This window comes from Haliotis cracherodii, unplaced genomic scaffold (assembly GCF_022045235.1).
Source record: "Haliotis cracherodii isolate W230 unplaced genomic scaffold, xgHalCrac1.p SCAF_12, whole genome shotgun sequence".
NCBI classification, from domain to species: Eukaryota; Metazoa; Mollusca; class Gastropoda; order Lepetellida; family Haliotidae; genus Haliotis; species Haliotis cracherodii.
The window spans coordinates 27,729,983-27,874,161 of NW_027266267.1; the positions used below are offsets into that span (position 1 = coordinate 27,729,983).

General features: G+C 41.3%; 2 protein-coding genes across 3 annotated transcripts in view; one reads left to right on the plus strand and one right to left on the minus strand.

Moving 5' to 3' along the window:
* Nucleotides 1-8,499: 8,499 nt before the first annotated feature.
* LOC139458320 (fibroblast growth factor receptor 1-like) lies at nt 8,500-104,313 on the plus strand. 2 transcript variants are annotated; one of them, XM_071239708.1, is made up of 15 exons: nt 8,500-8,585; nt 56,251-56,622; nt 63,429-63,716; nt 69,592-69,885; nt 72,225-72,329; nt 75,935-75,997; nt 80,267-80,355; nt 82,083-82,193; nt 84,732-84,897; nt 86,804-86,914; nt 87,568-87,776; nt 88,350-88,463; nt 89,241-89,352; nt 89,936-90,032; nt 96,358-104,313. In XM_071239708.1, the coding sequence occupies exons 1-15, from the start codon at nt 8,540-8,542 to the stop codon at nt 96,527-96,529; spliced, it is 2,349 nt and encodes a 782-aa protein (XP_071095809.1). In that variant the 5' UTR covers nt 8,500-8,539; the 3' UTR covers nt 96,530-104,313. The 2 variants fall into 2 exon arrangements, with proteins under 2 accessions (XP_071095809.1, XP_071095810.1); XM_071239709.1 differs by lacking the exon at nt 75,935-75,997.
* Nucleotides 104,314-141,762: 37,449 nt separating this feature from the next.
* LOC139457258 (uncharacterized) overlaps nt 141,763-144,179 on the minus strand; it is a 4,385-nt gene continuing 1,968 nt past the window's right edge. Inside the window, exon 2 of the mRNA XM_071238667.1 lies at nt 141,763-143,649. Coding sequence (XP_071094768.1) covers nt 141,763-143,649 — 1,887 coding nt within the window. The remainder of the gene's footprint in view (nt 143,650-144,179) is intronic.

Below are 144,179 nucleotides of genomic sequence, written 5' to 3' on the forward strand. Positions count from 1 at the left end.
TTTATTGATTTTACAGTATGCCTATAGATTGCACAAATATGATTCTATACTTCAGTTAACCCAAGTGTGTTTCTTTGCCCACACACAGTGGTTGTTGATAGCCAGCCTAAACAGTTAGGTCATTTTCTACAACAGGAAACAGGATTATAGGTTGTAAAACATGCACTCAGGCTAGCTCGATTGGTCCTCTTCGTTCTCGGAAACACTGGGCATGTTCCAAAAGAAGGAACGGGTTACGGAATGGACCTAATGGTTTATCTAAGCTTTACTTTAAATTACCATTCGTCAAAAAATGGGTTAAACATTTTTCTAATGTTAATACCTTCGAGTTGAAATTTATTTTTTTTAAACTATAAACCAATCTGGACGAAGATATATTCTAATACGACATACAAGAACGTACTGTTACTGCAACCACAACCTGGCCCATGAATACGAATAACAATAACATAAAGAAGGATTACCAAACACGCAGGAGATCAACACACTGACACAGTGGAACCAACACAACCACACAGTGGAACCAACACAACCACACAGAGGGATCAACACAACCACACAGGGTGATCAACACAACCACACAGAGGGATCAACACAACCACACAGTGGAACCAACACAACCACACAGGGTGATCAACACAACCACACAGGGTGATCAACACAACCACACAGTGGAACCAACATAACCACACAGAGGGATCAACACAACCACACAGAGGGATCAACACAACCACACAGACGGATCAACACAACCACACAGGGTGATCAACACAACCACACAGACGGATCAACACAACCACACAGAGGGATCAACATAACCACACAGTGGAACCAACATAACCACACAGAGGGATCAACACAACCATACAGACGGATCAACACAACCACACAGGGTGATCAACACAACCACACAGAGGGATCAACACAACCACACAGTGGAACCAACACAACCACACAGAGGGATCAACATAACCACACAGTGGAACCAACACAACCACACAGGGTGATCAACACAACCACACAGTGGAACCAACACAACCACACAGGGTGATCAACACAACCACACAGTGGAACCAACACAACCACACAGGGTGATCAACACAACCACACAGTGGAACCAACACAACCACACAGGGTGATCAACACAACCACACAGTGGAACCAACACAACCACACAGGGTGATCAACATAACCACACAGTGGAACCAACACAACCACACAGGGTGATCAACACAACCACACAGTGGAACCAACACAACCACACAGGGTGATCAACATAACCACACAGTGGAACCAACACAACCACACAGGGTGATCAACACAACCACACAGTGGAACCAACACAACCACACAGTGTGATCAACACAACCACACAGTGGAACCAACACAACTACACAGGGTGATCAACACAACCACACAGTGGAACCAACACAACCACACAGTGGAACCAACACAACCACACAGTGGAACCAACACAACCACACAGTGGAACCAACATAACCACACAGGGTGATCAACACAACCACACAGTGGAACCAACACAACCACACAGTGGAACCAACACAAAAACACAGTGGAACCAACACAACCACACAGTGGAACCAACACAACCACACAGTGGAACCAACACAACCACACAGGGTGATCAACACAACCACACAGAGGGATCAACACAACCACACAGAGGGATCAACACAACCACACAGGGGGATCAACACAACCACACAGTGGAACCAACACAACCACACAGGGTGATCAACACAACCACACAGAGGGATCAACACAACCACACAGGGTGATCAACACAACCACACAGGGTGATCAACACAACCACACAGTGGAACCAACACAACCACACAGGGTGATCAACACAACCACACAGAGGGATCAACACAACCACACAGGGGGATCAACACAACCACACAGGGTGATCAACACAACCACACAGTGGAACCAACACAACCACACAGAGGGATCAACACAACCACACAGGGGAACCAACACAACCACACAGGGTGATCAACACAACCACACAGTGGAACCAACACAACCACACAGGGTGATCAACACAACCACACAGTGGAACCAACACAACCACACAGGGTGATCAACACAACCACACAGTGGAACCAACACAACCACACAGTGGAACCAACATAACCACACAGAGGGATCAACACAACCACACAGGGTGATCAACACAACCACACAGGGTGATCAACACAACCACACAGTGGAACCAACACAACCACACAGGGTGATCAACACAACCACACAGGGGGATCAACACAACCACACAGGGTGATCAACACAACCACACAGTGGAACGAACACAACCACACAGGGTGATCAACACAACCACACAGGGGGATCAACACAACCACACAGTGGAACCAACACAACCACACAGGGTGATCAACACAACCACACAGGGGGATCAACACAACCACACAGTGGAACCAACACAACCACACAGGGTGATCAACACAACCACACAGTGGAACCAACATAACCACACAGAGGGATCAACACAACCACACAGGGTGATCAACACAACGACACAGAGGGATCAACAGAACCACACAAGGGATCAACGTAACCACACAGGGTGATCAACACAACCACAAAGAGGGATCAACACAACCACACAATGGAACCAACACAACCACACAGGGTGATCAACATAACCACACAGAGGGATCAACACAACCACACAGTGGAACCAACACAACCACACAGGGTGATCAACACAACCACACAGGGTGATCAACACAACGACACAGAGGGATCAACACAACCACACAAGGGATCAACGTAACCACACAGGGTGATCAACACAACCACAAAGAGGGATCAACACAACCACACAATGGAACCAACACAACCACACAGGGTGATCAACACAACCACACAGGGTGATCAACACAACCACACAGTGGAACCAACACAACCACACAGGGTGATCAACACAACCACACAGTGGAACCAACACAACCACAAAGTGGAACCAACACAACTACACAGTGGAACCAACACAACTACACAGTGGAACCAACACAACTACACAGTGGAACCAACACAACCACACAGTGGAACCAACACAACCACACAGAGGAACCAACACAACCACACAGTGGAACCAACATAACTACACAGTGGAACCAACACAACCACAAAGTGGAACCAACACAACCACACAGTGGAACCAACACAACTACACAGTGGAACCAACACAACCACAAAGTGGAACCAACACAACCACACAGAGGAACCAACACAACCACACAGTGGAACCAACACAACTACACAGAGGGATCAACACAACCACACAGTGGAACCAACATAACCACACAGGGTGATCAACACAACCACACAGGGTGATCAACACAACCACACAATGGAACCAACACAACCACACAGTGGAACCAACACAACCACACAGTGGAACCAACACAACTACACAGTGGAACCAACACAACCACAAAGTGGAACCAACACAACCACACAGTGGAACCAACACAACCACACAGTGGAACCAACATAACCACACAGAGGGATCAACACAACCACACAGTGGAACCAACACAACCACACAGAGGGATCAACACAACCACACAGAGGGATCAACACACTCACACAGAGGGATCAACACACTCACACAGAGGGATCAACACACTCACACAGGGGGATCAACACACTCACACAGGGGGATCAACACACTCACACAGAGGGATCAACACACTCACACAGAGGGATCAACACACTCACACAGGGGGATCAACACACTCACACAGAGGGATCAACACACTCACACAGAGGGATCAACACGCTCACACAGAAGGATCAACACACTCACACAGCTCGATCAACACACTCACACAGAGGGATCAACACACTCACACTGATAGTTCTACATACTCGTACAGAAGGGCGATTGCGCTGATAGAGAATGATTGAAACAGTCACACAGAAAGTTCGCAGATTAACATTCTCATACTGAATAACAAGAAACGTTAGTTACCATGGTCTCGGGCGTATGTTGTTCAAATTTAGAAAACGGCGTAAGACATTTTGACATTGATTGAATACATGAATATGTATCATGGTTGGACTGTCGAAACTGTCAATTAAGATTGTGATCGGTCTTTACAAGCGATATCGACCCCTGCGTGTGAGAACAACATTCTCATTTTGCTTCACATCCATTGACAAGGAGCAGATACTGTGGAATCCCAATGTGGTATTTAAGTTTACCTCCGCCCACATGAGTGAACTCATTTTCCCAAGCCCGCGATGGCGCCGCTGTATTTCTGTTTTTATACTTGTGCGTCGCACCATAGGCTAAGCAATCGTTGATGAACACAGATGATGAAGGAATATATTTACCTTGATTTCCAGATAAACAACACCACCGCCTTTCGCACAAAATCCTTTCAAGTCTGGGTAAAAATTGATGTTGACAGGAGGGCCAATTAATACCAGGGCTTAGTTGCATAGGCTTGCTTGTAAAACATCCCTTCATTGCCGAGGATGGTTTATAGAGGGACTAACTACCCCCGTGGATCAGGAACTGCAGATTATCAGAGGGAGCCAGCGTTCATCAATATTTTACTCAGCGAGGGACAGAGAAGAGAGGAAGGTAGTCTGTGTATTATTCAATTCTGTTGCTCCCTGAGGATACGGTCTGCGTGTCAAGTAGAGATTCGCACTTGGTAATTTCTATATGCTCCTCTGCATTCCCGAGATATTGTGCTTGCTATATGCAAAAGGTACATCGTTTTTGTTTCATCTTTTTGTGTGTTTGGGCGTTTTTGTAATTATTATTATTTTTTTATATTTTTTTTTGGAGGTGGCATACAAATCCGCGGCGGGGGCTGTCTTCTCCGGATATGCCCGAGATGTGGTGCCGGAAACACCCTGGATAGACACAAATCCATGGTGACCCACCGGGAAGATGCTGAGAAGGCAGGCGGAACTTATATGCACGGGGACATATCCTGACACAACCAACACGTTATGTGTGTATGAGTGTATGTCTCTCCTTCCACCGTGGTGTAGTGGTAGAGCGTCCGCACGGCGAGCGGAAGGTCTGGGTGCGATCCCCAGCGCTCGGCATTAAGGCGCTAAAACAAGGACTCGCCGGCTTGGAGTCAGTTTACTGTGTCTCAGTGGGGTATTCATGTTAAACATGGTATCTTAGTGGGCTAACACTATCTTGGACGAGGACTACTACAAGTACGCGCGCGCACACACGCGCACGCACACACACACACACACACACACACGCACGCACACACGCACACATGTACGTCGCAATATTATTATACGCGGATTCATTCAGTTTACACATCGGTTTTTCGATTCATACCTCAATGAACCGAAAAAAATACACAGTCAATCCTTAAGTAATATGGTATCACGAATATAAAAACGGTAAAATGTGATGATGTGTTCAGTCCTCAGGCATTTAGAAGTTGGAAAAAACATGAAGACATGAGACATGGATAACAGTTTTTATATTTTTTTTATGAGTTGATTACTTAAATTACATGTATAAACCATTTAAAGAGAGGAAATCAAACATAAGTAACAAATTATTCAACCATTGTTTAAGTATGTGAGGGAGCATGTGAACGTTCAGTGAAAGAGCTCAAGGTTCAAGGGGATATATTGCGTGCAGCTTATTAACACGTGAACGGGTGATATTAAAAAAGCTTTGTGCTGGAGTCGGAAAGATATATCTTGACGGTCTTAAGTGTCAGAGCCGCGGGTAGTCTGAGTATGGACGTCTCAAGTATACAGACTCCGTGCAAGTGATCGTACAGCACCGCGGACAGCCTCCGCGGGTAGTCTGTGCATGGACGTCTCAAGTATACAGACTCCGTGCAAGTGATCGTACAGCACCGCGGACAGTCTCAGCAGTGAGTCTGTGCATGGACGTCTCAAGTATACAGACTCCGTGCAAGTGATCGTACAGCACCGCGGACAGTCTCCGCGGGTAGTCTGTGCATGGACGTCTCAAGTATACAGACTCCGTACAAGTGATCGTACAGCGCCGCGGACAGTCTCAGCAGTGAGTCTGTGCATGGACGTCTCAAGTATACAGACTCCGTGCAAGTGATCGTACAGCACCGCGGACAGTCTCAGCATTGAGTCTGTGCATGGACGTCTCAAGTATACAGACTTCGTGCAAGTGATCGTACAGCACCGCGGACAGTCTCCGCGGGTAGTCTGTGCATGGACGTCTCAAGTATACAGACTCCGTGCAAGTGATCGTACAGCATCGCGGACAGTCTCCGGGGGTAGTCTGAGTATGGACGTCTCAAGTATACAGACTCCGTGCAAGTGATCGTACCGCACCGCGGACAGTCTCCGCGGGTAGTCTGTGCATGGACGTCTCAAGTATACAGACTCCGTGCAAGTGATCGTACAGCACCGCGGACAGTCTCCGCAGATAGTCTGTGCATGGACGTCTCAGGTATACAAACTCCGTGCAAGTGATCGTACAGCACCCGGCGTAAAAAAATACAAATCCGTATTCATAAAGTTGCCGTCGTGCATTTTTAATGCACCCTACTCCCGTTAGACGATATATGCGGCTGGGAAGCGTGTAACACAATACGATATACCCTGGTCGCGGTACCTGTTACGGGAGACGGAGATCGGGTGCACATGTTTCACATAGACTAGAAACATCAGACGTTTAGAATAAACCTCGGCCCTAGACAAGACAAAGCGTCAATAAATGGTAAAAGACATTGTGATAACCATATTCCTGTCTTCTGTTTGTTTTGAGTATTTGATTAATAATTTATAAATTAACGGTGCACTTAGCAATAGTCCTTCGGCTTTCTGACAGTGCTTCAACAGATACCATAGTTACAGGTCTTCACTGTCTTATTAGAGCTGGGACAAGTCCAGATTTTCTACCCGGGTACCACACCCCCTATTACCCGACCCTACCCGGGTACCCACTGTATAGGTCACAAGAGCTGGGAACACAATGTCTAATTGGGAATAGTTTAACTGTAGCCATGGCAAAAAACTGTTTAGATACATGTATGAAACCAGAGACCATGTAATAGATATATGGTCTCTTATGAAACGATCAAATCATGCGTACACTGAAGAGGAAAGCCGGGCCCAAGTCATGCTGGTCTCAAACGTTTACCACTTCGGTGAAAACCAAGAGCACGGGTATGGTGCTGACTTACCTAGAAACATAATCGGGGCGAACCGGGATTTGAACCCATAATCATAGGTTTCTGGCGTATCCAAGGGACATCATACACCATACAGCTCGAGCACAGGAAACAAGCATGTCATGTGACATACAGACCCAGGAATCGTGAACGGTTTTCAAGTGTGCGCCCATAAAAGACCACCGTTCCACTTCGTGGCAATAGGTCAAACTTCCGAATGATTCTTTACGGCCAGTGGGTTGATAAATCCAATGGACTTCCTAACACGATATGAAAATAATAAGTTCTTTAGACCAATACGTATGGACATTTTAAAGTATTATTTTAATTAAGGGCAAGGGGTTTTAAGTGGAGAAGAATATATGTTTATTTCGAATACTGTACGTATTGTTGAACATGCACTATCCAATCGCAACCGAAACAGATTTTGTTTTGTTTGATTGTTGCTTAACGCCTCACACGGCAATGCAGGTATATGACGGCGGTCTTTGAGTAATCGCGTCTGGACCAGACAATCCAGTGATTGATGTTGTGAGCAACGATCATGATGACACACTGTCAACCAAGACACTGAGTCTGACTACCCGATCCAGTTAGTCGCCTCTTACAACCAACACGTACAGGTTGTTCATGGGGGCCTATTCTAACCCGAACTTCACACAAGGTTCTTGTTTGTTATTTACACGCTATAGACGCCTGTTGAAGTCTGCTCGAGCAGCTAGAGTCCTGTGGGGCCACACAATTATTCGCCCTTGCACATTCAATAGTACCGCTCACTAATAACAGCGGCCATTGCCTCACCAAAATAGCATGGGTCGATAATATTCACCACGTATAAATGCATCATGCATTGACCATTTTGAAGACAAAATAAGACTAATGATGAGATTTCTAATAAATGCAATTTATGTTTTCGTCATGTCAATATTTGCAGTTTTTAACCGATCGTTAAAAAACAACAATGGTAAATGGTTAAACTGTTTAATTTACCATTACGTTCACAAGATAAATATATCATATAGATCTATGTCAGTATCGTATATTTATAAGCTGACACATTTGAACGCCTTCGTCCTTTCAAAAGAAAAAAAAATCTGATTCTGAAAGGAACGCATTCCTAAACCAACACGCCTTTCGGATTAAATAGCCGCAGCTCGTTAATCCAGCCGAGTGCATTTCTTCTCCATGCCTCAAGAACATTGAACAGCGAACGACTGAAATAGACAAGGCGACGTGGGAAGCACCAACATTGTTGACATCGCCGTACGCATGCGCACTGAGTCAAGGAATAGCAGATGACACTGGATATAATGGCAGGTGGATTTTAGACAGAAGCGATGGAGCTTATTTTACTGTTTCTCACATGCTTGGTTTTAGCGGAAGGTAAGTGTGCGTTTGTAAGAAACGTTTAGCATATGTACTGAATGTCTAGAATTCAAAGCTTCATTTTAGATTCGAAAATCCAGCGCGAAGAACGGTGGGAACACATTCGATCTATTCTTCGTGCGTATACCATTTGAATGACAACTGATAATGAATGATATTCTATTAAGCGACTTCTGGTGGTGTTTGGTTAATGCCGCGTCTAGACAAACGCATTCGTTAACATACTGTTGATTCCATGTTTTGGTGTTAATTCTGTATTTTGTAAGATAGAGTGATATTAATTTATTAGTCCAAATGAATCATAGGCTTATACGTTGAAGGTTTTGTGATCTATGAATTGGTAGATCTATATCATGACATTGATGGAATTAATTTTTACAAGAAAACGTTAGTGTTTTTGTGATGAGTGGGTTATAACAAACTGATTTAAAAAATAATTTAGATTTTATTATCACTGTACATTTTTTAATTATGAATGCATACAGGTGGGGCAAAATTAAATCACTTATATTGCTGATGTAACAAACTGCCAGGGATGTTTCACACAAAATATTACACAAGTTTATGATCTTTTGCTGTCCTTCCAAATTATGTTTAAATTTGAAATAAATTATAATGACCGAATTATTTAGGGGGATACGTTTTATTTAAAGATACTCTTCAACAATAACAGAATAAACACATAGATTGATCAATACTTAAAATTAAGGAAAGAAGTATTCTTTCCCCCTTCCAGCCAATAAAAGGGTGCTGGACTGACCCTCTCATTTCAGGATTTAATTGTGTAGGACTGGGTTATTTAGCAGCAGAATTTCTGCATCTTAATGTGACATATCTTAGCAACGATTTTCAAAGATACAAACCTCACATGTATGTGAGGGTACTCAAAATGTAATATCAATCAGTCAATCAATGATTGCCCTGATTATAGAGAAGTTGTTTCAGTTTTGCTTCATAATGTACAACTTAGCCAAAACTAACACTAGGGCTGGGACGAGTCCAAATTTACTACCCGTGTACCCGACCCTACCCAGGTATCCACTGTAGGTCTCAAGAGTAGGGAAAAAAATGTCTGATTGGAAATTGTTTTACCGCAGCCCTTTCAAAAACTACTTAGATACATGCATCAAATTATCAGATCATATGTACACGTACGGAGGTAGACTCAAGTCAAAAGGAATCGTCAGAAAGAAATGTGAACATGAGGGACTTGTAGTGTAACCACAGAGCTATAGTGAGTTTTTGTCGTTAAACAATATATCACGTGAGTAACCACGGGTCTGGGTAGTCCTGTGGGTACCCAGGTTCTACTCAGGACCCACCCGACCCGAGTACCCGAGTTGCCCCTCTCAGCCCTAACTGACACGTGCAGTGACACATTGGTGGTGTTTCGATCATGGAACATTCAGTGAATAGAAGGGTACAAGCATATTTAAAGGTGACTCCTAAAACTATAGGAAAATATCCATATTTTCTTGTGTTTTTTGCTTACTTTTTGTGGGAAATTATAGGAAAATTACCAGGGATTGCACCATGCCATTTTCTGCTGCATGTGCGAAAGGTCTGAAGCCTCCTGTTTATTACCGGTAATGAACTCATTTCTACCCAGTAGTTGGTGGTGTTTGTGGTATTTCCTGGAATTTATATCTTCTGGATGATTAACCTCACCATTTTGGGTATCATGTGTAAAATATTGACACAAAGTTAATCTTTACCAGAGTTTGCCCTGCTGGGAAAACATGCATATTTGACATAGAAAATATACACAACCTAATTTCTCCATCGCGTCAATCGTGACTCAGATCATTCAGTCTTTCAAAATCAGTAACTTAATCACATAATACTGTCGACAATTTAAAATTTGAGTCATATAAAATACAACTGATATCAGCTTTGTCTAATGCTGGAAAAGTCATAAAATGAACACCCTAGACCCGGAAATCCTTGCAGCACATCAAGGGAGGCGTTATGACCCCCAGTTTGAAGAGTTGAGGGAAAACATGCAGTACAACTTGAACCAGACTGCAAGTACACTGATACTCCACTCACCACCATAAGATATATATACCGTATTCGACGTAATAAGCGCCCTGCTCTAATAAACACCCAAGGTGATATTTGCTAATTAATATATTGGTTAGTGAACAATCCCAATTAGCAACCCTCTGATTGATCAATGTACACAAGACTTATTTATTCATGTATAATACACACTCGTGTGTTATATGCACGTTTAATAAGGGGGCAATTAAATTCTGGAAAAATATATCTGTCGTGCTTAATACGCACATACTTTTGTTTTGTATCATTTCAGGCTGTCAGCATAAACCATGAAATTTACGATCTTTCAATTTTTTCACCAAAATCGTATTCTAATAAGAGTCCCCTATTTCTAATTTTGAGAGAGCAGTTCTTATTACGTCGAATATGATACCTCGCTCCAAGATCTAGCTCTCTCCATGATCTAGCTCTCTCCATGATCTAGCTCTCTCCAAGACCTAGCTCTCTCCATGATCTAGCTCTCTCCATTAGATCTAACTCTCTCCATGATCTAGCTCTCTCCATGATCTACCTCTCTCCATGATCTACCTCTCTCCATTAGATCTAGCTCTCTCCATGATCTAGCTCGCTCCAAGATCTAGCTCTCTCCATGATCTAGCTCTCTCCATTAGATCTAACTCTCTCCATGATCTAGCTCTCTCCATGATCTAGCTCTCTCCATGATCTAGCTCTCTCCATGATCTAGCTCTCTCCATTAGATCTACCTCTCTCCATGATCTAGCTCGCTCCAAGATCTAGCTCTCTCCATGATCTAGCTCTCTCCATTAGATCTAGCTCTCTCCATGATCTAGCTCTCTCCATGATCTACCTCTCTCCATGATCTACCTCTCTCCATTAGATCTAGCTCTCTCCATGATCTAGCTCGCTCCAAGATCTAGCTCTCTCCATGATCTAGCTCTCTCCATTAGATCTAACTCTCTCCATGATCTAGCTCTCTCCATGATCTAGCTCTCTCCATGATCTAGCTCTCTCCATGATCTAGCTCTCTCCATTAGATCTACCTCTCTCCATGATCTAGCTCGCTCCAAGATCTAGCTCTCTCCATGATCTAGCTCTCTCCATTAGATCTAGCTCTCTCCATGATCTACTTCTCTCCATGATCTACCTCTCTCCATGATCTACCTCTCTCCATGATCTAGCTCTGTCCAAGATCTAGCTCTCTCCGTGATCTAGCTCTCTCCATGATCTAGCTCGCTCCAAGATCTAGCTCTCTCCATGATCTAGTTCTCTCCATTAGATCTAGCTCTCTCCATGATCTAGCTCTCTCATGATCTAGCTCTCTCCAAGATCTATCTCTCTCCATGATCTAGCTCTCTCCATGATCTAGCTCTCTCCAAGATCTATCTCTCTCCATGGTCTAGCTCTCTCCGTGATCTAGCTCTTTCCATGATCTAGCTTGCTCCAAGATCTAGCTCTCTCCATGATCTAGTTCTCTCCATTAGTTCTAGCTCTCTCCAAGATTTACCTCTCTCCAAGATCTAGCTCTCTCCATGATCTAGCTCTCTCCATTAGATCTAGCTCTCTCCATTAGATCTAGCTCTCTCCATTGGATCTAGCTCTCTCCATGATCTAGCTCTCTCCATGATCTAGCTCTCTCCAAGATCTAGCTCTCTCCATGATCTAGCTCTCTCCAAGATCTAGCTCTCTCCATGATCTAGCTCTCTCCATGATCTAGCTCTCCATAAGGTCTAGCTCTCTCCATTGGATCTAGCTCTCTCCATGATCTCTCTCCAAGATCTAGCTCTCTCCAAGATCTAGCTCTCTCCGTGATCTAGCTCTCTCCATGATCTAGCTTGCTCCAAGATCTAGCTTGCTCCAAGATCTAGCTCTCTCCATGATCTAGTTCTCTCCATTAGATCTAGCTCTCTCCAAGATTTACCTCTCTCCAAGATCTAGCTCTCTCCATGATCTAGCTCTCTCCATTAGATCTAGCTCTCTCCATTAGATCTAGCTCTCTCCATTGGATCTAGCTCTCTCCATGATCTAGCTCTCTCCATGATCTAGCTCTCTCCAAGATCTAGCTCTCTCCATGATCTAGCTCTCTCCATGATCTAGCTCTCTCCAAGATCTAGCTCTCTCCATGATCTAGCTCTCTCCATGATCTAGCTCTCCATAAGATCTAGCTCTCTCCATTGGATCTAGCTCTCTCCATGATCTCTCTCCAAGATCTAGCTCTCTCCAAGATCTAGCTCTCTCCGTGATCTAGCTCTCTCCATGATCTAGCTCTCTCCATGATCTAGGTCTCTCCATGATCTAGCTCTCTCCATGATCTAGCTCTCTCCATTAGATCTAGCTCTTTCCGAGATCAGTTCATTATTTTCCAGGCCAGTGTTTCACATCAGTTCGGGGAACACTTCTGGTTTGCTGCTGTAGTATTTGAATCAAGGAACCCCTTAATCGTTAACCGTTCACCACGGTGTGAGATACCTCTCCTCCAAGATACATGTGTTTTACTGACTGTGGTTCAAAATTATGACGTTTTTTAAGGATTGCTGTTGTGTTTAAGTGTGGAGAACCCTGTATCCACTACCCTTCACATCAGACCAACTGGCTTTTTTCTGCTATACATGAATTTTACAGTTGTGTTTTACATTATTAATGTTTATGTGTGTTGAAAACTGGTTTATTGATATCAGACCTTTTCAAAATCCATTTTAAAAAGATTTTATGGGCATTACATGACGAAAGTTAATTATTTATTAAATTCATTATTAATTTCAAACACTGCTGATATCATTCATTATTATATCTACATGTTCTGTTAACCATGGCAACATCAAGTTGGATACCCTTTTGAAGGTACTTGGGAAACACTACTGTTTCTATTATAATGTTAAAAAGGACAGGTCACTGCACATAAAGACCACTCCCCATCTGTTGCTGTCCATGATGATTGTGGTCAAGTCACTCGTTGGAACATCACTTTATAACCATTTCCCTTTGTTTGAACACATTTAACTGTACCCACAGCACAATGATTGGTCATGTTGATAGGTCAACCTGTGGACCAGGAAAAGGTCAACAGTACTCTGAATTTATTAAATGACCATTGTATTTGGAACTTTTCCCCCTACTAAGTAACAGTACTTTTCAATTGATAGTACAATGTAGTACATATCATAATCATGATAATATATGATATATAATATATATTATACAGTACAATAATAGGCAATATCAGAGCTCCAGATAAGCTGCGTATCTGCGTGAAATACGCATCAGAAATGCAGAAATACACAGTAAAATATAATCCAAGCGTATCAAATACGCAACGAACATTACAGATACGCTACGAAAATAAAACTTGTGCGTATCATCAAAATATTGTGAAGTAACCCTGCGTATTCGATTAGCAAATCAGCAACTTATTTTGAAATTATAAAGGGGCATTCCGTCAACCTTGCTAAACTCCACGATGACAGTTACATCATGATCATTTGCCATCACACTTTCTTCTGGAAGTATCGTGGTATTTTTGAGTCCTATAAAGCTCTCGAACCCACACGACACCAGTTTGCAGGGACTAGATGAATAGTGTTTTTAAATATTTAACTTAAATACCCACATATGTAAAAACTAGTGGGTAACAGAAATTTGAATACGCAGGTAGAATTACTGATACCCAATGATTTTAAAATGTATGGGTAAAATACCCACAACACCAAAAGCTTATCTGGAGCTCTGGCAATATATGATATTACTTTGGTGATTTAATGTTGTTTGACGCAGAAATATTCTAGCTTTATCAGTTATCAAAATGTTTTGCAAATGAGGAAGTTTAAGCCAGCAAACCAGTAACTGAAAACATAAGTTATTATCATTGGACAGTGTTACATATTTTGTTCCCACACCTTTTCATGTGATGGCGCTTGTCGTAAGAGGCTACTGTCAGGATCAGGTGGTCAGGCTTGCTGGCTTGGTTGATGCATGTCATTGTATCCTAATTGCGTAGATTGATGCTCATGATATTAATGACTGGATTGTCTGGTCCAGACTCGATTATTTACAGACTGACATCATATAGCTGGACTATTGCTGAGTGTGGTGTTAAACAACAAACAAACCCCCCAATGCCCCATATTCTGCCCCAAGTCTGCAGCCTATGTACAAATCCCAAATATAAAATAACAATTTTCCCACATCATGTACTTATAGTTATGACGAATTCTATCCAGTGTTGACTTTGTAGAGGTGATTTGTATATCACTGTTCACAGAACCAATAAATTAAGAGGACCAAAAAACTTTGGTCATTGATTACATTAAATGCAATTTAATACTGAGAATATAAAACTTCAACAAAATCCCAATTTTGAAAATTTTTCCCAATTTTCCTGCCAAGGGCACTTATAGTTTGGAATCCAGACAAATCCCTGATTGTTTCAACGATGCAAGTCGACATCCATGTCAGAGAGCCAGACATCCAGATCCAATTAAGGGATGCTACGGAGCTGATCCTACTCCTGTTCCGGCAGAGTTGATCCCCATGTCTCAGTTCCGCTGGTGATGCAGAAGGATGAGGTACCAGGGCTCCATATGATACTGGGAACCACTGTGCATTCACTCCCATATTTTGATATTGGTAATTTGGGGTACTGATAGTTTTCTTTGGGTAGTCAATATTTGATGTTGTGGGAGAGTATCTGCCCAGGAAGTCGGCCAGTGGTTCAATCCCAAATGGCCATACCAAAAGACGTGAAAAGATGGTACTTATTGTTGCCCTGCCTGGCATTTGGCATTAAGGAGATAAAGCAAGGACTGGTCAGCTTGAAGTAGGATGAGCTCTAGATTATGCAAAATTAAGAAAATAACATATAAACTTTCCTGTTTCACTGAAGATATGTTTATTATTAAATTGAACATTTATTTGTTTATATGTTTGTAATAACTTTTTATGAAAATAACCAGGTATTAACCTAATAAGAATTCAAATTTGATATTAATATTCCTCATACATGTTCACATGAATATACTTTAACAAATTCTGTGATTCACGTACTTTTACTCTGTAAAACATCACTATTCATTCACATTGTTATTTATTTCACAGTACCACACTGTGATATCTCACTGCAGTTTGTCTTTTTTTTTTTGGTCCATGGGAGTTCCCATCTTATACAATGTTGCAGAGAATATCAGCAGGAAAAACTTCCTCTTCAAGATTCTTTTCTTTCATTTTCATATTTACAGGTTTCTAATTAAACTGAATAGCTGGAAATGATTCAGTATCTCCCAAGTTGAAATAAAATATGTAGAAGTCTTATACTAGGGATTCAATACTAATAATGAGAAGGAATGTTGTTAGGAGTATATTACCATGATTACAGAGGCCAAAGCTGGTTTGAATTCAGATGTGATCTATCAGCTTGAATTATTCACCCTCAAAGCAGTATCAGTCTCAATACTGAATAAGAATATGTTCTAAGAATCCTTATTGTTTGGAACGGGTTCTTTCAAACCTGCAGCTTAATTCACTGTTACTGATTTTAAATAATGTTAGGTTCAGTGCTTCGTTACCATGGTTTCTGAATATCTTTTTCAGCCATTGAGTATTTACTCTCATGTTATCATACACATTGTGTATTGATTAGGACTGAACAGTGTACCAGTGATCTGACGGAGTCCGGGTAGCACTTGACAGATCATCTTTCAAACTTTATTTTAGAAAGATGGAAACCATGACAGCTCTTCGCCGCTTCCCTCATCCCTCTTCCAAAATCTGTTATGGGAGCTCGGAAGCTCAACACCACTTCCAACATTTTTCTTCCGTACACCGTTTTTGAAAGATTGAAAGCTCGAAAGCTCTAGATTGCATCTCACTTCTCGCTAAATTCAACATTTGAAACCTCACACAGCATTTCGGTTCCAAATTCAGTTTCGCATGGTTAAATCTACTGGTAACCAATCTCTACACTGAAAACACAATATAATTATGTCCTAATTGTTCATGCCACCTTGTCAACTGAAGTATTTTTTCCTGTCAGTTTATATGACTAGTACTCAGGGAACTAGTATCTGACCAATGTTGTCGCTGAACAATTCATAACATGTCAGTGAACTGTCAGAAAGTGTTTTGGGGGCTTGTCAGTCTTGTTGAGTTGTTTTATACTCATTTATACTCCATTCAGTCTGTGCCAATATCTTTGCCTACAATCTATATATTTACTAATAAATAGTTGTCTTTTCTGGTCTGTGGGTTTTGTTCCAAGCACAGTTTAGCATGGTTAAGTCTACAAGTTACCTAGCTCTGCATTGTTAACACAGCATGTTTATCTTCTAAATAAATATATTGGGGAAAGTTGTATTGTCTTGTCAAATATCATGTTTATTCACACCAAGCAACCTGACAAATTGTTTTTATTATTATTATGATGATGATGATGATGATGATGTGTGATGAGCGGTGCAATAAAAGACACATGATCCATTTTGTGTGTGTCTATCTCGAGTAGGATATTAATTCTTCTTTTCAGATACATGTAAATACAATATTTCATCACTATATATGTATGATACATCTTAATATTTCCTCAGCATGCTGCATGAAGTTGTTAAAGCACTTATTCTGAAACACAATAAATTTGTGCATTTAGAATTAAAGAATATAAAATAATTGTATTCTTAATAATGCCTATTTCGGTTTTAAATCCCTGCCTAAACATTACTTGTCATTGAAATCTTCTGTTGGTGATTTATTTTTCCTGAAATGGTTCACCATTCAAATGGCACAAAAATAATTACATTTTATTAAAACCTTTTATCAATTTGTTCAGTAGCACTTTCAAAATTGAGTGTTACCCGGCCAAATTTGATTGATAAGATTGTAAAGGCATAGTTGAATCACCTCGATGACACCTATGTTATTTGATTATGTATCCCACCACAAGACGGAATTGTATAGAATTAATATGTCACAAAAAGTATCAATTATTAATAAAATTACTTTCTTCAAAAACCATGATAAACCATATTAACCCTTCAAAGAAGTGTTATGAGACCAAATCCGAAGTATGGACAGAAATAGTCACGCAGACCCTGAAACAAATATATTCATCAAAGCCCATGCATATCTATAATATTTGTGCAAGTCTAGATTACTGCAGTATCATTTCTGAAAATGAAAGTCTCTTTGCCCCTTTTGATGATATGTTATAACTATAATTCAACAACTATTATTTTCTGTAAGATATGTTCCTTCAGAGACTGCATGTGAGCCTAAGACTCTGTCAGAGTTGAGGTGTGTGTCTGGCTACTTGTACTTACCAGGTCTGGACTACCGCCTTTCTCCAGGCAGATGCCCTGGCCACCACACCACAGATGTAGACAAGATTCGGTTCCGTGTGTATATATAAGTTCCAGTGGATCTTTTACAACCAACATTTGTTCCTTTGGAGGTGCATATCGTGTCAAGTCTTGGTTCCTATCACACTGCCATGTGTCCCGGTCATACAGAAACTTCCACACACATATGTTCTACCTTGCTAAACTGTCTAATGCCTAAAAGAGGGATTGTTTATGGTGCTGCAATAAAAAATCTATGTTCTTTTTAACTTTTTATTTATGTATTTGAAGTGGTGAGAGGAAGTGAGAGAAAGAAAGCAAGCATTAGTTTTAAAATGGAACAATGTATTTGTTCCGGTGGGAATACATGCTCTCTCTGAAATCTTTTTGTTAACTCTTTTCGAAAGATAACAAATTCTTAAAACATTGTTTTTATATGTATGTGTTGCCATGGTTACATATAGTTGTCAAGAAATTTCACACCTTAAGTGTACCTCAAAATCTTTGAAAATAATCATGAATGCAGCTCTGTCATCTGGCTCACAACCTGAATAGATCTGGCAGCTTAATGGCGCAAACAGTCCCCAGTCAAGTTGACAGCCCAGGTTTGATTCCCTCACATCTGAAGCCCATTTCTGATGTGATATTGCTGGAATATTACAAAAGATGGAGTAAAACTTGACTCACTTACTCTCTCTGTCTGTAAGGTGTGACTTTGATTAAGTCTGTGCGTCTGTTCTTGTGTTTGTTGTTTAATGCTGCACTCAGCAATATTCCTACTCTAAGACAATGGCCAGTAAATCATCAATTCTGGGCCTGGCTAACCAGTGATTGATTTGTGACTCTCTCTGTCTGTTGATCTGTCCATTCCTCCATCTGTCGGGGCGGTCGGGTAGCCTAGTGGTTAAAGCGTTTGCTCGTCATGCCGAAGACACGGGTTCGATTCCCGACATGGGTACAATGTGTGAAGCCCATTTCTGGTGTCTCCACCCCCCCGGATGATATTGCTAAAAGCGGCGTAAAACCATACTCACTCCCCCATCTGTCAGTTTATCTGTCTACCTGGGTGAAGCAGAGGGGATGGTTGAGTGCACACATGCTCAGCGGTTGGCTGTCACATCAATATTTATGAGGGTTTGATTGTCTGAGAACGATGACTAAGAGGGCTAGGTCTCGCTAAGTCATCAATAGTGCTCCGCCATTCAGCATGTTCGGTGGGGAATTTCTGTATTGATTGGGGACCAGCTCTCATGTGCCATTTGAACATTCTCAGTGGACAGATGCTCTGTGAATATGACATCATATTTTATGGATTTGTATATATAGCTACAATCCTGTTAATGAAATTGTCTAACACTATTGTTGTCAGGTGTATATATACTAGCTGGTATTATGCAGAACACATGTACTTTGTAAATGGCAAATTATCCATGGCAACTGAAATGTGAAATCATATGTTTTGTATGCATCAAAGGAGTAGATTGTCAATAGTAGAATATTTGGTGCTTGGATTTGAAAAAGGATTTGATGATTTGTTTGTTTAGGATTTTTTTAGCTAAAATTACCAACGTACACAAAACAAAACAAAAATTCTATTTTTTCATGTCAAAATGCAGCAATGTAGATGATATAGTTAATGATATGTTTTTTTTATAATCAACTTATCAAATGCATATTTATATTAGGAAACTATAGAATACACAAGACTAAAATGCATATGCCCTTTGGAATGTTCTGTTTGTTGTTTAACGCCGCACTCGGGAATATTCCAGCTATTATGACGGCAGTCTGTAAATTATTGAGTCTGGACCAGACAATCCAGTGATTGATATCATGAGCATAGATATTCACAATTGGGATATGATGCCTGACCACCCAGTCCTGTTAGTCGCCTCTTACGACAAGCATAGTCGCCTCCTAAGACAAGCATGGGTTGCTGAAGACCTATTCTAACCCGGATCTCTACAGGTCCTTTGGAATGTAAGTGTGCTAACTAGAAAAATACTTCTGTCATTTCACCAAGGCTGGATAATAAGCAGCCATATTTTAGATAAATTGCTCCCTTCTTCATTGAGATGGATAATACCCAACATTATTTTGTGCATTAAGCCTGCTCATAGTGTTTCACACTTTCCAATTCAAAGCTGCTCAAACTGAATCAAATGCACTTGGACCATGATATATCTCATTATTACCCGGTCACTGGATCAGTGTGCACTCAATTGTTTGCTCAGCTCCCTGGGGAGTATACAGCCCTAGCTGCCTGTTAGGCTCTAAAAGGTTAACAGTCACATCAGCATCTCATCCTGCCCATTCACAAGTGGGTGAATAGAGGCATATTTTGAACAATGCCCAGGTCTAAGGAGACACCACATGTGCTACTTGTGCTTCAGTGTGGGGCAGGACCGAAGCCCTAGAAACTCTCAGGTGGTTGGTTGGTTTGTTGTTTTACGCTGCTCTCAGCAATATTCCAGCTATATGATGGCGGTCTGTAAATAATCGAGTCTGGACAGACAATCCAGTGACTGATATCATGAGCATCGATCCACGCAATTGGGATCGATGACGTGCATCAACCAAGTCAGCGAGCCTGACCACCCGATCCCGTTAGTCGCCTTTTACAACAAGCATAGTCGCCTTTAACGACAAGCATGGATTGCTGAAGACCTATTCTACCCCGAATCTTCACGAAACTCTCAGGAGTCTATCTGCTGAACATGGTCACCCATCCAACTTCTCTCCGCCTCCGACTTTTCTTAACTTCACCAGATTAGTGACCTGTGTGTTGTACACAAGGCAACGCTATTGGCTAAGTTGATATCTTGGTATGCAGCTTGTCCAGATCAATATTCTTGATAATCATGTAACAAAAAAATATTCCCGACCTGATGGACTCCTTAAATAAGCCATACTAAATGTATTGATCACATTGTTAACACAAACTAGAATATGAATTAAAAAAATGAGTTTTCAATCAATGTGGTAATTTGAAATAATTTCTTTATGTTTGCAAGATTTGGAGGAAACTCATCATTTATACAAGAAAATAAACTGGCGCCGTCAGCTAAGTTTTAAACAAAACAACAAGACAATGAGCCTACATGAAAATAATGAAAGCATCTTGCTACTTCATGTGTCCTAGTCCTTATTGAGCCCCGAAGAAGTATTTCTGATTATGTGTCTTATCACAATCAAATTACACTAAAATTAGGTCTTACCTTGAAGAACAATTGTTTCTGTTAACACTTGAATGGTCAAATGGCCATGTCTTGTTAATTTTATAGTGATAATGACCTGCCCAGCGAGACGAATCAATCAGGCACCATCTTGTTACTGTCACATGATTTTGATTACAGTCAAGTTTAAAATAGATGCACAACATGGCCAGTCACATGACATGACAGACAGAGGGTTTACAAATAGCAGCCGATACATTATCGCTGCACATGATTTTTCTGATGCAGAATTATCATCCGATCAGGATGACTACAATGTGTATCAGTGAAAACGTATGTTTTGAGGTCTGTTTTGATCTATAATACTTCCATTGTGTAGCTTAACTTGTAGCATAACTTCAGCAGCAAATGGAGAACACTTAGTTGTCTTCAGTGGGCTTTGAAGTGTCTACCTTGATTTCGTCTTTAAGCACGTGGGGCTCTGAAGTGTCTACCTTGATTTCGTCTTTAAGCGCATAGGGCTCTGAAGTGTCTACCTTGATTTTGTCTTAAAGCACTTGAGGCTCTGGAGTGTCTACCTTGATTTCGTCTTTAAGCACGTGGGGCTCTGAAGTGTCTACCTTGATTTTGTCTTTAAGCATGTGGGGCTCTGAAGTGTCTACCTTGATTTTGTCTTTAAGCATGTGGGGCTCTGAAGTGTCTACCTTGATTTTGTCTTTAAGCATGTGGGGCTCTGAAGTGTCTACCTTGATTTCGTCTTTAAGCATGTGGGGCTCTGAAGTGTCTACCTTGATTTTGTCTTTAAGCATGTGGTACTCTGAAGTGTCTACCTTGATTTCGTCTTTAAGCATGTGGGGCTCTGAAGTGTCTACCTTGATTTTGTCTTTAAGCATGTGGGGCTCTGAAGTGTCTACCTTGATTTCGTCTTTAAGCATGTGGGGCTCTGAAGTGTCTACCTTGATTTTGTCTTTAAGCATGTGGGGCTCTGAAGTGTCTACCTTGATTTCGTCTTTAAGCATGTGGGGCTCTGAAGTGTCTACCTTGATTTTGTCTTTAAGCATGTGGTACTCTGAAGTGTCTACCTTGATTTCGTCTTTAAGCATGTGGGGCTCTGAAGTGTCTACCTTGATTTTGTCTTTAAGCATGTGGGGCTCTGAAGTGTCTACCTTGATTTCGTCTTTAAGCATGTGGGGCTCTGAAGTGTCTACCTTGATTTCGTCTTTAAGCATGTGGTACTCTGAAGTATCTACCTTGATTTCGTCTTTAAGCACGTGGGGCTCTGAAGTGTCTACCTTGATTTTGTCTTTAAGCATGTGGGGCTCTGAAGTGTCTACCTTGATTTTGTCTTTAAGCACGTGGGGCTCTGAAGTGTCTACCTTGATTTTGTCTTTCTGCACGTGGGGCTCTGAAGTATCTACCTTGATTTCGTCTTTAAGCATGTGGGGCTCTGAAGTGTCTACCTTGATTTCGTCTTTAAGCATGTGGGGCTCTGAAGTGTCTACCTTGATTTTGTCTTTAAGCACGTGGGGCTCTGAAGTGTCTACCTTGATTTCGTCTTTCTGCACGTGGGGCTCTGAAGTGTCTACCTTGATTTTGTCTTTAAGCACGTGGGGCTCTGAAGTGTCTATCTTGATTTCGTCTTTAAGCATGTGGGGCTCTGAAGTGTCTACCTTGATTTCGTCTTTAAGCATGTGGGGCTCTGAAGTGTCTACCTTGATTTTGTCTTTAAGCATGCAGTGCTCTGAAATGTCTACCTTGATTTCGTCTTTAAGCGCATGGACATATTGTTAAGGGGCTTGAAAAATTGTGAGGCTAAAAAATATCACGGGATAAAAAAGAGCATGACAAATGAAAATTGTGTTTTGTACATTAATAATTTAATCTACTTTGGACATGACATGCATGAGTCATAGCTGAATTATTAACAGGTGACATTGAGAAAGAACAATGTGCTCATAACTAAGTTTCACATAACTCGGCCAGACTTTGTTGTTTCAAGACTGTTATGATGTTTATGATATTTCATATATTGTTCGTCTTCTTTGTTTTGTCCAAGAACAAGAGAGAAAATTATAGAACAAACATAAATATATTTGAAGTCAGTTTTGTTTGCTGATATGGTTATAATAATGGCATCTAGAAATAACAAAGTTTTTAAACATATAGGTGTTATTCAACATGTAGGAACGTTCATTTTTAAGATAAATATGTCATGATAATGTCACAGATATGTATTGAGAATTCAAAACTAAATTGGTAAAGTATTGGTTTTGCTCTACATGCTCTAGGTAAGCTGCGTATTTGTGTAAAGTATGCATTAAATCAACTTAAATTCGCAGGCAAATGAAATCCTAGGTATCAAATATGCAACACTATAAGTACGCTATTGAAATAAAACAAATGTGATTATCACAACTGTTAGATAAAACGATTGAATATGAGCCGATTCTGACATTCTTTTACCAACAGTGACATTCGGTAACGTGTGACAAAATGGAATATCGATAGATTCCAATAGAAAAGCACCTCGTGCCTTGTCAGTGTATGTTAAACAGTTGCTGATTTTTGAATTTTGAAAATAGTGTCCAATGACCATAATGAAAGGTTGTGAAAGAAATGACGAAGACAGGTGGAAACTAAATTTACAGAATGATTTACAGGAATTGTTACGAAACAGGTTTTGAAATAAAGATACACAAATGTCAAGATACAGCTAGTTGGGTACCAAAAACTAAATATCCACTAAAAACCGTGGATACCCAATCCAAATCAAGCCCATTGATAAAATACCCAAATAACCAAAAGCTTATCTATAGCTCTGTATTTGGTTCGGAGATCTTTTGTATTTTGACTTGACATTCTCCACAATAATGTAAAACTAAGCATAACATGAAGTGCAACATTTTTAATTCCAATTTTGGAATATGTACTGACCTGTGCTGCATAATTGGGATTGAATATCAGGGCCTCTGAGCACGTCTAGATGAATCCCTGTGTCGTGATATGGATTCTTGGAGGTAGTAGTTGATATTTATTTTTTACTACTTGTCTGTCACCTTGCTATCATTGTGAGGGTAGCCCAGGGGTTGAAGAGTTGGCTTGTCTCACCGAGGGCCCTACCTCCTTATTGGTCCTGTTATCAGGGATATACAAGTCACCGCAACAAAGCTGTAACATTTGTAACCGCCTCTGTGGTCTAGTGGTAGAGTGTCCGCCGAGAGAGCGGAAGGTCTGGGTTTCGATCCCCGGCCGCGTCATACCAAAAGATGGTACTTGTTGTTACCCTGTCATTCAGGGGCTAAAACAAGGACTGGTCAGCTCAGAGTCAGTATACTGTGTCATGTGAAACTGCGGCATGGTATCTCAGTGAGCTAGCACTATAAATCGGCATCAGTCTGGACTAGTACAAGCAGACACACACACACACACACGCGTGCTTGCATGTTGCTATATAACTTTTATAAGTGCAATAATCTTGGATGCGACGTTAAACCCAATTTCACCTCACCTGTAACATTTGTTATAACTATAACAAGAATTGGACATTTTATGATTTCAATTTGAGAATTTGTTCTGACATTTGCTGTAGATTTGTAAGATTGAAGTTCACTACGCAAACCTGAATATGTTCACTCACTCAAAAAAACTATTGCATTCAAAATGTCAAGGTTTGATAAGAAAGGGTTGAAATTCATCCCAAATCAAAGTAAGACTTAAGAGTAGCTGCTTCCAGTCTTACTGGGAGAATCAAAGGATCTTATCAACTTCCTCAAGTGTCATTTTATTCTTTGCATTTGAAAATTTAGTTGCCAATAAGCCCTTCTATATGTGCAGTTCATCTTTTACAGAATCGGCCATGTTCACAGCATTTGTTGTTTCAGGTTTTCATGGAGAATAATGTAGCCTCCATCTTTGACAATTCCAAAAGTAATCTATAAATCCATTTCTGTCAATGTCTTTGCGGACTTAAATGTAACCAAAATACCCAGTCTCTAATTTTCAGCTCGAATGCACCTCAGCTGCACTTTTTAAGAACTCGCCACTTTCGAGACTGTAACCTGGGAGCGTCTCTCGTGTATTGAAGAATTTTTCTTGTGGAAGAATTCACCAAGTTTCAGATCTTGAATGAAATGAGAAAATTGACCAGATCCTTCTTCGAACCTGCTTCGAATGGAAATAATGTTTTTTTGCTTTTGATGATCGAGTTCAGTCGTTAGGAAAACACTCTTGAGACTGGTTAAACAGAAGAAGAATTCTATGATCCCCCGCACTCCCAGTTATATCTCATTTGCAGGATAAGTTTGAGTTTTATATGGCTACCAGAAATGAAAAGATGGACACTGCTGCGGATTCTAATGTTCTGTTGTCATTCTAGTAAAGTTTATAATTTTTATTGTAATTATCTATAGAAAACTTACATGCAGGGATTTACATAGGAACCATTTCAAAGTGTCCTTAAGTAAATGGGGAAAAGTCAATATGTTGTTCAAAATAGCGAGATGTTATTTAAACGTTATCTTCTAAAATCTAAAGCTGTTTTTATGCCTCTTCCTCTTTATTGACCCGTGATGATTCTGGGGTAGAATAGGTCTTCAGCAACCCATTTTGCCATAAAAGGCGACTATGCTTGTCGTGAGAAGCGACTAACGGGGTCGGGTGGTCAGGCTCGCTGACTTGGTTGATGCATGTCATTGATCCCAATTGCATGGATTGATGTGCATGATATTAATCACTGGATTGTCTGGTCCAGACTAGATCATTTACAGACGCCGTCATATAGCTGGAATATTGCTGAGTGCAGCATTAAACAATAAACCAACCAACCTCTTTATTTGTCTGAAACTCCGTAATATCAGATCTAAGTTCTTACTGAGATCTGATTTTAAATTGATTGTATTGATGTCAGTGAATGTATAAATCAGTTAATTTGATGATACATGAATTTTGGATTTTTTATTTCAATTTGAAAATTTGTAGTGACATTTGCTGCGGACTTAGGGACCTAATATTTGGCTGTGAGTCGGTCTAGATGAACAGCGTTAGAAATTGGCACTAGTCCTATAGTCTTTACCAAACTGCCAAATAGTAAAGGTATCCTAAGGACTAGAAGGAATTGGCCCAGTTTAAGGGTTTTGCTGTATGTTATCATTATAAGGACTAGTGGACAACTGTCCGTTTCTAACCGAGATGAATCCCTGCATATGATCCTAATTACCTGACTATAATCACACATTATTTGTGGCAAAATCATAATCCTTATACTGATGGTTGTGATATGATGCAGAACATGATACACCCGCATCAATTCTGGGTAGGAATATACATCCCCAGCATCCTATGCATGTCGCAAGAATTGACTAAATGGATCGGGTAGTCAGGCTCCGTGACTTCATGACTGAATGTCATCATATTCCAATTGTGTGTATCAATGTTCATGATGTAACCACTAGCTTTTCTGGTCCAGACTCAATGTTTTGCAGACTGCCATCATATTGCTGGAATACTGCTGAGAGCTGCGTTAAAAAACAAGAATACACATTAAATCATATGGATGAAAAAAACCCAAGCCCTTCGAGTCAAGAAACACGTGGCTGTTTGAATCATTACATCCAATTCATTTTAGGATGCACACATCGCAGACGTAATGTGTAAGTAAATATCCATCAATATCTTTGTTGGATGTACGAAAGAAACATCTGTTGTAGTTCAGGGTCTTCTCGAGACCTGCTTAAAGGCCAATATTTGGCCCCAAGTCTGCAACAAATGTCAGTCAAACTTCCCAAAGTAGGTTTTAACATTCCCCATTTCATTTTGTTATAGTTATTACTAATACCGTACTTGCTGTAATTAGTGCCCCGCTCTAATAAGCGCCCACGGTGATATTTGCTAGCATATTGGCTAGTAAACAATCCTAATTAGCACCCCTTCCGTTTGATTGACGATCTTTCAACTCTGTTTTTATCACCAAAATAATATTCCATATTTCTAATTTTGAGAGCACCCTGGGCGCTTATTACGTAGAATATGGTATTATGGCTTTGCAGAGGTGACTTGCAGTTCCACGATTACAGGTCCAATACTGAGGAAGGGGCTTGTATGTTTTGTTGAACATTATTGCATTGAATACAATCATGACTATGTTAAAAGTCAGTGCTAAAGTAATTCAGAATTTTAACAAAATAATAACTGAATAAGTCCCGATTCTAACCAAAATAATGATCATTCCATGTTTGCCAGCCATGGGCACTTAGTTTGGAATCCCTGATTCTAAATCCCTAAAGTTTTCAATCCCCACACCTGAGACATGTCTTCGTGTGTATTAAATAAGTAGGTGGTGTCATGGATAATGGCCGGTTGTTGATCCAGTCAGCTGTCACCTCACACCTCACACATCGTCACATGTTCTACAGGAACAGGAGATGCATTGTGGGCGTTCAGGCTCCCTATACATGAGACAATTACTTTAGAGTTTAGGTATATCTTAGATAAAAATTCAAATCACTTTGAAGAATATTTGTTGCCAATCGTCACTTATGACTTGTGCAATATTCTCAAATGAATTACCGTAGGTGACATGATGCAGCTTTTGAAATTCACACTGGTCTGCCTGCTCAAGAGGTCTAAGTTGTGCTGAGGACAAGTAAAATCCAATGATGGTAGTCCTCATTGATAAGTAAAATTTGAGGGCTATAACTCTGAAACTGCTTAAATTTTGCTACGATCCTTGAAGATCCAGGGTGGTCAGGCTAGCTGACTTGGTTGATGCATGTCATCGTATCCCAATTGTGTGGATCGATGCTAATGAAGTCAATCACTGGATTGTCTGGACCAGACTCTTATTATTTACAGACTGCCGTCATATAGCTGGAATATTGATGAGTGCAGCAACAACAAACAAAGAAATAAATTTTGCTACAAATTGGATCTGAATAAAACAGATAAAAAATGGTAACAAAGTCAATAATTGTATCTCATTCAAGCAGGAATAGCTTCAAACTCTGAGTCCGAGTGCAGTAAGGTTTACACGAGTCATCTGGAATTGGGTCTGCACTGTCTGCTGGTTGGAATAATAGTAGAAGTGTGGTATCCATTTTCTGCTGTCAGCTAACTCAATTTAACAACTGGGGTTTCTGTGAGAATATTTCTGTAAGATGTGTTCCTTTCAGAGTTTCAGAATGTTAGTCCAATCTGAAACCAGCAATTAAACAAAACTGTCGAAATATTCTAAACAACATGTTGACAAAATACCAATTTACACAAAGTACCTGCCAGATTATTAAGTTGGGTGGATCCGATTAAATCATATAGCTTGTTAGCATTTATTGTTAACCCACGCAGAGATGGGTTTTTTATTTTACGTTTATGTACCACATTTATCAGGGTACTTTGTATCTTCTCAACTGTGGTACTTGTTCCCCAACCAGTGGATCTGTATGCATTCTAGTTAGCATTCTCAACTCCCTGGGAAGTATACAACCCAAGCGGCCTACAGATGCAAGAGGTTTTCTTTACTGCTGATGTGCTTGTCCACAAATCCAGGGATATATCTGGACCTGCCTAGAGGCCGATATTTGGCCCCAAATCTGCAGCAAATGTCAGTGAAGTGACCCAAATTGGACTTAAAAATGTTCCAGTAGTGCAAGGTACAGGCAGATGTTTTAATTCTTAGTTTTATATTATTGAATTCCATGCATTGCTAAAATACCTCTGGATGTGAGAAAGAAATAACTGTAAAAAATCCCAATTTTAAATGAAATAATGAGTTTTCCCCCAATTTGCCTGCCAAGGACACTTAGTGTGGAATCCTAGATAAATCCATATGATCCTACGCTTGCAGTTATACCTTAGGCAGGGAACCAGTCTAACGTATTCAACGTAATAAGCACCCCTCTCTAATAAGCGCCCAGGGCGATATTTGCTAATATATTGGCGAGTGAACAATCCCAATTAGCACCCGTTCTGATTGATCAATGTACACAAGACTTATTTATTCACTCATAATATGCACTCGTGTGTTATATACACCCTTAATTATGGGCAATCAAATTCTGGAAAAATATATTTGTCGTACATAAACTTTTCAATCTGTCACCATAAACCACGAAATTTATCTTTCAGCTCTGTTTTTTTCACCAAAATTATTTTCTAATAAGAGCCCCCCCCTTTCTAATTTTGAGAGCGCCCTGTGCGCTTATTATGTTGAATACAGTATATATATATCTACCTATCATTGAAGCCACTATGATATCACCATGTGCTTTGATTGCTAAACTTGAGTGACCTGAGTCAGCTGAGGTTACTGTAGTTCTGGCAGACATTGTTGACTAGTTTCAACCTGAGTTAACCAGTTTCAACCCGAGTTAACCAGTGTTAATCAAGGATAACTTTGGTCAGTACCCAAAATAGGACACATTATATGCATCCTTAGATATAATACAACATGGGTGCCAGGAGAACCAGAAACAAACGACAAAAAAGTTCAAATAATGTGTTGAGCATCAAACAGAGATACAGAATCATTATCAAAGTTGCATTATTGATTCAAAGTACTTATCAACTATCAAAATTTCAATGTTTCTGATGCCTATCAGAATGCATATTACTATCAATACCTGGTTTTGATCTTCTTCCTGAGGGAAGGCAGTTAACTGAAGTCCAGTTTCCATTGTTGCCGAACTAGGCAGGAATTATGGAGTTATATTTTAGCTGGTCCAATCAAAATCGCGTAATGACATCAGCACCTGGTTTGTAAACTGCTGTGCAGATTTCGGTCGATAGCAGGATTTGGAAAGCATGTGTACTGCCTCTGCATCAACAAATATTTTGCACATCTTTTCATGTTTTCAATCAAGGTGCTCATGTGATTTGATTCACTTCCCGAAGTAAGACCTGTTTTATCATGATATAGATTTTGATTATCGATCGGATTGTCTTCACTGGGCACCACCATTTTGTTTGAACAAATGCAAGTGATATTAGAGGTAGAATCTGATTGGGCGATAGGAGGGACACAGAAGGGACATAACTCATAGCTTTGATCGAGCACAGAAGTTCCAGCTTAGTTCAGCAAGGGTGGAAACTGTACTTTTACAGTCAGTTAACTCCCTTTCCTCAGGTAAGATGGTTAATGATATTCATTACAATACTGTTGTTCATCATTGAATCAATAAAACTAATTAGCCTTTCATTCATGATGGAATCAATAAATTAAACTAATTAGCCTTTTAGTTATGATCGAATCAATAAATAAAACTTATTAGCCTTTCATTCATAATTGAATAAATAAATAAAACTTATTAGCCTTTTTTATGACTGAATCATACTATGGAACTAATTGGGTTAAACAATAGCGTCCCACGGAGGCAAGTGACAAGAGTACCGGTCCCAAGGATTTTTTTAAAGTGAACACAAGCGCTGAAGGAACTGTTTCAATCCAACTTTGGCGGGTGACGTTGATGCAGTGCATTAATGAATTCTTCTGTCTGTATGTGCCACACGCAAGATGACAGTATGGTCGTGAGTAGACTGCCAAACATCTTTTCCTATTCCGTGGGTCCCATAATTCAATTGTACATGCCATACATATTTGGCTGATACACAAGCACAAATGCGCTAATCAGATTATGGACTGAGGCCAGATGTTAGATTATCCTTCCAAACTGTAGAAATTGCTTTTATGAAAAAGAACGCAAAATATGCTGTCTGATTTTGACGTTAGTGGGTTACATCTAACCACGACACATGACTCATCACGCTGATCCATAAGTGAAACTAATCGATAGTATGCCAAAGTGCTACACTTAGGATGTTTATTTTAATGTTAATATGTACAGTAGAAGCCTCAACAAATATAACAAAGTATTACAATGTATTATTCCTGGTTCAATTTTAGGAAATAAGATGGTATTTCAGATGTATTTTCTTCTGAACATTCAGGCCATTGTGACATCATCGGTTACCGTGACATCACAATGAGATGACATCACCAATCTCTCTGCCTCTGAAGCTGGTTAGCACCAAATTCTTTTGAGTTATTTGATGTGTTTTATGTAAATAACCATGCAGTATGTCCCTGGAGAAAATAAAATGTGTGTACAGCTGATTTCCGGCTTATTTTACGAGACGGTATGACAGGAAAACAAATGCTTTATGTGGCATGAAATTCAGTTTAAATTCCTTTATGATAAAACTGGCTCCCACAGGAGATATGCTTGGGTGAGATCGCCCAGGAGAAATAGCTACAATGAAATTGTATCACAATGCTTGGCAGACCATTGTTGCATCATCGGTAATCCTGACGTCGCAAACACATATGATGGTATTTCAGATGTATTTTCTTCCAATCATTCTATCCATTATGATGTCATTAGTGGTGACATCACAAACCTCTGCCACTGAAGCAGTCTAAGGGGGCGTTGCAAAGCGCCAATCATTTGCAAGCGATGTACAGCGTTTTGCCTTGCAACGGGGCGCTGATTTCCAGCTGCTTGCAATCGTACCAATCGCTGGCTAAGGTCGCTTCCTTCTCAAAACAAAATGGCGACTGAGTTCGACAGCAGAACAGGAAGTTCTTGACTGGATCAACTGGGAAATTGGCAAAGGCAGCTGAGACCCCATCATCCTCAGTCTGCTCCACATCTTCAAAGTAGGCACAAATTCATCAGCTCGTCATCGAGCCTCTTCTGTTGCGTTCTTCATTAGGGCAAGACAACCAAGCAGGAGTTGTGCCACCATTTTGGAAGAGTGCCCTAGCGTTTCGAGCTGTTGTAGATGCTGTATAAGCGATTACTTTGCTTACTGTAAGCAATTTGTGGCTTGCAATGAACCCTAGCTGTACTGTTTACATTCCAGATGCTGCTTTTTACTGATTCCAAACTGAGAAAGTTTGAAGAATTATTTTGGATAATAAATGGAATCCTGCCTTTGTGTCTTCCAAGCTCAAACATATCAAAACTTGTTGTGAAAAGTTGAAATATCCTTTTCGGAGGGGTACACAAAGTACGTGATCTAGACTACCAGTTGTCAGACTTCCATTTTGTGGAAACCTCGGTGGCTGAGTGGGTCAGATCTCTGACTTTGTGTGCTGGCGATTAGGTGTCTCACTCTGTGCGTGTAGGTTTGTATAAAATTTGTACTTGATTAAAAGCATACAACGCTACAATTCCAGTCTAGTTCGGCAAGGGTGGAAACAGGACTTTTATAGTCAGTAAACTCCCTTGCCTTGGGAAGATGGACACAGTCAGGGATCAAACAACTGACCTTTAGCTCCCTCTAGAATATAGCCTTTAAGGATCGAAGTTAGAATAAGTCCCCAGCAGTAAATTTTATTAAAAGAAGCAACTAAATTTGATTGGCTATTCAGACTTTTTAAAAGAGGACAGCTAACTGGGACTTTTGCTATTCTTTGACATTATTTGTTTTTTACTTTCCACAAATTGCACATTAAAGGATCACATTCAAAGTGTTTCTTTTTCTATTAATAGGAATTGAGGGCAGTGGGGTAGCCTATATAGGTTAATGTGTTCGCACGTCATGCCTAATGCATAGGTGCGATTCCTGACATGGGATATTACGTGTGAAGCCCATTTGGGTTGTCCCCACTATAATATTGCTTGAATGGTGCTAAAAGTGATGCAAAAACATACTCTCTCAAATGAGTTTGTGTTTTTTTTATTATCATCAAAGTTATTAAACTCTGAATTTTTAATTTTTAAATTTTAATTTGATATCACATTGTGAGATTTTGGCATGAAAGAACCTTAAACCCTGCAAGTATTAAAGAGACAATCTTCGATGGATTGCTGAAACCTGCATAATCCCTGTTACAACACTGTGGCATCCATTAACCCCATCAATCTTGTGTCCCTCATCAGCATCCCAACAAACAAGCCTTGTTTACTTGGCCAGAACAGAACAAACCTTCATGACCCAATATACACCTATGTGCTAATTTCATTCACGCCATTACCCAAACAGACAAATATTGAAGCTTGCCATCACTGCTGACCACGTTCAATACCCACATTATCTCCCAATACAGGATGTGGTTCCCACATTGGAAATGACCTGATCGAAGCTACAGGAAGAAGAGAGTGGTCGTTACTCTCCCATGCCACAGTCTGACCTCAACTGATCATGTAATGTTCGTGTGGACCAGGGATATTTTTTATTTCAATAATTTGTTCTTGGAAATATTAGGCAAAATAGTTTGCCTAGGTTTTGAAAAAAGACATGATTTGTTGGACTTGCCGGATGCCCATATAAGAATGTAATGTTAAAAAAGTAGTCCAGCTTCTTTGTCCAGAAACAATTATAATGGGAAGAATATTGCCTCAGGTTTTAAACAAAAAATTAGTTAAATGTTCACTGGACACTCTGTTTGCAGGCCTCAAAGTTGTGACAAAAACGGTCGCCAATGCCACCTAAATTTCAATTTGTCTCAATTTGTAACCAAATGATTACCTTCAAAAATATCTTGTGGCGACTAACTTCTATTGCTACACATATGGAGACACAAAAATAACATGTCTGCCACTGATTGTACTTGCAAATTATTCCTCCTAAAGTCAACAATGAACTGAAATGCATAAATATTAATGTAATTAGTATTTTATTTTAGTTGATAGTTTATTGGATAAGCAAGGATATACCTATATAATCACGATAACCTAGTAACATAAATTGCATCATTGTTCAAGTCACAAATAACAAAACTCAAGTACAATTTCCACTAATATACAATTCCAAGACTAGTGCTATGACTTGTACATGTAATAGTTATTTCATAAAAGATAATTTCAAATGCTTTTGGCTACCTACAATATTGGCTTGACTTCTTGATTTTACCTGGCTACCTGGAAAAAATACTTGTAGCCATATGGCTACTAGGTATAAAATTAAACTTTGAGGCCTATGTTGTCCTTTTGAAAATGTAACTTTTTCGGCATCCTAACATTTTTGATGCAGTGAATGGAACCTCACTGTAATATAAATGACAGTTACAGCTTGTGTGAAGGTCTCCATCAGCAAGTGACCTTGTGTCTCTGTTCACCCAGCAGAACCTGGTAGGATGAGACTATAAACCTAGCGCCTCATAGGCATCTTGTTTTGTGTACTCCTCAGGGAACTGAGGATGAAAATTAAGTGTGGGTTAGGTGCATTATAGTTAAATCAAGGCGTGGAGTCCAAGCATTTAACATTAGTGAGTGAGTGAGTTGGGTTTAACGCCGCTTTTAACAGTATTCCAGTTATATCAAGGCGTGTCTAGCTTAATGTGGGAGGAAAGCCCGAAGTGATGCAGGTCTCCGACGTTTACCACTTCGGTGAAACCCGAGTGCATGGGTATGGTGCTGACAAACCTGGAAACATAATCGGGGCGAACCGGGATTCGAACCCACAATCATAGGTTTCTGGCGTGCCCAAGGGACGCAACTATGCACAGCAAATCGCGACGCCTTAGATGCCCCGCATTTAACATGAGAAACAATAAGATAATGCTTTATTGCCCGTGACGGAATTCCTCTTTCATCAGAGCAACACAAATGTTACACAAGACATGATACATAAAGGGATTAAACAGATACAAATACAGATGAAGAACATACCCGGTACACAAAACTTGGAACATGCAACATTAAGAGCATTAACTGGTTAAAAGTAGGGCTGGGACGAGTCCAAATTTACTACCCGGGTACCCAACACCCTCTTACCCGGCACTATCGGGGTACCAGCTGTAGCTCTAACCAGCTGGGTACAAAATGTCTCAATGGGAATTGTTTTGTCGCAGTCCTGGCAAGATCTATTTAGATACATGTATAAAATGATCTGATCATGCATATTCTGAAGTTGACAGTTTATCCTCACTTGAACATATGAAAGTCGGAACGAATGCTTGCATAGTTAGAAAGAAATGTAAACATTAGCTAAACTTGTTGTGTAACCTTGGAGTTAATCGATTTTTGTTGTGGATATTGGGTTAAAAATGTTAAAAACATTCGGATGTAAAATTTGTTTAAAAGTTACTGATAACAGGAAAAGCAGAGGTCTTGGATCATTTGGATTTAACTTTCGGAAAGAGATATCTTCCGTCCAGTTAGTAAAACGGAATAAGAAGCAAGTTATGCATCTTATAGACCTCGCTAATGACTGAAAACATCACAAGACTAGCAGCTAGCTAAGATTAACCCCAACTGCGCAACCCCCACAGAACAGGGAGATGAATGCCATCTTAACGAGACTGTTATCAACATCACCACAGCTTCCTCAGTCACAGTAATCCGAGCCTAATAAATGACAGTCCAGAGGCTTTGATTGACAAGAAACAGGGTTTTCTTCTTATTGCCTGGATTACCAGCAACTGAGGGTAATGTAGCTGGTCTTGTACAAGTCCTTCGTGGCAGCTTATTACTGACGGTGGTGATTGTAAGGATTTCGTGTCACACCAGGATTGTTTTTTTTATCTAATCGAAATGAACGTAACTTGGAAAATGAGATTTATTGTATTTTGACTCGTTTCAAAAAAATGCAACATGCAATATGTTTTTTCATCACATGTAAGGCATGTCAAGAGTTGTCACGTGACCTCTTGCTGCGGTGAATTAAACAGTAGGAAAGGTGAAAAAGGCACATTCAAATGCCCGTGTAGCTTGGATTCAAATCGGCATACCTTGTTCATATTGTGGGGCTTTACTTTCTACATGTTATATAATTTTGATTTGTTTGTTTTTTTGTTTATGGCCGCAATATTCCAGCTGTATGATGGCGGTCTGTAAGTATTCGAGTCTGGACCAGACAATCCGTGATTGACATCATGAGCATCGATCTACACAATTGGGTTCGATTCCCCATATTCCCCTGTCGTGATCTGGCTGGAATATTGCTAACAGCACTTAGTCACTTAAATTAGCAGGAATTATTGATCACGTAAAACCCTTGGGATGACAAGTTAGAATATCAATAACTGACATTGATACCAAGCTAGTAGGGCTGGGACGAGTACAAATTTACTACCCAGTAGGGCTGGTAGGGGTAACTCGGGGACCTGGGTCGGATGGGTACTGAGTAGGTCCTCGGAACCCACAGGACTACCCTGACCCATGGTTAGTCACGTTATATATTGTCTAATGACTAAAATTATCTATAACTCTATGGTTACACTACAAGTCATTAATGTTCGCTTTTCTTTCTGACTATGCTATATTCTAAAAAAGTTACCAATCGGACAGGGTAGGGTAATAGGGGGGCGGGCACCTGGGTAGTAAATTTGGACTGGTTCCAGCCCTACTACCCGGGTACCCATCCCCTATTACTCTACCCTACCCGCTGTAGATCTCAAGAGATAGGTTCAAAATGTCTGATTGGGAATAGTTTGACTGTACTCCTGTCAAAATGTATTTAGATACACATATACACCTACCTGGTCATACATACACTGAAGTTTTATCTACATGCAAACAAATAAAGTCAGAAGGAATGTGTGCATAGTCAGAAAGAAATGTGAACATTTGTCGCTTATTGTGTAACCATAGAGATAATTTTTGTCCTTAAACGAAATATCACATGACTAACCATGGGTCTGGGTACCCCGGTCCTAACTCAGGACCCACCCGACCCGAGTACCCGAGTTAGCCATCCAAGTCCTACAAGCTAGACTAGCCTGTTGCCCACGCCATACGAACAATCAACTACAGTTGTTTCTTCACGCAAGGATTATTGACAACTCTGGCGACTTTTCTTATCTCCCAAACCCTAGAGATGTTTCTAAATTGGGAAATGATGCATGTTGAGGAGATGCAAGGCCAAGAAAACTGGGTTAAACATGTCTGCTGGTATTTTGTCTTCGATGCCCACTTTGTATTGCCATTGACTTGGATTCACAATGACATGTTTTACATCAGTCTCTGCCCGATATGAATTGATGCTGGACAGAATGACCCTAAAGTCAAATATTTACTTACCGTATTCGACATAATAAGGGCCCAGATCGTAAATTTCGTTGTTTATGCTGACAGCCTGAAATGATACATAAGAAAAGTCTGTGCATATTATACATGACAGATATATTTTCCAGAATTTAATTGCCCATAATTAAGGGTGCATAACCCATGAGTGCGTATTATACACAAATAAATAAGTGTACATTGATCAATCAGAAGGTGCTAACTGGGATTGTTTACTAGTCAATATATAGGCAAATATCGCCATGGGCACATTTTAGAGCTGAGGGCTTATTACGTCAAATACGGTATTGAGAATTTTATATGAAACACCATTCCAAATTTTGGAGCATATACAATAGAATGCATGACAACCCTCTTCCTTCTTTCATTTGAATGATTAGATTAAACACATCACTTGCTTTATAACAGTGTCAGTATCTACATTGATAGAAATGTCGCACTCCTTGTAATACAGAACTTGTATATCCATTGAACTATCTCACTTGTTTATTGACCCGTGAAGATCCGGGGTAGAATAGGTCTTCAGCAACCCATTCTTACGTAAAAGGTGACTATGCTTGTCGTAAAAGGCGACTAATCAGATCGGGTGGTCAGGCTCGCTGACTTGGTTGATACATGTCATCGATCCCAATTGCGTGGATCGATGCTCATGATATCAATCACAGGATTGTCTGGTCCAGACTCGATTATTTACAGACCGCCGTCATATAGCTGGAATATTGCTGAGTGCCGCGTTAAACAACAAACCAACCAACCAATCCCTTGTTCATCATAGCTTCTAAATGCACACTTGCAGAAGTTCTATGTAGAAATTGTTTGAAAAAATGTTTTATGCTCCTAAAACTTGCCAGTTGACTTAATGGAGACAGTTATGTTACTTGTGGAGCTATAAGGAGTAAGTTATTAGATTGATGTTCCTGCACGCCTCACAATCATCCCTCCTCGCAGCCTTTTGTACCTACAGACAAAGAAAATCAATACATGTGCTGCCTTCTTTCTTTCTTTGCTTGATGAAATACACCACATATATAGTCCTGAAGATTCTAGGTTAGAATTGGTCTTCAGCAACCCAAGCTGGCCGTAAGAGGCGACTTACGGGATCGGGTGGTCAAGCTTGCTAACTTGGTTGATGCATGTCATCATATCCCAATTGTATAAATCGATGCTCAAGATGTTAATCACTGGATTGTATGGTCAAGACTTGATTATTTACAGACAACTGTCATATAGCTGGACTATTGCTGATTGTGGCGTGAGACAACAAACAAACAAGTGGTTTGACCAAGATGGTTGTGTGTCATTAATTGTGCCCAGAAAGCATGGATTGTTTGTAAAATGTCATGATATAGCTGGAATATTGCTAAATGTGGCTTAAAACACTATTCACTCACTCATTTTCTTTAAAATAGATAAAAGCAATATCTTTTGGCACAGTTACAGTTTTTCATGTTCTATTGTCAATATCGAGCATTCAGATCAAAGTTGTAATCTGTGGGAAGGCACAGGCAATCATCTAAACGCCATGGAGTGTGATCTGAATCCTGGGAGCCTGAATGGAGTCAATACTCTGTGTTTCGGGGGCCGGGAAGAGTTGCATTGAGTTTACCCTATCACCTTTTCTTCATCGTCGGGAGGACACATCATTAATCCCATAGCTGGCCATTACCTCCCAACAGCATCGGGGTGAAGTGTGGGATAGATTGGGGACGACTGATGCATTGTGGGATAGATTGATCAGGCGGGAACTGTCAAGGAACTTAGAAATGGCCCTCGATCATTCACAGAATCTGCTTTCACGGCTAAGGACTTTTGACAAGTGGAATCATTTTGGACAGAGTGTTTTGGTTGTGTGCAGAATTCTTACTAAAATCTGTTGCTGAGATGGTACCGTTGCCATGGTTACTGTTGATTTAGTCCTCTGAGACAGGGGATGTCTGGCAACAGTGCCAGATGTACTGTCTTTCTTGAATGTATTGGTCTGTCTGTTGACAAGGCCTCTGCTGTTTACATGGTTAAAGTAACAGACTTGTCTCCCATCAAATTCAACATGATGGGTAGCTTATGTGTATTAAATAATTATTTAATTGAAACTATCCTTCTTATCTCTTTATTTCAAGAGTTCACATTTTAATGTTTGATGTTATCTCCTGCTTTTGGCACAGTAATCAAGATAATCTGAAAATGGGGTTAAACGCCACATTCAAGAAAGTTGCAGTGACATGCCGCAATGTAACATATATACCGGGTACCCCGCTCAGACACATTATACAGACTCTGTGCCGACCAGTCCTTGTTTTAGTCCTCATTGACAAGCATCAGGATCTTTCTTCGAAAGATATGGCTGAGATTCAAACGACCCTCCTTATGCTCTCCGTACTCCATGGAAGCCGTTTTTCAGACAAGATTGAAAGAGTGCCCCTCTCTGTCTCTGGGCCAGGGTGCTTATTATAGTGAATACTTGATTGAAAAAATTGACACATCAAAATGATGTCTATTGCAATTCCCTACTTTGCCTTGTACTATATGTTCCCTTTCAGGTGAACAATTGACTTGCTTTTGCATGTGTTTGTGATGGTGGGGCAGGATACGCTCACCTTGTCATGAACACCTGGAATCAACACTATTTCATGGAAAGGATTTTTCGCTTTTATTAAAAAGAATGTTCCAGAAAAAAACTTGACTGAATAATTGGTCCTCAGGTTACTAAAAAGCAAAATGTTTTGTGATAAGAATGTTTGTTAAGCTTTTCTTTCCACAGAAGACAATAGTGTGTTTTGAAGCAGAGACACTGATATTCCTGGCACCCACACTCAGTAAATAATCCAGTTTGAAGCAGACAAGCCAGTGATTGACATCATGAGCATCAATCTACCTATTTGGGATATGGTGACATGCATCAACCAAGTCAGCGAGAATGACAAACCGATCCCATTAGTTGCCTCTTATCACAAGCATGGGTTGCTGATGGCCAATTCTAACAGATCTTCATGGGGGTCAAGAGAATATTAGTAACATCTCATGCCTTCATGTCATCGCCTGTAACCAAATGCAGTGAACATCCCCATGGTATCAGACTACCCGGACAGATGAGCCGCCATATCAATAACTAATTGATTGCACATCATGTACTGGACATGGATTCTCCTACAGGCAACCAGCTTGTCACACAGCTCGGTTACTCAGCTACACTGTTCCGATGTCTCTTATCCACTAAATCAATACTTACACTTGTTTGCCATTGTTAGGTTTCCAGTTTTGGTCTAATCAGTTGTTTTTTCTTTGTTATACATGTTGCAAAAATTATCCTCAGAGGAGACGGAAGAAAAGTAATTGACATTGTTTAGAGGGGGTTGTTTTGCTATTCATTGCCTTTTCAACTCTTGAATCAATCGCTAAGACAGAAATATAACCAAAGGTGTTTAAGAAAAGTCCCCATACTTGTCACCTTGTGGGCATTCCAGGATAGAATAGGTCCTCAGGAACCTGAACTTTTCTTCCTGTGGGGATTCCAGGGTAGAAGACATCCGCAGTAACCCATGCTTGTCTTCCTTTGGGGATTCCAGGGTAGAATAGGTCCTCAGGAACCATGCTTTTCTTCCTGTGGGGATTCCAGGATATAATAGGTTCTCAGGAACCAATGCTTATCTCATGTGGGGATTCCAGGATAGAAGCGGTCCTCAGTAACCCATGCTTGTCTCCTGATGGGACTAAATGGAAGATTGGGTGATCATAATAACTGATGGTATTCCATAATTGATCAACAGGTTAATTTCCTCTTAAAAGCAGCATGAGACAAAAGATAACACAAAAATACAAACAAAAAGATATTAAAATATGCTTATTTTCAGTCAACTATTTATTAAATCAGAGCGGTTCTGTTTTAGTGTGGTTTTATGCTTTTATCAATATTCCATCAATATCAAGTATGACACACCTGAATTGTCTTTTGTACACATGTTGGAATGCATTCGTGGTATAATGGATAGGGTGTCAGTGAGTGCATCACACGAAAAGAGGAGACAAGCTTTACTTTTTGTTTCCCTGCCTACAAGGGGCTAAAACAAGGACTGGTTGGCTGGGGTCAGTATACTGTCTCTGATGGGGTATTCATGTTAAACTGCGACATGTAGACCTGACTTGTACAAGCACATGCAAGCAGCCACCACCATCACCCCACCCCCAACTCCCAAACCCCATCCCCACCTCAACCCCACCCCAACCCCATCCCCACCCCAACCCCACAATCAGACAATACAATAAAGACATAACAGTATACATTACTGTTGGAGATATCCCACAATGCTAGGAACAAGATGGTGGCTGGTTTATCACTGAGGTGTGTCGGCACCTTCAATGCCATGTGCAGCAATTAGCAGTTACATGGAAAATGTTTGCTTTTGCATTCATGCATGAAGTCAATATTGTTAATGGCTGGAAACATTATTCCATATCCTACCAGTAGTTAATTTTTTGCATGATGGAGTTGAAAAACTGTTACACAAATCAATATGTGGCAGTTGAGGAGGCACATAGGCCTAATCAGCCTACATAGTAAAATCACAGACAGGACCTTAACCCATCATTCTGTCTGCTGCATCATCATCATCATCAGTATAAGTATTGCAGTATCTCATCACTTAGAGCCAGCCAGCTTCACCATTCTCAAATCACCATTTGGTATACTAGACACTGCAATCGTGTAGTTTAGCAATCATGCACATGTTGAGCAAGCTCTAGTGTTTCAAATTTCAAATTACCAAGCCATCTCAAGTAGACTTGACACTCTAATTTATCATCATTCAAGTCCAATTCTTATCAAAGTTTGACATGTCCAACACGCTCACATGTAACAGGATGTAGGCCTTTATGCCTTGCCACCTTCAGACCCCCTCAAGCCTATATTCTGATACATCAACTCTTCATGCCAAACTGAAGCAGTGGAATTAATTCTTAATGAGACAACCATGGAATCGATGATGGAGTCCAAGGTCAGCCAGAACAATTATACCATTCTTGAATTACTCATCAATGTTCGTGTAGATGTATTTCTTCCAACATGCCTCCTTTGTCCGCTACACATTTCTGGTTCTCTGTACAGCAAGAGATGTCGGATGTCGATTTGACGATTTTTTATTTTTGGAAATTAACTTAGACAGGCTCATTTGTTGAAGCTGAATATTTGAAGAATTTGATGGGATTCCCCAGAATTGTCAATTCTTTTCAATTGTGAAAGTTGATTTTCTTGTTTCCGTTGTAGATTTTGTGTATTTGAAGAATTTGATCTTGTTAGACAAGATTGTTGATTTGGGATGTAAGTGGAGGTCTAGTACAAATTCACAGCCCTTGTAATTTGGTTTCTTGTCGGTAGCCCATCCAAGGGATTGATGTAAGGTCTTTATGGTCACGATATTGATAGAATGGTTTGTCGGAGATGTGTTTCACGTGGGTAAACACCAGACTGACGTCCATGCCGCGATTCGAGCAAACATCGGCACAGGGAATAGGCCATATTGGATCATAATATGACTGTTCGGTAAATGAGTTAGGGCTCACTGGAGATATTCTTCTGCAAAAAATAGGAATCTATGAACAACAAGCCATAGTTCTTCCAGGGTTTGTCTGGAGCACCATGTGTCACATTGGTCGTCATTGTAATTGTCTCTGTGTGTACCATGCGTGTCTCCCTGTGGGGATTCCAGGATAGAATAGGGCCTCAGTATCCCATGCTTGTCTCCCTGTGGGGATTCCAGGGCAGAATAGGGCCTCAGTTGCCATGCTTGTCTCCCTGTTGGGATTCCAGGATAGAATAAGGCCTCAGTATCCCATGCTTGTCTCCGTGTGGGGATTCCAGGGAAGAATAGGTCCTCAGTTGCCATGCTTGTCTCCCTGTTGGGATTCCAGGGAAGAATAGGTCCTCAGTTGCCGTGCTTGTCTCCCTGTGGGGATTCCAGGGCAGAATAGGTGCTAGGTTGCCATGCTTGTCTCCCTGTGGGGATTCCAGGATAGAATAGGTCCTCGGTTGCCATGCATGTCTCCCTGTGGGGATTCCAGGATAGAATAAGTCCTCAGTTGCCATGTTTGTCTCCCTGTGGGGATTCCAGGATAGAATAGGTCCTCAGTTTCCATGCTTGTCTCCCTGTGGGGATTCCAGGGCAGAATAGGTCCTCAGTTGCCATTTTTATCTCCCTGTGGGGATTCCAGAATAGAATGGGTCGTCAATGTCCCATGCTTGTCACCCTGTGGGGATTCCAGGATACCCTATTACCAGGCACAACCAGGGTACCCCCTATGGGTCTTGCTTATAAATATGGGTACAAAATGTCCTAATGGGAATTGTTTTACTGCTGCCCGGGCAAAAACTGTTTAGACATCATGTATAAAATGTTGGCTAAAGCTATTTCTTTATTCAAACATATAAAATTGAGAAGGAATGCGTTCTTGGTGGGAAAGAAATGTGAACATTAGCAACTTGTAGTGTATAACCTGTGATGGACAGAGGTCCAGATAACTTTTTGAGCATTTGGGTTTCTATTTTAATTGGGTTATTACATTTTTCATTGGGTAACCAATATTTTTTCACTCATCTATTCATCAATCTATTGGGTTTTTCCCAAAATTAGTGAACATTTTAAGATTTAAAAAAATGAATAATGTTTTAGATGTATATAACTCTTCTTAATATATAGGCTTGACTTGGAAAGTAAATTAGCTCGTAATTGTTTCGGAAATTAGCTCCTTTGAACGCATGCTGTAAAAGCTTCATTGGGTTTTTACACGAGCTGTTTTTATACATTTTAGTTTTTCATTTTATGCATGCATTTCTGTACACAAGTTAATTGAAAGTAATTGGGTTTTGAATATTTTGGGGGGGTATTTTACGCAAATTCGCTGCTTATCTGTAGCTCTGCATGGAGTTTTATTGTCATCATTTTAAACAGTATATCATGTGACTAACCATGGGTCCTGGTAGTATGTGGGTTCCCATCCCACCCTGGCCTCCCAAGCTCTCAACTCTTCTAATCTTCCATTGAGGTATAGTCACTACTCTCTACATACAGCTACAGAAAGGTGAAAACGAGTGACGCCAGAGTCACTGTAGAAATATAAAGTTCTGTCGTAAGTCTTTGTGTTTGTGTTTGTTACATGTGATCTTGTTTTACTGAAGTTACACTAAAACACAGCAGCATGATGATGCTCGATTCATTTCAAACATTGTGGACCATCAGATGGGCTTGTGTTGTTGATCTGGAAGTATTCGGTAGAGCATCAACATCAACACGGAAACAACATCAACTACAAACCCTGATGACTATTCAAATAAGGTTGCTTCAAAACACTGTTGGCACACCTTCATTAAAAGTCCTACATCATAAAAATTGAAGCAAAAGAAAAATGTGATCTCTAGTATCAAATGGAGCGATCTTAATTTTGCTCTTATCACAGGATCTGAAAATAGAATTTTAAACCTGAAGTAGCTGCGTTTCATGTTGAATCAAAGGAAGCTTCTAAGTGGAAAACCACAGCTACCTGAGTCAATCAAGGGGTCATGCTGACATTCCAGGATGAAACTTTCATATGATCCAAATATTGATTTGGAGCTTATAGAGAAATAGTACAGTGCTTAGAAATAATAATCCTTTGAATTTCAAAACTTCCAGGAGGCAACTGTTGTTGGAAGAAAATATTGTCTGAAAGGTTTTAAGGAAAATAGTACATATATACTGTTTATGTGCATGGTTTCTGGAAGAAACAAAACTGTATTCATTTGAAAACATGATGTTTTATAAAATATCAACATCGGAGAATATTCAGTCTCAATTATCAGGATGGTTGGGTAGCCTAATGGTTAAAGTGTTCGCTCATCGCGCTGAAGACCGGGGTTCGATTCTCGACGTTGGTACAATGTGTGAAGCCCATTTCTGATGTTCTGCGCTGTGATATTGCTGGAATATTGCTAAAAGTGGCGTAAAACCATACTCACTCTCTCACTCAGTCGCAATTATCTGCTGAAACAGATTCCATTAGGAGTAAACAGTAATGATAATTTTGAATGGATGACTGAAAATAAGTGATGACTGACATCTGGGTAAGCATGTCCTGCTTTACCGGAGCCATGTCCACCCCTGACAACAGAAGGCTTAATGGCCACCACATTTCATCTGAATCCCGTCCGTAGTTTGGGGCTTCTAATGCCACATGTTGACAGAATAATAGTATCTTGACAGATATGTTGGAACTAATTTCCCAGAATTCAAAATTCATCAAGACTATCTTTTCAGCAAACTAAGCAGTTTCTCTGATCATATCCACACAAGAATCTCACTATTTTCTTGGCACAATTGAGATGATGAAATTATGGCAATCATTTCATGCGATCTTTGGCTGCATTGATCAGTAATTATATTATTACTTCAGCTTCATGTAGTCAATTTGGCATGAACTATACATCAAAGTCTCATGGGGACTGTAATAACTAGAGGAAGGATAGGTATTGATTTTTTAAAGATCTGGAGCTGAATTTCATGCAAAATATCGTGCACTGGTGCTGTTGGTTCTATGAACAAGGAATGGTTGCCTGACATGCATCAGTTCCCCAGCCTCCTGTTGTTATTAAACATTCATGTGTTGCATTGATGGAGGTGACATGTCTTCTTGATGAGAGGACATAAAAATGATTTCTTTGTATACAGCAAGCACATTCAGGAAGAAAGTATGAAAACCGAAATTGAAGGCTTTGCTATGATTGAAGTGTTTTATCAACTGCAATACTAATAATGGCTATGGAACTTTGGAAATTGTGTGATTTATTTGAATGTTTTTGAAATAGTTAATCATATTTCAAATGTTTTTTTTATAAAGTTAAGTTTTATTTTAAATGTAATTTTTTTAGAAATTAATATTTTTCCAGATGGGTCAACAATACACATGGAGTAGCAAGGAAATGAATCCACAGTGTCTTCGAAAGCCAAGTTCACATGCACCCATTTACCCCAGGGGTAAACTATGGGGTAACCTTACCCTGTATGGCAAATATACCCCAAGGGGTAAACCATACACTATGGGGTAACCTTACCCTACAGGGCAAATATACCCCAAGGGGCAAGCCATACACTATGGGGTAACCTTACCCTATAGGGCAAATATACCCCCAGGGTAAACCATACACTATGGGGTAACCTTACCCTGAAGGGCAAATATACCCCCAGGAGTAAACCATACACTATGGGGTAACCTTACCCTACAGGGCAAATATACCCCCAGGGGCAAGCCATACACTATGGGGTAACCTTACCCTATAGGGCAAATATACCCCCAGGGGTAAACCATACACTATGGGGTAACCTTACCCTATAGGGCAAATATACCCCCAGGGTAAACCATACACTATGGGGTAACCTTACCCTGAAGGGCAAATATACCCCCAGGAGTAAACCATACACTATGGGGTAACCTTACCCTATAGGGCACATATACCCAAAGGGGTAAACCATATACTATGGGGAAACCTTACCCTATAGGGCAAATATACCCCCAGGGGTAAACCATACACTATGGGGTAACCTTACCCTATAGGGCAAATATACCCCCAGGGGTAAACCATACACTATGGGGTAACCTTACCCTATAGGGCAAATATACCCCCAGGGGTAAACCATACACTATGGGGTAACCTTACCCTGTAGGGCAAATATACCCCCAGGGGTAAACCTTATCCAAGGGGCAAGTTATACCTCGGGATAATCTTACACAATGGGGTAAATTTTGTCATTAGGCTGCAATAGACAGGACTCAAACTGCTGTCATTACGTTATAATAGACACTAGTTTTCAGCTGTTCTATTTGTGTATTTGTGAACATGCTTTGAGTTGCTATATGCCTACATTGTGATAGAAAGGAAATACAGCCCCAACTACTGTTAAACCCATCTTACTCACCATACTCACTCAACCCTGTAGGCATATCAAATATACATTGCCCGATTGTCAACCACGCTTACTTTATTTGAACCCCAATGCCATGAAGACAAGAACTAGTGTAGTATTGGATATATTAATAAAACCTTTAATTTCAGTTTAAATCTTTGAAAGAATTGGAGGAATTTTTATTTTTGTTTTTGTACAAACTCTAGTGTAATTCTGATGGCTCTTTATCAAAACTATCCAGTAAAATGCCCCCGCACCCTTCTCTGCTTTGTGATGGTCCCTACCCTTTCCTTCTCATTCACGATGCCATACACCGGCTTTGCAAGTCCTCTTTGATAATCCAACAATGGCCACCACTGTCCTTTACTTTCACCAAATAGTTGTGTACATTGCGTACGTAACTTGTACAAACGTCAACTCTGGCAACCATGTTGTCCCCAAGTGGGACGTCTATGTCACCATTCATATACATTCAGTAGAGAGTATGTATTGATTTCTGTAGTGTAAAACATGCGAGACAAATGTCTTCTAGGAGAGAGTCATGTTGCATGAAGCACTATTGAGATGTGTCATGGTGTCTATTGATATGTCGTTTATTGTGTGATTTTCCATTGAACTGATAGCATTGTACATATTATAGTGTTTTTCATTTCAGTACTCTTTAGATTACAAATATTTCGAATCGTTCATAGGGTAAAAATGATAGTGCATCGGGAGTTTTATGCGACGATACGATATAAGATCCTTTTTTTTCTTTATCGATACAAGATAATCATGATATTCTTTAAAATAGCTCTGTGAAGATGAGGGTTAGAATTGATCTTCAGCAACCGCTGTTTGCTGTCAGAGGCGATTAACGGAATCAGGGGATCAGGCTCCCTGACTTGGTTGATGCATGTCATCGTATCCCAATTTCATATATCGATGCTCATGATGTCACTCACTGGATTGTCTGGTCCAGATTCATTTATTAACAGACCGCCATCATTAAGCTGGGATATTGCTGGAGTGTAACAGTATCGAAATTAGCTTTTCAAGTTCATTATTGAAAAAAGCCTATTCGTAATGTGTCTACAGCTCCCTTTTCCTTTGGAACCTGTTCTGAAATATTTATAGTCATGAAATTTCCATGTGATTTGACATAAATATGCGTATGGCATATGACCTACGTATCGTTATTCGTATCATATAGTGACCTTGCCGTATTGTTTCACCCCTAGTCGTATATACATGATATATCTGGCGTGGGCCGTCCTGCAATGTGTTTACTTGCAGGACACAAAAATCATTCTCGAGTCAGGGCTGTTGTTATACAACTGAACATGATAATGAGTGAGTGAGTGAGTGAGTTGGGTTTAACGCCACCTTTAACAGTATATACTTTGATGGTTGTAACACAATGATGGTTCTAACATGCAGACAGTGGTGGTTTGAATACACACAGACAGGGATGGTTGTAACACACATACATTGATGGTTGTAACACAGACAGTGGTGGTTGTAACACACAGTGATGGTTGTAACACAGACAGTGGTGGTTGTAACACACAGTGATGGTTGTAACACACAGTGATGGTTGTAACACACAGTGATGGTTGTAACACACAGTGGTGGTTGTAACACACAGTGATGGTTGTAACACAGACAGTGGTGGTTGTAACACACAGTGATGGTTGTAACACACAGTGATGGTTGTAACACACAGTGATGGTTGTAACACACAGTGGTGGTTGTAACACACAGTGGTGGTTGTAACACAGACAGTGATGGTTGTAACACACAGTGATGGTTGTAACACACAGTGATGGTTGTAACATACAGACAGTGATGGTTGTAACACAGACAGTGATGGTTGTAACACACAGTGGTGGTTGTAACACACAGTGATGGTTGTAACACACAGTGATGGTTGTAACACACAGTGATGGTTGTAACACACAGTGATGGTTGTAACACACAGTGATGGTTGTAACACACAGTGATGGTTGTAACACACAGTGGTGGTTGTAACACACAGTGATGGTTGTAACAGACAGTGATGGTTGTAACACAGACAGTGATGGTTGTAACACACAGTGGTGGTTGTAACACACAGTGATGGTTGTAACACACAGTGATGGTTGTAACACACAGTGATGGTTGTAACACAGACAGTGGTGGTTGTAACACACAGTGATGGTTGTAACACACAGTGATGGTTGTAACACACACAGTGGTGGTTGTAACACACAGTGATGGTTGTAACACACAGTGACGGTTGTAACACACAGTGACGGTTGTAACACACAGTGGTGGTTGTAACACACAGTGATGGTTGTAACACAGACAGTGGTGGTTGTAACACAGACAGTGGTGGTTGTAACACACAGTGATGGTTGTAACACACAGTGATGGTTGTAACACACAGTGATGGTTGTAACACACAGTGATGGTTGTAACACACAGTGGTGGTTGTAACACACAGTGACGGTTGTAACACACAGTGATGGTTGTAACACAGACAGTGGTGGTTGTAACACACAGTGATGGTTGTAACACAGACAGTGGTGGTTGTAACACACAGTGATGGTTGTAACACACAGTGGTGGTTGTAACACACAGTGATGGTTGTAACACACAGTGATGGTTGTAACACAGACAGTGGTGGTTGTAACACACAGTGATGGTTGTAACACAGACAGTGGTGGTTGTAACACACAGTGATGGTTGTAACACAGACAGTGGTGGTTGTAACACACAGTGATGGTTGTAACACAGACAGTGGTGGTTGTAACACACAGTGGTGGTTGTAACACAGACAGTGATGGTTGTAACACAGACAGTGGTGGTTGTAACACACAGTGATGGTTGTAACACACAGTGATGGTTGTAACACACAGTGATGGTTGTAACACACAGTGGTGGTTGTAAACCGTGATGGTTGTAACACACAGTGATGGTTGTAACACACAGTGATGGTTGTAACACACAGTGATGGTTGTAACACACAGTGATGGTTGTAACACACAGTGATGGTTGTAACACAGACAGTGGTGGTTGTAACACAGACAGTGGTGGTTGTAACACACAGTGGTGGTTGTAACACACAGTGATGGTTGTAACACACAGTGGTGGTTGTAACACACAGTGGTGGTTGTAACACACAGTGATGGTTGTAACACACAGTGATGGTTGTAACAGACAGTGATGGTTGAAACACACACAGTGATGGTTGTAACACAGACAGTGATGGTTGTAACACACGGTGGTGGTTGTAACACACAGTGATGGTTGTAACACACAGTGATGGTTGTAACACAGACAGTGATGGTTGTAACACACAGACAGTGATGGTTGTAACACACAGTGGTGGTTGTAACACACAGTGATGGTTGTAACACAGACAGTGGTGGTTGTAACACACAGTGATGGTTGTAACACACAGTGATGGTTGTAACACACAGTGGTGGTTGTAACACACAGTGATGGTTGTAACACACAGTGATGGTTGTAACATACAGACAGTGATGGTTGTAACACACAGTGATGGTTGTAACACACAGTGGTGGTTGTAACACACAGTGGTGGTTGTAACACACAGTGGTGGTTGTAACACACAGTGATGGTTGTAACACACAGTGATGGTTGTAACACACAGTGATGGTTGTAACACACAGTGATGGTTGTAACACACAGTGGTGGTTGTAACACACAGTGGTGGTTGTAACACACAGTGATGGTTGTAACACAGACAGTGGTGGTTGTAACACACAGTGATGGTTGTAACACACAGTGGTGGTTGTAACACAGACAGTGGTGGTTGTAACACACAGTGATGGTTGAAACACAGACAGTGGTGGTTGTAACACAGACAGTGGTGGTTGTAACACAGACAGTGGTGGTTGTAACACACAGTGATGGTTGTAACACACAGTGATGGTTGTAACACAGACAGTGGTGGTTGTAACACACAGTGATGGTTGTAACACAGACAGTGGTGGTTGTAACACACAGAGATGGTTGTAACACACAGTGATGGTTGTAACACAGACAGTGGTGGTTGTAACACACAGTGATGGTTGAAACACACACAGTGGTGGTTGTAACACACAGTGATGGTTGTAACACACAGTGATGGTTGTAACACACAGTGATGGTTGAAACACACAGAGTGGTGGTTGTAACACACAGTGATGGTTGTAACACACAGTGATGGTTGTAACACAGACAGTGGTGGTTGTAACACAGACAGTGGTGGTTGTAACACACAGTGATGGTTGTAAGACAGACAGTGGTGGTTGTAACACACAGTGATGGTTGTAACACACAGTGATGGTTGTAACACAGACAGTGGTGGTTGTAACACACAGTGATGGTTGTAACACACAGTGATGGTTGTAACACACAGACAGTGGTGGTTGTAACACAGACAGTGGTGGTTGTAACACAGACAGTGGTGGTTGTAACACAGACAGTGGTGGTTGTAACACAGACAGTGGTGGTTGTAACACACAGTGGTGGTTGTAACACACAGTGATGGTTGTAACACAGACAGTGATGGTTGTAACAGACAGTGGTGGTTGTAACAGACAGTGATGGTTGTAACACACAGTGATGGTTGTAACAGACAGTGGTGGTTGTAACAGACAGTGATGGTTGTAACACACAGTGATGGTTGTAACACACAGTGATGGTTGTAACACACAGTGGTGGTTGTAACACACAGTGATGGTTGTAACAGACAGTGATGGTTGTAACACACAGTGATGGTTGTAACACACAGTGATGGTTGTAACACACAGTGACGGTTGTAACACACAGTGATGGTTGTAACACAGACAGTGACGGTTGTAACACACAGTGACGGTTGTAACACAGACAGTGATGGTTGTAACACAGACAGTGGTGGTTGTAACACAGACAGTGATGGTTGTAACACACAGTGATGGTTGTAACACACAGTGATGGTTGTAACACACAGTGATGGTTGTAACACACAGTGATGGTTGTAACACACAGTGATGGTTGTAACACACAGTGACGGTTGTAACAAACAGTGATGGTTGTAACACACAGTGATGGTTGTAACACACAGTGATGGTTGTAACACACAGTGACGGTTGTAACAAACAGTGATGGTTGTAACACACAGTGATGGTTGTAACACACAGTGATGGTTGTAACACACAGTGGTGGTTGTAACACACAGTGGTGGTTGTAACACACAGTGGTGGTTGTAACACAAACAGTGATGGTTGTAACACACAGTGATGGTTGTAACACACAGTGATTGTTGTAACACACAGTGATGGTTGTAACACAGACAGTGATGGTTGTAACACACAGTGATGGTTGTAACACACAGTGATGGTTGTAACACACAGTGATGGTTGTAACACACAGTGGTGGTTGTAACACACAGACAGTGGTGGTTGTAACACACAGTGATGGTTGTAACACACAGTGATGGTTGTAACACACAGTGATGGTTGTTACACACAGTGATGGTTGTAACACACAGTGATGGTTGTAACACACAGACAGTGGTGGTTGTAACACACAGTGATGGTTGTAACACAGACAGTGGTGGTTTGAATACACAAAGACAGTGATGGTTGTAAACAGACAGTGATGGTTGTAACACAGACAGTGATGGACACAGCATGTGGCAGGCCCTGTGATCAAAGATGTCAGTATGTGGTGGATGTCAGCTGGAATCTCATAATCACCCTAATTATTATCTTTCGTTCATCAGCACCATATTCAATCCCTTGGGTTTCACCAAACCCGTAAACATCTTAGACCTGCATCAATTCAGGCGCTCATCCTTCGTCAAGCTGACATGCCGTGAAATTACTGAAATACTGCTGAAAGTGGCAGTAAACATGCTAATGAAGTTTACTCTCTCACCAGCCGGTGACAGCATGCATCTGCTCTGAGACATTGCTGATCTCATTGTCAGCGTTGAGGCCAGAGTTTGGAAACACTTCTACTTACTAAATCACTAGGGATTTAGACACTTGTGTGTAATGGCCGCATCGACCTTGTCACTGACACTGAACAATGCTGAAGGCCTTCAAATTGCCCAGAGTGGTAATTGAGCATGCCTTTTGAAAACTGAGTGCTAAATTAATGTGGCAAATATGGTAAGTCACCAAGATGTCTAATACAAGAGACAGGAGTTGATTTAAGTACTCATTTGTTTCCATAGGCCTTTATGGATGATGATGATGATGATGATGATAGTTGCACTTATGTGTGTGCATGAACTGTTCAAAACTCACCCGCCCACTCTCAACTCACTCACTATTTGACTGAAATACTGATGATGTCACAGCTAATATTAACTCACTCACTCTTTGACTGAAATACTGATGATGTCACAACTAATATTAACTCACTCACTCTTTGTCTGAAATACTGATGATGTCACAACTAATATTAACTCACTCACTCTTTGACTGAAATACTGATGATGTCACAGCTAATATCAACTCACTCACTATTTGACTGAAATACTGATGATGTCACAACTAATATTAACTCACTCACTCTTTGACTGAAATACTGATGATGTCACAACTAATATTAACTCACTCACAATTTGACTGAAATACTGATGATGTCAATCCCTGGCAACATCATACCAAAAGACGTCAAAAGATGGTACTTGTTGATACCCTGCCAGGCTAGGCTTGTGGCTAAAAGAAGGACTGGTCAGCTCGGAGTCGGTATACAGTATCTGCATGGGGTATTCATGTTAAACTGCGGCATGGTATCTCAGTGGGCCAGCACTATAAAATCAGCACTAGTCGGGACTAGTACAAACAGACACTTGCACACATGCGTTCACGTCTCTATAAAAGTGCAATAATCTTGGACGCGATTAAACCCCATTTCACTAGGGATTCAACTGGTAAAAGATTTGGAGGGGTATGACACAGCTCGTGCTCGAGTACCTGCAATTATATATCTATTCAATAAAATTGGCAATTATCCTATAGTATACAAAGTGAAAGAGTCACAATGTTATCGTTGATCACTAAGAAAACCAATGTGATCGCATATCAAATAAAATACCTTTGAAATTTGTATGCTGATTCGCTGAAGCTTCATTTAAATAAGAATTGTCTACTTGGGAAAAGAATTTGTTTACATCACAATGTAGCACACGCCATCGTCATTGCTTATATGATGTAAGTTAAAAGTAACATATTCAATGTTATCAGAAATTCACAAATCAGTATTTACCTTTTTCTTAAATGAAAACAAAACATTGAAAGATTACTAGGCTTGTAAATTTATAGTTGACTTCTAGGAGACATTTTCCCGACATTTGAAGAGATAATTAGAATGAGATACAGTAACAGAATGTAAATACTCAATAAAGTGATGTCCAGTTAGAAATATCTTATGAAAATATTGAATTAATAATGATTAACGTTACCATGCTAATTTAAAATGAATAAGTCTACTGCTTGTGACAGTTTAAGAGTTTCGTAAAATATCCCTTTTAAACAAGAAATAAAATACTTTTTTAAACCAGGAAATATCCATATGAAATGGTTGTAAATAAGTGTATCGTTTCGAAAAATAACTAAAAGAAAAGCTATTGACGCTTTTATTTGATTTAAAAGAAAGTTACATAAAGACCCGTTTCTATTAACTCATTGAAAGTCAACCAGATTAGAGTTTGGTCTCGACTTGGACTTGACCCCCACTAAACTCGGCCTGTGCCCGAGTACTCAAGTACTCCTTGAAACCCTACATTTCACATCACCTCGCCTCACTTCAGAATATACAATTAAAGCATGCCTCAAAATGTTCAACAGTAAGCGTGTCCTACTGTGACAACATTGAACTAGCTGATAATTCAACAGCTCTCTCGCTAACACCTCAGTAAATGTTTTAGTTAAATAGAAAACAGGTTCCCTCTCCAAGCGAGATAATTGACAGTGAAACTACGCATGTTAGTGGCTCAGTGTGCTGAGCACATCCTAAACACTTTAGCATTGATTTCCTAAGATTTTTGTTTTATGGGTTCCAAATATGTGTTATTGATGGCAGGTCAGCAAGGAATGGATCCTGAAATTGGTGATAGCCTAATAAAGTAGAGAAAAACATAGAGAAAACAGCATAATCTAATGTTGCTGATTAGAGCAGGTGTAGGTTTTTGGCAGTGGCTTGACTGGAGTTTGTATTGGGTTTTTGGCAGTCACTTGACTGGAGTTTGTATTGGGTTTTTGGCAGTCACTTGACTGGAGTTTGTATTGGGTTTTGGATAGTTTTGATGTTTTACAAGATTTTATTGCTTTAATAGCATGAGCTTTTGCACATAGCAAGTCAACATTCATTGAGTTTTATGCTGTTTCAAATATTTAGCTTCTTGCTGCCATATGTTGTTTTTTGTTTTTAGCGATTTATTTATTGATGTTATTTTGTTATTTCGCATTAGTTCCATCTGACTTTTATGTCTCTGTGAAGATGAAGCTTCAGTCAAATCAGTCTGTGCACTGGAGGCTTCAAACTAATACCATTTACTCACTCGGGCAGTTAATCAATTCCTCATAGCACATTGGTTATCCTCTAAATGTTGAGGGGCGGTCGGGTAGCCTAGTGGTTAAAGCATTCGTTCATCATGCCGAAGACCTGGGATTGATTCCTGACATGGGTACAATGTGTGAAGCCCATTTCTGGTGTCCCCGGCCGTGATATTGCTGGAATATTGCTAAAAGTGGCATAAAACCAAACTCACTCACTCACTCTAAATGTTGATCAAGGACCAGATTAAGGTACAAATGACACACTTCATTGCTGCTATGTTTCTACCTGAATACACAATTTAACCCTCCATTTCCAGGTCAATGTTAAGGTCAAAATGTCATTCTCAGTGGTCCTACCATATTGTCACATCAGGGAATAGTTTCTGCCTAGATTGGAAACATTGTAAACTCAATTGAACCCAAAGTTTTTTGGTCAAGGTCAAAGTCAAAATGTCATGCTCAGTAGAGTGTATTTTGGATAAGTAAAATAAACATTGTATCTGTCGTATTTGGCAAGCTGATAGACAAGGGCAATGCCCTATGTGTTTGTAAACACTGAGAGTGGTACCTACCTCACCTTATGTATTTGCATGTCTATCTTAAAATGACCCCATGTCTTTATGCCCCCGAGAAACCTTTATATTCATGTGATAAAAGATCCTGTAATATTTTTTACTTGACATTAAATACACAAGTGTTTCTGCCTTACATTGTATACTCAATTTCTTTTGATGTTTTCAGGTCAAGGTGAAAATGTGACACTTCATGGCCCAGCGGACACAGCACAGACAGTGAGTAAGTCTGTTGTCATGTACTGCAACGTAGTGAAGGAGCCTGGAGATGGTGGCTCCAGCAATCTTCAGTACGACAAGCCGTACATCGTCAACTGGACGTTCACCCCGCTGGGGAGTACCACGTCCCGGGTCATTGTGAAATGGACGCACCACTACAACAAGAGTTACACCAACCTCACGTCTCACCCGGAGAAGTACCACAACACCATGCCGGTCCATCTCCAGATCTCTGACCTGACCCTAGATGATGCTGGCACCTACGGATGCTGGTCCAATGTGACAAGTCCTGCCATCAAGACAGCTCAGTTATATCTAATTGGTGAGTAACCATGGTAACGATTTTTTATCCTCAAGGATAATTGACCTTGTCTGGTGTCCAAGACAAAAATTTGACTTGTGCGAAGTATCAAGGGTCAATCATTTCTGCTTCTCACCAGGACCTCAAGACGAAAGGCTTATTTGTTGAAGCAGTATCACACACAAGGCCATTTTTCGTGGGCCCCACCACAATATGGCTCAAATATTGTTTAATGCAGTGTATAACCATACCCATTTGCTTCAGTTTTGAGAGTCACCAGTTTTCCTGCAATTCAGAGCGGGATCTGACTTCTGTGATCACTGATGCAAAGGTTAAAGCATTCTCTTGTCCCACTGAAGACCTGGGTTTTAATCCACAGATGATAGTGCACTGAAAGCTCAAATAGTTGTTTTAAATAGGTAGATAGCAGGGCTTGATTTAAGACATGCATCAGTGCAACCTGTTATTGAAATAAGCAACTTATTATTTATGTCTACAGTTTCAAATCTGTGTCTGACTAACAATATCTGTGATCATTGATCTGAAATCTCTTCTTGATGGCTACCAGTGAGATCACCCCAACAGATGCTCCCTAAATAAGCACTCAATATATGCCCCCAACAGTTGCCCCCAACAGATGCCCCTAACAGTCGTCCCCAACAGATGCCCCCAACAGTTTTCCCAAACATATGCCCCCAACAGATGCCCCCAACAGTTACCCCTAACAGATGCCCCCAACAGTTGCCCCCAACAGATGCCCCCAAAAGTTGCCCCCAACAGATGCCCCAAGAGTCCTCCCCAACAGTTGCCCCCCACAGATGCCCCCGACAGTTGCCCCCATGAGTCGCCCCTGTCATTAGGATGATAGAAATCTATTTTGGCAAGGAGCCTTCACAACACCTTTTTTCTGGCTTGTCCAACGAAAAATTTCATTCTTTTGGAATAAACTTGAGGACAAATTGTTGTTTTAAAAGAAATTCCAAACAGTGCAAGAGTTAGAATGCCCCTCAGGAGTCATCTCTTGGGACTCCGATTGAAACGGAAGAGATGGTTTCATGGAGAAAGAAGTAGACAGCACTGATTTACGAGGACAATGTCACATTTTCGTAAGACCTATGAGACACAGTTGCAAAGAAGCCCATCACTAATGACCCCATCGCCACTTAATTACTGAAAATGCTGACTGAGTGCGTGGATTGAGGCTTAAATTGCAGACAGATAAATGTGCTTCAGGGCATTTGTATTTTTTAGATGTGTTTCAAGTTGTCTTGGTTTAAAATTGGATCAGAGGTCGTTAGAGTCATCAGAAGAGGGAGAATACTCACCTAGTGGTGGAGTGCCAATATCCTTCCTGTATGATTAATACCCAGTTGAGGGGTAGCCTAGTGATTCAAGAGGGACTGACAGGATTTTACTGGACTCAAACTGTGGAGACATGAATCAACTCCTTTCTGTTGTATTAGATGTGTGATGTGTGATGCATTGATTGTATGCTTCATAGAACGCTACTCCCATCACTGCTAGACCGCCTCCTGGTCTAGTGCATAGAGCGTCTGCCCGGAGAACAGAAGATTGGTGGTTCAGTCCCCGGCCATGCCAGACCAAGATGTTAGATGTTATTACCCTGCCTGGCATACTGTCTTAAGGGCATGACACAAGGGCTGATCGGCTCGAAGTATACCATGTCTGAGTGAGGTTAAACTGCAGCATGGTATCTCAGTGGGCTGGAACTATAAAACCAGCATAAGTGCAGACAAGTACAAGCAGCCACACAGATACACATGCATGCATGTCGCTATAAGTGTTATAATCTTGAACCCCATTTCACGCAGGACCTTCGTGTATGTTTGATCCCCAGTTGTTGGGTAGCCTAGTGTTTCAAGAGGGACACGCCGTCATGCCAGGGTTTTACTGGACACAAGATACTGAATACTTAACACATTCATATTTAATACGGACACCAATGATGTACACTTTGAGTCCTGTTGTCATTACGTTTATGACAATTATAGATTGCTTGTTAAATTTTGACATTTCTATTCTAATTCTCAAGGATCTAGTGGTTGATTTTCTGCAATTTATATTTAAAATTCCCATTTTTTCTAGTCCACAGAGTTGGGAGCTTGTCCTGCTTGAACAAGACAAACATGTTTACTTTGTTACACATATTGTTTATGCAATTCTAATTTGTTGTAATAAGAAATGGTTCAGAATTATGGCCCTCAAATTCTACTAGTCAATGAGGATTCTTACTTCTCCTCAGCACAATTTAGTTGTCTCTGGTTTGCTGACTAGCATGAATTTCAAAGGCTGTCCAGGTAACTCCTTGCAGGCCTGGACCCTGTTGGTAGAGCTGCCTGTTTTGGGTATGACAGTCAATTAATCATGTGCTGGCCACAGACAGTAACAAGATCCTGAGAACCAGTTGCTAGTTTTTGTCACATTATTATCCCCCGCCACGAAGTGGAAGGGAGATATAGGAATGGGTGCCGTCCGTCCGTCACACTTCGTTTCCAGAGCAGATCTTGAAAACCCTACCATATTTCTTCACCAAACTTGGCACATAGATAGATCTAGTGGTGAACTGGTGCCTTTTGATAGTTTGGGATTTAAAAAAAAATTATTTTTCGAGTTTCCATGGCAACGACTTTGATTTAGACTGAAAATGGCAGTAGTCCTCATTTTCGGAGCAGATCTTGAACAACGTACCATATTTCTTCACCAACCTTGGCAAATAGATAGATCTAGTGGTGAACTGGTTCCTTTTGATAGTTTGGGATTTTTAAAAAATGGCAGTAGTCCTCGTTTCCGGAGCAGATCTTGAAAACCTTACCATATTTCTTCGTCATACTTGGCACATAGATAGGTCTAGTGGTGAACTGGTGCCTTTTGATAGTTTGGGACTTAAACAAAAATTATTTTTTGAGTTTCCATGGCAACGACTTTGATTTAGACTGAAAATGGCAGTAGTCCTCATTTCCGGAGCAGATCTTGAACAACGTACCATATTTCTTCACCAACCTTGGCAAATAGATAGATCTAGTGGTGAACTGGTGCCTTTTGATAGTTTGGGATTTTTAAAAAAAGTTATTTTTCGAGTTTCCATGGCAACGACTTTGATTTAGACTGAAAATGGCAGTAGTCCTCGTTTCCGGAGCAGATCTTGAAAACCCTACCATATTTCTTCGTCATACTTGGCACATAGATAGGTCTAGTGGTGAACTGGTGCCTTTTGATAGTTTGGGATTTTTAAAAAAGTTATTTTTCGAGTTTCCATGGCAACGACTTTGATTTAGACTGAAAATGGCAGTTGTCCTCGTTTCCGGAGCAGATCTTGGAAACCGTACCATTTTTCTTCACCATATTTTGCACATTGATTGGTCTAGTGGTGAACTGGTGCCTTTGGATAGTTTTGGCTTTTTAAAAAAGATATTTTTCGAGTTTCCATGGCAAAGACTTTGATTTAGACTGAAAATGGCAGTTGTCCTCGTTTCCGGAGCAGATCTTGAAAACCGTACCATATTTCTTCGTCATACTTGGCACATAGATAGGTCTAGTGGTGAACTGGTGCCTTTTGATAGTTTGAGATTTTTAAAAAAGTTATTTTTTGAGTTTCCATGGCAACGACTTTGATTTAGACTGAAAATGGCAGTAGTCCTCGTTTCCAGAGCAGATCTTGAAAAACGTAGTATATTTCTTCACAAAAAGGCCCAGTGAACATAGTTCTCAGGAGCTATTGCATTTCATGCTTGTTAGATTTGTCTTGAAGTAACTAAAATACACTGAGAGATCTGTGACAGAACTCGGCTTTTGGTTGCACCTCTTGGAATATGTTGTGTTTTAAGGTAGTACATGATGGATGGTTGAGCATGTAACTGGAGAAGGTACGTTAAAGTCTGTTGTTATTTTCTGAAAGATGAAATGCTTAACAGGAAGATTTAGACAAATGACAAATGAGAAAGTCTTTTTGTCCCAGATGAAGTGTAATTACTAACATGATTAATACAGAGTTGTCATTTTGAGTTTTTAGTGAAATGTTGGCATGTTCCCAGAGTTAGTAAAGGACAGTTGCCATGTGATCGGGGCAACCGTTCATGAGCCTGGAAATGGTGCAGATTTTACCACAGTTTGTTACTGCTGGAACTTTGGAATCACTTTAATAAGGGTACCTTGACCTTTTCTGGCCATTGATCATAGATTTCTGCCAATCTGTCTGTCGATCTGTCTGTCTGTCCATCTGTCTTTCTTTCTGCCAATCTATCTATCTGTTTGTCTGTCTGTCCATCTGTCTTTCTTTCTGCCAATCTATCCATCTGTTTGTCTGTCTGTTCATCTGTCTCTCTTTCTGCCAATCTATCTATCTGTTTGTCTGTCTGTCTGTCTGTCTGTCCATCTGTCTTTCTTTCTGCCAATCTATCTATCTGTTTGTCTGTCTGTCTGTCTGTCCATCTGTCTTTCTTTCTGCCAATCTATCTATCTGTTTGTCTGTCTGTCCATCTGTCTTTCTTTCTGCCAATCTATCTGTTTGTCTGTCTGTCCATCTGTCTTTCTTTCTGCCAATCTATCCATCTGTTTGTCTGTCTGTTCATCTGTCTTTCTTTCTGCCAATCTATCTATCTGTTTGTCTGTCTGTCTGTCCATCTGTCTTTCTTTCTGCCAATCTATCTATCTGTTTGTCTGTCTGTCCATCTGTCTTTCTTTCTGCCAATCTATCTATCTGTTTGTCTGTCTGTCCATTTGTCTTTCTTTCTGCCAATCTATCTATCTGTCTGTCTGTCCATCTGTCTTTCTTTCTGCCAATCTATCTGTTTGTCTGTCTGTCCATCTGTCTTTCTTTCTGCCAATCTATCCATCTGTTTGTCTGTCTGTCCATCTGTCTTTCTTTCTGCCAATCTATCTATCTGTTTGTCTGTCTGTCAATTGTCTTTCTTTCTGCCAATCTATCCATCTGTTTGTCTGTCTGTCTGTCAATTGTCTTTCTTTCTGCCAATCTGTCTATCTGTTTGTCTGTCCATCTGTCTTTCTTTCTGCCAATCTATCTATCTGTTTGTCTGTCCGTCCATTTGTCTTTCTTTCTGCCAATCTATCTATCTGTTTGTCTGTCTGTCTGTCATCTGTCTTTCTTTCTGCCAACCTATCTATCTGTTTGTCTGTCTGTCCTTCTGTCTGTCTGTCCATCTGTATTTCTTGCTGCCAATCTATCTGTCTGTTCATCTGTCTTTCTTTCTGCCAATATATCTCTGTCCATCTGTCTTTCTTTCTGCCAATATATCTCTGTCCATCTGTCTGTCTGTCCTTCTGTCTTTTGTTAACTTGTTCTGCTACTTTGCACGGATGGTCCCAGCTATGGTGTCTCTAAAGGGAAGACCAGCGGGAGGGAACTACTGAGGCAGATGGAGACATCACTGGAGGCGGGAGGTAGATGAGCACTTCACAGAACAAATGGAATAGGAATTATTCCTCAGTTACTGTTACACTGTACCTTCAGTGGACCGTCCGAAGAGTGTATGGAAGATGCATTTCTTGTCTGTTGGCGTACCTCAGTGTTGCACAGTTGATGGGAAATCGATTCTGTTGATGTGGGAGATAGAGTGCATGTTCATTAGGATCCGCCAACATCAAAGAAAGTTAAAGTTCATCGTCCGGTTCTTGTTATCTGCTATTTATGATAATTGGTGCTTTTTACTATTCATTGCACAAGCTATTTGTGAAAAGAGCACTGAGGTTTTTACATCTTGTTTGTTAGGAGGTATGTTTCATGGATGTCAGCTTTTTGTGGAGTGAGTGAGTGAATGGTTGGTTTAGTGAGTGAGTGGGTGGGGATCGAGTGTGTGTGAGTGTGTGTGTGTGTGTGTGTGTGTGTACGTATGTGTGTATGTGTGTGTGGCTGTGTGGATGGATGGTTGGGTGAGTGAGTGAGTGAGTAAGTGAATGTACATTGTACCCATGCATATTGGGAATTGAACCCTTTGACCTAAGGTGTAGTTTTTTGCTGTACAGAGTGTTGTTCCGAGGTTGAACCAGGATCCGTTGCCCCAGGCAAATCCCAGATTTTCATCTTTAGAATGTATCACTTTCCTACTGTAGGCCTTCCTACACATACAACGTTTACACACCAAGACAGACTGAAAAACAGCAGCAATAAATCCAACTCATTCTGTCAGCTTTCCAGCATAAATATTTGGCATACATTGAAAACTTGTGAAAAGAAATCAGATTGTCTCAGAGACCTAAGCCTAGCCTCTTCATGTCTTGCTTGTAAAGTGTCATCTCGCCAATGTCCTCAGCTATTAAGATGAAGCAAATACTCAAGAACTGACAATGAGGTCAGCAGGGAATTGAACCACTTATCAGACCTCCACTCTCTGGGCAGACTACTGACAAAGGGACTGACCATTTGGTATTCGGGGCTTTGCCTTGGGACAATGTATTTTTTTATAAGTATCCAATGGCAATGATCCAAAAGTGGGGGTATTTCTGAATTGCACAAGACTGGAGATATGTGAAAACAGAAATGGGTCACTGGCTCTCCTGAATAACATGTTTTGGAAATTTGTTCTATTCTTTTAGAGAAGGGGTGGGGTAGCCTTGTGGTTAAAGCATTTGTCTTCACACCGAAGACCCCACATGGGTAAAATGTGGGAAGCCAATTACTGGTGGCCCCTACCATGGTATTGCTGGAATATTGCTAAAAGCATCATAAAATCGAACTTACTCACTTTTCGAAAAGTGAAGTAGGGACTGAAACATAATATCCTGGGCCCCACCAAATATTTAATGGTCAGTATCGTATAGTGTTACCATGTAACATATTTCCTATGTTCCAGAGATGCCATCATGTCGAAATGAAAACCCCGAAACCCAATACAAGCAGAACATCACCCTGGACTGCTCTGTGACCTTCGCCGGAGCCAAGGCTCCTCTCCTCTACTGGAAACATGGCGACCAAGATTTAAACTCAACGAAGACGTTGCAGAATGCCACTAGCATGCGAGCCAGTCTCCGGATGGTGGCAAACAGCGACATGAATGGCCACATCTACAACTGCCACGTCGCCTACCCCCAGAACTTGCTGAATGTTGTATGTCAAGCCCTGCCAGCCATGAAGATATACGGTGAGTCAATAACAACAATAATAAATGGATATTTCTAATGCACCTAGTCCATTCATTGAAGCAAGCTCAAAACGCAGACACTGTTTTTTACCCTGGTCACTGGATCAGTGTGCATTTTTTTTCTCAACTCCCTGGGGCATTTACAACACCAGCTGCAGTTGGGCATTAGAAGGTTTAAAGCCACATTACCATCTCATCCCACCCGGTACCCATTCACTGCTGGGTGAACAGAGGCACATTTCAGATAAAAGTCACTTGTCTAAGGAGATGCCACATTTGCTTCAGTGTGGGGCAGAACCGAAGCCCTAGAAACTGTCAGGAGCCAAACTGCGAAACAAGATCACCCGCCCCGACTTTCTGTTACCGACATTGCTGAACTTCACCTGATTTGCCACAATAATTGTAAGCATTAGTTTTAAAATTGATGAGGAGTGGACCATATGAGAGCCTCCATCGTGATGGTGACGACCAGCAACATGACTTGACCGAACACATGATCTCTGTAAGTTCTTGTCATGTTGTTGCGACCCTCCCTGTGGAGTGGACAATGTGTACAAAATGTGAAGACCACCCAAAAATTGTTTTTCTGGGCTGTCAAAGTTCTGTCCACTTTTTATGACCTCTCTAAATGTTTGTTATTTTATTTTTACAATCTTTCCAAATGTGATATTTTTAGGAGTTTCTGGCAACTGTCTCCACATGTTTGTTAATTTTAATCAAGGATTTTTCTGTGGATGTTTGTTGAAATATGTTTTCTTTATTTTCTCTCCAAATCAAGAATGTGTGGTTTCAAACCAAATGTTGACAGGAGAATGTCAGTGAGTGACGTTTCATGCCACTTTTAGCAATATTCCAGCCATATCACGGCAAGGAAAACACCACAAATGTACTCAAACACAAAATGTACCCATTTGGGGGAATCACACATGGCTCTTCAGCATGATGAGCGAATTCTTTAACCACTGGGCTATTTGCATGCATCTGTAATAGAAAATGCTAGTTCCTGTTTGCTGAAAACAGTCATTTGTAAAAACATCATTAAGTGTTCCAAATGGGAAGATAGGAAAAGTGTAAACTGAAAATCTTTTGACACATGATGACACATAGTCCAGTCTTTAGTCTTTGTCAGAACAAAGGCATGGCATGGCTAATATACAGTCTCCTCAAATATTGAAGGCATGGCCTTAGTTGTCGTCCACATATTGACTATGTAATCCTATCAGCTTAACAATCCATATCAGGAAATACTCTCTAAGCTGCTTTGAACCAAATTTACATTCTGAAGCATTTGGATTAATTTTGAAGTGCCCCAGTATGTCCTTGTTTTCTAATGAACTTGAAGGTATAACTCTGATTGTGATGTCCCTCCCATCCAATGAGCCCTCTGAACCCTGCTGGCTCTGACTCTGTTTGAGATGACCCCAGTCTGCTAGGAGTAGGTTACATCATGCACATTAGGATGGATACGGAAGTCATTGTCTGGCTCTACCAAATTACAAGGAATCACTCTCAGGCTTGCTACCGTCTCTTCAAGGATTCTGTCGATAATGGTTACCAGCTACTTTGGAAAGAAGAATATACTCAGGGCTGCTTCAAAGTCCATGATCCAAATAGAGTATACTCAGGGCTGCTTCCAAGTACAAGGTCCGTGATCCAAATAGAGTATACTCAAGGCTGCTTCAAATACAAGGTCCATGATCCAAATAGAATATACCCAGGGCTGCTTCAAGTACAAGGTGCATGATCCAAATAGAGTATACCCAGGGCTGCTTCAAGTACAAGGTCCATGATCCAAATAGAGTATACTCAGGGCTGCTTCCAAGTACAAGGTCCATGATCCAAATAGAGTATCCAAAGGTCTGCTTCAAATACAAGGTGCATGATCCAAATAGAGTATACTCAGGGCTGCTTCAAGTACTAGGTCCATGATCCAAATAGAGTATACCCAGGGCTGCTTCAAGTACAAGGTCCATGATCCAAATAGAGTATACCCAGGGCTGCTTCAAGTACAAGATCTGGGATCCAAATAGAGTATACTCAGGGCTGCTTCCAAGCACAAGGTCCATGATCCAAATAGAGTATACCCAGGGCTGCTTCAGGTACAAGGTCCATGATCCAAATAGAGTATACTCAGGGCTGCTTCAAGTACAAGGTCCATGATCCAAATAGAGTATACTTAGGGCTGCTTCAAGTACAAGGTCCATGATCCAAATAGAGTATACTCAGGGCTGCTTCAAGTACAAGGTCCATGATCCAAATAGAGTATACTCAGGGCTGCTTCAAGTACAAGGTCCATGACCCAAATAGAGTATACTCAGGGCTGCTTCAAGTACAAGGTCCATGATCCAAATAGAGTATACCAAGGGCTGCTTCCAAGTACAAGGTCCATGATCCAAATAGATTATCCCAAGGTCTGCTTCAAATACAAGGTCTGTGATCCAAATAGAGTATACTCAAGGCTTCTTCAAGTACAAGGTGCATGATCCAAGTAAAGTATACCAAGGTCTGCTTCAAGTACAAGGTCCATGATCCAAATAGAGTATTCTCAAGGCTTCTTCAAGTACAAGGTGCATGATCCAAATAGAGTATACTCAAGGCTTCTTCAAGTACAAGGTGCATGATCCAAGTAGAGTATACCCAGGGCTGCTTCAAGCACAACTACAAGGTCCATGATCCAAATAGAGTATACCCAGGGCTGCTTCAAGCACAACTACAAGGTCCATGATCCACATAGAGTATACCAAGGGCTGCTTCAAGTACTAGGTCCATGATCCAAATAGAGTATACCCAGGGCTGCTTCAAGTACAAGGTACATGATCCAAATAGAGTATACTCAAGACTTCTTTAAGTACCAGGTGCATGGTCCAAGTAGAGTATACCCAGGGCTGCTTCAAGTACAAGGTCCATGATCCAAATAGAGTATACTCAAGGCCTCTTCAAGTACAAGGGGCATGATCCAAATAGAGTATACTCAAGGCCTCTTCAAGTACAAGGGGCATGATCCAAGTAGAGTATACTCAGGGCTTCTTCAAGTACAAAGTCCATGATCCAAATAGAGTATACCCAGGGCTGCTTCAAGTACAAGGTCCATGATCCAAATAGAGTATACTTAGGGCTGCTTCAAGTACAAGGTCCATGATCCAAATAGACTATACTTAGGGCTTCTTCAAGTACAAGGTCCATGATCCAAATAGAGTATACTTAGGGCTGCTTCAAGTACAAGGTCCATGATCCAAACAGTATACCCAGGGCTGCTTCAAGACATGATGTCTGTTTTTGATCCGGTACTTGTAGAAATGTTAATTAAATATACTCAACAACAAAGGTTCCTGTGACACCAATATTTTAGTGTATTTTTCTAACAAGTAAAGTTTGGTTTTCAATATTGTAGTACATGTATGGAATGAAGTCCCAAAAAGCAACTGCTACAGAAAAGCATGCATTCAATGCAAAAGTTGACTTTTATGCAAGCCCCATGCATTTCACTGACCAAGAATGGGTATAAAAACATGTGCGATTCATTATGCATTGTTTAGCATCATGCTGACAACAACCGCTCAAAAAAACAACAAAATTACAACATTACGAAATGCCACGCCTGTCCGAAAATGAGCGTCTGGGAGCCATTGGTATGCTTGAAGCAGGATAGAGTCAACGTGATGTTGCAAGACAATTTAACGTCCACAGAAACACCATTTGGTGTTTATGGCAGCGTTGGCAACAGGCGAATGCAGTCAAGAGACCATCCTCGGAGTGGCAGGCCACGCGTAACCAATAATCGACAAGACAACTGGATTCAAACAACACACCTATGAAATTGATTCCAGTCAGCAACAGTGACTGCAAGAAGCATCCCTGGCTTTCAACGAATATATTCACAAACCGTATGTCATCGCCTCAGATGTGCAGGGATTGTCGCCAGAAGACCCGCCAGACGTCCCATTTTAACATGAAACCACCGACAAGCACATCTACAGTGGTGCAGACAGCGTCTACATTGGACGGCTATGCAGTGGGGACAAGTTCTATTTACTGACAAGTCTCGTTTTCACCACAGCCACAGCGATGGACAGATTCGAGTGTACCGATGTCGAGGTGAACGTTATGTCAATCATTTGGTCATGGAAGAAGATCGTTCGGGGGCGGCAGCGTTATGGTATGGGGTGGGATTACAGCAAGACAGAGGACACGTTTGATAGTGGTAGAGGGAAATCCCAATGGACAGCGCAACCGCGACCAGATCATCGGCCCTGTTGTTCTACCGTTTTTGCGTCGTCATGGCCCAGACATTACCTTTCAACATGACAACGCCCGGCCTCATATTACTCGACTTGTTCAGGATTCTCTTCAACAAAACTACGTGAATGTCGTCCCCTGGCCGGCTCGCTCCCCTGATCTCTCACCAATCGAACACATGTGGGATGATTTGGATCGGCGCCTGCGACGTCAAACACGTGTTCCACAGACACTCCAGGAACTTCGAAATATGCTCCAGCAGATATGGACAGATATCCCACTGGACTTTGTGCGACGCCTGGTCCATTCCATGAGACGAAGATGTGTTGCTTGCATCGCAGCCAGAGGTGGACACACACGCTATTGATTTGTAAATTGACATTTTGGCATGTTCATGTTTTATTTTATGAAATCGCGCATTTTCTGAAGTCAGCATGGCAAATTAAACCATTTGAACACTTACAAGAGTCTTTTATCTGTTGCAATCCGAAATTGTTTCGGATAAGGTAAAAAACATAACTTTGCATTAAATCTTATTCAATGTCACAGGAACTTTTGTTGTTCAGTATAGTTTAAAACTTTGGAATGCGTTTGTATGAGCTGGCAGTACATTTTAAGGCCGCAACTTATACTTCACCGCCTTGACTGGTTTGGCATGCCATAAAGCCAGTGTGGTGTTTCGAAGTTTATGTTCACATCTTGTCATTCAATCTGTGGTGTGCTATAAATGTAAATAGGACATGCTGTTCACAAAAGGAATCCACCGCTGTAGGTGTCAGGCAGTTATTGTACAGCCGAAATCAAAGGATAAATACAGCTACCATGACACAAGTACTTCAAGGAAGGCCTTCGCTTAGGCAAATTGGCAGTCCCATTGAATAGAATAGAGGTCATTCTGACACTGATTTGTCCAGCAGCTGCTGCGGATGTAGTTTGTATCTGAATCTTACAGTAGAGGATTACCCGAGTTACAGAGAGTTAAAAACGTCAATGCCAGAGAATACTATCTGTGAGAACAGATTGGGCACGAAAGGCAAAATAGTGATGCAAAAAATATGTGAATGGATCACTGAAAATCAGTGATGAAACCAGATGTTCCCCAAAAGGGCAAACATGTCCTGCCTCAGTCTCGCTTAAAGTAAAAGGTCAAGACTTAGAGAGGAAACTGGCAGCAGACTGACATTAAGTCGGATATAAACCCAATTAGCCATGACTTGCTACTTGAATCAACTCACTGGGGACATTCACTATCACACCTCTTCCACCCTTCAAAATTCATGTGACTGACTGCTTGGTCTAGTGGAAGAGCATCCTCGCGGAAATGTAAAAATACTAAATATTTCTGTCTTGTTTAAGAAGGACTAGCTACAAACTCTGAGAACAAGTAAAATAAGGTTTTGGACTAATTGTAAGCAAATGAATTTCTGAGGCTGCATGTACCTGCATGTAGTAAGCTGGTGGGATACTTTGAAAGCCAGTTCTGCTCAACACTAGTTGACCACCTGGTAAAACATTCTCTCTTTAATTTACCCTTCTAGTGCTTTTCCAAATATTATTCATGAAATCAGTTTCCATTCGTCCTCTCAATTAGTCATTGAAATTCACATTTCTAAGGCTGTGATTCGATTTTTATTTGCAGTGCCGGTGAAGGTGTCGCAGGTATGGTCGCTGCCCCATGTGACAACCAGCGTGTACAAGCTGGGAGCGGCCGTGGAGCTGCACTGCCTGGCCAAAGGCTACCCGTCCCCCCACTACTCCTGGTCCTTCGCCCCCCGTGACAACATCACCGGCTTTGTCCGCCTCTCCAGCAACTCCTTCTACAACATCAACCACTTCAAGCCTCGCGACCAGGGAACCTACAGATGTGCAGCAGTCAACGATATAGACGGCATCTCATATAATGACAGCCTTGATATCAATGTTACTATAGATGGTAAGAAAAATCCAATTATGAACCAAGATTCTTCTTTTTTTTTCCACCTTGACTGTTTTTTTTATGGTTGAACTACTTCTTTATTACAATCGTTGTCCATCCATATATATATACTATCCTTACTTTGTACTCCAACTTCTAATTGCCCCTCAAAGAATTTTTAAAAACTCTGTAACTCTAGGCTCATTTTAGTAACAGCTATATGTTTATTTTGTTTGTTTGTTTGTTGTTTAACACTGCATTTAGCAATATTCCAGCTATATGATGGCAGTCTGTAAATAATCAAGTCATAACCAACTAGTGATTGACATCATGAGCATCGATCCGAGCAATTGGGGTCGATGACACACATCCACCAAATCAGCGAGCCTGACCACCGGATCCTATTAGTCGCCTCTTACAACAAGCATAGTCACCTCTAGTCGCCTTTAACGACAAGCATGGGTTGCTGAAGACCTATTCTACCCTGGATCTTCACGGCTATATGTATCTTATACTAATATGATACAGGAAGGGAAAGGTCTTGTAGTCAATTTGTAGTCAATTTCTTCACAATGGTGGACTTGAATCCTTGTTTGCCCATATTATGTTTCTAGGTTCGTCGACCGCCTCCGTGGTCTAGTGGTAGAGCGTCCGCCCGGAGAGCGGAAGGTCCAGTGTTCAATCCCGGGCCGCGTCATACAAAAAGACGTTAAAAGATTGTACTTGTTGTTACCCTGTCTGGCGCTTGGCATTAAGGGGCTAAAACAAGGACTGGTCGGCTCGGAGTCAGTATACTGTGTCTGAGTGGGGTATTCATGTTAAACTGCGACATGGTATCTCAGTGAGCTAGCACTATAAATCGGCATCAGTCCGGACTAGTACAAGCAGCCACACACACACATACACGTGCATGCACGTCGCTATATAAGTGCAATAATCTTGGACGCGACGTTAAACCCAATTTCACCTCACCTCACCTTCTAGGTTCGTCAGCACCATATCCATGCTCATGGGTTTCACCAGTGTGGTCAAAGTCCAAGACCTGCATCACTTCAGGCTTTCCACTTAATTAAGCTCACATGCTGCGATATGACTGGAATACTGTACAAAGTGGTGTTAGCCAAAGATCACTCTCACATCAGGAAATAGGAAATGAGTAAAAAGTTGTTTATTAGACCAGTGCGACAAGGTTTGACAAAAGTTACTTTCCTTATGCAAGACCTAAAGGAGTTAGTGACTGCACCATGTCTGTCTGTCTCTCGAAATACTTAGCTCACCTGACCCATTGTTAAGTGGGGGACAAAGTCCGTGGGCATGGACAATTTATCCTTGTAAAAACTGTTCCATGGGAATAATTCCCATAGAAAGTACAAAGCAACAGTTTTTACTACAGGAACAGATACTCTTGGACACGTGGCCTGGTTGTGCATTGTGAACATCTCAAGTACCTCAGAAACCAGTAAAGCTAAAACTTCACATACCTGGGTCCACCAATGACAACACCCCAACTTTTTGAGGAGCTTCTAGTCCAATTTTCAATATGTCCGCCACAGCAGCCATATTGAAAAACCTATTAGTGGCCCTTACTCAGCCATGTTTGTTCAGAATGTAATGAAATTTCGTACCTGTGTAGTTAGTAGTGGGGCTCAACGTTAACGTTCCATTTTTTGCGATATTTTCTATTCTGACCTTGATTTGACCTTTTCACTTCAACCATACTCAAAGCTGAAACTTCTTAAGGCCTTTACTTGGCCATTTTCTATGAAAATGTAATAAAGTTTGGGATATATTTTGTGAAAAGTGGGGTTACTATAATCATGGTTCCCACTGCCACTGGAAAACCTGGAAAAAAAGTGTGAACCATGATAATGATCATGATGTCAAGGCAATGACTTTATCGTAAGTATTTTGTCTGATGTCTGATGATGATTATGATGTTTGCATTTAAAGGATGATATCAGGTGTAATGATTTAAGTTCATGCATATTGCCTGATATTTGAAGATGATGATATCGCCATTTGTGATGATGCTTTTGATAACATTGACATTCCAGAAAGTGCTGCCCTTGCCCATGGTGGTGATGATGGTGATGATGATGATGATGATGATGATGATATAGCCAGTTGTGATGATGCTAGTGATAACATTGACATTCCAGAAAGTGCTGCCCTTGCCCATGGTGGGGATGATGATGATGATGATGATGATGATGATGATGATGATATAACCAGTTGTGATGATGCTAGTGATAACATTGACATTCCAGAAAGTGCTGCCCTTGCCCATGGTGGTGATGATGATGATGATGATGATATAACCAGTTGTGATGATGCTATTGATAACATTGACATTCCAGAAAGTGCTGCCCTTGCCCAAGGAGGTGAAAATGCTGCATACACCATTGCCAAACATGACGAGCGGGAGATATCAAAGATTGTAGATCACAGGTCACCTTTACAAAGTAAGAGATAGCTTTATGTGGCGTTAAATCGTGTTAATTTGACGAATCAGTTTTCCTGGGCAAATTTCCAGTGGAAATCATTTCCTTCGACCCGTCAAGCATTGATTTTAAAATCCATTTGAGCTCTTTCAAACCGAGCCTTGAATGCTTTTAACTTTGCAACCCAATCCAATGGCAGCTGAACTTTCTTTCGGCTGTAATTATCTGCATGTTCCACTGTTAAACATTATGGAAGATTTATTAAAAGCTTTTTTGCTCTTTTTATGGTTTCGGAATCAAAGCATTGATGGAAATAAACCTGAACAATCTTGGCACAATATCTTGAAAGAGATCAATTTTAGGTATCACTATCAAAGCATTTTTTGTCCTTTAAATATATTTTTATGAAGATCTCTTTTAAATGAAAATATTTTTATCCAGGATTATGTATTTGGAAAGTTATTTTTTCACCAAGCTTGATTGATTATATTTGTTTGAGCTATCTTTTCTCATCTGCATGTTTCTTTGTGTTTAGAAATAGTTTGATATTTAATTTTATAGTAAGCAGCCCGCTGTGATACAGCTGGAATATTGCGGAAGCCAAAATTTACATTCAGCATTAAGACACATTATGGATGTCAGACTATTGCCCTTAAGATACATCATGGATGTAAGACTATTACCCTTAAGACATATTATGTATGTTAGACTATTGCCCTTAAGACACATTATGTATGTTAGACTATTGCCCTTAAAACACATTATGTATGTTAGACTATTACCCTTAAGACACATTATGTATGTAAGACTATTACCCTTAAGACATATTGTGTATGTTTGACCATTGCCCTTAAGATATATTATGTATGTTAGACTATTGCCCTTAAGACACATTATGTATGTTAGACTATTGCCCTCAAGACACATTATGTATGTTAGACTATTACCCTTAAGACATATTATGTATGTTAGACTATTACCCTTAAGACACATTATGTAAGTTAGACTATTACCCTTAAGACATATTGTGTATGTTTGACTATTACCCTTAAGACACATTATGTATGTAAGACTATTGCCCTTAAGATACATTATGTATGTAAGACTATTGCCCTTAAGACACATTGTGTATGTTTGACTAAAGTGAGAGGATTTGCAGCCAAAGTGATGCAGGTCTCAGACTTTGACCACTTTGGTGGAACCCATGAGTTTTGGTATGGTGCTGACAAACCTAGAAACATAATTGTGGTGGGCCGGCATTTGATGTAACAATCATAAGTGTCTGGCATGCCCAAGAGATGCAACTCTGCACTACTACACTTAAGACACATTATGAGTGTAAGACCATAGTATTGTCCCCAGGGAGTTGAGAATGATAACTGGATACCAAACAGATTCACTGGTTGGGGAACTAATAGAAAACGTATTTGAGCAGATACTTGTACCTGGGTAAGCATGGTAAGTGTGATATGTAAATGTTTAATATAATTTAAAATATATATATCTAACAACTACCCTTAAAATTATCAATGTAAGACTATTACCCTTGAAACATATTATCTATGGAAGACTGTTATCCTTAAAACACCTTACTTCCTGTCTGTAAGTGACCATAGGCAGTGTACAAAACAGCATAGAATCATATGGGCCTGTAGCTCTTCCATATTTTGTACCCACAACTGATGCATAAGTGATTGAATATTGTTTAATGCCGCATTCCACAATACTCTATCTTTATCACCGGGGCATGTAAATAATCAAGTCTATGCCAAATAAACCAGTGACTGTAATCATGAGCAATGATCCATGTCATTGGGGCACAGTGACACATAATCAGAATAAATAATTAACAAAAAATATATATGATAATGTTTTGAAAAAACACTATATACTCACCACCCAAAGAAACACGAACCATAGAAACATATACCGTAGATAAGTGTGTACGTTAAGAAGAGATGATTCCAATGTGTACCACTTAATGACAAAACTAACAATCAGTCAAGTGTTACCACAGCGTGTCTTTATTCTTGTCACGATAGGCTGCACGTGATTTCTAAACTTTACACGTTAATCCTGCACAAGGCAAATGGTGAATCTTGAGTCATGGATCTATGACGTCATATGTGATGCATTCATGAGCGTTGGGTCACGCAGCATAACAGTATGTTCGTTTGTGCATCGAATACCTAATATCTCTTGAATATGAATAATTCTTCCCATATTAATCAACATGTATGTATTCATGTTCCTTTTGGTGGTGAGTATATATTGACAGCACATGAAAGTGTTAGCACAGAGATCCGCAACAGTTTTATGTATATTTGGCGTGTTGTGTGACATAGAATAATATAGACGCTTCCAACATTAGGCTGGTTTCAAACAATCAACCCTCCATTATTTTAAAAATAATGTGTATTTTTCAGTTTTTTCTATAAAAATGCATGTCATGAAGTTAGTTGAATTCATGTGTTTCCATAAGCTATTCACAATCCCACACTATATAGTTCTTTATGTAATATTATGTTTTCTCCTTGTAACCATGGTAACAGTTTTCAAATATTGATATTTTGAGGATGGATTTAGATTTGAGTTTTATGTTTTTATATGTCAAAGTGTTATTCTATGTGGCTGTTTGTAAGTTGTGATTGCAGTTATGTGTCTTTTATACCAAGTAATAATATTTATATTTTGAAAAGTGTAAAGATATCATTTGCAATATTATTTGACATGTGTAATATGTCCAAAACCTGAGTCACACAGGGCTCTCCCACACTGTGTATATAAAGCTGACATACCCAACTCACTCACCTTTTTTCTCTTGGGTGATTTACAAATATTTTTGCAAACATATTCCCCTAACGTGGTCAAAGTAAAAAAAAATGTTTGTATTGACCACTATAATGTTTAACATTAAAAATAATATTGTATATCAGTATATTTCTAGAGTCTCACAATTTCTTTTCATACCAAATATATCAACATGAGTTGATAACAGTTTGAAACTCCAGCTGCAGTGGCAGAGAGTTAAGTGATGTAATTTGATTGTGATGTCATGGTAACAGATGACATCACAATGGCCAACAAAGCATACAATTGTGATGTCATTTTATTGTGGAGATATCTCCTTGGAGAAGGGTATATAATAGATGAGTAGCTATTATGGAGACAGGTATAGTTTCATTAAACAATTGAACTAAGTTTGTTTACAACCGTTCAGTTTAAGAAAACAAGACCTGTTGTGTATGGTATAGGCCTAGGGCACTTATTATGGCGAATACGGTAATCTTAATGGGTCTGTCATCAAGTGATTGAGTCTCTATATGATGACCTGGTTTGCCATACACAGACCCATAGTCTATACTGGATCTGTACCTCACAGGTGTGTGTGCACTACGCTTCTCCATAACCATGAATGCAAATGGCCGACATGCGTTGTCATAGTAACAAATGTCTACATTATGTCAAGAAATGAAATGAACCCATGTGTTGCACAAAAGGTATTGACTATTGTAATCTGAGTGTTCATTGGTCTGAAATTTGAATTGTATGTTTTGTTTATGACTTCTGTTGATTCCTTCTGATTCCTTCTTTATCTAATGCTTCTGCACAACTCCTTCTTCCAGCTAATGTGACTTACATAGAGCGGGAGGGCTTCCCTCACCACTCGCGCAGGTTTCGCTCTATTTGTAAGTTTGCTTTCCTTTTGTTGAATTTACGTTCCTCTTTTGTTCCTCCACATATTTAATGGGCGACATTTTTTTTAATTGGTTTACAGATTTTCCAACACCAAATGGGGAAAAGATCTGAAAAAGATGTTTTTGTCCTGCTGATGCTTAGTAATAAATATATTGATGTGTGTAGATGTACAATGTGTTACCCTGATGGGCCTACACAGACTTCACATAGAAACATTTGAAAAAATTCTGTTTTTACTTTAGTGACACCTTTCACTTTCCCTGATGGGCTAACACAGTTATCACATAGAAACATTTGAAAAAAAATTCTTTTTGACTTTTGTGACACCTTTCAACAATACTTTTTTTCAAACAAATTTGTAAACCAATAAAAAATCGGGGCTTACAACAAACTTTGCCTTGGTTTCATTAGTCACGGCATGCCTTGGTGTTGGAACCTTTATTTTATTCATGACAATGAGTACACTGTGTTATGTCACTGGTTGTTAGCTCACCTGACTTGCCGTCAAGTGAGCTTAAATCATGGTCGTCCGTCAGATGTCAGCTTCTCTAAAGTCTTCCCTGAAACCATAAAGCCCTGATATCACCACATAACTAAAGGTAGCCATCAAGCACTTATTCCAGCTGCTGCTTAATCCAAAAGGAGGCATACATTTTTAGCTCACCTTACAGGAAGTCATGTGAGCCATCAAGCACTTATTCCAATTGCTGCTTAATCCAAAAGGAGGCATACACTTTTAGCTCACCTTACAGGAAGTCCTATGAGCTGTATAGTGTGGCATCCGTCAGCCTGAAAATATTGTCTCCTCTGAACCCCCTGGACCACCGAACTAAAGCTTCATATACTTCATCGTACTTTGTTAAAGAGGTTTGAATCCAAATTTTAATATGATGACATGCTATGAACTATATCGCCGAATGTGACTACACCCTCCGTATCTAGGTTGCTGAACTACCACAGGGACACCCTAAAACTATTTCACATTCGTGTGTATTGGCTGGTTAGAGCACAACAGACCACCAAAACAGATAAATAGTCGACAGTAGTCACCCTAACCTGGAACTATTCAAATGTTTATCTCTACTAAAGCCTGGCAAACAGACAGCAAGTGTGGCACCAGACTTTAACAATTCAACAAGTCCAAGGCTACCATAACTTGTGCTGAGGACAATTAAAAATCTAACAATGGTACAGTCAAACACCAAGTGTTGAAGTAAAAGCTTGGTCCCTGCCTATTCCTTCTTTATTCATAACTTGATTGTAAACATGACGGTCAGTCGGTTTTGAATTCAACACTATGCATAGTTGTTGTCACTTATCACAATGGCAAGCAATTATATAAAGAGGGCAACAAAAAGGCAAAGGCTATTGCTGTTAGGAGCTGGGACATACGATGATCCAAGGGACATAACTCACTATATTTTGTAATTATCTCCCCTTATCAATGCTATGTTTCTTTGCCAAAGGTGTTCATGATTCAAGTTCTTATTATTAAGTTATTTATTAAATTACGTAGTGTTTAGATTGTTCCCAATGAAATTAGACAATGTAACAGTGAATTTATTTTCTATTTTGAAGTTTAATTTCTGCATTTAATTTGGAAGTTATTCAAGTTGTTGAGGAAGAAACATTGGAGCATGGGGTGTAAGAATTGTTAGTTCTTGTACATATTTCAGGAAGTTAATTTTGTCATTGTATCGTATAGTTATGTAATGTTAATGTTTAAAATCACAAATATCATAAAAAGATTATGATCAAAATTTCTAGTCTTCAGAGAAAAAGGAAGTAGCATTCAGATAACACGAGACTGATGTTCCTGTTTGTGTTTTTAAATCAAGGGCTGTTTATTTTTATCACTTGTTTGTATTTTATTTTCCAAATGCACAGGAAATAAAAATTAAATCAAATTGCAAAATGATACTTTTCTAAAGCGATTTTTATATTTAGAAAAACTACAATTGAAACAAAAGAGATTCTAGATGTGTTCTTTTGAATTACGAGTAAAATAATATTTCCCTTAACAATTCAATATTTTGTCCAAATACTGACATTTACTGACATATGTTCAGGGATCAAAGGACTGTTCTGAAAGTTTTGAAAGTTTGGTTTAACAGATAAATTGACAAAAAATGAAAATTGCATGCCTTTCAACCTCACCTCTGTTTCATGAAAGCTTAGTCGCTTTGTCGAATTTGACTTGTTCCTGTTTTCACTTCCATAGCTCAATACCCACAAACAATTCAAGCATGCATATAGTTGTAGTCATTAGACATGTGTTACTTTACCAGAGTTTAACTCCCTTTTTTTCCATCATATTCAACTCATCTGAATTGCTTTTATTATTTATTTTATGGCCCAAGTCCAGTTTTCAAGAGGCCTTTAGAAGTCGAACATGAATACATGACACTGTTTTTATGAATAAGAATAAGGAAATTGTTATCAATAAAACAAGGTGTGGTGTATTCCTTGACCAACTGCTGAACTAACTTAAGAAACATCAGAACCTGAAAACAGAACCTGCATGATCAGGGTTGGTTTGTTCATCTCCTTCACCATCTTCCTGAGGCAAGAGAGTTAGCTGACTGTAGAGTCCAGTTTCCACCCTTGCCAAACTAGGCTGGTATTATGGAGTCATTTTTTGGCTGGACTAACCAGTCGATGCATAGTCCAATCAAAATCTGTTCAACATCTAGTTCGTAAACTGTTGTGCTGATTTCGGTTGATTGCAGGATTTGCAATGCATGCGTTCCGCCAATTCGGCATGAAGAGATATTTTTCAGATCTTTTCATGTTTTTAATGAAGGTGCTCAGTTAACAAAGTAAGACCCATTTTATCGCAATATAGATTTTGAATATCAATCAAATTGTCTTGACTGGGCGCTATCATTTTGTTTGAAGCAAATGTATGTGATATGAGAGATGGAATCTGATTGGTCAGTAGGAGGGCCAAAGAAGCATAATAACCACTGGTTGCACTACGATCGAGCCCAGAAATTCCAGCCTAGGTCACCAAGGTTGGAAACTGGACTTTTAAAGCCAGTTAACCCCATTGCCTCAGGAAGATGCTGTAACAGTGCATGGTGGGAAGTCATGACCTCTTATGTGCACCTCGTCACACTCTACCACAGTCCCGTGGTCAGTGGTAGTGGTCTAGTGGATAGAGCACCTTTCCGGAGAGCGGAAGGTCGGTGGTTAGATCACCGGCTGTATCATACCAAAGGATGTTAAAAGATGGTACTTGTCATTACCCTGCCTGATGCTCGGGATTGAAGAGGATGATACAGTGACTGATCAGCTTGGAGTCAGTTTCTTGTGTCTGAGTGTCATGTTAAACTGTGGTCTAGTACTATTAGAGTGACATTATTCCGCGCGCACACGCACACACACACACACACACACACACACACACACACACACACACACACACGTGTGTGCAGGCATGTAACTATATGAGTGCAATTATCTTTAACATGACGTTAAACCCCATTCCACGTCACCAATAGTTTGTTGGTTGGTTGGTTGGTTGGTTTGTTGTTTAACGCCACACTCAGCAATATGCTAATATGTAACTAATCGAGTCTGGACCAGACAATCCGGTGATTGATATCATGAGCATCAATCCACACAATTGGGATCGATGACATGCATCATACAAGTCAGGGAGCCTGACCACCCGATCCCGTTAGTCGCCTTTTGTGACAAGCATAGTCACCTTTTATGGCAAGCATGGGTTGCTGAAGACCTATTCTACCCCGAAATCTTCACGGGTCACATCACCGATGGAAACACCAGTGAAGATCCGTGTTAGATTAGGTCTTCAACAACCCATGCTTTCTGTAACAAGTGGCCATGGTATCGTGAGAGGTGGCTCACAGGATCGGCTGGTCAGGCTTGCTGGCTTGGTTGATGCATGTCATCGTATCCCAATTATGCGGATGGATGCTCATGACATCAATCACTGGATTGTCTGGTCCAGACTCGATTAGTTACAGACCGCCATATAGCTGGAATATTGCTCAGTGCTGAGTTGAACAACAAACCAACAAATGGAAGTGGATTCTTTTGTTTCATGACGAATACCTATGGTACTTAAGCACTGTACTCACACTGATTTTTCTTAAGTTTGTTCAGCGGTAGTATTGAAAGATTCAACCTCTCCTGAGAAGGGTTGAAACTATATTCAAGTCGAGTTATGTATTGTAATACACTGTTGTGACGGAATTTGTGAGAAAAGGATTATATGAATGTTGCTGTTTCAGTCTCTCCATACGCCATCGGCGCCCTCATCAGTGCTGGTCTTGCCATCCTCCTCATCATAGTCTTTGTCGCCCTTGCCATGAGGATGAAGGTGAGGGTAGGGAAATGGATGGATGGGCAGATGCATGGATGGATGGATGGATGGATGGGCAGATGCATTGATGGATGGATGGATGGATGCATTGATGAATAGATGGATGGATGCATTGATTGATGGATGGATGGATGGACGCATTGATGGATGGATGGATGGACGCATTGATGGATGGATGGATGGATGGACGCATTGATGGATGGATGCATTGATGGATGGATGGATGGGCAGATGCATGGATGGATGGATGGATGGGCAGATGCATGGATGGATGGATGGATGGATGGGCAGATGCATTGATGGATGGATGGATGGATGGATGCATTGATGAATAGATGGATGGATGCATTGATGGATGGATGGATGGACGCATTGATGGATGGATGGATGGACGCATTGATGGATGGATGGATGGATGGACGCATTGATGGATGGATGCATTGATGGATGGATGGATGGATGGGTGGGCGGGTGGATTTGATATATGGGCCACCTAAGGCATTGAACGGGATGGTGGATGCATAGCTGAGAAGGATGAATGGGTAGGGGATGGATGGAAGGTAAGAAGGAGGTCAATGGGTTCAGGGTAAGAAGGATGGTGGATGGATGTGAGGAGGTGGATTGGGGTAGGGTAAGAAGGATCAATGGATGGTAAGAAGGATGGTGGAAGGTAAGAAGGATGGGTGGGAGTATTGATGGATTGGATGGTAAGATTATTGCGTTCATGGTAAGAAGGGTTCATGGTAAGAAGGATGGGTGGGTGTGTTGATGGTGGATGGGATGTAAGATTGTTGGGTTCATGGTAAGAAGGGTGGGTGTGTTGATGGTGGATGGAATGGTGAGATGGTTGGGTTCATGGTAAGAAGGATGGGTGGGTGTGTTGATGGTGGATAGGATGGTAAGATGGTTGGGTTCATGGTAAGAAGGGTTCATGGTAAGAAGGATGGGTGGGTGTGTTGATGGCGGATGGGATGGTAAGATGGTTGGGTTCATGGTAAGAAGGATTCATGGTAAGAAGGATTCATGGTAAGAGGGGTGGGTGGGTGTGTTGATGGTGGATGGGATGGTAAGATGGTTGGGTTCATGGTAAGAAGGATTCATGGTAAGAAGGATGGGTGGGTGTGTTGATGGTGGATAGGATGGTAAGATGGTTGGGTTCATGGTAAGAAGGGTTCATGGTAAGAAGGATGGGTGGGTGTGTTGATGGCGGATGGGATGGTAAGATGGTTGGGTTCATGGTAAGAAGGATTCATGGTAAGAAGGATTCATGGTAAGAGGGGTGGGTGGGTGTGTTGATGGTGGATGGGATGGTAAGATGGTTGGGTTCATGGTAAGAAGGATTCATGGTAAGAAGGGTGGGTGGGTGTGTTGATGGTGGATGGGATGGTAAGATGGTTGGGTTCATGGTAAGAAGGATGGGTGGGTGTGTTGATGGTGGATGGGATGGTAAGATGGTTGGGTGGGTGTGTTGATGGTGGATAGGATAAGATGGTTGAATGGGTGGATGCATGGTTAGAATAGGTGGATGAATGGATGGAATGAACACTAGATTTGTTGGTGGGTGGATAGATAGAAAGATGAATGAATGAGTTTGGCTGGATGGAAAGAATGGGAGGATGACACAAGATGTTCCATCACGTTACTTGACTGTGCACCTGGTGCACTTGTTTTGCTCTAAGTTACATTTCTGAAAACTGTATAATTCACAAGTGATTTTCATGCAGAAACGTGAGCGTAAGATGCGAGAGAAGATATCGCGCGCCCATGACGAGATGCTGGATGACCAGGAAGTGGAGCTCCTTGACGAAAGTCTCCAACACCAGCCCGAGTACATGGTGAGCAGACCTACACCCAGAGCCTCCCTGATTTTAAATACAGCGGTTACATGATAACAGGATCCACACCAACTTCACGTAATCAAATCTAACCCTTTTCAGTGAAAGGAATTTGAATGTATCATTTCTCTACAACGTTCTTGATAAGCACTGGAATGGTAATATATACAAGCATCCCCTCAAAGCATATGCAAAAATAATAATTGATCTAATTTCATGGTTTTGTTGCTGCCCTTTCGCTAAATGAGAACATTACAACTGGTCTCATCCACCCATCCTTCTAACAACCCATCAATCTAACCACATCCCCACCCATCCTTCTTTCTACCCACCAATCCATCAATCTAACCACATCCCCACCCATCCTTCTTTCTACCCACCAATCCATCAATCTAACCACACCCCCACCCATCCTTCTAACAACCCACCAATCCATCAATCTAACATCCCCACCCATCCTTCTAACAACCCACCAATCCATCAATCTAACCACATCCCCACCCATCCTTCTTTCTACCCACCAATCCATCAATCTAACATCCCCATCCATCCTTCTAACAACCCACCAATCCATCAATCTAACCACATCCCCACCCATCCTTCTAACAACCCACCAATCCATCAATCTAACCACATCCCCACCCATCCTTCTTTCTACCCACCAATCCATCAATCTAACCACATCCCCACCCATCCTTCTTTCTACCCACCAATCCATCAATCTAACCACATCCCCACCCATCCTTCTAACAACCCACCAATCCATCAATCTAACCACATCCCCACCCATCCTTCTAACAACCCACCAATCCATCAATCTAACCACATCCCCACCCATCCTTCTAACAACCCACCAATCCATCAATCTAACCACATCCCCACCCATCCTTCTAACAACCCACCAATCCATCAATCTAACCACATCCCCACCCATCCTTCTTTCTACCCACCAATCCATCAATCTAACCACATCCCCACCCATCCTTCTTTCTACCCACCAATCCATCAATCTAACATCCCCACCCATCCTTCTAACAACCCACCAATCCATCAATCTAACCACATCCCCACCCATCCTTCTAACAACCCACCAATCCATCAATCTAACCACATCCCCACCCATCCTTCTAACAACCCACCAATCCATCAATCTAACCACATCCCCACCCATCCTTCTTTCTACCCACCAATCCATCAATCTAACCACATCCCCACCCATCCTTCTTTCTACCCACCAATCCATCAATCTAACCACACCCCCACCCATCCTTCTAACAACCCACCAATCCATCAATCTAACATCCCCACCCATCCTTCTAACAACCCACCAATCCATCAATCTAACCACATCCCCACCCATCCTTCTTTCTACCCACCAATCCATCAATCTAACATCCCCACCCATCCTTCTAACAACCCACCAATCCATCAATCTAACCACATCCCCACCCATCCTTCTAACAACCCACCAATCCATCAATCTAACCACATCCCCACCCATCCTTCTAACAACCCACCAATCCATCAATCTAACCACATCCCCACCCATCCTTCTAACAACCCACCAATCCATCAATCTAACCACATCCCCACCCATCCTTCTAACAACCCACCAATCCATCAATCTAACCACATCCCCACCCATCCTTCTAACAACCCACCAATCCATCAATCTAACCACATCCCCACCCATCCTTCTTTCTACCCACCAATCCATCAATCTAACCACATCCCCACCCATCCTTCTTTCTACCCACCAATCCATCAATCTAACATCCCCACCCATCCTTCTAACAGCCCACCAATCCATCAATCTAACCACATCCCCACCCATCCTTCTAACAACCCACCAATCCATCAATCTAACCACATCCCCACCCATCCTTCTAACAACCCACCAATCCATCAATCTAACCACATCCCCACCCATCCTTCTAACAACCCACCAATCCATCAATCTAACCACATCCCCACCCATCCTTCTAACAACCCACCAATCCATCAATCTAACCACATCCCCACCCATCCTTCTAACAACCCACCAATCCATCAATCTAACCACATCCCCATCCATCCTTCTAACAACCCACCAATCCATCAATCTAACCACATCCCCACCCATCCTTCTAACAACCCACCAATCCATCAATCTAACCACATCCCCACCCATCCTTCTAACAACCCACCAATCCATCAATCTAACCACATCCCCACCCATCCTTCTAACAACCCACCAATCCATCAATCTAACCACACCCCCACCCATCCTTCTAACAACCCACCAATCCATCAATCTAACCACATCCCCACCCATCCTTCTAACAACCCACCAATCCATCAATCTAACCACACCCCCACCCATTCTTCTAACAACCCACCAATCCATCAATCTAACCACATCCCCACCCATCCTTCTTTCTACCCACCCACCAATCCATCCTAACCACCTACCCATCCATCCATCCTTCTAACCACATCCCCATCAATCCATCCTCCTAATATAAAAGAGTTATGACTTTTTATGATTTTTTCCACCAGCCGTCAGAGTACTCTAAGCTGCGCATGTCGTGGGAAATTCCCCGGCGAGACATCCGCCTTGTGGAGCAGATCGGGAAGGGGTCGTATGTGGAGGTGTGGAAGGGCAGGATGCGCAAACAGCCCGGCACTAACGACATCATGCGAGTTGCTATCAAGAAACTCATCTGTAAGTGAGAAATATGGGTATCATCCTCAACTATCAAGGGTATTATGTCTCCATTTTATTTTAATACCCTTGACTCTTCATTGTCATAGATTTGCTTGTGTGTTGAATCCAAGTGTCCCCAGTTGGGATTCCAGGGTGGAATTGGTCCCCTGTAACCTGTACTGATCGCAAGAGCCGACAATTGGGTGAGGTGGTTTGGCTGGTTGATGTCACCGTACCCCAAAAACATGGCTTGGTGCCCACAGTATCAGTCACAGGATTGTCTGGTCCGCACTCGATTATTTACAGGCCACTGCTGTATAGCTGGAATATTGCCAAGTACGATGTAAGCAACAAGTGAATGGAAGTGTGAAATTTCTTCTGCCTGCATCTCTCAGTGCTCGCTTCGCATATAATACCGACACACCAAGGTATAGCTGTACTGTTCAATGCTTCCTGAGTGGGGCGTAAAACAACAAATAAACAAACAAACAAAGCTGTTGTATAACCAAGATCATTCTGTTACGGCATGTTTTTGTTTGTTTGTTTGTTGTTTAACGTCGTCATGATATGGCTGAAATATTGCCGATGTGACGTTAAATTTTAACTGACTCACTTTTTGTTGTTTAATGCCACACTCAGCAATATTCTAGACCAGACAATCCAGTGATTGACATCAGGAGCATTGATCTACGAAATTCGTATATGATGACATGCATCAACCAAGTTATCGAGCTTGACCACCGGTTAGTTGCCTATTACGACAAGCGTAAAGCACCTTTTATGTCAAGCATGGGTTGCTGCTAATTTAACCCAGATCTTCACGGGTGTGCAGCATGTATAGACTATCAAATACATGATTTCATCATGAAAAGGACAGTGATATCAGTTCAATAAACCTATCCAATAAAATTGGTATCACGATTCGATAAGTATGCAAATGAGATCACCTGGCAGGAACTACTTTTAAGCTTCTTTCATAGATGCATTGTCTGTTTGATTGAGAAGTTGTGTGATTTTGCCAAAGAGTTTAAATCGGGGTTTCCTAATGTGTCACAATGTTTCTGTGGACAAACCGGATAGCTAATCATTTGGCAGAATATGATGAATGGGGCAGGTCATCACTCATCAAACATTGTGGTAAAAGTGTTCGCTCGTCACGCCAACAACCTGGGATCGGTTCACGACATGGGTACAATGTGTGAAGCCCATTTCTCCCAGCATGATATTGCTGGAATATTGCTAAAAGTGGCGAAAAACCATATTCACTCACTCATATGCAGTTTCTATTAAGTGAAAAAACTTTTCAAGCATAGAACATTTTTAGAATGACATGCTAGAGATTATTATCCTTGTGTGTTTCCATATTGTAAAAATATATCGCCAAAGGCTCACATAAAACATTTTTGTTCCTAACATATGATACTTATAATACGGAAACACATTCAGATAATATTCTCCATGACCCACATCCGTCAGTCAACACGACTACCTGAAATGCTGTTTGAGTTGAATCATCCAAATTGAATAAGGGACCCACCACATTTTATTCTGTTCCAGAAAATACCGAAAAAGATATTTTCTAGTCTAAAACAGTGAGTGTTGGGTGGATAGCGTGTCCAGCAAGTTTTACCCCCCACCAAAAGATTGAAATCATTTATCTCCTTCAGGAATTATTTGCTTTGAAGCCAAACTCCTTTCCCTCCCTCTAGATATGAAAGGGCCGATTGTGGTGCTGGACACGTGCATTTCCAGTTAGGTGCCACTTCCTTGAAAGGGCCGATTGTGGTGCTGGACACGTGCATTTCCAGTTAGGTGCTACTTCCTTGAAAGGGCCGATTGTGGTGCTGGACACGTGCATTTCCAGTTAGGTGCCACTTCCTCGACACATTATGGAATAAGGTCATATGGGTCCTGTTTGTTTCAGCTGAGTCGACAGAAAATGAGCGTCGGCTGTTTGTGTCCGAGCTAGAGGTGATGAAGATGCTGCCCGCCCACATCAACATCATCCGCCTCATCGGCAGCTACACCACCAACGGTGAGTCATGCTCAACCATGCACAAATTGACTTCAGTTTTTGTTTTATTTTTTGAGCTGTATGGAGTGCATAGCGTTTTGAACATTTATAGCTCAATAAATGCAAAACATCTTGAAGTCAATACTGTGACATATACCAGGGTAAATATAACAATGATAGCTTCACAGACTGCTTATTTAATCATCAGATCCCTACTGACAACAGTACAAAATCAGTGATATCGTGTTCAGTCAATAAAATATAGGGATGGACATGTACTATCAGTCTTACTGAACATAGCGCTTAGAGCAAATTAATTCTGGGCATGTGAATATGGCAGTACACATCATCATCACCATCATCATCATCACCATCATTTACATATCAAGTTTATGTACATGTTTATCTCAAGCTTACCAATATTATTTGTAATACTTTACTCAACACTGAAAATTAGGATTGCTGAGAAAAAAAGTTTCTAATTTTATTTTTATTTTGACCACCGATCCAACGTTTTGTGAGAAATTATGTGTGTGTGGCTTGTTCTTGTGTACTTTTATGTTGATTTCAATCCACTGACCCTATGTTTTGAAAAATAATATCCATGAACCAACTTATTGAAAAAGACAATTCAGTCGGTGCCATGACGTTGACGTGTTGGCGTGTTCCCACAGAGCCCTGGCTGGTGATGCTGGAGTACACATCGGAGGGGAGCTTACTGGCATTCCTCCAGAAACATCGCCCCGGGCAACAGGAGGTGGTCATCAACCACAGCAATGAGAACCAGGCAGTCCGGCTGCAGAACCAGACCCTTGACCCCCACAAACTCCTGGCCCTTGCGGCCCAGATAGCCAGCGGCCTGGACCACCTTCAGAGGTTCAAGGTAGGCCGGCCGTCACGTAATGTTTACATGACCCCTAGATATAAACTGGAGGCCTTACTGACCTGAGACTTACTGACCTGAGATTTACTGACCTGAGAATTGACTTACTGACCTGAGACTTGACTTACTAACCAGAAACTTGACTTCCTGACCTGAGACTTGACTTGCTGACCTGAGACTAAACATACTGACCTGAGACTAAACTTACTGACCTGAGACTTGACTTACTGACCTGAGACATGCCTTACTGACCTGAGACTTGACTAACTGACCTGAGACTTACTGACCTGAGAATTGACTTACTGACCTGAGACTTGACTTACTAACCAGAAACTTGACTTCCTGACCTGAGACTTGACTTGCTGACCTGAGACTAAACATACTGACCTGAGACTAAACTTACTGACCTGAGACTTGACTTACTGACCTGAGACATGCCTTACTGACCTGAGACTTGACTAACTGACCTGAGACTTACTGACCTTACTTGGACCTAATTACTAGATTTTAGGACTAACAGACCCAAGACTAGGTGTGATTGCTGTTGTAACTCGGCATGTTTTGTGTGTGCAGCTGATCTACTACCGCCTGAAGACTGCCCGTGTGCTGGTTGGGAAGGGAGGCATCTGTAAACTCTCCGGCTTCGGATTTCCCCAGGAGGTGGCAGAAAGGAATATATACGAATTGGTGGGTGCTGTAAGCCAAGTCAGAAACAGTGGAACAGAAAATAGGAAGTTCAGGTCACAGTGTGTGTAGTGAACTCATGTCTCGTCCTTCGGTAGTGTAGGCTCACAGATGGCCAGGTTGTCCAAGGTGCTCACTTGGTTACTTCCCTTAGACATGCCAGGATCCTTTGACAGTGCTATACCCATGCTAGTCCAAATGTACTACCTGGGTACCCACCCCACCATTACCCGACCCTACGTGGGTACCTGCTGTAGGTCACAAGAGATAGGTTCAAAAAGTCTGATTGGGAACACACTAGTTTGACTGTAGGCCTGGCAAAATCTATTTAGGTGTCCACGTATAAAACGATCTGGTCATGTATACATTGAAGTTGACTGAAGTTGACTGAAATTTTATCTTTATTCAAACATCAGAAAAGTCAGAAGGAATGTGTGCATAGTCAGAAAGAAATGCAAACATAAGTTACTAAAAATGTAGTGTAACCATGGAGTTCCAGATAATTTTTTTCATTAAACAATATATCACGTGACTAACCATGGGTCTGGGTAGACCTGGGTAGACCTACCTGACCTACCTGATTGATATTCTGACTCACCTTCTCACATCAACCTGTGTAAAATGCCATGCTGACACCAAGTCACAAGCCTTACCTCCTGAACATTGTAGGCCATTGCTCATGATATCAATCACTGCATTGTCTGGTCCAGACACAATTATTACAGACCGCCGTCATATTAGATGGAGTATTTAATGAAACCTGAAACATTTTGTTTTCAGTCATCGTCCCCTGTGAGGTGGCTGGCTCCGGAGTGTCTGGCGGAGAAAGTGTTCAGCATCAAGACAGACGTGTGGGCGTATGGAATAGTTTTGTGGGAAATCCTACATTTTGGTAAGTGGCATATATAAACAATGTATGGATCGCTTGATGGTAATTATGTCTTATTAAACACATTCAAATAGCTTTTTGCACTTGATTTATTGTCATGCAACAATTTTATTAAACTTTAATTTAACTTTAATCTTGTGATTGATTGGATACCCCAAATCAGTGCAAAATTATGCTATTTGGTATCACGTTTTGAATAAACAATTTCGACCATTTCTGTGATTTGAATGATGTTCTTCCCATCTTTTTCATTGTCTGCCTTCCTTCTACTCTCTAACATGCAGTGCTGTGCAAGATGGTTTCTTGGCTGTTGTCAAGAGGCCTTCCAAGGGGGCAATGGCTGCCTCCACTCTGCTGCACATGTGGTCTTTGTGGAAGGAGTGAAAGGTCTTGCAGTAGCATCTTCAAGCATATTCACAATACACTGCTACCCTTTTGATAGAGATATTTGTGTCTTTCCATGAAACACAAAACTGATTCTCAAGTGGATATTTTTACAGAATATGTGCTGATCTCCATCAAAAGTAATGAGTGGAGTATAATAAGATGATATCTGTGGCTGTACGGGATGGTGTGCATGTTTCAGGGATGACCCCGTACCCAGCCATGGGGCCCCAGGAAGTGCTGGAGAGGGTGCAGTCTGGGTACAGGATGCCCCAGCCCCAACACTGCAGCCCACACCTGTAAGTGTCCAGGGTTACATTCAGGGGAAGTGTCCATGTTTACATTCAGGGGAAGTGTCCAGGGTTACATTCAGGGGAAGTGTCCAGGGTTACATTCAGGGGAAGTGTCCAGGGTTACATTCAGGGGGAAGTGTTCAGGGTTACATTCAGGGGAAGTGTCCAGGGTTACATTCAGGGGGAGTGTCCAGGGTTAAATTCAGGGGAAGTGTCCAGGGTTACATTCAGGGGAAAGTGTCCAGGGTTACATTCAGGGGAAAGTGTCCAGGGTTACATTCAGGGGAAAGTGTCCAGGGTTACATTCAGGGGGAAGTGTCCAGGGTTACATTCAGGGGAAAGTGTCCAGGGTTACATTCAGGGGAAGTGTCCAGGGTTACATTCAGGGGAAGTGTCCAGGGTTACATTCAGGGGAAGTGTCCAGGGTTACATTCAGGGGAAGTGTCCAGGGTTACATTCAGGGGAAGTGTCCAGGGTTACATTCAGGGGAAGTGTCCAGGATTACATTCAGGGGGAAGTGTCCAGGGTTACATTCAGGGGGAAGTGTCCAGGGTTAAATTCAGGGGAAGTGTCCAGGGTTACATTCAGGGGAAAGTGTCCAGGGTTACATTCAGGGGAAAGTGTCCAGGGTTACATTCAGGGGAAAGTGTCCAGGGTTACATTCAGGGGGAAGTGTCCAGGGTTACATTCAGGGGAAAGTGTCCAGGGTTACATTCAGGGGAAGTGTCCAGGGTTACATTCAGGGGAAGTGTCCAGGGTTACATTCAGGGGAAGTGTCCAGGGTTACATTCAGGGGAAGTGTCCAGGGTTACATTCAGGGGAAGTGTCCAGGGTTACATTCAGGGGAAGTGTCCAGGATTACATTCAGGGGGAAGTGTCCAGGGTTACATTCAGGGGGAAGTGTCCAGGGTTAAATTCAGGGGAAGTCTTCAGGGTTACATTCAGGGGGAAGTGGCCAGGGTTACATTCAGGGGGAAGTGTTCAGGGTTACATTCAGGGGGAAGTGTTCAGGGTTACATTCAGGGGGAAGTGTCCAGGGTTACATTCAGGGAGAAGTGTCCAGGGTTACATTCAGGGGGAAGTGTCCAGGATTACATTCAGGGGGAAGTGTCCAGGGTTACATTCAGGGGTAAGTGTCCAGGGTTACATTCAGGGGAAGTGTCCAGGGTTACATTCAGGGAGAAGTGTCCAGGGTTACATTCAGGGGGAAGTGTCCAGGGTTACATTCAGGGGAAGTGTCCAGGGTTACATTCAGGGGGAAGTGTTCAGGGTTACATTCAGGGGGAAGTGTCCAGGGTTACATTCAGGGGGAAGTGTTCAGGGTTACATTCAGGGGGAAGTGTTCAGGGTTACATTCAGGGGGAAGTGTCCAGGGTTACATTCAGGGGGAAGTGTTCAGGGTTACATTCAGGGGGAAGTGTCCAGGATTACATTCAGGGAGAAGTGTCCAGGGTTACATTCAGGGGGAAGTGTCCAGGGTTACATTCAGGGGAAGTGTCCAGGGTTACATTCAGAGGGAAGTGTTCAGGGTTACATTCAGAGGGAAGTGTTCAGGGTTACATTCAGCGTAAATTGTCCAGGGTTACATTAAGAGGGAAGTGTCCAGGGAGAAGTGTCCAGGGTTACATTCAGGGGAAGTCTTAAGGGTTACATTCAGGGGGAAGTGTCCAGGGTTACATTCAGGGAGAAGTGTCCAGGGTTACATTCAGGGGGAAGTGTCCAGGGTTACATTCAGGGGAAGTGTCCAGGGTTACATTCAGGGGGAAGTGTTCAGGGTTACATTCAGGGGGAAGTGTTCAGGGTTACATTCAGGGGAAGTGTCCAGGGTTACATTCAAAGGGAAGTGTTCAGGGTTACATTCAGGGGGAAGTGTCCAGGGTTACATTCAGGGGAAGTGTCCAGGGTTACATTCAGGGGAAAGTGTCCAGGGTTACATTCAGGGGGAAGTGTTCAGGGTTACATTCAGGGGGAAGTGTCCAGGGTTACATTCAGGGGAAATGTCCAGGGAGAAGTGTTCAGGGTTACATTCAGGGGAAGTGTCCAGGGAGAAGTGTCCAGGGTTACATTCAGGAGAAGTGTTCAGGGGGAAGTGTCCAGGGTTACATTCAGGGGAAGTGTTCAGGATTACATTCAGGGGGAATTGTCCAGGGTTACATTCAGGGGAAGTATCCAGGGTTGCATTAAGAGGGAAGTGTCCAGGGTTACATTCAGAGGGAAGTGTCCAGGGTTACATTCAAGTGAAGTATCCAGGGTTACATAAAGAGGGAAGTGTCCAGGGTTACATTCAGGGAGAAGGTTACATTCAGGAGAAGTGTCCATGTTTACATTCAGAGGGAAGTGTTCAGGGTTACATTCAGGGGGAAGTGTCCAGGGTTACATTCAGGAGAAGTGTCCATGTTTACATTCAGAGGGAAGTGTTCAGGGATACATTCAGGGAGAAGGTTACATTCAGGAGAAGTGTCCATGTTTACATTCAGAGGGAAGTGTCCAGGGTTACATTCAGGGGGAAGTGTCCAGGGTTACATTCAGGAGAAGTGTCCATGTTTACATTCAGAGGGAAGTGTTCAGGGTTACATTAAGGGGAAGTGTTCAGGGTTACATTCAGGAGAAGTGTCCATGTTTACATTCAGAGGGAAGTGTTCAGGGATACATTCAGGGAGAAGGTTACATTCAGGAGAAGTGTCCATGTTTACATTCAGAGGGAAGTGTCCAGGGTTACATTCAGGGGGAAGTGTCCAGGGTTACATTCAGGAGAAGTGTCCATGTTTACATTCAGAGGGAAGTGTTCAGGGTTACATTCAGGGAGAAGGTTACATTCAGGAGAAGTGTCCATGTTTACATTCAGAGGGAAGTGTCCAGGGTTACATTCAGGGGGAAGTGTCCAGGGTTACATTCAGGAGAAGTGTCCAGGGTTACATTCAGAGGGAAGTGTCCAGGGTTACATTCAGGGGAAATGTCCAGGATTACATTCCGGGGGAAATGTCCAGGGTTACATTCAGGGCAAGTGTCCAGGGTTACATTCAGGGGGAAGTTTCCAGGGTTACATTCAGGGGGAAGTGTCCAGGATTACATTCAGGGGGAAGTGTCCAGGGTTACATTCAGGGGGAAGTGTCCAGGGTTACATTCAGGGGGAAGTGTCCAGGGTTACATTCAGGGTGAAGTGTCCTTGGTTACATTCAGGGGAAATGTCCAGGATTACATTCCGGGGGAAATGTCCAGGGTTACATTCAGGGCAAGTGTCCAGGGTTACATTCAGGGGGAAGTGTCCAGGGTTACATTCAGGGGAAGTGTCCAGGATTACATTCAGGGGGAAGTGTCCAGGGTTACATTCAGGGGGAAGTGTCCAGGGTTAAATTCAGGGGAAGTCTTCAGGGTTACATTCAGGGGGAAATGGCCAGGGTTACATTCAGGGGGAAGTGTTCAGGGTTTCATTCAGGGGGAAGTGTTCAGGGTTACATTCAGGGGGAAGTGTCCAGGGTTACATTCAGGGAGAAGTGTCCAGGGTTACATTCAGGGGAAGTGTCCAGGATTACATTCAGGGGGAAGTGTCCAGGGTTACATTCAGGGGTAAGTGTCCAGGGTTACATTCAGGGGAAGTCTTAAGGGTTACATTCAGGGGGAAGTGTCCAGGGTTACATTCAGGGAGAAGTGTCCAGGGTTACATTCAGGGAGAAGTGTCCAGGGTTACATTCAGGGGGAAGTGTTCAGGGTTACATTCAGGGGGGAAGTGTCCAGGGTTACATTCAGGGGGAAGTGTTCAGGGTTACATTCAGGGGGAAGTGTTCAGGGTTACATTCAGGGGGAAGTGTCCAGGGTTACATTCAGGGGGAAGTGTTCAGGGTTACATTCAGGGGGAAGTGTCCAGGATTACATTCAGGGAGAAGTGTCCAGGGTTACATTCAGGGGGAAGTGTCCAGGGTTACATTCAGGGGAAGTGTCCAGGGTTACATTCAGAGGGAAGTGTTCAGGGTTACATTCAGAGGGAAGTGTTCAGGGTTACATTCAGCGTAAATTGTCCAGGGTTACATTAAGAGGGAAGTGTCTAGGGAGAAGTGTCCAGGGTTACATTCAGGGGAAGTCTTAAGGGTTACATTCAGGGGGAAGTGTCCAGGGTTACATTCAGGGAGAAGTGTCCAGGGTTACATTCAGGGGGAAGTGTCCAGGGTTACATTCAGGGGAAGTGTCCAGGGTTACATTCAGGGGGAAGTGTTCAGGGTTACATTCAGGGGAAAGTGTTCAGGGTTACATTCAGGGGAAGTGTCCAGGGTTACATTCAAAGGGAAGTGTTCAGGGTTACATTCAGGGGGAAGTGTCCAGGGTTACATTCAGGGGAAGTGTCCAGGGTTACATTCAAGGGAAGTGTCCAGGGTTACATTCAGAGGGAAGTGTTCAGGGATACATTCAGGGGGAAGTGTCCAGGGTTACATTCAGGGGAAATGTCCAGGGAGAAGTGTTCAGGGTTACATTCAGGGGAAGTGTCCAGGGAGAAGTGTCCAGGGTTACATTCAGGAGAAGTGTTCAGGGTTACATTCAGGGGGAAGTGTCCAGGGTTACATTCAGGGGAAGTGTTCAGGATTACATTCAGGGGGAAGTGTCCAGGGTTACATTCAGGGGAAGTATCCAGGGTTGCATTAAGAGGGAAGTGTCCAGGGTTACATTCAGAGGGAAGTGTCCAGGGTTACATTCAAGTGAAGTATCCAGGGTTACATTCAGGAGAAGTGTCCAGGGTTACATTCAGGGAGAAGGTTACATTCAGGAGAAGTGTTCATGTTTACATTCAGAGGGAAGTGTTCAGGGTTACATTCAGGGGGAAGTGTCCAGGGTTACAATAAGGAGAAGTGTCCATGTTTACATTCAGAGGGAAGTGTTCAGGGATACATTCAGGGAGAAGGTTACATTCAGGAGAAGTGTCCATGTTTACATTCAGAGGGAAGTGTCCAGGGTTACATTCAGGGGGAAGTGTCCAGGGTTACATTCAGGAGAAGTGTCCAGGGTTACATTCAGAGGGAAGTGTTCAGGGTTACATTAAGGGGAAGTGTTCAGGGTTACATTCAGGAGAAGTGTCCATGTTTACATTCAGAGGGAAGTGTTCAGGGATACATTCAGGGAGAAGGTTACATTCAGGAGAAGTGTCCATGTTTACATTCAGAGGGAAGTGTCCAGGGTTACATTCAGGGGGAAGTGTCCAGGGTTACATTCAGGAGAAGTGTCCAGGGTTACATTCAGAGGGAAGTGTCCAGGGTTACATTCAGGGGAAGTGTTCAGGGTTACATTCAGGAGAAGTGTCCAGGGTTACATTCAGAGGGAAGTGTTCAGGGTTACATTCAGGGGAAGTGTCCAGGGTTACATTCAGAGGGAAGTGTTCAGGATTTTATTCAGGGGGAAGTGTTCAGGGTTACATTCAGGGGGAAGTGTTCAGGGTTACATTCAGGGGGAAGTGTTCAGGGTTACATTCAGGGGGGAAGTGTTCAGGGTTACATTCAGGGGGAAGTGTCCAGGGTTACATTCAGGGGGAAGTGTTCCTGGTTACATTCAGGGGAAGTGTTCAAGGAGAAGTGTCCAGGGTTACATTCAGAGGGAAGTGTTCAGGGTTACATTCAGGGGGAAGTGTTCAGGGTTACATTCAGGGGGAAGTGTTCAGGGTTACATTCAGGGGGAAGTGTTCAGGGTTACATTCAGGGGGGAAGTGTTCAGGGTTACATTCAGGGGGAAGTGTCCAGGGTTACATTCAGGGGGAAGTGTCCAGGGTTACATTCAGGGGGAAGTGTTCCGGGTTACATTCAGGGGAAGTGTTCAAGGAGAAGTGTCCTGGGTTACATTCAGGGGAAGTGTTCAGGGTTTTATTCAGGGGGAAGTGTCCAGGGTTACATTCAGAGGGAAGTGTTCAGGGAGAAGTGTTCAGGGTTACATTCAGGGGAAGTGTTCAAGGAGAAGTGTCCAGGGTTACATTCAGGGGAAGTGTTCAGGGTTTTATTCAGAGGGAAGTGTTCAGGGAAAAGTGTTCAGGGTTACATTTAGGGGAAGTGTCCAGGGTTACATTCAGGGGAAGTGTTCAGGGTTTTATTCAGGGGGAAGTGTCCAGGATTACATTCTGGGGAAGTGTTCAGGGAGAAGTGTTCAGGGTTACATTTAGGGGAAGTGTCCTGTGTTTCTGAGTTTTGTTTCTCTCAAAGCACTTTGTACACTTTGAAAGTTCAAATGAAGATATTGCTTCTCTTTGCCTCAACAGAGTTGCCTCCCTTTTACCATATCTGAGATTACTTTGCTTCGTGATTCAAGTCAGGTCTGGATATTGAGATTGAATATTTTCAAGTTTTGTGTTTCTCTACAGGTTCAACATGATGTCAGCTTGTTGGCATGGCAACCCTGAAGACCGTCCGACCTACAGTCAAATAATTGAAGCTCTCACAGAGTTAGCTCAAGATCACTACACACACATCATGTTCGACCGACTACCAGATTATCTTAAAACTCCAGATGCTTACGAGGATACTGTGTCTTGAATGACTTTGATCTGGAAAATAAAGGTCATTTGTCCAGACAGCCTCGTGAATGTTTGACACGTTTAATGTCATAATCATATATGTATGTATTCTCAAGAAATTTCTTTACTGAATGACCTTGACTTTGCTATAATATTGACCTTGACAGTAACATGGAGTCAGGGATCATGGACACAATGTTTGACCATGCTACAAATGTGCTTAGGTGCCACTACTTTCCAAAATGCTGTTAGCACTGATGTGAACTATATATATCCTATAAAGGAATGAAAACAATATTTTTAGAAAATATTGCTGTATTTCAGAAAGATTGTACTTTGTAAATGACCTTCACCTCTGATGTCTGAAACCTTGACCTTTAAACGTAGCGTTTCTCAGATATCTCCTGAAATCATCCTTCATAAGAGATTGAATTGATAGACTTTGTCACACCTAATATTATCTCACTGAGACAAGTTTTCTCAAAGGAATACTACTTGCCTGTTAGTTTCAGATATGGAGATGGCAGCTACTGACAGGAGGGAATAGATGCTACTCAAACTTTGATAGGGATATTTTAGATGCTGTTTGAAGATGCTGTCCTATGATTAGTACTTGTTATATTGAGCGACACGTTTTGACTTTTTTTGTTTATGGATTCAACTAAGATCTACAATAGAAAATAAGATAACAATATTTTGAAGTAGTTTTATCATTGATGGATAAAAACCTGTACAACTTCAAAACCTGTAGGTCCATGCTGACAGTAATTCCTTCTCTTACAGTACAATGATGTATGTGTTGCCATACAAGCAGTTAAGATCTTGTATCTTGACCAGATTTATCATTCAACTCTCTCAAAACAAATTCATACAAAACTAAACATATCAGCTTCTCAACATTTTTATTGTTCTACTTTTGTCTGTCATTGTGAAAGCAAGGGTGTAGCCTTGATGTGGAATTTTCAACTTCACATTTTCAAAGTTTGATATTTTAGTATCTATCAAACATTGAGCAGTATATTTGTGGATTTGTTGAAAAAAAATATATGCTTATTTATGTATATGTTGGTGCCAGCGGTAAGACTGGTAATGATAGGTGCAGAACCTGTCGTGAAACATTGATGAAAGATGTCACACTTACCTGAGATTCACTCTGATTGAGATCTACCAGCAGCTTCGGTTCATACAGAGATTTAACCTAAGTGGAAATTGTCGACAACTTGCTTCTTTAGATGCTCCTCACACATTAAACTGAAGAGTAGCTTTGAAAATTACGGTAAGTCCGCTAGTCTAAGACTTTGAACTTCCGGAAGGTCTAATGACATTTCATTGTGTAAGACCACTTTTACCATTAAAGTCTTATTTTTGAATTCATTGAGGAAATAGGGACAGCTTCCTGTTTATAAGCACGGTATTTATTCCAGAAAACGCCAGGACTCTAATAGGTGTCAGCCTCCAATAAGTGCCATTTTCGGAGCAGCATACAACACAATAAGCTCATGGTCTCTAATAAGTGCTGGGTCTCTAATAAGTGCTGGGTCTCTAATAAGTGCTGTGTCTCTAAAATGTGCTGTGTCTCTAAAAAGTGCTGGGTCTCTCATAAGTGCCATGTGAGTTAGATTTAGATTACCCTCTCTTAAATAAATAATAAACATGCTTTGAAGTGAAGGATACCATGTTTATCAACCACATGGCTGTGCATATTTCTGTAAGTGGCTTCCATGTGTTTATGCAGCAACACCTTAGTTGTAATAGCAAGGTCCCGGTCTCTAATTACCGCTGAGCCTCCATTACCTGCCAGGTTTGGAAACTTGTTCAAAGAATATTAAAGTGCCAGATTGCTTATTAGAGGAACTACAGTAGCTGAAATACTGCAGCTGCATTAGATCCAGCTCAATCTCTGGAATTGTATCAATTCCCTCACCATTTGATTCCTGTTTGATACTTAATTAGTACGGATACTAAAAACTGATACTTAAACTTGATGCTATTACTTGATACTGATAATGATAAAATTATATTTGATGTTAATACTTGATATGAATATGGAAACTTGATATGGATACTGATACTAATACTTGATACCGGTAATTGATACTGATGTGGATAATTAATATTTGATGTTAATACTTGATATTTATATTGATACTTCATACGGATACTTGATACTAATACTTGACACTGATACTTGATACTAATACTTCACACCGATACTTGATTCTAATACTTGATACTAATACATGATACTGATACTCAGTTGTAATTTGTCTCCATGAAACAAGCAATGTGCATTGTTACTTTAACATCAGTTTTATCCCTATTTACACTGTCAGAGGTGAGTGCACATTCTGACTTTTAGAAATATATCCTACATATGCATTGTACATAGCAATACACTTTTACGCTTCAAGTTTCCACACCAACTTATTGATGTGGTCTCATTGTGGTATTATTCTCATTCCTCAGAAAGTAATTACTTCAAATAGTTTGTGAATTCCACAGATGACATCGCCATGTGAGTTTGACTAAATTAACAGTGTTCCTGTTGTAACCTTTATGTTAATATTCAGGATATGATTGTCCCTAGGTTTAATTATATTTAAGTTAATTTAAGTTAAGTGAAGCTAAGATTTTCAAAAATTAATTAATTTGAAATACAGTAATTTAATCAAAATATTTTTATTTTTTTCAATATGCCAAGAGACAGAAGGAAAAATTTAAAACATATTAGATGATGTTGACTTGTTTATTTCAATGAAAAGTAATGTCAATCCAAAACAGCATTTTAAAAAAATAGTCTTGTCTGAAAACAGGAAAATATAGACGTGTGACCTTCATGTTCAATGAGGGGGACACATCCCAACTCTGTCACTCATATTCAATGAGGGGGACACATCCCCACTCTGTCAGTCATGTTCAATGAGGGGGACACATCCCCACTCTGTCAGTCATGTTCAATGAGGGGGACACATCCCCACTCTGTCACTCATATTCAATGAGGGGGACACATCCCCACTCTGTCAGTCATGTTCAATGAGGGGGACACATCCCCACTCTGTCAGTCATGTTCAATGAGGGGGACACATCCCCACTCTGTCAGTCATGTTCAATGAGGGGGACACATCCCCACTCTGTCAGTCATGTTCAATGAACTCCACTAAGACTCCCAAGAGAAGTACACTGTATTCAGTTTCCTGGCTTAACTCTACCGATGGCTGAAATGGTTTGTATGGTCCAAAAAGATTACCCTGTAATTGAAATATTTAAGAAACCAAATAATTGATGAAGGGAAACATTAAATCTAATTGTTTCTAACTTGCAACTTGCAAAAAAACAATAGGGGTACATGTAGCTCTTACAAAATATTTTCATTATTTGTTATTTATGATTCATAATTTGTATCACTCATCCTGTCCGTGTTTCATAAACATGAACAGATTCGAATCTGATAATTAACTCAATCATTTCACTGAATTTTGATATCAATCATATCATTCTCATTTTTTGCAAAGATATGATGTTTGAAATCTGCTCACTCTGTGTTCATATAATAGTGTTTTAAGTCTTTTACTTTAGTGAAGAATCTCATTCTGATTTTAATCTTATAGCTCAACCTTTTTGCCGAATAGTATTACAGTCTCGTGCAATTTTGTAGTACTCTCATGTCAGTATTAGTTTTGAATGCTGTATTAGGTGTAAAATTGTGTTGCCTTTGTCTCAGTCACATGACATTATTATAGTCACATGACATTCTGGTAGTCACATGACCATGTAGTCACATCAAAATTTGTAAATATGGGAGGGTAGGTAACCCATATTTACTGAATTAAATAGTTTTCTTATGAGCTCACTTTAAAAATTAATTTCAGAATAATTGTTTTTCATTTTTGGTTTTGGAAAAATATATCTGTAAGCTTAGTAACTGAACAAAGACCTCAACTGTAAAATAATCCCATTGAGACAACCTTCCAAATTCTGATCATTCAGAATACTTGCCAAAGTTATTCATACCATGACATTTCTATCGACCGAAACAATATATCTACAGTAATGACTTTTCCATTATTGATGATTTTGTCAAAATTCTGTTCTCATTTATATTTTGTGACCTTCATTAGATCATGTCATTATATTATTGGAGACCCTCCTTTTTTCTTTGTGAGGTGGTCTTGTGGTTGTGGTGTTGTCTTGCAATGCATATACATGGGTTTGATTCCACATGTGGGTAGAATGTGTGAAGACCATTCTTGGTGTCCATCCCTGTCATGCAATTTCACCACAACCACCCCGCTCCACCCCCATTAAACATGTGTGTTTCCAGATTCACCCCATCAATAATTAAGGTAGTTTAGTCAGCTTTAAGCGGCTTAAGGCCTCACTGATGGTCTCTTAACAAACTACCACACCTAAGAACTTATTTCACAAAAATGAAGTTAAATTTAGACACTTGTTTTGATATATATATGTTATATTCAGTGTGTAAAATGACTCAGTTTACAGTTATTTTTCCATTTGTTATATCATAACAAATTCCAAACATATTTTTGCTCTATTTCATCACCAAGTGACTGCAAATGATAGGATTATAAAAACAAAACAAAGACAAAGTATATATATATATTTTTTATGGGGATGGGGGGGCTTCTTATCCTAGCATAATTAGTCCATTGTGATGTTTTTAAGCCATTGTGAACCTCTTTATAACTTTTAGTCAATCTGAAGGAAAAATTATTGTAAAATGACTGAAATATTTTGGCGTTTTGTAAATTGACTCAGTAATTATTTTACACATTGACTGTAACATATATATGATTGTATTCGCTCATGTCATGCTGAAATGTACATAAGTTCCTGGCATTTATCTGCCAATGTCTTCTCCATTGACTTGCCAATTTCTTCAGAAGTTGCTAGATCTCATTACTGTAGTGGATGGAGTGTAAGTTTTTACACCATGTATATTTATGGTAGTAAATGTTTTCCCCTCCGATTGTATTGATGTATTTTTCATGTATGTTACATATCAGTTTACAGGGAGTTTAGTTCAACTTGTACAAACAAACAATGTGGTTGGGTTCCAAGTGAAAAGATCTGGTTTTGATATTCGTAGCTTTCAACGCCAACTGTCATCCTAGGCCATAACAAATAAATTATATGGTGTTTGAAAATTTGAGATATATTTGTAAGTAAAGAATTTAGATAATTGTAATATTAATGTTATGATCTGAGGAATACCAGTAACCATATACTAGACTCAGCTAGCTTCCTCTCAGGTAGGGGTAAGGCAAGGTGAAATGGGGTTTCAAACTTATTGCACTTATAGGCATGCACATGTATTTGTGGTATTCATCATGCTAGCCATCTCAGATACCATGCCACAGTTTAACATGGATACCCCACTCAGACACAGTATACCGACCAGTACCGACCAGTACTTGTTTTAGCCCCAAAATGCTGAGTGCCAGGCAGGGCAACAACAAGTTCCATCTTTTTAATGTCTTTTGGTATGACGAGGCCGGGGATGGAACAATCAGATGATTCAGGTGTTCCATCCACTAGACCATGGAGGCGGTCTCAGGTAGGAGAAAGGTTGTCACATGTTTGTTGAGCTATGTCTTGCTTCCCTACAGCTGATGTTTCATGATAACTCCAAGCGTTCTAGTCACAACAATCACAAACATCACATTATCCCATATTCACATTTTTGTTGTTCTTTTTTTATTTAAACGTTTGGTCATGGTGAAATTATGTTCCCAAAGTACAAATAAAATAATGACAAAGAATGCTGCAATTAAATGTTTTTTTTTACGAATATCTGTTTTTCATTTGCAACGATTTTTTAAATTTTGCTACAATTTTAATTTAAAGAAGTTGTGTTAGGAACTTAATCTTTTGTTTAATCCCAGACATTTTAATTTTATTTTATATGTGATGGTAATTTATACAAGTAAATACATTTGAAACAAGTACAATGAATTGGTCAGCCCTATGCGTAATAAAATGTGAATTTGTGTTAATTTGAATCCTTTTGAATTTAATGATATTATTTAAATGAAATTTTCTCTGTGTTACTACAGCTGCTACAGTAGCAACAAGTTGCAGCAGCAGGTGCTTGTTTAATACATGTATAGATGTGTGTAGTTGACATGCTAGAGGTCACGTCCAAATATTCATATATTGTTCAGACAAAACATTATTTTAGTGATGTTATATTTGTTGTTCAGTATTTGAATTTGAATACATAACCATCATTTATTATTCGAGTCAGTGTCAGTCCCTTTCAAACTAATTCTGTGATTTGTGTTGAAAATCAAACTGCTTCATTAAAGATGTTGATATTTTTTATTGTATACCACTCAATTTTTTATAAGGATACTAAGATATCTGATCCAAAAATATATTTACATGTATTGAGTGAGCACTTGGGTGGCCCAGTCATATACATAGTTGCCTCCCTTGGACAGTCAAGGATCATGTGATTGTGGGTTTGAATCCAGATTCTCCCTGATTATGATCTGTGGTTTATCAGCACCATATCATGTGGGTTTCACCTAAGTGGTAAATGTGTAAGATGGCATCACGTCAGGCTTGCTGGAACTGGAACTGGAACACAAGACACAAACCACTCATAACATTAGAATAGGAAGTTTGCTGTTTGATTGAATAACAGCAATATCACTGTCAAAGGTTTAGTGGTATATATGTCCCGCTGTTTGCTTAGTTTGCATCAGACATTGGAACATGAACATGCAGATGACATAATTAGTTGCTTATTGAATTCTGGATATTCGACAATATGAACCAAAATACTTAGTTGACAAATTTGATTACTTTAAATACTTTTAGATATACATAATAATTAATTGAATTATTATTTTATAAGACTTTGGCTACAATAATGAAAAACTAAAGTACAAATCAATATGTGTTCTGATCATATTTTATCATACATGTTAAATGATGGCAAAAATCAAAGAATTGTATATACTTCTTAAAAAAGTTAAGGACCACCCATCTTTCATATGATTATTATTAATTTGCCGTGGCATAACAGATCAGTTGTAATATGAAAGAATCAGGTGATCCTTAACCTTTTGAGTAGTATGTGAGAATTTATATAATGTGTGATCACACAAGTTATCCTTTAAACATAAAGAATTTGAAGATTGTATGTGAATACCAATAGTGTATTCCTGAAAGGGTGCATTTAATGAATATATTTAGTTGTTTATCATTGTATCAGTGGACAGTTGTTATCCCAAGTCCTTATACCAGACACAGACATTTGAATCTGTATCCATGGAAATATCTCTGCTTAGCTGTAGCTGTGATTTAAACGTATTTTAATTTCATTATATTTCATATGATTGAAATCTGGGTTGGACAGCCATAATTGATTATGTATGTGAATACAACTCCAGGAAACCACTTGCAATAGTAACAAATGTTATATTTGGGATAAATCTGTCTAAAAAACTACAAATTCTAGTACTTTTGGGGGTAGAGTCCCATCTGGTATATCCTTCTATTAAAGGTAACAAGGTTTGAGTAAAGAATATGTATTCATGTGAAAAACATCAAATTTACCAAATAAGTTACTTCTATATAGGGAGGGTCACTGTACATTGAAAGACCACTTTAGGCTTCTGTCATTCATGACTGGATTCAAATGTCTGTGCCTTCATTGTCATCAGTCCATGTTTTTGTGTGTTTGCTTGTTTTCATGTTGATTTACCATACATTTGTCCAAGTCTTTCTGTTGAATGTGCTGTGATGTAGCAACTCAATATTAAACTGTATTGTATTTTAACTATATTAAACAAACCTCACCTTCAACTTGTAGCCTCTGTTGTCACTTCCTGTTGTCATGTCGGAGGGTAATAACCCAAACCCTGCCACCCCAGAGTGCGAACCTGACCCCCTGCCACCCCAGAGTGCGAACCTGACCCCCTGCTACCCCAGAGAGTGAACCTGACCCCCTGCCACCCAAGAGTGCGAACCTGACCCCCTGCTACCCCAGAGTGTAAACCTGACCCCCTGCCACCCCAGAGTGTGAACCTTACCCCCTGCTACCCCAGAGTGTGAACCTGACCCCCTGCCACCCCAGAGTGGGAACCTTACCCCCTGCTACCCCAGAGTGGGAACCTGACCCCCTGCCACCCCAGAGTGGGAACCTTACCCCCTGCTACCCCAGAGTGAGAACCTGACCCCCTGCTACCCCAGAGTGCGAATCTGAGCCCCTGCCACCCCAGATTGCGAACCTGACCCCCTGCTACCCAAGAGAGTGCGAACCTGACCCCCTGCTACCCAAGAGTGAGAACCTGACCCCCTGCCACCCGAGAGTGAGAACCTGACCCCCTGCCACCCCAGAGTGGGAACCTGACCCCCTGCTACCCCAGAGTGAGAACCTTACCCCCTGCCACCCCAGCGCGAGAACCTCAACCCCTGCTACCCAAGAGGACCAACCTGACCCCTACTACCAATGGGGACCAACACACACACCCCAACCCCCCCTTCTCTACTAGCTGATGGAAAGAACCCGACCTCCTGTGAACGTGACGACCCATTACTACCGGAGGATGCTTACCTGAACCCCCTACTCCCTATCCCCTGCGATTCCGACCCCCCCCCCCCCCCCCCCCCCCCCAACTACCCGTAGGTACTAACCTGAGGTACCGTTACCTCAGGGTTCGAACCAATCCCCTACTGCATACGATCCCAACTTCCTACTGAGCTATATGATGGCGGTCTGTAAATAATCGAGTCTGGACCAGACAATCCTATGAATGAAGCCGAAATTAGACGCTTAATATGCAACATTAGAGAAACACAGCAGCCATAGATGTGTATTGCGATAACACACAGGAAGAAGATAACTTTCATTTAGAGGATCAAGGCGGGGCAACGAAGTTTTGTAGCATACCTTGTACCATAAAGCGCATATGTGCACCCCAAAACAAAATTGTAATTTGCATTGGGTACCTTCATTAATTTTTGATGAAGTAGATCAGATAATCCGTTGTTCCTCCCAGGTCGTGGGTTATTATTAAACGACTAACATATAAGTACTTTGGAAATGGAATTCGTGAATTGCTTGTAATTGCTTTCTAATCCATATCTGGCTTACTGATGGTTTCGCGCCCCCCAGCCTAAGTCCGTCAGATTTATAAAGGGGAGATTGACGCTTCAGCATTGGCTATCTCGTCCACCGTGTTTCGGAGTGACTAGTGCACGTGCGGCACGAAATTCACGTGTTTGAAACATGACACGACACACTGGGAGATACAGGTAGGCGGAAGTTTGACAGTTGACGCGCCTGTATCATCTGTAAAAATATCCAACCTGAAAAATGGAAAATGTTCCTCTTGCATGGCCCCCGTACGGTGTGGGATCGCTGGGTGGCAGATTTGAATGAAGGCCACTGGCCCATGTACAGGGTAAGTGCTTACACACATATTGCTATGGTACATGTATTCATAAGTAACTTATGTCATAGTATATATTCTAGTGTTTGCAAAACTTTATCTCGCTTCATAACTTTGACATAAATATTTACATAATTTTCTAATAGTATTACATCGTTGGAAGACAGAAGCGATCTAAATTTATAGATATTCGGATTAGGGCAATACATTTCAGGCAGATAGAGATGTCTTATCTTCTTTTTTGGTTACATATTAAGATGAAATGATATTCATCTTCTATCCCAAGATTACAAAGAGGACATAAAGGTGAACTTAAATCAATCCCCGACCATCTCTTTTCATTAACTTTTAACCTAAACAACCCTGCTCTCAGTCTTATCAATACGTTACATTGTCTTCTCTCTGATAAAAGTGTGTCCTACTTCACTGGTTCGATTAGATAATTTAAACTCTTTATATATGTTATATCTTGAACTATTTATCGATGATCGATGATACTTGTCAATTGCAGCCTTTTTATACCGTCTGAGAAAAGTAAATTTATCTCCGACACACTGAGCGATCTATAAAAATCCAAATTCTTGTGAAAACAATAAAGTGCGTACAGGAGCTGCATGGGTTTGGTATCCGCAGTTATCACAGTTCATAAGCATATCATAGGCTTTCTCAGGAATTCTGTCATTATGCATTTCGGCAAGTTTAAGTCAGTATTTTATACAACGAGAGAGTGCATTTATGTACAACGGATATCGGCCACATACAATTACATTAGGTGTTGGAGGACCAACGTTGAGAAATTTCTTGCAAGCAATTAAATGGACAGTTTCAATCTTTTCAAATCTGTTTTGTACCCCACACCTCAGCGCCATATAACAGAATAGGCTGTATTTGGGTGTCGAATATCTTTAAAAACACAGATGGATCCACCATACCAAGTTTATACAAATGATGGATGACCTCCATTAAAGCTCGTATACCTCTTGGTGACAATTGAGGATACTTTTATTCATTTTACCTGTAGATGAGAAAAGTATTCCTAGATAGCTATATGATTCAACCGTTAAAACCTTTTCACCTTTATAAAACCATTTTTTTCTTTTCACGACAGTCGTCCACCTCTTCTAAATACCACATATTTGTCTTGTATATATTTACTGTTAACCCCCATATATCCGTATACGACTTTAAAATATTACGTTGTTTCTGTAACTCAGATACTACATCAGATACAAGTATAACATCATCAGCAAACATCAACAAGATTTCAAGTACGTCAAGGAATAATTGTACCCATATTTACAGTTGTCTGGAATGTCCAGATACAAGTATAACATCATCAGCAAACATCAACAAGATTTCAAGTACGTCAAGGAATAATTGTACCCATATTTACAGTTGTCTGGAATGTCCATAGATAATTCATTTGTGTAGAAGGAGATTAAAAGAGGGCTTTATATACCATCTAGTTTTAAACCAACAGGGCAGTTAAAATATTCACTTCATACACCAGACCCGTGAAGATCCGGGGTAGAATAGATCTTCAGCAACCCATGCTGGTCGTAACAGGCGATAATGTTTCAAGTAAGAGGCAGCTAACGGGAACGGGTGGTCAGGCTCACTGACTTGGTTGATGAATGTCATCGTATCCCAATTGTGTAGATCGATGCTCATGATGTCAATCACTGGATTGTCTGGTCCAGACTCGATTATTTACAGACCGCCGTCAAATAGTTTGGATATTGCTGAGTGCGGCGTTAAACAACAAACAAACTACATGCACAATCTCTGCATCTTTCATATGCTTTCACCGAGGAATCGATGGCTTTCAGGGCTACAAACATTTTACCGATCAAACCAGATGTGTACAAACAATTCCAAAGCAAAGTACGATTGATAGAGTCGAATGTCTTTCTAAAGTCAACAAAGGCAACATAGAGTTTCTTTTTCTTTTCTGATAAACATGTTTGTACAACTGCTTTTAAAGTGAATACACGATCCATTGCAGAATATCCATGACGAAAACCAGCTTGAGTTTCTGTTATTGTAACTCTAACATTTGCCCAGTTAGAAAGTCTGGTAGTTAAAATGTAGGTATAAATTTTATTTACTACACATTAAACAGATATTCCTCTGTAATCATCTGGATTGTTGCCTTTCTATGTAAGGGAGTTATGGTTGTCTTTGGCCAGGATTCAGGAAATGCACCAGAATCAAGTAGCTTGTGAAATAAAGTTAAGAATGGAACTATAAAGGGTTCAGAACATTTTTACCATTTCAGTGATAATATCGTCATGTTCAGGGGACTTGCCTTTCTTTAAATGTTTGACTGCTGCCGGAATCTCTTGGTCCGGGCGACTCCAGAATGAATTGATCAATTAAATCTGAAGGAGATTCTACATGGTCGGTAGTATTGCTATTCTCACAAATTTCATCACAATTATTAAACACTTTCTTAAAATACCCAAACCAGCAGTTTTTATCAATCTCATTACCCCTGTCACACAGGCCTGATCAACTTCGCAATCCTTTCCAAAACATAGACGAGTCTTTAATACATGATTTAAGGTTTGTTCTTTTTATATGCTGATAATTGGATTTTAATACTTTGCACATATGTTTGTATTTATTTCTCTTGTGACAATAAATTAGTTTACTTTCATTTGACTTTTTTGGCGGAATCTTCTCAAATGACGTCCAGCTCACAGCGTCACAGTTCAAATTATAAATCCATTTTGTGGCTTGTTTCTATTAACAATAAGTTTCTGCATACATTCAGCTGCATTGAGAATAAGATTTACAAACATTCTAAACCAACATTGATATGAGTTTCTAATGTACGTGTGACTTCTTTAACAGAAGGGTACGAGTTACTAAGAGAACCTAAACATAATGTACATGTTGCCTTGTACACATCCCATGTGAGAATGGTATTGTGAGAATGATATGTCATAATAATGTATATTTTCTAAATATACACAATCCTTATTCAAAACTGAAACAGTGAAAGACATGTTGAAGTACATCTTCCCGAGGCAAGAGAATTAACAGTCCAGTTTCCACCCTTGCTGAACTAGACTGGTATGATGGAGTTACATTTTGGCTGGACTAACGAGTCAATGCATAGTCCAATCACAATCGCGCACCGAAATCGAAATTCGGTTCGTAAACTGTCGTGCAGATTTCGGTCGATTGCAGGATTTGCAAAGCATGTGCATTGTCAGCTCTTTGTCAGCAGATATTTTCCAAACCTTTTCATGTTTTTAATCAAGATGCTCACGTGATTTGATGCATTTCGCGATGTAAGACCTGTTTTATCACAATATAGATCTTGATTATCGATCTGATCGTCTTGACTGGGCGCCACCATTTTGTGTGAAGCAAACGCAAGTGATACGTGAGGTGGAATCTGATCGGTCCATAGGAGAGGCTTAGAAGGGACATAACTGGTAATAGCCACTGGTGGCGCTACGATCGAGCCCAGGAATTCTAGCCTAGTTCGGTAAGGGTTGAAACTGGACTTTTAAAATCAGTTAACTCTCTTGCCCCGAGAAGATGGTTGAAGTAAGAAAACACAATTTGTTCTGAGCCAGTAGCAGTGCGGACAGAAAGAGGTATACCCTTATCACGTATTGAACGAATTACATCATTTACATTTTAAGCGATGGAACGAATTTTACATTGAACGAGGGTTACTTTACATTTTCACGAATATTTTACAAAATACGATTTTTTCTAATTTTAGAATAATATGGAACCATCAAATCCAGATTCTAAACGCTACTTGTCATCTTACCATCGATACCTTTCAAGAGGTAATAAACCACTGTATTATCGGCGTAAGCTCCAGACAAATTATTTGTACAGTTGGAGAAAACTTGCTTTTGCAAAATTTGCAAGTAGGCAGCATTGGGGACGTTACCAGTGAGGATCAGTCAGATGTCAAGGTCAAAGTATACCAAAACTCTTGCATCAAACTGAAATAAAAATAATACCAGGTCCTCGGACATCAGTGACTTCGAAATAAATGGTTCAACCACTAGTTACATTACAAGGACACTATCCTCCGTTTTCTGACAACAGTATATTAAGTTAGATGGAAATTAAGAACATCACTATCTTCATACCAACAATCTCATTAAAATCAGATCTTATAATTAGTTCTCACTGCCGCTAAACAAAGATCTGAGGACATCCCATTACGGGTCACGTCAGACCGACGTTCCGCAAACTCTGACCGACCAATGGAATTACTGACAAGAAGTCGACATTAGCCAATGAGAAGGCAGCTTTCTCGTGCTTACGGCACTAATTTCAAATTGGCGACTACGGTTCGAAACATATTTTGACAAATTCTCGCTTAAAAAATTGAAACCTGAACAAAAGAACGTTCTAGCATGGCTAATATATGGACTAGATTGTATAGATTCAGTCGTAAAGCCCGTTGCTATCGTTCGGAATACCCCGTTTTATCGTTTTCGAGGCTGCATGATTAGAAATCACATTCCGACGATCACTTTCATGATCTGGTAAGCGACGCTCTGATTGGTCGGATGAAAGGTCGTTCTGACGTGACCCCTAAGGGGATGTCCTCAGATCTTTGTTTAGGGGTAGCGAGAACTAAGATCTGATTTTAATGAGATTGTCATACCAAGAAAATGAAGCGAAAATAACCAAAAATAACTGTCACAGTTGCACAAGACTGTAAGAAAATAAACCCGTGTCCAAGATAAACAGGATGATCGGGCGCTGAATCAATGCGTGTGCTCACTTCGGCTTCAAGGCTCATGTCTAAGACCCTGTCCATCTCATGAGAAAAGATGGGAACAAATGATAATACATCTGAGTGAGTGAGTATGGTTTTACGCCGCTTTTAGCAATATTCCAGCAATATCACGGCGGGGGACACCAGAAATGGGCTTCACACATTGTACCCATGTCGGGAATCGAACCCGGGTCTTCGGCGTGACGAGCAAACACTTTAACCACTAGGCTACCCGACCGCCCCTAATGCATCTGAGTGAGGGACAGAATGCAAATGTATTACGCTCAAGAACATTTGGAGATATACGATAATAACAGATGAGCACGTGAATACAAAGAGATATCAAATGATGACAATGGATGGATAAGAAAAAGGTGGCTCTAAGAGGTGTAACATGGCAGTCAACACAACATGTTGGCGGTGTACTGTGAGGGTGCAAAAAACCGATATGAGTGCGTAGTACAAAAAATAAATGTATGAGATGACTTGATTAGGAATCGGTCATGCGCCATTGATTAATTAGTCAAACATGGCCCGGGTCAATCTCTCAATGACAAACAGAGGGAGTCTTACATGACTCTTTCGACCCGGGACCATGATTGGCTCCAGTATGCTGTCTCAGTAGTCCTGTCCAGTAACACTTCCTTGGACAATAAGAGGGGGGTCGGGTAGCCTAGTGGTTAAAGCGTTCGCTCGTCACGCCGAAGACCCGGGTTCGATTCCCGACATGGGTACAATGTGTGAAGCCCATTTCTGGTGTCCCCCGGCGTGATATTGGTGGAATATTGCTAAAAGCGGCGTAAAACCATACCAACTCAGTCACTCCATGGACAATATGCAGGGGCGTTCTGGCAGTCACAGTAATCCCGCCCCATACCTTTACAAACCCGCCCCAAAATCTGTCACGTTGCGTTACGTCGACGTCCGCGTGACGTTCGTAAGGATGCCTCCAGACACGACCACGTCTGTTCATAGCGTCCAGGTGAATCTGGACCCATCTGAAAACAAATTTGCGAGAACATTGGCGATTCACCCAGTATCTACGATCTGAACACCACTGGCGTTTGGCTAGAATGTGTCGAATTTTTGACAGTGGTACAACACCTGGTCGCCGATGGTAGGAAAAGCTCCATGCGTACAGGCGATTTCCAACTGACTGATCAGTAACTTGAACTCCGCTGGCACAGCACAAGTGAACAACAATTTGATTGGCTGACTGCGCTCGATTTCCTATAGCCTAGTTTCTGATTAATTATGTTGCCGATCACTCTTATTTGGAGATTACCCTACCTCAAAATAGTATTCTATGACTATTGCATGAAATGGAAACTCGGTATTAATATATCTAGGACTAAAATAGTTATTTTAAGGGAGTGGAAATGTTAAAAATAGTAATTATTAAAACCATCCTTCAAGTAGTATACGATAATAGCCAAATAGAAACGAAGGACACGTTTGTTTATCTCGGCATCAAATTTCTCAAAAATAGAACAGTTCCCGCAGTTACGACTTTGGGTGAGAATGCTAAAAGAGCTTCATTTTGTTTATTGAAAAATACTAGACCTGTTAATCTCCCAATCGATAGTCTGATTACAGCACTTGATGTGAAGATTGCACCTATTCTGCTGTATGACCAGCTCCGTGGTCTTGTGGGAGAGCGTCCGCCCGGAAGGTACGGGGTCGCGTCATACCAAAAGATGTTAAAAGATGGTACTTGTTGTAAACTGCGACACGTTATCTCAGTGGCCTAGCGCTATAAATTCGGCATTAGTCCGGACTTGTACAAACACGCACGGACACACACGCACCTCGCAGTGTAAGTGCAATAGTCTTCGACGCGACGTTAAGCCCCATTTCACCTCACCTCTCTATCTAAGTTAATAACAATCATATGCTCGAAAATAAGACCTAGGAAATTATAGTTATCTTGTTGTCAGTTTTGTATGTGGATGATGTAATACACTGATCTTGTACCACCAGCGGTTGTTAATGGAGAAACAAAACTTCCTGAAATTTTGTCTGCCGAAACCTGTTCCAGAGTCTGCAAATCACAGACTGAGACACAATGAACATTTTGGCTCTCGCTGAGCTCCACCGGTTGTCATCTTCCTGATGCCAGGGAGTTAACTGACTATGAAAGTCCAGTTTCCACCCTTTCCGAACCAGACTGGAATTTCTGGGATGGATCTTAGCCCCACCAGTGGCCATTACGAGTTATGTCCCTTCTATGTTCCTCTTATTGACCAATCATATTCCATCTCTCATATCACTTGCATTTGCTTCAGACAAAATGGCGGCGCCCAGTCAAGACGGTCTGTTCGAAGTATGTTCTTACCCTGCGAAGTTAAAAAATGAACTTTAAAGATGACTTCATCGGTGATAGGTCATGCTCCCATGATGATTCAAGCCTTCGTTTATACGGCGTGGTATTGTCGGGCGGAATCAACCTGCCAATGACAACTTGCAGCGCCTCGTCCAGTCTTACATAGCGGGTCTGTGTTACAACAGGTCTCAAGTAACCCATGCTGGTCGTAAGAGGCGACTAACGGGATCGGGTGGTCAGGCTCGTGGACTTGGTTTTCATCGAATTCCAATTGCTTAGATCGATGCTCATGATGTCAATCACTAGACTGTCTGGTCCACACTCGATTATTTGCAGACCGCTGTCATAGAGCTGGAATATTGCTGTATGCATCTTCTCGAGGCAAGGGAGTGAACTGACTATAAAAGTCCAGTTTCCACCCTTGCCGAACTAGGCTATTATTTTGGGGCTCGATCGTAGCTCCACCAGTCGCTATTACGAGTTATGTCCCTTCTATGTCCCTATTGACAATCAATTCCACCTCTCATATCACTTGCATTTTCTTTAAACAAAATGGCGACCATGTTATCGATAATCAAGATCTACAGTGCAATAAAACGGGGCTTACCAGTCGAAGTGCATCAAATCACTTAAGCATTTTGATTAAACACATGAAAATAATTGGATAATAGCTGTCGACGCCCAGTTGACGGAACAAAATATTGCAAATCCTGCAGTCGACCGAAATCTGCACGTTGAAATCCATGTTGTTTCCGAACCGGATGTGTAGTTCTTTATGCGATTTTGATGGGTTTATGCACAGACTCGTAAGTGCAGACAAAATATAATTCCGGAATTCCTTTTTGGCAAAGCTTGAAACTGGACTTTTATAGTCGGTTAATTCCCTTGCCTCGGGAAGATGTGCTAAGTGCGGCGTTACACAACAAACAAACCGAAGTGTCAAAATCAAGAATGAACCCCGACCCACGTACACGGATGAATTGATCCGTGAAGATGCGGGTTAGAATTGGTCTTGAGCACCCCCTGCTTGTCGTTAGAGGCGACTAACGGGATCGGGTGGTCAGACTCGCTGACTTGGTTGATGCAAGTCATCGTATACAAGTTTCGTAGATTGATGCCTATGATATTAATTACTGGATTGTCTGGTCTAGACTCGATTATTTACAGACCGCCGTCAATCAGAGCTCGAATATTGCTGAGTGCGGCGTTAAATAAACACACACAAACAGCAACACTCGGAAAAATTGCATGGTCCACGTCAAATGTTTACATAGAGAGATACAACTCTTACTGAACCAAATGTACTTTAATTCTAAATTTCGAAGATTTGCTCATTATTTCAATGGTTTCACGCAGTCCCATGTAGAGCGCCCAGGTCGCAAATCAGATAAATGTGCTCGAAATATAGTGAAATGGGTACCCGGTAGCATGCGATGTTAATGTGACTGTTAACCTTATAAGGCAGCATGGGTTGTACACTCCCCAGGGAGTCCAATTGACATACGAGCGCGCACTGAATCACTGACCGGGTTAATAATGTAGCGCTTTGGTGTGGTGTGGAGATGGCGCAACAACATAATTATTAATTGGTTTGATGGCATGGCCATATGGCTGAAAGATTGTAGGAATTACATGAGAACGATGAAATACACAATTCCGTCATCTTCAAATCTCAAATCTTGGCCAAGACCTTTTAATTAGTGCCCTGTGTGAAACAGACATTGGCTGTTATTCGGGTTATCATTAACAGATCGATATATGTATATCATATTATTTTAGGGCGGTGGGGTGGCTAAAGCGATCGCTCGGCACTCTGACGACCCGGGTTCGCATCCCTACATGGGTACATTGTGTGAAGCCCATTTCTGGAGTTCTGCCCTGATATTGCTAGAAAATTGCATAAAGCGGCTTAAGACCTCACTCACTCAATCACTCACTCACTCACTCACTCATTGAACTTGTTTGTTTGCTGGTTTGATGTTAAACGCCCTACTAAGCAAAAGTCGCTTCATTATTTGACGAAACAAAGACAATGTTCGTCAAATGATCTGAATCAAACTTGCTGGGACTGGTAATTCCAGCCAAGCTTTGTTCCCCTTTAACACGCTCGCTCACTCACTCACTCACTCACTCATAGGCGTTCTTGAGAGATGTAGTTATCATGTCTCTTCTCGAGTACAGTGAGTGAGTACGGTTTTTACGCCGCTTTTAGCAATATTCCAGCAATATCACGGTGGAGGACACCAGAAATGGGCTTCACACGTTGTACCCATGTCCGGAATAGAACCTGGGTCTTCAGCGTGACGAGCGAAAGGCTTTAACCACTACATGCAGACTATGCCCCGTTCCACGGATAGGAAGGCAAGGAAATTTATAATGAAATTATGTACCAATTTGAAACATGAATGCCAAAGCAAGCCTGTCTATCCTTCGAACACCAGCATACTGCAATGGTAGACGGATTTGATTAAATATAAATTTAAACAAACACAAACGTGGACGAGCAGCTGGGCTGGAAGTAATCGAACCCCTTTCAGAAGAAACTCTTCTTATTTTACATCATTAATTATTCTTGACTCGCTTGAAGTAAACTCAGAGCGACAGAAATCTGTATTTCAAGTTCCTTTGTAAAGGAGCATCTTATAAAACAGGCAGGAACATCACAACCGAAACCTGCCTTTCTCGTCAAGTGTGCTTAGAATAAAGTCCTTTTCTTGCAGAAAATCGATACACGGTAAATCCAGAACAAGGGCATTTTTCGAGACATGTTTTACACGCAGAAAAAGAAAGATATGTAAAGATTAATGATTCTGTTTGGCACAAGCAATAATGTATAATCCTTTTTCATGCAGCAAAACCTCAACTCGATACATCTTAACCGTGTGTTAAAGTTTAAAGTTTAAACTGTGGGCGTTACAACAACCGCACTCCTACGACTATAGTAAGTCGAAAACTATGGGCGTTAAGACAGCCGTGGCGCTACGGACGTGTTGTGAAGGGGTTCCAAGACAGTATAACAATTTGGACTAAAATATCTTAAGTGTTTGTCACACCGACAAAGTGGACCAAATAGTTGCGTGGTATCTGTAGTTGCCTCCTTATCGCATGTTGGGCCACACATTTTTACAAGATTAGTGAACATGTCCCTCCTCCCGGTTAATGAATTTAATGTACACTAACCTGGGGAAGTGGGAACTTTAACCCCAGTGACGATGTACAGGGGTTATCTGATATAGTGTATACCGATCTTAAATAAATGTTATAATTTGGTAGCAATTTTTCTCATTAAATTATGAACTAAATAATGTGTAAAAGTTTACTGATAATATGCTGTCGATGAAGTGAAGATTACCATATTACATAAATAGTATGCGCCACTTATACTCTGGCATTACTATTAGCCGCGTCAAGGTAATAGATGGTACTTGTTGTTACCCTGTCTGGCGCTCGGCATTAGGGGCTAAATCAAGGAATGGTTGACCGGGAGTCAGTATACTGTGTCTGAGTTGGATAATCATGCGGCATGGTATCTCAGCTGGCAAGCACTATAAATCGGCATCAGTCCGGACTAGATCAAGCAGCCACAAACACACACACACATACACGTGCATTCGCGTCGCTATATAAGAGCAATAATCTTGGACGCGACGTTAAAACACATTTCACCTATCCACAACCACCTGGTTCAACGTTGAACCACTACATTATGCCACCTTCAACCACCTGGTTAAACGTAGAACTACTACATAATGCCACCTTCAATCACCTGGTTCAACGTTGAACCACTACATAATGCCACCTTCAACCACCTGGTTCAACGTTGAACCACTACATAATGCCACCTTCAACCACCTGGTTAAACGTAGAACTACTACATGGTGCCACCTTCAACCACCTGGTTAAACGTAGAACTACTACATGGTGCCACCTTCAACCACCTGGTTCAACGTTGAACCACTACATAATGCCACCTTCAACCACCTGGTTCAACGTTGAACCACTACATAATGCCACCTTCAACCACCTGGTTAAACGTAGAACCACTAATAGCCACCTTCAACCACCTGGTTCAACATAGAACCACTACATGTGTCTCAGAAACAGGATATACTTCTTAGGACATTGAGGGAAAGCATACATTTCTTTTCTCTGAAAGGAAGAAGCCAAGACATCTTTCCAGCATGTCCAGGTGACAGTTGAGCATTGGAAACCTTGGAGCATCTGTTCTGCCCCGAACCCCCGGGGACCTGCTCGTGAAGCACGTGATGAAGCTGCAACAGAAAGTGCATCTGTGGTCCACGTCAAACATGATCTAGGACCAATAGAGGATTCTGTTCAGAAGACACTAAGTTTAACACCATGTCAAGATTTTAGACCGAAGATCTTGATGACTGATCGGACAAAACATAGAGTTTGAGGGCGAACTTTTCCTTTGATATCCCCAGCAAGACGAATGAACGGCGGTTTTCTGTGATGTTTATTACATCAATGTCGAGCTGGAAGTTTAAAAACACCCACTAAAGTACACTTTATGGAGGATTCTTAAACCCATTTCAACAAACCATAAAGAGGATTATGAGGTACAGGTTTCAGTTGTTTAGGTGCCTTGTTTAACGCCGCACTCAGCAATATTCCAGCTATATGACGGCCGTCTGGACCAGAAAATGTAGTGATTGACATCATGAGCATCGATCTACGCAACTGGGATACGATGACATGCATCCACCCGATCCCGTGAGTCGCCTTTTACGGCAACATGGGTTGGTTGCTGAAGACCTATTCTAAACCGGAACTTCACGGGGCTATTTGTCTCTGAAATTAGTGCTTAGGTCTGGTAGTAGATACAAAGCACCTAAGTGACTGAGGTTTTTATTGCCGTCTTAGGGGACCGACCATTTGATATAAAAAATACATTGTTGTAACATGTATTTTTAAACAAATATTTCGGCTCCCATGTTTACTTTTAAAAAACAGATAACATCTCTTTCAAATAGAAAATATAAATACTGGATATTGATTCAGCTGCAGCTGTAAAACCAGATGTTATTTTCAAAAATAAAACATCCTGCAACAATTCATCCAAACCTTCATATTTTCCTGACATACAAAACATAATAAAACCGTTTTTCCTGTTTATTTTGCATTCTTATCAAGTGAATTAAATGCTTGAAAGAATAAGAACGCATTAAAAGATTAACTTTTCCATAACACGAAGAGGAGAATATTGAAAAAGAAAACAGTAATTTATAGCAGCAGAATTTGATATATTTTTTTTTTGATGTGCATGGCAAGAGTTTTCTATCACATTTTAACAGGTGTTTCATATTTTCTCCTCGTGGGTTTTTGCAGTAATATCTTGAACTCTAAAATTGTGAAACTTTGGACGTATTAATAAGAAATGCCTCTTTGACATTTACAAATAGATTGTCCCCTTTAAGTACGATACCGTTTACGAAAAATAATTACTTTATTAGTATAATCCCGCTTGTATATTTAGGGTTTCCATGCTCGTGTAAAACACAGTCTCCCACATCAGGACACCAACCTCTTCAGATTTGTAGAACTCGTCTCGCTGTAATTAAATTTACAAATTTGTTCTCTCGGTCGTATAATTGTTTGATTAGTAAGCACTTCGATATATTTTCTTTGTTTTATATATCTTACGTCAGTCCAAGGCGGAAGTTAATAAATTACACAAAACATTTTTGGTAAAAAAAACCTATGTTCTGTCAGGATGGCTCCGGTTGCCATTCATAATATTCTTTGCTTACAGTTGTACTTCTTTTGTTGTATATGCTCCGTCAAACACAGTACATGTATATTGTCTCCGAGACGACCAGTTCTTGTTTGATCCCCTTAATACTAGGCGCCAGGCGGGGAAACAACAAGTATGTAATACTTTCTATTGGAATGACACGGCCTGGGATCGAACCACCGAACTTCGGCTCTCCGGGCAGACGCTCTATCCTCTAGACCACGGAGACGTGTAATTCCTCTTATAAGTCCGGGGTTGGAAAGTCTCTAGGTACCCCATGCTTATGGGAAAGAGTATTGGGTGGCTACAATGCGTGACCTGGCTGATAGTGTCATCGCAACTCGACAGCGTTGATCTTGTCTCATGATTGCTATCTATCTGCTCAGGGCAGTACTGTTAGATAATCTAGGGAAAGGGTGGGATTGAGGTCGCCTCTCTTACAGAGACAAAGCCAACAAAGCCGAAAATATAACACAAACGAGACGAACATATTTACAGTAAGGAGTTCAAAACATGCATCGCGTGAAGATCCGGTTTGGAATTGGTCATACCAAAAGACTTTAAAAGGTGGTACTTGTTGTTACCCTGTCTGGCGCTCGGCATTAGGGGCTAAAGCAAGGACTGGTCGGCTCGGAGTCAGTACACTGTGTGTGAGTGGGGTATCCATGTTAAACTGTGGCATGGTATGTCAGTGATAGTGCCATAATCTTGGATGCGCCTCACGTCACCGAACATCGAAGAACCTACTATTGGGACAGGGGCGGTCGGGTAGCCTAGTAGTTAAAGCGGTCGCTCGTCACGCCGGTGACCCGGGTTCGAATCCCGACATGGGTACAATATGTGAAGCCAATTTCTGGTGTCCCCCGCCGTGATATTGCTGGAATATTGCTAAAAGCGGGTAAAACCATACTCACTCACTCACTTACTATTGGGACAGGCACCGTCAATGGGAGTGGTCACTTAATCTATGACAGCTCAACTTTATCAGCCTTGTATTTTAGGTTCGCGGACAAGTAAATAACAAAATACATGTGATGTTTTGAGTACACAGTAAACCTTCTCAGCCATTATGGAGTCAATTTGGTCCTTAATCAAGCAAAAAGTCCATAAAACACAAATTTGTGTTCGTAACGATCGAAACTAATTTTTGTTCTGTGAATTTGTCAATATTGATCCTATTGTTTTTAATGTCAATATGAGCGAGATGTGGAGGCCTGTTGATTGTGGTTTCTTCTGTGTGTCGACGGACAATGATGAGTGTGTTTATTTTCTGCCATGGGAGGGTCACGCTGAGATCCCATTACAGAGAGTATCAATATTGTTTCAGAATTTGAAATTAGTTTGGGGATTCGTCAATACTTCAATCTAACAAGACTTAAAACCCTTTCTCCAAACATAATTCTATTTTACAGAATAATCTGTACCGTATATGTTTCCCCCCTCTCCTTGGGGATTTTGGGGTTGACCTGGTCCCCAGAAACCAATTTTGGTCGCAAGAAACAACTTATTGGAAATATTGGTTCGGCGTCTTGGTTGAATTCGTGTCATCGTAACCTGATCACTTGGATCGTTGCTCGTGTTATCAATCACTGGTTTGTCTGGTTGAGAGTACTCTACGTTCATACAGCCGTTATATAACTGGAATACAAACAAACAAACAAACCCTATTGTTGGAATAACTACGAACAACAGACAAGCACACTCCTTGGGCGACCTGTCTGTTTAAAGGTTTCACAGGTGGAGGTCGGTGAAGCAAGAGAGATATACTGAAGACGTTCCCTCACTGAAACAATTTATTGTACTGATTCGAAATGCCTGTTTCTCATTGTCTTCTTCTGTATAGACGTAGTCAAAAATTAGACATAGCAGCTGATATATGTACGTAAATGTAACTTTTTTACGTTTATTTGGGTTTCTGAGGTTTATTAGAAATGCTGCCGCCAATTCAATTCATTAATTGTGTATAGTGTATTGTGTATAGTGTGTATATTGGGATCAGCATTTTGATTTCCTGTTTCGAGCTCATTATCTTTTGAACATAAACAGGTGTTCAAATGATATATTTTAAATGAACATAAAATGTAACTGTATCCTTTGGACACTTAAATATTGTCTGCTGGAAATGGGCACGATATTGAATAATTTGTGCACCCTCTCACTACTATTCCCCACCCACACCTTCCACCCCACTCACACCTTCCACCCCACCCACACCTTCCACCCCACCCACACCTTCCACCCCACCCACACCTTCCACCCCACTCACACCTCCGACCCCACCCACACCTTCCACCCCTCCTACCCCACCCACACCTTCCACCCCTCCTACCCCACCCACACCTTCCACCCAACCCACACCTTCCACCCAACCCACATCTTCCACCCCACCCACGCCTTCCACCCCACTCACACCTTCCACCCCACCCACACCTTCCACCGCACCCACACCTTCCACCCAACCCACACCTTCCACCCCACCCACACCTTCCACCCCACTCACACCTTCCACCCCACTCACACCTTCCACCCCACTCACACCTTCCACCCCACCCACACCTTCCACCCCACTCACACCTTCCACCCCACCCACACCTTCTACCCCACTCACACCTTCCACCCCACCCACACCTTCCAACCCACTCACACCTTCCACCCCACCCACACCTTCCACCCCACTCACACCTTCCACCCCACCCACACCTTCCACCCAACCCACCCACGATTTTCAAATGCCTGCTCATGCAGGTATACTAAACTACAAAAGTAACTGATCATCGCATGAGTACATTATTGTACGTCTATTTGTATTAAGCACCTATCTAACTGTCCGCAAGAAACCACAGGTCAGAGTAGGGAATAGTTTAAATTCGCGTCAAAGAGAAATTCACACCAAAAATAGTCTTTCAAACTTCTGTACGTCAAGATCGCTGATGGGAATAAAGAACATATGGTACTTGTTGTAACCCTGCCTGGCGCTCGGCTTTAAGATGACAAAGCAAGGATGGTCAGCTCGGAGTCGGTATGCCGTGTCTGAAGCGGGTATCCATTTACCACGACCACCTCACCTCACCTCACCTCACCTCACCTCACCTCCTACTTCAAGACGCTGGCCTAAGAAATTACCCCAAATGGCCCAAATGAAGCTGTGTGTGACAATCCTCGTCCATGTTAGTTGCCGCTGATTTTACACCAATATCTGATACCATTTCAATTCACAAAAGTGTCCGAAAAGGCAACCAAATGGCTCGGGTGTTCAGGCGAGGTGACTTGATTTGACTGAAGGTGGAGATGCAACCTGACCATGTCTTCTCGGGGCAAGAGTGTCCACTAGACTACCCCAAAGCCTTGTTTCCACCCTTGACATTTCAAGTCTAGTTTCTTGGCTTCGCCACCCGTGAAAAATTACGAGTTGTGCCTCTTGCGATGAAACCGCGATGAAATTTCCATAGATGAAGAACTGGTCGAAAAGATTCAGACCACAGAATGACAGATAACCACAATATTTCGCATTTATGACAATAGAGGCGTACAAACTGCATATATTAAAGTGACACTGCTAATTGCGGCAGCCTGAAACACTCAGCAGGGGTCGTCTAAAAATAGCACTGCAGCTCAGTTACTGATAAGCGTTCAGACGTTCGAGTTACAAAACAATAAAATTTGCAATCGAATATGTACAAATACTTGGGGGGTATGCCTCTATTCGAAAATACTGCCGTGATATTCCTGGAATATTGCTAAAAGCGGCGTAAAACCATACTCACTCACTCCAACAGACATGGGTACCCGGTAGGATGAGATGGTAATGTGACTGTTAACGTTGTAGCTCCTCACACGGCAACAGGGTGTTCATGAGCATTCACATTGGGAATGTGATCTGACATATTCTAAACTGACCTAATAAGACATAAATTAAGATTTGAATATTTGTAAATAAATACCAATAATCCAGCTATGTCTATATCCTTTGACCCACGATCTGATCTTTGACCTGGTCTGGTAAAATAACTGCCATTCCGGAACAAACCGAGTGAGATTACGGAAAGACACGAGTGGTGACAAATTGTTCGCAACACTATTTGTAAATCCTCAAAACGAATTTTACGTTAAAAGTGAGTGAGTGAGTATAGTTTTACGCCGCTTTTAGCAATATTCCAGCAATATCACGGCGGGGGACACCAGAAATGGGCTTCACACATTGTACCTATGTCGGGAATCGAACCTGGGTCTTCGCAGTGACGAGCGAAAGCTTAAACCACTAGGCTACCTGACCGCCTCTTTACGTTAAAAGACAGTACACAATACACAAACAGCGTTGTCTCAAGAACATGATCGTTAACCCGGTTCAGTGGGTGTACGACTAGACAATGTATAGATCAACAGGATATAATTCATAACAATTAATGGCACTGCGTTCTGGGTCCATGTCTCGCGTGCATCCATCACGCCGAGTTCCCGCAGCGTGGGGAGTTCACGAGATGACCTTTGATCTTTGGGCAACGCTGGTCTAAAACATATTCCAGACAGTCGTTTCAAAAACTGTCACAACGAATCTTGACGTCCACTTATAACTCGGATCACCTCACACCACCCAACATCCCCTGTGAATAACTGTGCCGTGGAAACAGGGCATCGTTGGAAAGTCGCTGTGAGGAGCTTGCGTCAGATTCAGGGAAACATTGTTCGGTTGGATCAACTGTGTTACGGCTAAATACTTATAAACAATGTGAGGCTTGTTGCGCAGTGTTGTAAACTCCCCGTGAAAATGGGATTACAGCTGATCTACACGACCCATGTTTGCCGTAAAAAGCGACTATGCTTGTCTCAAAAGGCCACTAACGGGATCGGGAGGTCGGCTCGCTGACTTGGTTGATGCATGTCATCGCATCCCAGTTGCGTAGACCGATGCTCATCTTGTCAATCTGTGGATTGTCTGGTCCAGACTCGATTATTCACAGACCACCGTCATATAGCTGGAATATTGCTAAGTGTTGCGTTAAACACCCCAACAAACAAAAGTGTTGAACACCTTGGAGATTTTGGTGTGAAAGGGGCTGTGTGGCATAGTGGTGGAAGTGTTCGCTTATAATGCCAAAGACTCGGGTTCGATTTCAGTTTCTGAAGTCCCCCATTGTGATATTGCTTAAGCGGCGTAAAACCATTTTCATTCACTCACGCTGGTGATTCACAACCGCACTGTCCTCTGTTACATCAAATTGTTCTGGGATCAAGGAGCCCAGTTTACTAAGACACCGCATTTCCCTGTTGGGAGATCCGTTCCTTAGCCGTCCCAGGGATGATCCTTCATCCGTCTTCACCGTCCCCCCTCCTCGTGTATGTAGTACATTACATCGCCATGACAAATGACCACCTCCGTGATCTAGTGGACCGAGCGCCTGCCCGGAGCACGGAAGTCTGTGATTCACACACATACATCCTCACACCACACACACACACATCCCTACAACACACACACACATCCTCACACACACACATCCTCACACCACACACACATTCTCACAACACACACACATCCTCACAACACACACACACATCCTCACACAACACACACACATCCTCACACCACACACAGACATCCTCACACCACACATCCCCACAACACACACATCCTCACACCACACACACATCCTCACACACACATCCTCACACACACACATTCTCACAACACACACACATCCTCATACCACACACACACACATCCTCATACCACACACACACACATCCTCACACCACACACATCCTCACAACACATACACACATCCTCACACCACACACATCCTCACAACACACACACACATCCTCACAACACACACACATCTTCACAACACACACACACATCCTCACAACGCACACACACATCCTCACAACACACACATATCCTCACAACACACACATCCTCACAACACACATACACACACATCCTCACAACACACACAAACATATCCTCACACACATCCTAACACCACACACACCGTCACACCACACACACACATCCTCACAACACACACCCACATCCTCACACACACACACACATCCTCACACACACACACATCCTCACACCACACACACACAAACACATCCTCACACCACACACACACATCCTAACACCACACACACACACACATCCTCACAACACACACATCAACACAAAACACACATCCTCACCACACACACACACATCCTCACAACATGCACATCACCACACACACACACATCCTCACAACACACACATCCTCACACCACACACACACACATCCTCACATACATATCCTCACACACACATCCTCACACCATACACACACACATCCTCACACCACACACACACACATCTCACACCACACACACATCCTCACACACACACACACACATCCTCACACCACAAACACACATCCTCACACTACACATCCTCACACCACACACAAACATCCTCACACCACAGGCACACATCCTCACACTACACACACACATCCTCACACCACACACAAACACACATCGTCACACCACAAACACACATCCTCACACTACACATCCTCACACCACACACACACACATCCTCACACCACAGGCACACATCCTCACACTACACACACACATCCTCACAACACACACATCCTCACACCACACACACACACATCCTCACATACATATCCTCACACACACATCCTCACACCATACACACACACATCCTCACACCACACACACACACATCTCACACCACACACACCACACACACATCCTCACACACACACACACATCCTCACACCACAAACACACATCCTCACACTACACATCCTCACACCCCACACAAACATCCTCACACCACAGGCACACATCCTCACACTACACACACACATCCTCACACCACACACAAACACACATCGTCACACCACAAACACACATCCTCACACTACACATCCTCACACCACACACACACACATCGTCACACCACAAACACACATCCTCACACCACACACACACATCCTAACACCACACACAGACACGCACGCCGTATCCTCACAACACACACATCCTCACAACACACATACACACACATCCTCACAACACACACAAACATATCCTCACACACATCCTAACACCACACACACCGTCACACCACACACACACATCCTCACAACACACACCCACATCCTCACACACACACACACATCCTCACACACACACACATCCTCACACCACACACACACAAACACATCCTCACACCACACACACACATCCTAACACCACACACACACACACATCCTCACAACACACACATCAACACAAAACACACATCCTCACCACACACACACACATCCTCACAACACACACATCACCACACACACACACATCCTCACAACACACACATCCTCACACCACACACACACACATCCTCACATACATATCCTCACACACACATCCTCACACCATACACACACACATCCTCACACCACACACACACACACATCTCACACCACACACACATCCTCACACACACACACACATCCTCACACCACAAACACACATCCTCACACTACACATCCTCACACCACACACAAACATCCTCACACCACAGGCACACATCCTCACACTACACACACACATCCTCACACCACACACAAACACACATCGTCACACCACAAACACACATCCTCACACTACACATCCTCACACCACACACACACACATCCTCACACCACAGGCACACATCCTCACACTACACACACACATCCTCACACCACACACAAACACACATCGTCACACCACAAACACACATCCTCACACCACACACACACATCCTAACACCACACACAGACACGCACACACACACGCCGTACTCAAGCTATATGACGACAGTCTGTAAATAATCGAGCCTGGACCAGATATTCCAGTGACTGACATCATGAGCATCGATCTAGGCAACTGGGATACGATGACATGCATCAACCAAGTCAGCGACCCTGACCACCCGATCCCATCACTCGCCTCTATAAACAGGGTAAGTCGCCTTTTACGGCAAGCATGGGTTGCTGAAGACCTATTCTAACCCGGATCTTCGCGGGTCCTGTGTTAGGTTATAGGAGTGATGGCTGTGGTCACATCCTGGTCGAAGCTTAATTGGATTGGATCCAGGGTATTTATCATCACAAAATGGAGATATAATTAATACACTGGACAATCAAGGATGCACCATATCCTGCACGTGGGTTTCACGGGGAAAATGTGCTCCTTCAGATCTTCTCCAAACATTATGCTAAGAAGCAGATATATAACTGAATACTGCTTAAAGAGGAGTGTAGGCCACCTCACACACTCACTCCATTTGGAAAAGTTTGTTTACTCGTAAGTACATCGAAGTTTAACTTGAATACTCCCATCCATCTGAATTTCCTTTTAAGTGATATAAAAAGTATCTTGGTCTCACTTATAAAAGAAAAAAATCTCAAAATGTTTTTTTGATTAAAGAAAGTTATCCTGAAATCGACAGCAAACGTACAGGCATCCGTCTTCTTGTTTCTATATAAAGCCATAAAAGCTGTTGCAGTATAGTTAGCCATGACACTAGGTCGTCTTATCGAACGGGCCAGACTATTGGCTGACAAATCATGAACGATGCGTCTACGACGTTGTGTAACGCGGATCTAAATCGACCCCCGGGATCTTGATTGTGGGTAAACACATATGGGGATATTAAGGGGAAACATTTAGGGGTCAATAAGGATCAGATCAGTTCTTCACAACAACATCACACGACAGGTTATGTTACGGTGAAAATATAATTGACGTGATGTACATCCATGATTGGGGACATCTTCCATTTGCTTAAGCCCGTAACCGTGTATATTGTAATCGTAGAGTCATCGCCAGACGAAACTGTAAACCAACTCCCTCTATCGTCAGACGTTTTGTAGATAGGAAAAATCGCGAGATTTTGCGTGAAGTATTAATGCGGATTGCATGTGTAATTCAATAAGAAACTGCCGTGTTTCGTGTTGAATTTAGATGGGCCGTGTCGTCGAGTTTTCCATTTGTATCAGAGAGTCTTACTCTGGCTGGCATGTTGTTGATGAGACCGACTTGTTGATTTGGCGCAGTGGGTAGTACTGTTGATTCCCAGACGTGTGTGTTCAGATAAGATACTCTCGCCCAGCGCGAGATCAGAGCCGCAGGCCATATTGTGATGGATAACATCGAAGTCACGAACGGGCACCGACATTGTACATCCCCGACAACTTTCAACTGGTTCTGCTGTTGCGGTGCGCGGCCACGTAAAGCATTAAGCCGTGGCTAAAACTTTAGAGCGAAGTCCTGTCTGCAAGCAGGTACCTCTCATGGACGATTAGCATCGTTGCCATGCAAGTTTGGAAACAGCATATCCCTTTGGCTTCGTAATGGCTGACCAGGTCGATCCCTTGGCGAGACAAACTATTTAAGAACTGACTTTAATAATTTTATTTGTTTTGCGCTTATTGAGGTTAAAATGTAAAACCAGTGCTCACAGTCTGCACATCGGTTTTTACGTTCAGAACTCCATAAACGCCGAAACACATTGAAGTTCATTCTTGTAAATAAGTACGTCAAAATAATAACTTAATATAACAGACAGCTTATTACACACAAACAACTACAGACAACGAAATCGGTGACACCGTTCAGCGCCCGTTCTATTACCAGCCAATCAGGAAAGAATAGTCCGTTATACCCCCATCACGCCAACTGTGTATGAACGTAGTGGACGTAGTAGCAGCTATTGACAGTCTTTTAACGAACTTCATGGACGGGCTCGGACGGGAAGGGTGCTCTAGAACTTTAAGTCTGCTCAAAATTTTATCCCGTCCATACCGTTCTGCAATTAGTCGGATTGACAACGTACTTAAAACGAGAAAGACGTATTACGAACGGAATTGCCGTACTTCGAACCTACTAGGGACGTGTTACGACGTGGTCCAGTCGGACATAAATTCCAGTACCAGTGCACACCGACCGGGTCCGTTTGTTGCTCGTTCATCCCGTTCGGTGACAGACCCATTTTGACCGCATTACGTTCTTTTTATTTTTTAGTCAATCTTCATTCCGTGCAAATACTTTTCAACCCAAATATAAAGTTCTGAAGCAGTTGGAAACACGTTTCTTGATGGTTCTGAAAGTTCCCAGTTGGTTCTCCTAGTTTTGAGTACGTTTATGTAGTTCTCACGCAGTTCCTTCTACAACCACCCCGTCTGAAGTACGACAGGACAAGCTAGGGTATAAATACGGCTAGGATTTCAGGTTCATCAGATGGGCTCGAGATTTCGGGCAGTGCACATCGTTTCCTGACGTGAATATTTTCAAGATTTGTTCCCAGGACCATGGATAACTTTGCATACATTAACATGTTAAATGTTGGTTTTATCCAATTTATGCTGGAAGCAGAGCAAGAGTACAATGCATCATCAATACCACCACCAACTTCACCATCAACACCAACAGCATCGTATTCAACACCAACATCATCATCAATATCACCACCCACTTCACCAACACCATCAACATCAGCTTCAACCGTCCAAGTCATTCACAGTATCAAAGCATTGTTAGTTACATGATTGTGCAGAGTTGCGTCCCTTGAAAACGCCAGAAACCTATTATTGTGGGCTCGAATCCCGGTTCTCCCCGATTATGGTTCTAGGTTTGTCAGCACCATACCCGTGCTCGTGGGTTTCACCGAAGTGGTAAACGTCGGACACCTGCATCACTTCGGGCTTTCTTCCCACATTAAGCTGACACGTCGTGATATAACTGGAATAATGTTAAAAGCGGCGTTAAACCCAACTCACTCACTCACCATAGGAGTCGGGCCAGGACGGACCAGGACGCGAATACACGCGCACTAAGAACGAGATGAGGACGTATTGCGAATGAGTTGGGCGGGTTAAGATTCAGTTGGAACTGGCTTGGGCGTATTGTGAACGAGGTAGAACGAGGTAGAACGAGGTTGAACGGGTTAAAAAAGGGTTGAGGACGGCTACGGACGTGCTCGAACTGCTTCGAAGCGCAGTCGCATGAGGTGAACGGCACTTGTACACGATCTGAACTGAATACAAACGGACTACAGACTGGCTAAGAACGAGATAGACGTATCGAGGACTGCTTATGAACGAACTAGCATCGTATTTTACGCCAAACTACGCGTTCTACCGTGATCAAAGCCCGTTCTATTATTTTTTTTCGTACGGGGTAGAACGGGATAGAACTACTTTGGTGTGATGGTAGCATTAGAGTGCCTAAACTAATGCCTTTTCGGTTTATGGAAATATGAATACAAAATAATTTGTTTGGTCAGCCAATCAATCAAATGGCAAGGAATCTCGTTATTTATTATTCAAATTGAAAACATCTGGCAGAATGTTGAACTCGTGGTACATTCGATCCTTGTTGTGCCTAGCGCCCGGCATCTCGTGGCTAAAACAAGGATGGTTGGCTCGGAGTCGGTATGCTGTGTCCGAGTGGGTCATCCATGTTAAACTGCGGCATGGTAATTCAATGGGTCAACACCATAAAGCCGACATTAGTTCGGACAAGTAGAAGCAGTCACGCACACACACACACATGCACAAAAACGTCCATGAACGTCGCTATACAAGTGCAACAATCTTGAACCGCACCTCCATTTCAAATTAAGAAGAGGAGAATGTCTCCCGCAGGGGCCGAGGGCCATTATTTATAAAGGAATGGAGAGTTTCGAGGATATTCACCTATTTAAAACTCATCCCTACTTTTACACTATGACAAAATATTCTGCAGTGGAAAATATTTGAAAAATAAACCAGAACTCTTTGTTGTCTGTATTTATACTGCGTGAGTCGCCCTTGCGTGTGATGCACGAGGAATGCGTTCTCTGCCGCTGCTGCACGTGCACCAAACCCCGCCGCGAGCTGACATTTACAATGCATGGTACACGGCTCTTCATAATTTCGTTGTGTCCTGAACTGGTAGTTATCAATTGCTTGCATATTGTTAATACATGCTGATGGGTATAATCGGAAATATAGAGCTCCAAACAAGCGATATTTGTATTACCTTATTTGTTTTTTTCTCGTCAAAGGATTATCTAACTGCTATAAATATTGTCAACGCGCATGTTGACGGGGAATTAGCTCTTGGGGGAATAAAGGACAAAATCGACATCACTGTCCCGGAACGCTTTATGCACAGCATGTAAACAATAAACAACAATTGCACAATGAGCGGAATACCTGCTCTGACAACACAAACACAGCAATGAGCAGACTTTCCAGCTCAGGCGTACAAGAGGTGAACGGAGCTCCAGCTCACCTCAGGGCGTTTCCTACGAGCAGCATATCCTGCTCGAGGTCGTCCCTATGCCAGCACTCGGAATACCAAGCCTGACTAACACCCCAGTAACTGTGTAATGGTAGCACATATATAGTAATGAACAACAATGGACAGACAAAGAGACAACGACGTTGCTTTGGACATATGGGCGTGATTAACAAACACAGTTCATGGGATGATCAATTAGGGCAATAAATGCCATACTATAAAAAGCAGTAGTTAAAGGGAAGTGATATGGTAGTCCAGGCTGACTGACAGTCAAAATACAATGAAATGTTGGTGAGGATTAACAACGGGGATTAGTGCCTAAAACGTAATGACAATTAAGTTATGGAGACATGGCTACAGGGTAAATTGCCCTTGAAGTCAAATGTACTGCAGACAATGGTAGTCATAAATCAGTCGCTATGACAATATGAACATTGTTATGGGTAACCTGCTCTAACACATATCATTTTCAGCTTTTAAGCATTATGCAAAATTATGAAAATATTTAATTTCACACCATGCCTTCATGTGCCGCAGTAGCTGAGATTGACAATCACACGTTTTCAAATTTATCGATGCGGGTTCGAATCCCTCTAACGACACGTTTTCGGAAAAAAAATGAAAATATTCACTTGTAAAAAGGAGTTCCGTCTGTTCCAAGTGGAAATTAGTTCAAATGTTGCTTCAAGATAATGTACAGTTGACAAGCAACTCTCCATTCCTGAAATGTAATGGAGCGTTCAAACAATGGAATGACGTCACAGATGTGTTTTAACCTACACTTCCATTCATTTTACAATCAATGTGAAACTGTCCATCAGAAGGCATATTTGCCAATCTTGTATAAATTTGTGTTGTGCTATTTAGCGAGGATGGTGAATACCGCCCCTCAGAAGCAGACAGAACCCCGTGTGGATGCCTTCAGACGGTTATACTTCCCTAACCATTCCTTCTAAGAACGTTGCAGCCAGACTGATGTGTTACAAGTTCTTCCACATGGTGCCAAGTTATATTTTTCACGTAAATGTAATGGCCATTTTAAAACCGTTTGCGAACCCGTGCTCGTGGGTTTCACCGAAGTGGTAAACATCTGAAACCTCCATCACCTCGGGCTATCCTCCCACATCAAGCTGATATGCTGGAATATTGTTAACAGCAGCGTCAAACCCAACTCACTCACTCACTTTGTGATGATCAAGTCAAACCATTTTTCTGTCTCTACCTAGTACTATGCCCTTTGAACCGCCATGCAAGTGACATATCACTTCACAAAACGTGGATCCGCAAAGGTAAAGGACGCATGCAAATTAGGAACTATTTTCGTATCTTGCACTGCGGAAGTCGCCCCTCTACCTTACGACCGGCAGCCACATGGTACCACTGCCTCAGAGCATCGTCATTGTGACGATTCGTCACATCTTACACAGTCCGTTCAAGATATCGCATAATTTATGTTTTTTCAGCTGTTTCATTTTTGACAAGTCTATACATCTAAATAAACATCTTTCATAGAATGGTTAACTTTCTTTGAGAAAATATCCTAAAACGTAAAACACTATTTTCATATGCGTAGTTATCCTTTGTTTACATTGGTTGTCATCGACGCCACACGGAGAGATAGCTATACGGACACTTTTAAGTATAAACATATATGGTCAGACACCTCACCGTCGCAGTTGTAGTAGCATATCTATATGATTATTCAAAACAATGTGTTAAGCGAACCAAAAGGCTTGTATTAGGCCAGTCTGTCCTGATTTCAGATAAGCGCGTTTGTTTCACAAACAAGAGAAAAGTCCGGTCGCTTGATATGCAAATTAGTCTGTGGCAGTGGTGTTATGCTGAGCTGCAACTGCGCCGGTGTGTGTGTTTTTTTCTGTAGCACCAGCAATGAGAATGGTTGACAGAATTTCTGCCACATTTGTCTCAGCATATTCATCACTTTTTGTTAAAGTTATCCAGTGTGGTCTTTTTTTCAGTCTTCAAATTTCCTTGACGTGAGTCGCAAAGGGTTTAAGTGTCACAATAAAAAAACACTATTTGCCTTACAACGTATGAGAGAACTTTCTTTTTTAACAGATGTAAAACAAAGAGACATTTGCTTTTATATTTAGTTTCTTGAAGAGATGAGGTGAAATGTGTTTAACTCCGCGTTAGGGATTCTTGCACTTATATAGCGATGTGTATTTCCCAGTCAGGGAAACAACAAATACCATATGTAACAGATGTTGTATGACGTGGCCGGGGATCGAACCCCCGACCATCCGCTCTCCGGACAGACGCTTTACCCACTAGACCACGGAGGCGGTCGTTTCTTAAAAAACTGATACCGAACTGGGTCGTTATTTTCCCAGCATTATACGATTTTTTTCTCAAATCATAAAGTATATTAACACAATATGAAATCCCGTACAAAATATTCAAACATGATCGTCTGAATCATCACGTCCTGGTGTTCGATGATGTTACATTTACAAAGGGCGCATTGGTGGTCCAGTCGTCAAAGGCGTCGCAATTCGTTGTGGAGGGTTGCGTCTCATGGGCGCGCAAGAAGCCTTTGTCTGTGGGTTTGAATCCCGGTTCGCATCGATTATGTTTCTAGGTTTGTCATTACCATAACCGTTCTCGTGAGTTTCACCAAAGTGGTAAACGTCAGACATCACATCGGCATTGAACCCAACACCTCCCGCCCTCACTAACTCTTGGTCGTTATGGTAGTTAAGTGGTTCAAGCATTTCAGAGATAAATTGATTTTGTTTTCATTATGTTGGCTGGTTGTTTAATATTCCAGCCATATTTATACGGTCCGTAAATAATCGAGTCCGGACCAGACACTCCAGCGATTGGCATCATGAACGTCGATCTACGCAATTGGTATACGATGACATGCATCAACCAAATGAGCGAGTCTGACCACCCGATCCCGTTAGTGGCCCTTAACGACAATCATAGTCGCCTTTTACGGCAAGCATGGGTTTTTGAAGACCTATTGTAACCCGGATCCCGATGCCCTTTAGGATTGAAGTGTACCAACGAAAAGAATAATCTTCGAACTCATCGAATGTCACTTGATCGGCTTGGAAATGAGGCAGTTTTAATTTTAAAAGTGTTATCCATGCCTATTCATTGAAAATAATATTTTTATCAATTTCTGAATTTCCAAGTCTGTTTTAGAAATATCATTAACTATGCTTATATGGACATTTATCACTGGCTTCGTATATTAAACTTTAAAGTGTGTTTATAACGTGTGTCCCGTACACTATTTTTACCATTATTATGTTGTTTATCATGTCACCAGGCATTCTATTGTTAGGAATTTCAAATGGTTCGGTACGATGTCGCCCCAACCCAACCGATATTGCTGGCATATTGCTAAAAGCGGCGTAAAACCATGTTCACTCTTAGAATTCCTGATAGAGGTTATTTTACATTATTCGTTTGTTTGTTTGTGTATGAAAAAATCACCAACAGTCATTTGACACTCACCGAGATAACTAAAAGTAGTTTATATCACACCCCACCCCGGCCGCCCCCTGCCACCCCCTGCCACCCCTAAATGACCTTGAGGGACCTACTCATTTGTGTTTGTTTAGGGTGTGACGTCAAAGAATCTTGCGATCGTATGACTGAAACATGACATGCCTGACCATATTCAGTTTGTGGGTTTCTAGTTGTTTGAAGAAGTTTTTACAGTTTTATTTTCTTCTCTGTCGTCAATTTGCACTGCTTCTGTGCACATATTTAAAGTAAAGAGGATGGAGAGATTACTTCGCTGAGACGCGCAGTGAATTAGGGAGGCAAAGAACGACGTTGGTTGAAGATCATCCTTCGTCGTTAATTAACTTTTCAATCATCTACGTAGCCCATGCATGGATCTGTAGGAACAGTGAAGCAATATTGCCACAAACTTTTACTTCAGTTTGGCAAAAATCAAACTTGACTTTTAGAACAACCTCACTGAAAACGCATCCTTTGGCAGCGGGTATAACAACATTATTAGTTCTGTAAAGTATGTATTGGCTTTTAATATCGACTGGGAGACCGACAACTCGATATCCCTTATCTCGATGTCTAAAACGCCATTATCTCCTTGTCTCGAACATCTCGATGTACCAAATTCCCTCATCTCGATGTCTCGAACTTCGTTATTTTCGATGTATAGATTTCCCTCATCTCGATGTCTCGAACTTCGTTATTCTCGATGTATAGATTTCCCTTATCTCGATGTCTCGAACTCCCTTATCACACCCCTACCTCGATTTCTCGAACCCCATTATCTCGATTTTTTAATAACACCCTTATTTCCATGTCTTCAACGCCCGTATCTCAATGTTTCGCACTCCCTCATCTCGGTGTCTCGAACATCTTTATATATCGATCTGCCTTCTCTCGATCTGCCTTCTCTTCTTCTCTGGCGCTCCTTTATCTCGATATCTCGAACTCCTTTAACTCGACTCCACGAACCCCCTTATCACGATGTCTCGAGCTCCCCTGTCGCGATGTGTCAAACTCCTCGTATCTCGATGTCGCACACTCCCTAATCTCTGTGTCTCGAATTCCCTTACATTGCTGTGTCGTAATGTGATGGTAAGTGACGTAATATCAAGTGATCATGGCACCGAGTGGGTGGTACAGCAGCTACCATGTATGTCATCCAGGTGCTTTCTCTCGGTGCGATTTGTAGTAAAAAATTGTGTGTGATTTAAAATAGTTACCATCACGGTGTTCTTACGATGCAACCATGATGCATGCCGCGAGTTGCTACAACAACCGCTTATTTCATTGGTACATGATGTCATCTAGTTTTGACGTAATGCCCGTAGGCATAAACAATAAACTATGATATCGCCGTATACCTTTGTTTGTTTGTTTAACGCCGTACTCAGCAATATTCAAGCTATATGACGGCGGTCTGTAGATAATCGAGTTTGGACCAGACAATCCAGTGATTGATGTCATGAGCATCGATCCACGCAATTGTGATATACATATTGCATGTGTCTTGGTCATATTTGTGGCGGTTGAAACTTGTAATTATATTTGTAGTAATTGTCACTAGCAGCAATGACTGAACTGCAAGTTAAAGAGATGTCAAGTGTTGTCATGGCGCCGAGTGGAGCTTTCTAGAATAGTCTTGTACCAGAAGAGTTATCTGCCCTTGTATACATGAATTTTGCAGGCTTGATCGTTCGCGAAATTTCTGAATGGCACGGTTTCAAGGCTGCCTGCAAGAGCAACAAGAGGGTGGTACGAGACTTGTTTCTTATCTATTCGCTAAATACGATTTGGATATATATATATTCTAGATTCAAGTACCTCAGAGGGCTAGCACAATAAAATCGGCATTAATCCGGACCAGCACAAACAGCCACACTAACACACACACACACACACACACACACACACACACACACACACACACACACACACACACACCCTCACACACGTGCTTGCTTGTCGCTATATCAGTGCAGTTATCTTGAAGGTGACGTTTTGCCTCATTTTACCTCACCTCATTAGTTCAATTCTAGATTCCACCGTGTATTATATCTCCATTCAATTATGATCAATACCCTGAACCTATTTGTCCCCATATATTCCTTTTGAGTCTGGTCCGATGCTAAAATGGCGTCCAATCAAATTACAGTTCTTTCAGGAACGAAACATGCGGCGCTATAAGTAACACTCGACTCCGATACCATTAGTAACGCTTGGCAGATTCAATTTAATGTATCGAGGCTGCGGTTGTACGAGGCGACAGTTGTGAATTCGATCTCTCTCGAAACTCTCTTACCGAACACTCATTTGAATTGGTTGTTGATTATAAACTCATGTGCAAGAAAACACCTGTGCTGAGTGATAAGAGGGATATATAAGGTGACGTCACTTCCGAAACGATAAGTTTTGGTGGCGAATGGGTCCTGGGTTATTATAGCAGAATGTAGGTAAAACACTTGATAATCAAGGATGCAATGGTTCAAGCACATCACATTTCACTCACTCAGTCACTCACGACCAATTCACTTCTTTCTGAGAGGTTTCCACGGTTTACCTTATCAAACATTAAGTTGTTTTTTTATGGCATATTTAATTAAATATGTTATACATTTGCAGCACGAAGAGACATGCTTCCGCTTTCCGGATACCTTCATAATTTGGCCCACGAAACATTCAAAAGTATTGTGCCAAATGTGTGTAGTTTTTCCGGAATGTTTCCTGAAAACGGAAACATGACTTTTCATGCTGTGTGGACATTGTTTGTAGAATGGTCCCGTGATCACACAGACGCATCACCTATCCAATTCATTGACTGGTTTCATAGTACGCGTCAAAAATAATCATGAGAATATTCAAATGTAGCGTTTCTGCAAAACTAACACTCCTGTTTAGGACCTTTGTTTGAATTCCTAGCGGGCGTTATTTCGTTGTATGCTCTTCCCCTAAGGCATGTTCTGACAATCCGAAGTAAACATTGCCTTGCAGCGTCACTGAACAAACATATATTTTGCTTTCCGCGGGACTAAAATAAACTACATATTTGTTAAGATTACCTCGAAACAATCAAGCGTTGGCAACGAAATCAATGAATTATATCGTGCTATCGCTGTTGCGACATATCGGGTCACTTGCAGAGTATTTGCAGATATAAAAAGTGACGTTCCTAAAGCGATTTGTCCTAACCCGGGATAAGCTCAATGCTTTACGGAAATACTCGAGTGATAACGAATCCACCGTAAGCGTGACATGACGTCACAATGTACGTAAATTAACGCGTTTTGAGTGAGTAGATTTTATTGTTCCAGTGTTTGTATGCATTAGTGGTAGGAATCGGGAGATAATTGGTACGCAGTTAGAACGTAAAACACAAACCCCTAGAATCAATAACGGGACTGAATGCAATCGATGTTTCTGATGCATGCAAAGCCTACACGAAGCGATGGAGAATTTTACCCTACTGTCATGCAATTAGCAATGGCGATCAACGTTTACAATCTATATTATCTTGGATTACTGGGATATCGATGCTGATCACTGAAATCTCCTGATAAAGGTAGGACAGAATATATTTTCGGGAAATAGAATCCTGATTTGGTTGCTGGGCTGTTGAAAAGGGACAACAATACACGGTGACGTTACTGAGAGATCGTGAGCCTTGATATAGACGGGGCTACATTCACATGCCATCTATCGTTATTGCAATGTATGAACATAAATGACACATCGGCTGTTTAATGGCATGGTGGGATTCATGACGGGTTATTTGCAGAAAACATTGATTTTGAGGGGTTTGTTGATTTTTTATTGGATTTATAACTGAGAATTTACATCTCCCCTTCCCATAAACGTGTCACGACCTAAATTGAGCAAACGTCCATAAAATGTCATCTCAACAGACTCGTGCATGGTGGCGGGAATCACGTCAAAAAACGTCATATACCGAATCTCATACCGAGAAGACCATACAGCGTGCATAGCCTGGTGACAGGGTTAGCTATGATCATAATGACATGAAGAATCGCTTAAACTTTTCACTGGCGGATTGCCAATATTATCAGTGAAGAGAAACGTGTCTCAGTGATGACGTATTTTTGTAAAACATGTCTAAGTGAAGCCGATATTTGTTCTACGTATCTAAGCGATGGTGGTATTTTGTACTCAGTGTCTCAGCGATGACGTTATTCGTACATCGTGTCTCTGTGGTGACGTTATTTTCTAGATCGTGTCTTCGTGATGACGTTATTTTCTACATCGTATCTCTGTGATGACGTTATTTTGTACCACGTGTCTCAGTGATGACGTTATTCTCTACCACGTGTCTCAGTGATAGCGATATTTCGTAGATCGTGTCTCTGTGGTGACGTTCTTTTCTACATCGTGTCTTCGTGATGACGTTATTTTCTACATCGTATCTCTGTGATGACGTTATTTTGTACCACGTGTCTCAGTTATGACGTTATTCTCTACCGCGTGTCTCAGTGATAGCGATATTTCGTACATCGTGTCTCTTTGGTGACGTTCTTTTCTACATCGTGTCTTCGTAATGACGTTATTTTCTACATCGTATCTCTCTGTGATGACGTTATTTGAACCACGTGTCTCAATGATGACGTAATTTGAACCACGTATCTCAGTGATATCGTTATTTTGTACCTCGTGTTTCAGTGGTGACATTGTTTAGTACCACGTGTCAGAACGATGACTTTATTTAAACCACATCAAATAACGCTCAAACATCACGCTTGAGTGATCCAAGTATTGAGTAAAGAATTTTTTGTAATAGTCCCCAGTGGGCCACAAAGTCCATGTGCAGAATTGCGTCCCTTTGGTGTCTGATGATCCTATAGTCATGGGTTCGAATCCCAGATAACGCCCTTGGTTTGTCTGCACCATACCCGTGTCCTTGGGTTTCGTCTAAAAAGTAAACGTTCATGAGATGCGACACTTTGTGCTGACCCCCTACACTAAACCGATAAATGTAATAATGTACAGAGCAGTCTTTACAACCGCTTCACCCACTCTGTCCAAAACCGCAGCTAGTTTTGTTTTGAATTGAATCTGGACTACACATATAAAAGTTAAGATACATACTTGCATCTATTCAGAAACGAAGCATCTTCCCAAGGCAAGTGTGTTAGCTGACTATAAAAGTCCAGTTTCCACCCTTGCCGAACTAGGCTGGAATTATGGAGTTTGATTTTGGCTGGACTAACGAGTCTATGCATAGTCCAATCAAAATCGCGCACCGAAATCGAAATCCGGTTCGTATACTGTCATGCAGAGTTCTGTCGATTGCAGGATTTGCACAGCATGTGCACCGACAACTCGTTGTCAACAGATATTTTCTAAATCTTTTCAAGTTTCTAATCAAGGTGCTCACGTGATTTTATGCACTTCGCGATGTAGGACTCGTTTAATCACAATATAGAAATTGATTATCGATCGGATCGTCTTGACTGGGCGCCACCATTTTGTTTAAAAAAAATGCAAGTGATACGAGAGGTCAAATCTGATTGGTCCATAGGAGAGGCATAGAAGGGACATACTCGTAATAGCCTCTGATGGCGCTACGATCGAGCCCAGGACTTCCAGCCTAATTCGGCAAGGGTGGAAACTGGACTCTTTAAGTCAGTTAACTCTCTTGCCTTGGCAGTAACATGCATCAACCACGTCAGCGATCCTGACCACCCCATCCCCTTAAACAATGACAACAATAACGAGCATGGAGTAATGCAGACCTTCCAAGAGGCCGATATTCAACTTCGAATGTGCCACCTATGTCAGTAAAACTTCACAAATTGAAATTCAAAACTTCCTTGTGCATTTTAGTACAGTAATAACTCACGTTATGTCTCCCAATTGATGACTTGTATTTCACTGATATGAACAATAAAGAGGAGGAAGAAGCTTTAATGCGCTTTACATTATTGCACTGAATTCAATTATTATATTTATGTACTCTAATTTTTAGAAAATAGGTTTTTAAATTTTATTCCGATTTTGTAGACTGCGTTTTTTTCCCAATTTGTCTGCGAGTGGCACTTAGTTTAAAATCCAAGCCAATTTGCTGCTGTAGCATTTTGGCGATTTGCCTGTTTCACATGATCCAGTGACAGCCCTTGACTATATCATACTCTTGCACGGCTGCATACGCCACAATGGATCCTAACTAAACCTTATTAAACACAGCTATCATATGATCATATTATATGAACAAATGTATGACTAAGTGGTCGGCCCATCTGTTACTGTAATTATAGTCGTCATAATTCATAAATCGATACTTGCTGAATAAGAAAATTTAATTCATATTCTGGTATGTATTCATAGTTGATGTTCATTTACATATTGTCACGACAACGCCCTGAACAGCGCGACTGGTGTTAGTCCACGCCCAGTCAGGCGTGTTTGTGATTGCTAACAGTAATATAAAAAACTATGTCGGTTAAAGGTGCTCATGCATGCCCCAAGTAAATGTTACAAATATGAAAAATTAGACGTCAGACACCGAGTTAATTCTCAGACAATCGACATTCAGTGAATGCCATTTTATTATTTTATTAGTATGTGGTTAATATTTTTATGCTCTGTATGATACATTGATATTATTACAGTTTTATGAAACACATATTCTCTGAGTGACTATCGAGTGTCGCAAATTATGAAATTTGAGATGTGTTTAAATAGTTTCTCTTTTCTAATAAAATAACTGTAAAGACCACATAAATTGAAAACGCCCACCAGAAAATAATCAGTCCTTGTTACTGGCCGAAACAGACTCCAGTGATGACAATTATATGAACTGATTAAAAATTAGTGACACCAGGTGTTTCGAGAAAGAGTAAGCATGTCCAATCAAATAGTGACATTTTAGGGCTCTTGATGCACGTCCCCTCATTTCAGCCGGAAATGTTTCAAACACACTGTACATTATGATAGTGAGTGAGTGAGTAACGCCGCTTTTAACATTATTCCAGTTATATCACTGCGCGTAAGCGTGATGTTGGAGGAAAGCCCGAAGTGATGCAGATCTCAGACGTTTACCACTTCGGTGAAACCCACGAGTACGGGTATGGTGCTGACAAACCTAGACACATAATCGGGACGAACCGGGATTCGAACCCACAATCATAGGTTTCTGGCGTTTTCAAGGGACGCAGCTCTGCACAATCATGTAACTAACAATGCTTTGATACTGTTTATTAATGGAGTTATCTTGTGAATGACTTGGACGGTTAAAGCTGATGTTGATGGTGTTGGTGAAGTGGGTGGTGATATTGATGAAGCTGTTGGTGTTGATGACGATGTTGTTGGTGTTGATGGTGAAGTTGGTGGGGATATTGGTGATGCTGTTAGTGTTGATAATAATGCTGTTAGTGTTGATGGTGAAGTGAGTGGTGATATTGATAATAATGCTGTTAGTGTTGATGGTGAAGTGGGTGGTGATATTGATAATAATGCTGTTAGTGTTGATGGTGAAGTGGGTGGTGATATTGATAATAATGCTGTTAGTGTTGATGGTGAAGTGGGTGGTGATATTGATAATAATGCTGTTAGTGTTGATGGTGAAGTGGGTGGGGATATTGATAATAATGCTGTTAGTGTTGATAGTGAAGTGAGTGGTGATATTGATGACGATGCTGTTATTGTTGATGATGATGTGGGTGATGATATTAATAATGATGCTGTTAGTGTTGATGGTGAAGTGGGTGGTGATATTGATAATAATGCTGTTAGTGTTGATGGTGAAGTGGGTGGTGATATTGATAATAATGCTGTTAGTGTTGATGGTGAAGTGGGTGGTGATATTGATAATAATGCTGTTAGTGTTGATGGCGAAGTGGGTGGTGATATTGATAATCATGTTGTTAGTGTTGATGGTGAAGTGGGTGGTGATATTGATAATAATGCTGTTAGTGTTGATGGTGAAGTGGGTGGTGATATTGATAATAATGCTGTTAGCGTTGATGGTGAAGTGGGTGGTGATATTGATATTAATGCTGTTAGTGTTGATGGTGAAGTGGGTGGTGATATTGATAATAATGCTGTTAGTGTTGATGGTGAAGTGGAAGGTGATATTGATGATGCTGCTGTTAGTGTTGATGGTGAAGTGGGTGGTGATATTGATAATAATGCTGTTAGTGTTGATGGTGAAGTGGGTGGTGATATTGATAATAATGCTGTTAGTGTTGATGGTGAAGTGGGTGGGGATATTGATAATAATGCTGTTAGTGTTGATAGTGAAGTGAGTGGTGATATTGATGACGATGCTGTTATTGTTGATGATGATGTGGGTGATGATATTAATAATGATGCTGTTAGTGTTGATGGTGAAGTGGGTGGTGATATTGATAATAATGCTGTTAGTGTTGATGGTGAAGTGGGTGGTGATATTGATAATAATGCTGTTAGTGTTGATGGTGAAGTGGGTGGTGATATTGATAATAATGCTGTTAGTGTTGATGGCGAAGTGGGTGGTGATATTGATAATCATGTTGTTAGTGTTGATGGTGAAGTGGGTGGTGATATTGATAATAATGCTGTTAGTGTTGATGGTGAAGTGGGTGGTGATATTGATAATAATGCTGTTAGTGTTGATGGTGAAGTGAGTGGTGATATTGATAATAATGCTGTTAGCGTTGATGGTGAAGTGGGTGGTGATATTGATATTAATGCTGTTAGTGTTGATGGTGAAGTGGGTGGTGATATTGATAATAATGCTGTTAGTGTTGATGGTGAAGTGGAAGGTGATATTGATGATGCTGCTGTTAGTGTTGATGGCGAAGTGGGTGGTGATATTGATGATGATGCTGTTATTGTTGATGGCGAAGTGGATGGTTATATTGATTGTGATGCTGTTATTGTTGATGGTGCAGTGGATGGTGATATTGATGAAGATGCTGTTAGCGTTGATGGTGAAGTGGGTGGTGATATTGGTAATGATGCTGTTAGTGTTAGTGATGTTGACTTTGATAGTGTTTTTGCCGATGACGATGGTGATGATTATGATGTTATGGATGATGTGATTATGTTTCTGTTGGTTGTGATTGTGGTGACAATTATGGTAATGTCGATGTGATTGTGATGTGGTTTGTTATGGTGGCGTTGATGCTGATGATGGTGATGATTATTTTGTTACTGTTCTTGTTAGAGATGATGATACACCGACGACGACAAATATGACGATTTTGGTTATTTTACTGTTGATGAGGATTGTCTCCATGAAATAATCATAAATCTGATGACGATGCCAACTGGTTTCGCTGACAGATATGTTGTTTATGCTGGTGAAGATGTGTAGTCTATGATGAGTGAGTGAGTAAGGTTTTACGCCGCTGTTAGCAATATTCCAGCAATATCACGGCGGAGGACATCAGAAATGGGCTTCACACATTGTACCCATGTCGGGAATCGAACCCGGCGTGACGAGCGAACGCTTTAACTACTAGGCTACCCGACGCCCCAGTCAATCCTGGGCATGTGTTTAACTTTTTCTATACATCGCGGTTTTTTTTAGACATGTCTAGCGAACAATGTATTAGTTCAACATTGACACAGGACAGT

Bases quoted from the DNA above. Each gene is read 5' to 3' on its own strand.
- LOC139458320 (XM_071239708.1), top strand. From the start codon at position 8,540: ATGGAGCTTATTTTACTGTTTCTCACATGCTTGGTTTTAGCGGAAG. The intron at 82,194-84,731 runs GTGAGCAGACCT...TTTTTCCACCAG, and splicing joins AACACCAGCCCGAGTACATG to CCGTCAGAGTACTCTAAGCT. The intron at 87,777-88,349 runs GTAGGCCGGCCG...TTGTGTGTGCAG, and splicing joins ACCACCTTCAGAGGTTCAAG to CTGATCTACTACCGCCTGAA.